We start from the raw sequence: 144,179 nt of genomic DNA on the forward strand, positions 1-144,179 counted from the left end.
GACCTTTTGAGCTTACTAATATTCACCCAGATGACCATGGCACCCCCTCAGGCCTACGGTGCATTGGTATCTGGCCAGTCCAGTTAATCCTAACCCCTATCCTTGAAGATCTCTGCTTGCTGTCGATGAATGGAACCATTATTTACATTGCTGATCTCATCTCTACTGAAGAACCATGTAGACAGAGATACCCTTTGTTCCTCTTTATTTTGACAGCAAGCAGAGGAATTAAAATGCAAATTCCCCCATGCAGAGGTTGAAACCACATCCTAATCTATCCCTGCTCACAGCTGAGGGTAGGTTACATTGTGTACAGTAAGTCTGGAGCCCGGGTCAGGGAAAAGATTTGTGCTGCGGCTTATAAGGGACTTTTTCAGGACTTACTTTGCATGGAATTTTCAACAAAAAATAAGTGCTGAAATTCATAAGTCCCAATGGGCTTTTCCAGGCAGGTTTCGCTGAAAGAAAGAATATGTTTATTCTTTTGGTGGAATCCAATTCCTCATGGGAAGTTCCGCTGAATAGTGTGAACCTGGCCTAAGGGTAAGTGCACATTGCCCGAAAACTCGCCCCTGTGCTGTGCAGTGCTGCAGTTCTCTCTGAACTGTCATGAAGCTCCTGTTGATTTCAATGTTACCCTTAAAGGTTTTTTTTTATCAACTGGTGCCAGAAAGTTAAACACATTTGTAAATTACTTCTATTAAAAAATATCAATACTTCCAGTACTTATTAGCTGCTGAATACTACAGAGGAAATTATTTTCTTTTTGGAACAAAGAACTCTCTGCTGACATCACAAGCACAGTGCTCTCTGCTGACATCTCTGTCCATTTTAAGAACTGTCCAGAGTAGGAGAAAATCCCCATAGCAAACATATGCTGCTCTGGACAGTTCCTAAAATGGACAGAGATTTCAGCAGAGAGCACTGTGTTCAAAAAGAAAATAATTTCCTCTGTAGTATTCAGCAGCTAATAAGTACTGTAAGGATTAAGATTTTTTAATAGAAGTAATTTACAAATCTGTTTAACTTTCTCGCACCAGTGGATTTAAAAAAAAAAGTTTTCCACCAGAGTACCCTTTAAAGAGGGACCTTTGTGTCAACATACCAGAGCCTAGACCAGCGTTTCCCAACAAGGGTGCCTCCAGCTGTTGCACTACTACAACTCCCAGCATGCTTGGATAGCCATTGGCTGTCCGGGAATGCTAGGAGTTGTAGTTGTGCAACAGCTGGAGGCACCCTGGTTGGAAAACACTGGCCTAGACTGATGTACTAAAACAAAGCCAATAGCTGTGTCATGTTCCGGTCAGGTTTTCAGCTTCTGAATGTAAACAAGAATGTTAGCGTTCACTGTCAGCAAGCGGAGATGTTGACGAATTGAATTGCAAAGTAAAATAGGAACCTGCAAAACCTTCTACTTTGAACTGGTGTAACTCCCTCTCACTCGATAACCCTAATCCTATCCCCTAACATCTAATCCTAACCCCTATCCCTAATACTAACCCCTAAACCTTACCCCTAATCCTAACCCCTAGTCCCTAATTCTACCCCTTACAACCAATCCTAACCCCTAAACCTAACCATAATCCTAACCCTTAACACAGTGTTACCCAACCAGGGTGCTTCCAGCTGTCGCAAAACTACAACTCCCAGCATGACCGGACAGCCTTTGGCTGTCTGGACATGCTGGGAGTTGTAGTTTAGCAACAGAAGGAGGTACCCTGGTTGGGAAGCACTGCCCTAACATCTAATCCTAACCCCTATCCCTAATAGTAACCCCTAATCCTAACCCCTAACCCTTACAACCAATCCTAACCCTAATCCTAACCCTTACCCCTAATCCTAACCCTAATCCCTAATCATAACCCTAATCCTAACCTCTAATCCTAACCCCTATCCCTAATAATAACCCCTAATCCTATCCCCTAACCCCTAATTCTAACCCTTACAATCAATCCTAACCCTAATCTTAACCCTTACTCCTAATTCTATCCCTAATCCTAACCCTTACCGCTAATCCTAACCCTAATCCTAACCCTTACCACTAATCCTAACCCTAATCCTAACCCTTACCGCTAATCCTAATCCTAACCCTTACCGCTAATCCTAACCCTAATTCTAACCTTTACCGCTAATCCTAATCCTAATTCCTAATCATAACCCTAAACCTAACTTCTAACCCTAACCTCTATCCTTAATACTAACCCCTAACCCCAAATTCTAACCCTTACAACCAATCCTAACCCTTACCCCTAATCCTAACCCTAATCCCTAATCATAACCCTAATCCTAACCCCTATCCCTAATACTAACCCCAATCCTAACCCTAATCCTAACCTCTAATCCTATCCCCTAACAGCGATCAGCACTGTAAAGGGCTGGGCGCTGAGCTCAGGTCACATTCGGCTACAGGTCACAGTTTTTTTCACTTCACTGGCTTCACATAAATAAGACTGGACGTCCCCTTTAGGAGTGAATCTCACTCGTTTTCTTCTGTTTCATTTTACTGTATAAAAAAAGAAGACGTAATAAACTACGATCTTGTGTACAGAAAAACAAACAGGTGACGCTCTAGGTTCCATGAATAACTCAGATTACTCCCATGCCCCAGGCGGCCATTTGTTATACAGTATTATGCGGTACAGCAGGGTGTCATGTGATGTGTATTCACGTCTATTCGTCGCCCCATGACCAGCCATTGTCTGCATCTGGGACTGTACACAAAAGCAACAAAACAAGCACAAGCATTGGCGTATGTTCACATGGCATAAATTACCCTTGGACATTCGTATACAGTAAGCGCGAGCAGAACATTCCGGCGCTAGGACCGCCCAGAAATGCGCCATTTCCATAGACGGCAACCCATTTCCAAACACATTTCGCAAAACAAGTCAATTCTTCCTGCGGAGGCCGGAATTGGAATTTCCATGGCAGATGTTTCTGTCATGGAAATTCAGCCGTGTGCATGGTGCAGCGGAATCCTATTGAAAACAATGGGAGTCTGCTGCAACGGAATTTCCGTGCAGAATTTTTCCGCCAGATTCCGCTGTGTGAATGGGGCCTTATGGAGGAATCTGTTATTGACAGTGATATGGAGGCCTTTGTAGCCAGGGCTGGTGCAAGTTTTTTTGCCACCCTAGGCAAAAGCTAATTTTGCCACCCCCTTGACTCCACCCATTGGCTTGCCCTGAACGAGTGGTTTGGATGCCGGTTGTCTAACTTTCTTGCTGCAGGCAAAGTGGCGCCTCCTATCAAGAGGGCGCTCTAGGTGGCTGCCTATAGGCAGAGCAAGTGCAAATTGTGCAAGTGTACTCCACCCCCTAGGTGGCTTAGGATGAGGGACGTTTATTACGGAGCATCTTTTCCCCCCGTTGCACATACTATTACAAATGCACACAATTTATTATGTTATTGGGCATTTTCCTATGCCCTGTGAGTGTGTATAGCATCTGTTTAGGAGTTGTGAAGTCACTTACTACACAGGCGCTGTAGGTAATGGCAGCCTCCTCTACTGTACACACATTATTAATGAACAAAATGTAAAATACATGCTCATAACACAAAATACACAAAGTATTTTAAGTTAGTAACACTATTTTTTTCTTTTTTTTTTTCTTAAGTGACACACTGTTTTAAAGGGGTACTTCGGTGAAAAACTTTTTTTGTTTTTAAATCAACTGGTGCCAGATTTGTAAATTATTTCCATTAAAAAATCTTAATCCTTCCTGTACTTATTTGCTGCTGAATACTACAGGGGAAATTCTTTTCTTTTTGAAACACAGAGCTCTCTGCTGACACGAGCACAGTGCTCTCTGCTGACATCTCTGTCCATTTTAGGAACTGTCCGGAACAGCATATGTTTTCTATGGGGATTTCCTTTTACTCTGGACCGTTCCTAAAATGAACTTGGTAGTGGAAAAAATGACCTTTAACCAGGCGCTCGGGGATCCAAGGAGATCTCACAGCCAAGTCATGGAGGTGGATATAAATTCAAGCTTTATTAGTATACAACAACGCGTTTCAGGGTTAGCATACCCCTTCTTCAGATTGACAGATCTGTCAATCTGAAGAAGGGGTATGCTAACCCCAAAACGCGTTGTTGTATACTAATAAAGCTTGAATTTATATCCACCTCCATGACTTGGCTGTGAGATCTCCTTGGATCCCTGAGCGCCTGGTTAAAGGTCATTTTTTCCACTACCAAGTTCACCAACAGGATCTCCCTTTGGATCCATCCTGAAGACCTGCGGGCTTGCACGGATTCCTCTACTATTACTTCAGACTGAGGTTATATGCGTATATAATATACGCTCCAGGTGAGCGGCCATTCATCAGACCCCCTACTTGTCCCCACTTTATGTGGGGTTTTGATTCAATATTTAGGGTAATGCACTAGGCACCTCCTTGGGCCTTCTCTTTTTTTCTTTGTTTACACGTTCCTAAAATGGACAGAGATGTCAGCAGAGAGCACTGTGGTCATGATGTCAGCAGAGAGCTCGGTGTTTCAAACGGAAAATAATTTCCACTGTAGTATTCAGCAGCTAATAAGTACAGGAAGGATTAAGATTTACAAATCTGTTTAACTTTCTGGCACCAGTTGATAAAAAAAAAAAATAATAATACGTTTTTCACCGGAGTACCCCTTTAACCTCTTCAGGGCGTATCCATACGCCCGTGGGAATTCCGGTCCCCACCGCTAGCCGGTTGGGGACCGGAGCCGGATGCCTGCTGAAATCGTTCAGCAGGCATCCCGACATATCGCCCAGGGGGGTCATTCTGCCCCCCATGTCGGCGATGGCCGCAGATCGCTGTACAATTCAGTCCAGCGATCTGCGGCGATTCCGGGTCAACGGGTCTCCAGTGACCCGGAATTACTGACTGATCGGGGCCGTCAGAGACGGCCCCGAACAGCCAGAGCCAGCAGGGGTGAGGTGGCACTGGTGCCACCTCACGATCACCCTGATTCGTTGGCCGGTTTCCCGCAACACGCTCACGCCCTCCGGGTGCGGGAAGAAGACCCCGGGTGCTGGGGACCCCGATCCCCGGCGTCCCTGTTGGGATCGGGGCCCCAGGAGCGGCGGCCGCGGCGAGGGACTGACCTGCAGCGTGGATCAGCAGCAGCAGGAGGTGAGTGACAGCCTCCTGCTGTTGCTTAGCAACAGCTCCCAGCATGCAAAAAGGGCATGCTGGGAGCTGTAATTATGCAACAGCAGGAGACAGACCACCACAACTCCCAGCATTCCCTTTTGGGCATGCTGGGATTTATAGTTTTGCAACAGCTGGAGGCACATTTTTTCTATGGAAAAGTGTACCTTCAGCTGTTGTATAACTACAACTCCCAGCTTGCACAATCAGCTAAAGTGCATGCTGGGAGTTGTAGTGGTGCATCTGCTGGTTGCATAACTACAACTCCCAGCATGCCCGTTGGCTGTCGGTGACTGCTGAGAGTTGTAGTTTTGCAACAGCTGAAGGCACACTGGTTGTGAAACTCAGAGTTTTATTTTACCTAACTCAGTGTTTCACGACCGGTGTGCCTCCAGCTGTTGCAAACTACAACTCCCAGCATGCACCGTATATGCTGGGAGTTGTAGTTTTACAACAGCTGGAGGCACACTGGTTGTGAAACACTGAGTAAGGTCACAAACTCAGTGATACATAACCAGTGTGCCTACAGCTGTTGCAAAACCAAAACTCTCAGCATGTACAGTCTGTCAGCGCATGCTGGGAGTTGTAGTTTTGCAACAGCTGGATGTCCCCCCCCCCCAATGTGAACGTACAGGGTACACTCACATGGGCGGAGGTTTACAGTAAGTATCCGGCTGCAAGTTTGAGCTGCGGCAAATTTTCTGCGGCAGCTCAAACTGCCAGCGAGAAACTACTGTGAACCCCCGCCCGTGCGACTGTACCCTAAAAACACTACACTACACTAATACAAAATAAAATAAAAAGTAAAAAACTCTACATATACACATACCCCTACACAGCCCCCCTCCCCAATAAAAATGAAAAACGTCTGGTACGCCACGGTTTCCAAAACGGAGCCTCTAGCTGTTGCAAAACAACTACTCCCAGTATTGCCGGACAGCCGTTGACTGTCCAAGCATGCTGGGAGTTTTACAACAGCTGGAGGCACCCTGTTTGGGAATCACTGGCGTAGAATACCCCTATGTCCACCCCTATGCAGTCCCTAATTTAGGCCTCAAATGGGCATGGCGCTCTCACTTTGGAGCCCTGTCGTATTTCAAGGCAACAGTTTAGGGTCACATATGGGGTATCGCCGTACTCGGGAGAAATTGTGTTACAAATTTTGGGGGGTATTTTCTGCTTTTACCCTTTTTTAAAATGTAAAATTTTTGGAAAAACAAGCATTTTAGGTGAAATTTTTTTTTTTTTTACATATGCAAAAGTCGTGAAACACCTGTGGGGTATAAAGGTTCACTTAACCCCTTGTTACGTTCACCGAGGGGTCTAGTTTCCAAAATGGTATGCCATGTGTTTTTTTTTTTTGCTGTCCTGGCACCATAGGGGCTTCCTAAATGCGGCATGCCCCCAGAGCAAAATTTGGTCTCAAAAAGCCAAATATGACTCCTTCTCTTCTGAGCATTGTAGTTCGCCCGTAGTGCACTTCAGGCCAACTTATGGGGTATCTCCATACTCAGAAGAGATGGGGTTACAAATTTTGGGGGGTATTTTCTGTTATTAACCCTTGCAAAAATGTGAAATTTGGGGGGGAAACACATTTTTGTGAAATTTATTTATTTATTTTTTTACGTATGCAAAAGTCGTGAAACACCTGTGGGGTATTAAGGCTCACGTTATTCCTTGTTACGTTCCTCAAGGGGTCTCGTTTCCAAAATGGTATGCCATGTGTGTTTTTTTTTTTTTTTTTGCTGTTCTGGCACCATAGGGGCTTCCTAAATGCAACATGCCCCCAAAAACCATTTCAGAAAAACGTACTCTCCAAAATCCCCTTGTCGCTCCTTCGCTTCTGAGCCCTCTACTGCGCCCGTCGAACACTTTACATAGACATATGAGGTATGTCCTTACTCGAGAGAAATTGGGCTACAAAAATAAGTATACATTTTCTCCTTTTACCCCTTGTAAAAATTCAAAATTGGGTCTACAAGAACATGCGAGTGTAAAAAATGAAGATTGTGAATTTTCTCCTTCACTTTGCTGCTTTTCCTGTGAAACACCTAAAGGGTTAAAACGCTGACTGAATGTCATTTTGAATACTTTGGGGGGTGTAGTTTTTATAATGGGGTCATTTATTGGGTATTTCTAATTTGAAGACCCTTCAAATCCACTTCAAACCTGAACTGGTCCCTGAAAAAAAGCGAGTTTCAAAATTTTGTGAAAAATTGGAAAATTGATGCTGAACTTTGAAGCCCTCTGGTGTCTTCCAAAAGTAAAAACTCATACATTTAATGATGCAAACATAAAGTAGTCATATTGGAAATGTGAATAAAAAAAATATTTGGAATATCCATTTTCCTTACAAGCAAAGAGCTTCAAAGTTAGAAAAATGCAAAATTTTCTAATTTTTCATCAAATTTTGGGATTTTTCACCAAGAAAGGATGCAAGATACTACAAAATTTTTACCACTATGTTAAAGTAGAATATGTCACGAAAAAACAATCTCGGAATCAGATTGATAAGTAGAAGCATTCCAGAGTTATTAATGTTTAAAGTGACAGTGGTCAGATGTGCAAAAAACGTCCGAGTCCTTACGGTGAAAAAGGGCTAAGTCCTTAAGGGGTTAAAGTGGTACTCCATTGGGAAAATAAATTCACATCAAATAGTGACAGAAAGTTAAACAGATTTGTTAATTATTTCTACTCTGCTCAAAAAAATAAAGGGAACACTTAAACAACACAATGTAACTCCAAGTCAATGACACTTCTGTGAAATCACACTGTCCACTCAGGAAGCAACACTGATTGACAATCAATTTCACATGCTGTTGTGCAAATGGAACAGACAACAGGTGGAAATTATAGGCAATTAGCAAGACACCCCCAATAAAGGAGTGGTTCTGCAGGTGGTGACCACAGACCACTTCTCAGTTCCTATGCTTCCTGGCTGAGGTTTTGGTCACTTTTGAATGCTGGCAGTGCTTTCACTCTAGTGGTAGCATGAGACAGAGTCTACAACCCACACAAGTGGCTCAGGTAGTGCAGCTCCTCCAGGATGGCACATCAATGTGAGCTGTGGCAAGAAGGTTTGCTGTGTCTGTCAGCGTAGTGTCCAGAGCATGGAGGCGCTACCAGGAGACAGGCCAGTACATTAGGAGATGGGGAGGAGGCCATAGGAGGGCAACAACCCAACAGCAGGACCGCTACCTCCACCTTTGTGCAAGGAGGAGCAGGAGGAGCACTGCCAGAGCCCTGCAAAATGATCTCCAGCAGGCCACAAATGTGCATGTGTCCACTCAAACGGTCAGAAACAGACTCCATGAGGGTGGTATGAGGGCCCGACGTCCACAGGTGGGGGTTGTGCTTACAGCCCAAAACCGTGTAGGACGTTTGGCATTTGCCAGAGAACACCAAGATTGGCAAATTGGCCACTGGCGCCCTGTGCTCTTCACAGATGAAAGCAGGTTCACACTGAGCACATGTGACAGACGTGACAGAGTCTGGAGACGGCGTGGAGAATGTTCTGCTGCCTGCAACATCCTCCAGCATGACCGTTTTGGCGGGTGGGTCAGTAATGGTGTGGGGTGGCATTTCTTTGGGGGCCGCATAGCCCTCCATGTGCTTGCCAAAGGTAGCCTGACTGCCATTAGGTACTGAGATGAGATCCTCAGACCCCTTGTGAGACCATATGCTGGTGCAGTTGGCCCTGGGTTCCTCCTAATGCAAGACAATGTTAGACCTCATGTGGCTGGAGTGTGTCAGCAGTTCCTGCAAGAGGAAGACATTGATACTATGGACTGGCCGCCCGTTCGCCAGACCTGAGGAGGAGGACATCCCTCAGGAGACCATCCGTCACCTCATCAGGAGCATGCCCAGACGTTGTAGGGAGGTCATACGGGCACGTGGAGGCCACACACACTACTGAGCCTCATTGTGACTTGTTTTAAGGACATTACATAAAGTTGGATCAGCCTGTAGTGGGGTTTTCCACTTTGATTTTGAGTGTGACTCCATATCCAGACCTCCATGGGTTGATAAATTTGATTTCCATTGATAATTTTTGTGTGATTTTGTTGTCAGCGCATTCAACTATATAAAGACCAAAGTATTTCATACGATTAGTTCATTCATTCAGATCTAGGATGTGTTATCTTACTGTTCCCTTTATTTTTTTGAGAAGTCTATATAAAAATCTTAATCCTTCCAGTACTTATCAGCCTCTGTATGCTCTACATGAAGTTGTATAATTATTTCCAGTCTGACCACAGTGCTCTCTGCTGCCACCGCTGTCTGTGTCAGGAAATGTCCAGAGCAGGAGAGGCGTATTATGGGGATTTGCTTCTTCTCTGGACAGTTCCTGGCACGGACAGAACTGGCAGCAGAGAGCACTGTGGTCAGACTGGAAAGAACTACACATCTTCCACTGGAGCATTCTCCATTAGAGTTCCCAGTGGCGTACCTACCGTTTGGCGAACTTGGCCCCTGCCGGGGTCACACGCCTGGAAAGGACGCAGGTTGCCAATGTAGCAGCAGCGGTAAGGAGCCTGCGGGCACTATTCTCAGTCCAGTACAGGGGCGGATTGATAGGTCCTCAGAAGGGACCCGTCTCTGTCAGCAACCTTCAGCAGGGACAGAAGAAAAAAAAAAGAGCATGGTGGGAGCTACTCTTTAAAATTGTCCTATTCTGACTCATATTTATTGTTTCATATACAGGGATTTATGAGGGTGATTTTTTGCCCCGTGATATGTTTTTATTGGTACCATTGTTGTTTTGATGGAACTTTTTGATAAGCAGTTATGGACTTATTCTTTTTAATAGTTCCGTCATTTACGCACGCGGTGATATCACATATGTTTATTTATGTTAACATTATTTGATTTGGAAAAGGGGTTGTGATTCAAACATTTATAAGGGAATGGGCTTATTTATGATTACTTTAATTTTCCCCATAGGAGACTATTACATGTTATCGTGCAATTGGATACACTGGTCAATGTTGTGCCATAGCACAGTATTGATTAGTGTTATCGGTGGTCGATTAGTGCAGGCTGCCAAGGCTTCCTGCACTGAAGGAGTACTAATCGGACTGTGTGGAGCGAGGTTAGGGACCCCCCTTCATTAGGGCGTACATTTACACCTCACTTCTTCTAGGGGGTTAAATGACCCCTCTTTTCCCATTTTTCAAAAAAAATTATTGTGAACAAAAATAAACATACAAGGTATCACCGAATGCGGAAATGTCCAAACTCTTAAAATACAATGTTAATAAAACCACATGATCAATGGCATACACATAAAAAAATACCAAAGTCCAGAATTGCAGATTTTTGGTCATTTCATATACCAGAAAAAATGAATAAGAAGCGATCAAAAAGTCTCATCAAAATAAAAATTGTACAGAAAAAAAGTTATAAAATAAATAAAACCAAAATAAATTGGGTATTGTTGTAATCGTATGGACCTACAGAATAAAGATAATGGCCCTCATTTACTATTGCAAACCCGACATGTTTTGTTGTGTTGTGCGCCAGATTCTGTCGCATTGCGCCAGAAATTCTGTCTGTGCCAGATTTAGCGCCAGAAGTTGCGCCAGAAATGAAAAAACCCCAACTAACTCTCCATTTTGTGAAGAAAACCCGAAAAATTGGTCACCGGTAAAAAAAAGGGGTGTGGTTTCACAAAAAAACAACATATTTACTAAGGTTTCCACAGAAAATGTGGTGGATTTGAGCTGAGGAAAACCCGACAGATCAGAACATGTGTAAAAAAAAACAAAATGTAGGGAAAGTGGAAAATGGAAATGTGGTGTCCCGGTACGGTATTGCATCAGGGCCGGTTTTAGGCTTAGCAAAATCAAAAGTGGGGCCCCAAAAGTCGTAATAGTGCACTAACCAGATTTGAACATTTTTGGTCACTTCAAATACTATAAAAAAATATCTAAAAAGCAATTGAAAAGTCCCATCAAAACAAAAATGGTACCGATAAAAACTACAAATCACAGCGCAAAAAAATGACCCTCATAACACCCCCATATACAGAAAAATAAGAGTTATAGGGATCAGAATAGTACAATTTTATATTTTTTTATAGTTCCCCCCCACATTAGGTAAAGTGTATAGCTCCCCCACATTAGGTTGGCAGTATAGTTCCCCCCACATTAGGTGCAGTATAGTTCCCCCACATTAGGTGCAGTATAGTTCCCCCATATTAGGTGCAGTATAGTTCCCCACATTAGGTGCAGTATAGTTCCCCACATTAGGTGCAGTATAGTTCCCCCATATTAGGTGCAGTATAGTTCCCCCATATTAGGTGCAGTATAGTTCCCCACATTAGGTGCAGTATAGTTCCCCACATTAGGTGCAGTATAGTTCCCCACATTAGGTGCAGTATAGTTCCCCACAGTAGGTGCAGTATAGTTCCCCCACATTAGGTGCAGCATAGTTCTCCACATTAGGTGTAGTAAAGTTCTCCACATTAGGTGCAGTATAGTTCTCCACATTAGGTGCAGTATAGTTCTCCACATTAGGTGTAGTATAGTTCCCCACATTAGGTGCAGTATAGTTTACCCCACATTAGGTGCCATATAGTTCTCCACATTAGGTGCAGTATAGTTCCCCACATTAGGTGTAGTATAGTTCTCCACATTAGGTGCAGTATAGTTCCCCACATTAGGTGCAGTATAGTTCCCCCACATTAAGTGCAGTATAGTTCTCCACATTAGGTGCAGTATAGTTTACCCCACATTAGGTGCCATATAGTTCCCCCACATTAGGTGCAGTATAGTTCTCCACATTAGGTGCGGTACAGTTCCCCCACATTAGGTGCAGTATAGTTCCCCACATTAGGTGCATTATAGTTCCCCCACATTAGGTGCAGTATAGTTCTCCACATTAGGTGCAGTATAGTTCCCCACATTAGGTGCAGTATAGTTCCCCCATATTAGGGGCAGTATAGTTCCCCACATTAGGTGCAGTATAGTTCCCCACATTAGGTGCAGTATAGTTCCCCCATATTAGGTGTAGTACAGTTCCCCACATTAGGTGCAGTATAGTTCCCCCATATTAGGTGCAGTATAGTTCCCCACATTAGGTGCAGTATTGTTCCCCACATTAGGTGCAGTATAGTTCCCCACATTAGGTGCAGTATAGTTCCCCCACATTAGGTGCAGTATAGCTCTCCACATTAGGTCTAGTATAGTTCTCCACATTAGGTGCAGTATAGTTCCCCACATTAGGTGTAGTATAGTTCTCCACATTAGGTGTAGTAAAGTTCTCCACATTAGGTGCAGTATAGTTCTCCACATTACGTGCAGTATAGTTCTCCACATTAGGTGTAGTATAGTTCCCCACATTAGGTGCAGTATAGTTTACCCCACATTAGGTGCCATATAGTTCTCCACATTAGGTGCAGTATAGTTCCCCACATTAGGTGTAGTATAGTTCTCCACATTAGGTGCAGTATAGTTCCCCACATTAGATGCAGTATAGTTCCCCCACATTAGGTGCAGTATAGTTCTCCACATTAGGTGCAGTATAGTTTACCCCACATTAGGTGCCATATAGTTCCCCCACATTAGGTGCAGTATAGTTCTCCACATTAGGTGCAGTACAGTTTCCCCACATTAGGTGCAGTATAGTTCCCCACATTAGGTGCATTATAGTTCCCCTACATTAGGTGCAGTATAGTTCTCCACATTAGGTGCAGTATAGTTCCCCACATTAGGTGCAGTATAGTTCCCCCATATTAGGGGCAGTATAGTTCCCCACATTAGGTGCAGTATAGTTCCCCACATTAAGTGCAGTATAGTTCCCCCATATTAGGTGCAGTATAGTTCCCCACATTAGGTGCAGTATAGTTCCCCCACATTAGGTGCAGTATGTTCCCCCACAGACATATAGCCTTCAGCCATATACAGTGTATGGCTGGAGGCTGTATGCCTGTTTACTGCCCCACTTGAGTATTCCGACCACCGCTCCGGGGTCACGATCTACTGCTATGGCCTATGGGCCATAGCAGTAGATCCCGGGAGCAGCGGTCGGAACACTGAAGATGACCACAGGTCACTTACCATACCCGCGCATCCTCCTCACTGCTCCGCTGTACTGTTGCTATGGGTGCACGCGTGGGACGTCAGTGACGTCCCTGCATGTGCTTCCTCCCAGCAGCCAGAGCGTTTTTAAAGATAACGCGGGGCCGCTGTGAGGTAAACGGGGCATCCTTGTGTCCACATTAGGTGCAGTATAGTTCCCCACATTATAGTTCTCCACATTAGGTGCATTATAGTTCTCCACATTAGGTGCAGCATAGTTCCCCACATTAGGTGCAGTATAGTTCCCCCATATTAGGTGCAGTATAGTTCCCCACATTAGGTGCAGTATAGTTCCCCACATTAGGTGCAGTATAGTTCCCCACATTAGGTGCAGTATAGTTCCCCCACATTAGGTGCAGTATAGCTCTCCACATTAGGTCTAGTATAGTTCTCCACATTAGGTGCAGTATAGTTCCCCACATTAGGTGCAGTATAGTTCCCCACAGTAGGTGCAGTATAGTTCCCCCACATTAGGTGCAGTATAGTTCTCCACATTAGGTGCAGTATAGTTCTCCACATTAGGTGTAGTATAGTTCCCCACATTAGGTGCAGTATAGTTTACCCCACATTAGGTGCCATATAGTTCTCCACATTAGGTGCAGTATAGTTCCCCACATTAGGTGTAGTATAGTTCTCCACATTAGGTGCAGTATAGTTCCCCACATTAGGTGCAGTATAGTTCCCCCACATTAGGTGCAGTATAGTTCTCCACATTAGGTGCAGTACAGTTCCCCCACATTAGGTGCAGTATAGTTCCCCACATTAGGTGCAGTATAGTTCCCCACATTAGGTGCAGTATAGTTCCCCCACATTAGGTGCAGTATAGTTCTCCACATTAGGTGCAGTATAGTTCCCCACATTAGGTGCAGTATAGTTCCCCCACATTAGGTGCAGTATAGTTCTCCACATTAGGTGCAGTATAGTTCTCCACATTAGGTGCATTATAGTTCTCCACATTAGGTGCAGTATAGTTCCCCACATTAGGTGCAGTATAGTTCTCCACATTAGGTGCATTATAGTTCTCCACATTAGGTGCAGTATAGTTCCCCACATTAGGTGCAGTATAGTTCTCCACATTAGGTGCAGTATAGTTCTTCACATTAGGTGCATTATAGTTCTCCACATTAGGTGCAGTACAGTTTCCCCACATTAGGTGCAGTACAGTTTCCCCACATTAGGTGCAGTATAATTCTCCACATTAGGTGCAGTATAGTTCCCCCACATTAGGTGCAGTATAGTTCTCCCCACATTAGGTGCAGTATAGTTCCCCCACATTAGGTGCAGTATAGTTCCCCACATTAGGTGCAGTATAGTTCCCCACATTAGGTGCAGTATAGTTCCCCCACATTAGGTGCAGTATAGTTCTCCACATTAGGTGCAGTATAGTTCTCCACATTAGGTGCATTATAGTTCTCCACATTAGGTGCAGTATAGTTCCCCACATTAGGTGCAGTATAGTTCCCCCACATTAGGTGCAGTATGTTCCCCCACAGACATACAGCCTTCAGCCATATACAGTGTATGGCTGGAGGCTGTATGCCTGTTTACTGCCCCACTTGAGTATTCCGACCACCGCTCCGGGGTCACGATCTACTGCTATGGCCTATGGGCCATAGCAGTAGATCCCGGTTGCAGCGGTCGGAACACTGAAGATGACCACAGGTCACTTACCACACCCGCGCGTCCTCCTCACTGCTCCGCTGTACTGTTGCTATGGGTGCACGCGTGGGACGTCAGTGACGTCCCTGCATGTGCTTCCTCCCAGCAGCCCCAGCGTTTTTAAAGATAACGCGGGGCCGCTGTGAGGTAAACGGGACATCCTTGTGTCCTGAAAAGATTTTTCGGGACACAGGGATGTCCCGAATGTGATAGGGGCCCCCTGCGGGCAAGGGGCACGGAGCTGGTCAGTGTTTTAAAGTGGCCGCGGCCGGGCAGCTAATCTTTAACAAGAAGCCAATGCTGTGGCCACTTTAAAACAGTTGCCCCCCCTACTGAGCAGCCGGCAGGGGGCCCCCTGGGGGATGGGGGCCCTAGGCAATTGCCTGGTTTGCCCCACCCTAACACCGGCCCTGTATTGCATACAGTACCTAGTGTAGAGCTCCCCAAAGTCAGAGTAACTACATTCAGGTAGGGTTCCTCAGGTGGGACAACCCCTAGTCTCCTTTCCTTAAGTCTATCTCTAATGAAAATATATGTATAAATTTAATAATTATATATATTTTATAGTAATGTATAGTACTTAACTTGTTTAGCGTCGCAGGACCTTCGGTCATGTGACCATGCTAGTCACCTCTATGGTATGTTGGAGGACCTTTGGAGGTCCTTGGGTCATGTGTTACCCACAAATCTTTGTAATGGTGATTGACATCAGTATGGACCAATTAGCACTAGTCAAGCCCCTGCCCATGTAAGGGAGCTGCGTCCAATTATCGCTCTCTTGGGTTGCTGCTCTTGTGGATGTCGGACTAACAGGAAGGTTCTGCGCAACTTTCAAAGACACGCTAGGCCTCAAAAACCTGCCAACCTCAGCTGAACCAAAACCGTGAGTTCAAATCTAAATCCCCACTAATGCTAGCGTGACTACTGGACCGCAACTAAATCCCCTAAATCCAGTGGAACAACGCACAGTACTAAAAGACTCTAAATGCTAAAGTCCCAACCTTTGTCAATCTCCAAGGAAAGCCGTTGTTATGCTTAGAGACTGTTATGTTATTGAAGCTTGCAGAAAACCTTCAGTAAAAGTTAAAGGGGTTCTCCAGTGCTTACACATCTTTTCCCCTATCCAAAGGATAGGGGATAAGATGCCTGATCGCGGAAGTCCCACCGCTGGGGACCCCGGGATCTTGCATGCGGCACCCCGTTTATAATCAGTCCCCGGAGCAGGTTCGCTTCGGGTCTGATTACAGGTGACCACCGGGCTGGCGGGGTGTGACATCACGCCTCCGCCCCCGTTTGACGTCACGCTCCACCCCTCAATGCAAGCCTACAGTTATCACGCCCCCTCCCGTAGGCTTGCATTGAGGGGCGGCACCTGACGTCACACGGGGGTGGAGGCGTGACGTCATGCGCCGCCAGCTCGGTGGTCGCCTGTAATCAGACTCAGAGCGAACATGTTCTGGGGACTGATTACAAACGGGGTGCCGCGTGCAAGATCCCGGGGGTCCCCAGCAGCGGGACTCCCGCAATCAGGCATCTTATCCCCTATCCTTTGGATAGGGGATAAGATGTCTAAGCACCGGAGAACCCCTTTAATACTGTTTCAGAAAACTCTCCGGTTGTGGACAATCTATTCTTTTCTACCTCCCTATCGCTTTTGGGAAGGGTGGGGGTAGGACAAGCGTTACTGAGGAGCCCTCACCCTGGCATCACGAATAGCACTGGCATCACGAATAGCAAGGGTTAACAAGCACCCTTTAATTACTGCACAGCTACACTCCCCATACCCTACATCCCCCAGGCTATCACAGAAAAAAGGAATGTTTGATAGATGTTTGCGAATTCTTACTTTGAGTGGGGTAGTGGTACACCCCACATATTGTAGTTTGCTTTGAAGACAGGAGATGAAGTATATGACATGTGAAGTATTGCAATCAATATATTGTTTGGTGTGATAAGTAATACCTGTAGAATACCTGCAGTCTGGCTCAGTTCAGAGCCTTTTTAAGTGTTTTTAATTGTAAGTGTCTTTTCTTGTTGGAATTGTATATCCTGTGTATCTAAAAAAAAATTGTTACTTTTTCAATATATTTATTGTGGGTGTGCATCCGTTTTTAGCATTGATTCTGGTTCTATATACTATCTTAAAGGGGTACTCCGCCCCTAGACATCTTATCCCCTATCCATCCCCGCTGCGGCACTGCACTCTCATTACAGTACAGAGCGAGTTCGCTCTGCACGTAATGACGGGCAGTACAGGGGCCGGAGCATCATTATGTCACGGCTCCGCCCCTCGTGATGTCACGGCCCGCCCCTTTCAATACAAGTCTATGGGAGGGGGCGTGGCAGTCGTCACGTCCCCTCCCATAGACTTGCATTAAGGGGACGGGCCGTGATGTCACGAGGGGCGGAGCCATGATGTCACGCTGCTCCGTCCCCCGTATCGCCCGTCATTACGCACAGAGTGAACTCGCTCTGTGCTGTAATGAGAGCGGGGTGCCGCAGCGGGGATCCCGGGGCTCCCCAGCAGCGGGACCGCGGCGATCTGACATCTTATCCCCTATCCTTTGGATAGGGGATAAGATGTCTAGGGGCGGAGTACCACTTTAAGGATAGGGCATAAGTGTCAGATCGCAGGGGGAGTGTCAGATCGATCTTCTGCATGGCGAACCGTCTTGCTGCATGAAATAAACCATTTCGACCACACCACGAAGCTGCGGCTCACACGCCCCCTACAGGCCGCTCTAGGGAAGAGACAGAAATAGCCAAGAGCAGCAATCCGACTCTGCTCTAGAGCTGCCTAGAGGGGGCGTGTCAGTGGCAGTTTCATGCGGAAATTGACACTCCCTATTCATGCGGAAAGCCGGGGCACCGTGCGGGAGATCACGGTGGGTCCAAGCGGTCGGACCCTACGCGATCTGACACTTAAAGGGGTTATGCAGGAAAAAACTTTTTTTTCATATATCAACTGGCTCCAGAAAGTTAAAAAGATTAGTAAATTACTTCAATTAAAAAATCTTAATCCTTTCAGTACTTAATAGCTGCTGAAGTTGAGTTGTTCTTTTCTGTCTATGTGCTCTCTGATGACACGTGTCTCGGGAACTGTCCAGAGTAGAAGCAAATCCCCATAGCAAACCTCTTCTACTATGTGCAGTTCCCGAGACAAGCAGAGGTGTCAGCAGAGAGCACTGTTGCCAGACAGAAAAGAACAACTCAACTTCAGCAGCTGATAATTATTGGAAAGATTTTATAACCCCTTAAAGACTCAGCCCATTTTGGCCTTAAGGACTCAGACAATTTAATTTTTACGTTTTCATTTTTTCCTCCTCGCCTTCTAAAACTTTTTTTTTCGTTCACGCCGTTCACCGTACGGGATCATTAACATTTTATTTTAATAGTTCGGACATGTACGCACGTGGCGATACCAAATATGTCTATAAAAAATGTTTTTTACGCTTTTTGGGGGTAAAATAGGAAAAAACGGACGTTTTACTTTTTTATTAGGGAAGGGGATTTTTACTTTTACATTTTTTAACATTTTTTTTTTACACTTGAATAGTCCCCATAGGGGACTATTCATAGCAATACCATGATTGCTAATACTGATCTGTTCTATGTATAGGACATAGAACAGATCAGTATTATCGGTCATCTTCTGCTCTGGTCTGCTCGATCTCAGACCAGAGCAGGAGACGCCAGGAGCCGCATGGAGGAAGGAGAGGGGACCTCCGTGCAGCGTTATGAATGATCGGATCCCCGCAGCAGCGCTGCGGGCGAACCGATCGTTCATTCAAATCGCGCACTGCCGCAGATGCCGGGATCTGTATTGATCCCGGCACCTGAGGGGTTAATGGCGGACGCCCGCGAGATCGCGGGCGTCGGCCATTGCCGGCGGGTCCCTGGCTGCGATCAGCAGCCGGGATCAGCCGCGCATGACACGGGCATCGCTCCGATGCTTGTGGTTATGCACAGGACGTAAATGTACGTCCTGGTGCGTTAAGTACCACCTCACCAGGACGTACATTTACGTCCTGCGTCCTTAAGGGGTTAATAGAAGTTATTTACTAATCTGTTTACTTTCTGGAGCCAGTTGATATATAAAAAAAAGTTTTTTTTCCTGGGTAACCCCTTTAACCCCTATCCTTAGAATAGGGAATAAGTTGCTGGTGAAAACTACAAATTGACACACAAAAAAATCAAAAAACAAAACAAGCCCTGTATAGCAACACAAAATTTTTTATGTAAATGACTGTTTTCTAAAAAATTAAAAATAAATTTAAAAAAATGGGTGGTTTGTGCAGGTAAAATACAGCTTCAAAAACTTTCCAGCCAAACCCATGTCCTGTTACTGTTTAAAGGCAATACCAGTAATGGCCACTAGATGTCCCCAGAGCTTGTAACAATTCCATAATGGTGGAGCGCTAGAAGAGAAACTGTTGCCCATAGCAACCAATCAGTGCTTGGCTTACACTTTCTATTTTGCTCTTGAAAAAATGACCTCAGCGTAGTGATTGGTTGCTATGGGCAACAGACAGTTTATCTTTTAGACAGATTCATATATCTCCATTGTTTTATAAGTGACGCTACAAATCTCATCCCGTAAGGGTCGTATGAAAAAATGAGGCGTCATGTGACTCCTGTGACCGGTATGTAATGACGTTGTTATTGTCCACGGATTCTAAGGGTCATAATAGCCGAAATTGTAAACAAGCGCCAATCTCGTAGATGAACGCTTATATGCAATGCCTATCCCGTAGATCGAGAGTCTGGAGGGAAGGGCCACACAAATGGTCGCTGGATGTTTTTTCGCCCCCGTTGGCTGCACCTCCCCTATTACACATGGATAAGGGTGCCACCTGGCCAGTATTTTGCCGACACAGCCGATATTTTGGCCACCCTGCCAGTATTTTTATATTAAAAATACCGGCAATGCAATGGAAGGAATTTATCCAACCAATCCTCCAATTCCCGGAATGTTGCACCATATACCAATGTTTCCCAATCAGGGGTGCCTCCAGCTGTTGCAAAACTACAACTCCCAGCATGCCCGGACAGCCGTTGGCTGTCCGGGCATGCTGGGAGTTGTAGTTTTGCAACAGCTGGAGGCACCCCTGATTGGGAAACACTGACCTATACTATATACTACTGTATAGTCCAACAAGCTGGGAGTTGTTATTTGGCAACAGCTGGAGGCACCCCTGATTGGGAAACACTGACCTATACTATATACTACTGTATAGTCCAACAAGCTGGGAGTTGTTATTTGGCAACAGCTGGAGGCACCCCTGATTGGGAAACACTGACCTATACTATATACTACTATATAGTCCAACAAGCTGGGAGTTGTTATTTGGCAACAGCTGGAGGCACCCCTGGCTTGGAAACACTGACCTATACTATATACTACTGTATAGTCCAACATGCTGGGAGTTGTAGTTTTGCAACAGCTGGAGGCACCCCTGGTTGGGAAACATTGACCTATATTATATACTACTATATAGTCCAACATGCTGGGAGTTGTAGTTTTGCAACAGCTGGAGGCACCCCTGATTGGGAAACACTGACATATACTATATACTACTATATAGTCCAACAAGCTGGGAGTTGTTATTATGCAACAGCTGGAGGCACCTTTGATTGGAAAACATTGACCTATACTATATACTACTGTATAGTCCAACATGCTGGGAGATGTAGTTTTGCAACAGCTGGAGGCACCCCTGGTTTGGAAACACTGACCTATACTATATACTACTGTATAGTCCAACATGCTGGGAGTTGTAGTTTTGCAACAGCTGGAGGCACCTCTGATTGGGAAACACTGACCTATACTATATACTACTATATAGTCCAACATGCTGGGAGTTGTAGTTTTGCAACAGCTGGAGGCACCCCTGATTGGGAAACACTGACCTATACTATATACTACTATATAGTCCAACAAGCTGGGAGTTGTTATTATGCAACAGCTGGAGGCACCTTTGATTGGAAAACATTGACCTATACTATATACTACTGTATAGTCCAACATGCTGGGAGTTGTAGTTTTGCAACAGCTGGAGGCACCCTTGATTGGGAAACATTGACCTATACTATATACTACTGTATAGTCCAACATGCTGGGAGTTGTAGTTTTGCAACAGCTGGAGGCACCCTTGATTGGGAAACATTGACCTATACTATATACTACTGTATAGTCCAACATGCTGGGAGTTGTAGTTTTGCAACAGCTGGAGGCACCCCTGATTGGGAAACACTGACCTATACTATATACTACTATATAGTCCAACAAGCTGGGAGTTGTAGTTTTGCAACAGCTGGAGGCATCCCTGATTGGGAAACACTGACCTATACTATATACTACTATATAGTCCAACATGCTGGGAGTTGTAGTTTTGCAACAGCTGGAGGCATCCCTGATTGGGAAACACTGACCTATACTATATACTACTATATAGTCCAACATGCTGGGAGTTGTAGTTTTGCAACAGCTGGAGGCACCCCTGGTTGGAAAACACTGACCTATACTATATACTACTGTATAGTCCAACATGCTGGGAGTTGTAGTTTTGCAACAGCTGGAGGCACCCCTGATTGGGAAACACTGACGTATACTATATACTACTATATAGTCCAACATGCTGGGAGTTGTATTTTTCATATAGGGCAGCTGCTGAGCCACAGGCTGTATCAGCGCATGCTGGGAGTTGTAGTTAGTAACTAACTGCAACTCCCAAATTTAATTTAAAAAAAAAGCCATTAAAAAGTCACATCAAACGTAAATGGTCCTGTTAAAAAACTACAGATTGGGGCGCAAAAAATGAGCCCGTATAAGGAGAATAACTGCAGATTCTGCTACCATTGACCTTATTAGGGTCACAGAAAAATGGCAAATCCGCCTCTATTGTGAATTTTCTGCGGATCCATTAAAGTCAATAGGATGCAACATCTCCTGCGGATTTCACAGATGCGATACATGTGAATGGGCCCTAAAGAGGCTTTTCAGTTAAAAAAATATATAACATTAAATAAGGTATAAAAATCCTTTACTCACCTCTAAATTCACTGCTGCCGCCCTGGTGTCCGTTGTTGGTAGAGCAACAATGATCTTGTGCAGACTGCGCGGTTTACATGGCGTACACGCAGGAAGACCGGCCGGTGACTGGCTGCAGTGTGCATAATGTACACAGGCTCAGATTTACTACTACAAATGCGCCAGAATTTTGTCGCGATTCGCACCAAAAACCTACAACATTTACTATGCATATTTGACACTTTTTTGTAACTTTCCAGCCAGGTCTTAAAAAGGAGTGTATTAGGAATCGGTAAACGGGTTTGAGGCTTCAAGGAAAAGGGGGCGGGGATTTGGATGCGCAAAAAGTTCACCAAATTCTGGTGCAAACTCTGGAACACGTTTAGGCCGACTAAGGCGACTGTTCACACGTGTATGTTTTGTTGCATTTCCAGGTGCTGATTTTCTGCTGTAGATTTTACCATTCACCATTACCACACAAATCTGCAGCAAAGCACGCACATATGAACATACCTTAATAGTTGGTGTAAAACTAAAGCCGTGTTCAAACATGGCATCACGGCATTGCCGCAATTTTACTGCTGTTTTCTGTGGATGTGGCTTCTGTCGAGGCATGCTGGGAGTTATGGTTTGGCAACAGCTGGAGACACCCTGGTTAAGAAACTCTTTGTTAGAGGATGATTGTAGGTGTTATATCCCTTTAAAAATACTGCTGGCCCCTTTTCTGCCCCACTCAATTCTTTTTAAGTGTAAAGCATATTTACCCATAATACAATGGGCCCTCCAAGCCTTGAGCACCTGGCAGCTGCCCAGACGGGCACAGTGTGATGACTCCGCCACTTCAATTACTAACAACAAAGGAATCTTATTATTATGGTTAGGAAGAGAAATGCCAAGAATATTAGAATGAGATAAGACGTCTCAAGGATGTTCTCACACATCATAAAACCCCATACCACACCAAGAATGGACCATGCTGACTACAGGGGTGTACAGTAAGTGCATGTACAGTATATCCCATAAGTGACTCCACCCCTCACATTATATACAGTATATCCCATAAGTGACTCCACCCCTCACATTATATACAGTATATCCCATAAGTGAGTCCACCCCTCACATTATATATACAGTATATCCCATAAGTGAGTCCACCCCTCACATTATATATACAGTATATCCCATAAGTGATTCCACCCCTCACATTATATACAGTATATCCCATAAGTGACTCCACCCCTCACATTATATATACAGTATCTCCCATAAGTGACTCCACCCCTCACATTATATACAGTATATCCCATAAGTGATTCCACCCCTCACATTATATATACAGTATATCCCATAAGTGACTCCACCCCTCACATTATATATACAGTATATCCCATAAGAGAGTCCACCCCTCACATTATATACAGTATCTCCCATGCGTGAGTCCACCCCTCACATTATATATACAGTATATCCCATAAGTGAGTCCACCCCTCACATTATATATATAGTATATCCCATAAGTGACTCCACCCCTCACATTATATATACAGTATATCCCATAAGAGAGTCCACCCCTCACATTATATATACAGTATATCCCATAAGTGAGTCCACCCCTCACATTATATATATAGTATATCCCATAAGAGACTCCACCCCTCACATTATATATACAGTATATCCCATAAGTGAGTCCACCCCTCACATTTTATATACAGTATCTCCCATAAGTGAGTCCACCCCTCACATTATATATACAGTATATCCCATAAGTGACTCCACCCCTCACATTATATATACAGTATCTCCCATAAGTGACTCCACCCCTCACATTATATATACAGTATCTCCCATAAGTGACTCCACCCCTCACATTATATATACAGTATATCCCATAAGTGACTCCACCCTTCACATTATATATACAGTATATCCCATAAGTGACTCCACCCCTCACATTATATATACAGTATCTCCCATAAGTGACTCCACCCCTCACATTATATATACAGTATATCCCATAAGTGAGTCCACCCCTCACATTATATACAGTATATCCCATAAGTGAGTCCACCCCTCACATTATATACAGTATATCCCATAAGTGACTCCACCCCTCACATTATATACAGTATCTCCCATAAGTGAGTCCACCCCTCACATTATATATACAGTATCTCCCATAAGAGAGTCCACCCCTCACATTATATATACAGTATATCCCATAAGAGAGTCCACCCCTCACATTATATATATACAGTATCTCCCATAAGTGACTCCACTCCTCACATTATATATACAGTATATCCCATAAGTGACTCCACCCCTCACATTATATATACAGTATATCCCATAAGTGACTCCACCCTTCACATTATATATACAGTATATCCCATAAGTGAGTCCACCCCTCACATTATATATACAGTATATCCCATAAGTGACTCCACCCCTCACATTAAATATACAGTATCTCCCATAAGAGAGTCCACCCCTCACATTATATATACAGTATCTCCCATAAGTGAGTCCACCCCTCACATTATATATACAGTATATCCCATAAGTGAGTCCACCCCTCACATTATATATACAGTATCTCCCATAACTGAGTCCACCCCTCACATTATATACAGTATCTCCCATAAGTGACTCCACCCCTCACATTATATACAGTATCTCCCATAAGTGACTCCACCCCTCACATTATATATACAGTATCTCCCATAAGTGACTCCACCCCTCACATTATATATACAGTATATTCCATAAGTGAGTCCACCCCTCACATTATATATACAGTATATCCCATAAGTGACTCCACCCCTCACATTATATATACAGTATATCCCATAAGTGACTCCACCCCTCACATTATATATACAGTATATCCCATAAGTGAGTCCACCCCTCACATTATATATACAGTATCTCCCATATGTGAGTCCACCCCTCACATTATATATACAGTATATCCCATAAGTGAGTCCACCCCTCACATTATATATACAGTATCTCCCATAAGTGAGTCCACCCCTCACATTATATATACAGTATCTCCCATAAGTGAGTCCACCCCTCACACTATATATACAGTATATCCCATAAGTGAGTCCACCCCTCATATTATATATACAGTATATCCCATAAGTGAGTCCACCCCTCACATTATATATACAGTATTTCCCATAAGAGAGTCCACCCCTCACATTATATATACAGTATTTCCCATAAGAGAGTCCACCCCTCACATTATATATACAGTATATCCCATAAGTGAGTCCACCCCTCACATTATATATACAGTATCTCCCATAAGTGAGTCCACCCCTCACATTATATATACAGTATCTCCCATAAGTGAGTCCACCCCTCACACTATATATACAGTATATCCCATAAGTGAGTCCACCCCTCATATTATATATACAGTATATCCCATAAGTGAGTCCACCCCTCACATTATATATACAGTATATCCCATAAGTGAGTCCACCCCTCACATTATATATACAGTATCTCCCATAAGTGACTCCACCCCTCACATTATATATACAGTATCTCCCATAAGTGAGTCCACCCCTCACATTATATACAGTATATCCCATAAGTGAGTCCACCCCTCACATTATATATACAGTATCTCCCATAAGTGACTCCACCCCTCACATTATATATACAGTATCTCCCATAAGTGAGTCCACCCCTCACAATATATATACAATATCTCCCATAAGTGACTCCACCCCTCACATTATATATACAGTATCTCCCATAAGTGAGTCCACCCCTCACATTATATATACAGTATCTCCCATAAGTGAGTCCACCCCTCACATTATATATACAGTATATCCCATAAGTGAGTCCACCCCTCACATTATATATACAGTATCTCCCATAAGTGAGTCCACCCCTCACATTATATATACAGTATCTCCCATAAGTGAGTCCACCCCTCACATTATATATACAGTATATCCCATAAGTGAGTCCACCCCTCACATTATATATACAGTATATCCCATAAGAGAGTCCACCCCTCACATTATATATAGTATCTCCCATAACTGAGTCCACCCCTCACATTATATACAGTATCTCCCATAAGTGAGTCCACCCCTCACATTATATATACAGTATCTCCCATAAGTGAGTCCACCCCTCACATTATATACAGTATCTCCCATAAGAGAGTCCACCCCTCACATTATATATACAGTATCTCCCATAAGTGAGTCCACCCCTCACATTATATACAGTATATCCCATAAGTGAGTCCACCCCTCACATTATATATACAGTATCTCCCATAAGAGAGTCCACCCCTCACATTATATATACAGTATCTCCCATAAGTGACTCCACCCCTCACATTATATATACAATATATCCCATAAGTGAGTCCACCCCTCACATTATATATACAGTATCTCCCATAAGTGAGTCCACCCCTCACATTATATATACAGTATATCCCATAAGTGACTCCACCCCTCACATTATATATACAATATATCCCATAAGTGAGTCCACCCCTCACATTATATATACAGTATCTCCCATAAGTGAGTCCACCCCTCACATTATATATACAGTATCTCCCATAAGTGACTCCACCCCTCACATTATATATACAGTATATCCCATAAGTGACTCCACCCCTCACATTATATATACAGTATCTCCCATAAGTGAGTCCACCCCTCACATTATATATACAATATATCCCATAAGTGAGTCCACCCCTCACATTATATATACAGTATCTCCCATAAGTGAGTCCACCCCTCACATTATATATACAGTATATCCCATAAGTGATTCCACCCCTCACATTATATATACAGTATCTCCCATAAGTGATTCCACCCCTCACATTATATATACAGTATCTCCCATAAGTGAGTCCACCCCTCACATTATATATACAGTATATCCCATAAGTGAGTCCACCCCTCACATTATATATACAGTATATCCCATAAGTGACTCCACCCCTCACATTATATATACAGTATCTCCCATAAGTGACTCCACCCCTCACATTATATATACAGTATCTCCCATAAGTGAGTCCACCCCTCACATTATATATACAGTATCTCCCATAAGTGACTCCACCCCTCACATTATATACAGTATATCCCATAAGTGAGTCCACCCCTCACATTATATACAGTATATCCCATAAGTGAGTCCACCCCTCACATTATATACAGTATATCCCATAAGTGAGTCCACCCCTCACATTATATACAGTATATCCCATAAGTGAGTCCACCCCTCACATTATATATACAGTATCTCCCATAAGTGAGTCCACCCCTCACATTATATATACAGTATCTCCCATAAGTGAGTCCACCCCTCACATTATATATACAGTATCTCCCATAAGAGAGTCCACCCCTCACATTATATACAGTATATCCCATAAGAGAGTCCACCCCTCACATTATATACAGTATCTCCCATAAGTGAGTCCACCCCTCACATTATATATACAGTATATCCCATAAGTGAGTCCACCCCTCACATTATATATACAGTATCTCCCATAAGTGACTCCACCCCTCACATTATATATACAGTATATCCCATAAGTGACTCCACCCCTCACATTATATATACAGTATCTCCCATAAGTGACTCCACCCCTCACATTATATACAGTATATCCCATAAGTGAGTCCACCCCTCACATTATATACAGTATATCCCATAAGTGAGTCCACCCCTCACATTATATACAGTATATACCATAAGTGAGTCCACCCCTCACATTATATATACAGTATCTCCCATAAGTGACTCCACCCCTCACATTATATATACAGTATCTCCCATAAGTGAGTCCACCCCTCACATTATATATACAGTATCTCCCATAAGTGACTCCACCCCTCACATTATATATACAGTATCTCCCATAAGAGACTCCACCCCTCACATTATATATACAGTATCTCCCATAAGTGACTACACTCCTCACATTATATATACAGTATATCCCATAAGTGAGTCCACCCCTCACATTATATATACAGTATCTCCCATAAGTGAGTCCACCCCTCACATTATATATACAGTATATCCCATAAGTGAGTCCACCCCTCACATTATATATACAGTATCTCCCATAAGTGACTCCACCCCTCACATTATATATACAGTATATCCCATAAGTGAGTCCACCCCTCACATTATATATACAGTATATCCCATAAGTGAGTCCACCCCTCACATTATATATACAGTATCTCCCATAAGTGAGTCCACCCCTCACATTATATATACAGTATCTCCCATAAGTGACTCCACCCCTCACATTATATACAGTATATCCCATAAGTGAGTCCACCCCTCACATTATATACAGTATATCCCATAAGTGAGTCCACCCCTCACATTATATATACAGTATCTCCCATAAGTGAGTCCACCCCTCACATTATATATACAGTATCTCCCATAAGTGAGTCCACCCCTCACATTATATATACAGTATCTCCCATAAGTGAGTCCACCCCTCACATTATATACAGTATCTCCCATAAGTGAGTCCACCCCTCACATTATATACAGTATCTCCCATAAGAGAGTCCACCCCTCACATTATATACAGTATATCCCATAAGTGAGTCCACCCCTCACATTATATACAGTATATCCCATAAGTGAGTCCACCCCTCACATTATATATACAGTATATCCCATAAGTGAGTCCACCCCTCACATTATATATACAGTATATCCCATAAGTGAGTCCACCCCTCACATTATATATACAGTATCTCCCATAAGTGAGTCCACCCCTCACATTATATACAGTATCTCCCATAAGTGAGTCCACCCCTCACATTATATATACAGTATATCCCATAAGTGAGTCCACCCCTCACATTATATATACAGTATCTCCCATAAGTGAGTCCACCCCTCACATTATATATACAGTATATCCCATAAGTGACTCCACCCCTCACATTATATATACAGTATCTCCCATAAGTGACTCCACCCCTCACATTATATACAGTATATCCCATAAGTGAGTCCACCCCTCACATTATATATACAGTATATCCCATAAGTGAGTCCACCCCTCACATTATATACAGTATATACCATAAGTGAGTCCACCCCTCACATTATATATACAGTATCTCCCATAAGAGACTCCACCCCTCACATTATATACAGTATCTCCCATAAGTGAGTCCACCCCTCACATTATATATACAGTATATCCCATAAGTGAGTCCACCCCTCACATTATATATACAGTATCTCCCATAAGTGACTCCACCCCTCACATTATATATACAGTATCTCCCATAAGAGACTCCACCCCTCACATTATATATACAGTATCTCCCATAAGTGACTCCACTCCTCACATTATATATACAGTATATCCCATAAGTGAGTCCACCCCTCACATTATATATACAGTATCTCCCATAAGTGAGTCCACCCCTCACATTATATATACAGTATCTCCCATAAGTGACTCCACCCCTCACATTATATATACAGTATATCCCATAAGTGAGTTCACCCCTCACATTATATATACAGTATATCCCATAAGTGAGTCCACCCCCAAAGCCAATTACAATAGCTTTCTAGAGTAAATTGTAATAAATGTAGCAGTGCAGGAGGTCATGCCCCCTTTTAGGGTATGTTCACACTCCATAATTCCCGCGGAATTCCGCGAAAGGAATTACGCGCTGAGAACATAAACAAATGTGAAAGGGTTTCCGAGAGACCGTTCACACTGCGGAATTTCAGCGGTGGACAATTCCGAAATTGTTCCGCACAAAGAAAACATGTTCATTCTTTCTGCGGAAGTCCTCGAACACTGCATAGCCGTCAATGGTGACGGCGCAGTGCCACGCAGTCCTTCCGCCAGAATGAATTCTCCGCCTGCGGGATTCTGCTTGCGGAGATTCCATTCACAATCCTTAGTGTGAACATGCCCTTAGTCCCCTTTATGTCAGCTCCGCCCACTTGGCAAACAAAGTGTAAAGTTGAAAAAAGAAGTTGCAGCCTTCGGCTGTCTGGGCATGCTGAGGGTTGTAGTTTTGCAACAGCTGGAGGCACCCTGGTAGGAAAAACTGGTATAGAACATGCTTGTTAGTCTAAAATCCCAATGGGCCCTGGCTTCTTCAATGCCTTGTCTACATCTTACTCTAGTCTTGATCAGAGTAGCCAGAGATGTCTGGCATCGGCTTATTTCCTTTCCCCTAATGAATGACACAATATGAACAATGTGATATAGTGGATGGGGGGAAAGGGGCTTAGGGAAGAAAGATGAAAGGGAAATTTACATTGCCAATCTCTGCAACTATAGATGACGATAGTGAGAGCAGAAACAGCAGAGCCGTGCGGGTTCAGTCTTCTCACAAGTGCAGACATGAAAGAAAATGCAAAATATGTAGATAAATCGGGGGCTGGACGGGGTTCAGTGTTATCCACATTCTGTTATTCTACAGTACTATAACTGAACAACACAGATTACATATATTACATATATGTATGTTCATCTACAAATAATGATTAAGTAACTAAATGTTAAGTATTGGAATAAAGGGAATCTGTCAGCTCTATATCATGCTCACATATGGGCAGATAGCCAATAGACAGATAAAACAAATGATACCTGCCACTAAGGTCATGGCTGTTTGTAAAGGTATAAAATCATGTTTTCCCTCCAAGCTTAATTGTCATAGAGGCAGTGATTAGCTGCAGCATGCATGCCTCTTCCCTCCACCATCCCTCCCATGTTGGATTCAAGCACTGAGCCTTATACATCTATCATGCAGGGCATGGAGGGGACATAGAGTCTGCCCCTCTCACCACAGGGTGACACAGATGGAGGGATGAGCTATGTGACATGGAGTCTTCTCCTCCCTCCTCAGTGTGACAGACAGGAGGGAGGAGTTATGTGACATGGAGTCTGCTCCACCTACCACAGTGTGATACAGACAGAAGCGAGGAGCCATGTGACATGGAGTCTTTCCTCCCACCACAGGGTGATATAGACAGGAGGGAGGAGATATGTGATATGGAGTCTGCTCCTCCCACCACAGAGTGACATACAGGAAGGAGGAGCTATGTGACATGGAGTCTGCTCCTCCCCCCACAGGGTGATAGACAAGAGGGAGGAGCTAAGTAACATGGAGTCTGCTCCTCCCACCACAGAGTGACAGACAGGAGGGAGGAGCTAGGTGACATGGAGTCTGCTCCTCACACCACAGGGTGATAGACAAAAGGGAGGAGCTAAGTAACATGAAGTCTGCTTCTCCCACCACAGGGTGATATAGACAGATGGGAGGAGCTATGGGACATGGAGTCTGCCCCTCCCACCACAGGGTGATATAGACAGGAGGGAGGAGCTATGTGATATGGAGTCTGCTCCTCCCACCACAGGGAGATATAGACAGGAGGGAGGAGCTATGTGACATGGGGTCTGCTCCTCCCACCACAGGGTGATAGACAAGAGGGAGGAGCTAAGTGACATGAAGTCTGCTCCTCCCACCACAGGGTGATATAGACAGGAGGGAGGAGCTATGTGACATGGAGTCTGCTCCTCCCACCACAGGGTGATATAGACAGGAGGGAGGAGCTATGTTATATGGAGTCTGCTCCTCCCACCACAGGGTGATATAGACAGGAGGGAGGAGCTATGTGATATGGAGTCTGCTCCTCCCACCACAGAGTGACATAGACAGGAGGGAGGAGCTATGTGATATAGAATCAAGGACTGGGTTTTAAAGAACATTTTAAGGGACCCACAGGAACCAAAGGGCCAATACTGTATTCTTGTTACCTCTTTGTTAGAAAAATCCCCTCATATTAAACAGCAGTGCTAATTTCAGTCAGCAGGGTCCTGTGTTCATTACAATAAGTCCGCCTTCAGTACGGGGGTCCCTTATGGTGAGACCTTCTCTCTGTAGTGTCTCTCTTCTCTAGACTGTCACCTTGCTAATCCTGAGACATCCAGCATTACTTATACATGAACACATGACATGTGAAACCGCCTGATATGTAACTGTAATTCAATCCTCCCACCAACCCTCCCTGTATATAAGTGACCCCTGTATAAGGCTCCAAACACACAGCACATGCAGGCGCATTAACATTTGCGCTATGCACCAGTCATCCATGGCTGCAGTGAACCCCGTTATCTATCATTCCCCATGTTACACTGACATGTCAGCTGAGATAGTTAATGCTGTTTGCTGGATTCCTCCCGCTGCTTTACATGTGGTACGTACCTACTGTTAGCACCCAACTGTAAGTCGGGACAAGCGGAACTGCAGGAAAGAGTCCCAAAATTAATATAAGTAATCAGTGATGGTCAAAAGTCCTGGGTACCAAGCCCTCTGTGGCGCCCCCTTTACCAGCTGTGACCGATGTGCACTATGAGGACGCACAACTCTACGGTAATGATCTATGAGCTGTTTGGACAAGTCGTAAGAAACTGACCTGTTTTGCCTTCTTGACTCTCCATATCATAGGAAGGCACCAGGACCTCTCCGCAGAGTGAGGACCCCAACAGAAAACTTCTCATATCTGAGCTTTCTAGACAGTGTGACACAGGGGCCACGCCCCCTCCCATAGACTTGCATTGAGGGGGTGGGGCGTGACGTCACGATACACCGTCCCCGTGGTCAGGAGGCATAACACTGAGAGCCTCCAGCGCTTCCTGCAGTGCTTACAGGTGGGTGTTGCATGCTAGTTTTGCGGGTGTCCCCAACGGCAGGACACCCGTGATCAGACATCTTAGCCCCTATCTTTTGGTTAGGGGATAACATGTCTTGGGGCTAGAGTACCCCTTTAAGGACTTCTTCTGAAGATCTGACCTCTGGGACTCCCACAATCAGACACTTAGGAAATGTTCACACTGCGGAATCTCTGCTCACTGAATTCCGCGAGCGGAGATTCCGCCTGGCGGCCGCCAGTGCTCGCGTAGTCCGCACAAACAATGAACATGTTCTTTCTTTGCGCAGAACAATTTCAGTGACGGAATTGTTCGCACGCAAATTCCGCAGTGAGAACGGGTCTCGTGGAGACCCATTCACACTAATGTTAAGTTCACACCGCGGAATTCCGCTCGCAGGGGGAGATTTATCAAAACCTGTCTAGAGGAAAAGTTGCTAAGTTGCCCATAGAAACCAATCAGATCGCTGCTTTCGTTTTTGAAAAAAGGCCTGTGAAAAATGAAAGAAGCGATCTGATTGGTTGCTATGGGAAACTCAGCATCTGTTCCTCTGGACAGGTTTTAATAAATCTCCCCCTTATTCCGTGGGTTGGAATATGTTTTTAAATGCTTGACTACCCCTATAATGATAATGTTTTCTTAAAGGAATATATTTCTCCAGTAACAAAAAGCCTCCTGACAAATCGAGGTTAAATCTGTTCATCTATGTTAGCATTCAGCAGTTTCAGAGTGTTCTACGCTCAGTAGATCTTCAGTAAATGCTGCTTCCTATTCCAGACCACATCTGACTGTGAGAAGACAGCGGAATGCGTTCTCTCTGAGGGACTCTCTAAGGCCACGCCCCCTTCCCTCCTATTGGTGGAGAGTCTACAGGGTGTGGTGTCATTGTGAAGAGTAGGGGCGGGGCCAGGCTGCTGCAGAAGTGACATCTGTAGGAACAGAGGGGAGAGGGGCTAAGGAATTCACCAGAGCAGGGGGGGCTGCACAGCTTGTGTATGGAGGAGGCAGGGGGGCTGTACACAGACTGCAGCCACTGAGGATATACTGAGGGGAGAGGAAGATACAGCAGGATACAGACCGAGACATGGAGGATGACGGAGAGAAGACGCCTCCTGATGGAGCTTACGGTAAGAGCTGGATAACATTACTCCTATATCTTCTCCTATTACTCCATATAACCTCCCTATATCTTCTCCTATTACTCCATATAACCTCCCCTATATCCCCTCCTATTACTCCATATAACCTCCTATATCTCCTCCTATTACTCCATATAACCTCCCCTATATCTCCTCCTATTACTCTATATAACCTCCCTATATCTCCTCCTATTACTCCATATAACCTCCTATATCTCATCCTATTACTCCATATAACCTCCCTATATCTCCTCCTATTACTCCATATAACCTCCCTATATCTCCTCCTATTACTCCATATAACCTCCCTATATCCCCTCCTATTACTCCATATAACCTCCCTATATCTCCTCCTATTACTCCATATAACCTCCCTATATCTCCTTCTATTACTCCATATAACCTCCCTATATCTCCTCCTATTACTCCATATAACCTCCTATATCTCCTCCTATTACTCCATATAACCTCCCTATATCTTCTCTTATTACTCCATATAACCTCCTATATCTCCTCCTATTACTCCATATAACCTCTCCTATATCTCCTTCTATTACTCCATATAATCTCTCCTATATCTCCTTCTATTACTCCATATAACCTCCCTATATCTTCTCCTATTACTCCATATGACCTCCCTATATCTTCTCCTATGACTCCATATAACCTGTCCTATATCTCCTCCTATTACTCCATATAACCTCCCTATATCTCCTCCTATTACTCCATATAACCTCCCTATATCTCCTTCTATTACTCCATATAACCTCTCCTATATCTCCTCCTATTACTCCATATAACCTCTCCTATATCTCCTCCTATTACTCCATATAACCTCCTATATCTCCTCCTATTACCCCATATAACCTCCCCTATATCTCCTCCTATTACTCCATATAACCTCCCTATATCTCCTCCTATTACTCCATATAACCTCTCCTATATCTCCTTCTATTACTCCATATAACCTCTCCTATATCTCCTCCTATTACCCCATATAACCTCTCCTATATCCCCTCCTATTACTCCATATAACCTCTCCTATATCTCCTCCTATTACTCCATATAACCTCTCCTATATCTCCTCCTATTACTCCATATAACCTCCCTAAATCTCCTCCTATTACTCCATATAACCTCCCTATATCTCCTCCTATTACTCCATATAACCTCCTATATCTCCTCCTATTACTCCATATAACCTCTCCTATATCTCCTCCTATTACTCCATATAACCTCCCTATATCTGCTCCTATTACTCCATATAACCTCCCTATATCTCCTTCTATTACTCCATATAACCTCTCCTATATCTCCTCCTATTACTCCATATAACCTCTCCTATATCTCCTTCTATTACTCCATATAACCTCCCTATATCTCCTCCTATTACTCCATATAACCTCTCCTATATCTCCTCCTATTACTCCATATAACCTCTCCTATATCTCCTCCTATTACCCCATATAACCTCCCTATATCTCCTCCTATTACTCCATATAACCTCCCTATATCTCCTTCTATTACTCCATATAACCTCTCCTATATCTCCTTCTATTACTCATATAACCTCCCTATATCTCCTTCTATTACTCCATATAACCTCCCTATATCTCCTCCTATTACTCCATATAACCTCCCTATATCTCTTCCTATTACTCCATATAACCTCCCTATATCTCCTCCTATTACTCCATATAACCTCCCCTATATCTCCTCCTATTACTCCATATAACCTCCCCTATATCTCCTCCTATTACTCCATATAACCTCTCCTATATCTCCTCCTATTCCTCCATATAACCTCTCCTATATCTTCTCCTATGACTCCATATAACCCCCCAATATCTCCTCCTATTACTCCATATAACCTCCCTATATCTCCTCCTATTACTCCATATAACCTCCCTATATCTCCTCCTATTACTCCATATAACCTCCCTATATCTCCTCCTATTACTCCATATAACCTCCCTATATCTCCTCCTTTTACTCCATATAACCTCCCTATATCTCCTCCTTTTACTCCATATAACCTCCCTATATCTCCTCCTATTACTCCATATAACCTCTCCTATATGTTCTCCTATGACTCCATATAACCTCTCCTATATCTTCTCCTATTACTCCATATAACCTCCCTATATCTCCTCCTCTTACTCCATATAACCTCCCTATATCTCATCCTATTACTCCATATAGCCTCTCCTATATCTCCTCCTGTTACTCCATATAACCTCTCCTATATCTCCTCCTGTTACTCCATATAACCTCCCTATATCTCCTCCTATTACTCCATATAACCTCCCTATATCTCCTCCTATTACTCCATATAACCTCCCTATATCTCCTCCAATTACTCCATATAACCTCCCTATATCTCCTCCTATTACTCCATATAACCTCCCTATATCTACTCCTATTACTCCATATAACCTCCCTATATCTCCTCCTATTACTCCATATAACCTCCCTATATCTCCTCCTATTACTCCATATAACCTCTCCTATATCTCCTCCTATTACTCCATATAACCTCTCCTATATCTCCTCCTATTACTCCATATAACCTCCCTATATCTCCTCCAATTACTCCATATAACCTCCCTATATCTCCTCCTATTACTCCATATAACCTCCCTATATCTACTCCTATTACTCCATATAACCTCCCTATATCTCCTCCTATTACTCCATATAACCTCCCTATATCTCCTCCTATTACTCCATATAACCTCTCCTATATCTCCTCCTATTACTCCATATAACCTCCCCAATAACTCTTCCTATTACTCCTATCTCCTTCTAGTCTTCTCTTTGATTCTTCAAGTTCTCCAGTGACATCTTTCTTCATCTTCTTCTTTCATCCGATCCTCTTCCACTCCTTAGCCGGTCATTTGATCAGAGATCCTCCTGTTTGTTTTTCTTGCCATCACTTCTCCTAAGTCATCTCTTGCCCCAAAGTTCAATGGTGCTAAAACTTTTCCTGAACTGATTCCTTAAGGTCCAGGAAATGCCATAGTCTGCACAATCTTTCCAGATCTTCCATTGTTCTTCTACCAAGCTCCAGCTATTGGCATACAGAACTCTATAACACAATCAAATGATAGTGCCCCACACATGTACCGACATCCTATAGTACTAGTCCAGCCTCTGTACTATGTATGTGCGCCCCAACATATATCTCCGTGAGGTCAATGATGTCCTCAAAGGGTGCGTTTCCAGGTGTTGTCTGTCTACAGGATCGAGCAATACTAAAGTACTACAGTATTATATACATGTTCCTGTAAACAGCAAAACACCAACACATTAAGATGTTGAAGGTTATGAGAAACAACTGATAACGTGAACACAGACCATGAAAAAAGGGAACTATGGTGATGACACTTGGTCTTATGTTCTGTTATCATGTGGCAAAATCTCGTAGACTATTCTCACAAGATGCCAAGATCATGTGAACTGTTAAATATATAGCCCAGACCCTCACGCCATGTAAAATATAGGTTGTATAACCTGTTGATCCTACACTCTTATGGGGCTTATAACTCATTCATCAGCACAACATGTAGGGAAGATCTCTACGCTGTGATCTCTACGTCTATAGAATAAGCCAAGCTCCAACCCATTGTGTTTCCATTTCTGCCTGCTCCTTTAGACCGGTACATAGGAACTCCTCCGCAACCGTTCAGGCAGTTTTGTGTAGAGTATTAGCATCATCTCGTCTCTGTTGGCATCTCTGAAAGAAAGTATTGTCGTTTGGCTCTTATGAGACAACTTCATCTCCATTCTCCGGAACCATCATCACCAGATTCCATACCTGCTCATAAACTGGGAAAAATCTATGAGTGTTCCTCCAACAAAGATCATCTTTTTGGATAACTTTTTAACTCAGATATTACGATTACTCTTCCTCCAACACATCTTCAGAAACTTCGACAACAGTCATCTCTCTCTCCAGTCAGCAAGAAGAGTACCTCTCAGTACCTCTCAGAACCATATGCAAAGTTCTAGGCCTAATGGGCTCAGAAAAAGAGGCCATAACCTGATCCAGAAGCCATATCAGACCCCTCCAGTTGGATTTTCTAAGCAGATGGAACAAGACTGAACAAGTTATGTTACCTGTCTATGACTGCAAGGCAGTTTCTTTATTGGTGGCGGAATCCACCCAATAGAAGGTCCTTTGCTCTGACTCAGTGGTAATATCTTACCACAAATGCATCCCAGCTAGGCTGGAGGGTTTATCTGGACCTTCTTACAATACAAGGATCTTGGTCCCCAGAGACGAGCACTGTGCCCTCAAACGTTACGGAACTAGGGGTAGTTCATCTTCCGCTGTGTCATTATTTCCCTTAGTTATCAGCTGTGTCTGGAACAAGGAAGCTTGTAGCTTTCGTGTTCGTGATGTCGAGCCCCCTACATTCATGTCTATGGGAGGGGGCGTGAAGGCTACTATGTGGGGGGGGGGGCTTGGTGGCTGTAGTTGCTAGTCAACCGGCACGGAGCAGAGTTCGCTCTGTGCATGGATGACTAGGGTACCATGCCAGAGATCTCGGGGGTAAGATGTTTTTGGTAGGGTACACCTTTAAGCCAAAGTTTGATGCTGTTATGGGTGTGGTCTCTAAGTTTGGACGTCTTCAGACTCTCACAGACCTATGGGTGGCCTTTTTTTGCGGTCGATTTGGAGATTGGCAGTAAGTGTCCCTGTCTATGAGATTCCATCTACATAACCACGTGTTGTGCTGCTGAATGAGGACATAAAGGAAGTGTTGGTTTTGTAGGAAAACTTGGTTTTCTTAGTCCATTAGTTAAATAGGAAGTACTTGTAAATAACACAATGGAGGTGGTGCTTGGGGCTTATTATATAGGCCCAGGCTTTATCCATAAAAAATTTCACCCGTCCTTTCAGCTTTTAGGGGGTACTCCAATGGCCAAAAGCTGTTTTCGTGCTGCAGGGGCTGGCCATGCCCCTTGCGACATCATGATCACGCCCCCTCAATGCAAGTCAATGGGAGCGGGTGTGATGGCCGTCACGCCCCCTTACATAGACTTGCATTGAGGGGGCATGCCCATGATGTCTCAAGCGATGTGACCGACCCCCGCAGCGCGAAAACAGCGTTCGGAACATTTACTTCTGAACGCTGGCCAGTGGAGTACCCCTTTAAGGGCAGAGAATTTCCCAACATGTTGTGCTGCTGAATGAAAACCAGATTTACTACAAAACAAACATGTCTCACCCTACAGGGCCTGGAACCTAAAGGTCTTTTACTGTGATCCTATAGATACTGTAGATCTAATTCTGTGATATCCCGACCCAAGGATATACTGAATTTATTCAATCATATCCCAACCCCTGCATCTATAGATGGCTTTCTGTGATATCTGGAAAGCTATAGGGATACCAAGAATGCTCGATACCTGCACCCATACTGGTAACACATATCAGTATGCTCCAAGGGCTGAATGCCCCGCTGCCCCTGGCTTCAGTGCCCATATGCAGATGATGTGTTGTGGACCACCGGTGTATGGCGGGACCACGGGTGTAGCAGTGTGAGTGGTGGGATCAGATAGTATTAACCTCGGGGGCAAGATGTTTTTAACCCCTAGTGTTCGTGACGCCAGTGTGGTTTTAGGGTTCTGGAACACCACACGCCCGGATTCCCCACTATCCCAGTTGAAAGGAGAGTCCACAACCAGTTATGGTTAAACAGAGGCTTTACTGAGTATAAGACAGATTAAATTATCTTCACAGCTAAGGCCAGATTTCCCAGAGAGTTGGCCAAGACCCAGAAGGACCTCGCAGCTTGCTAGACCAATATACTTGTAATTAACTTGACTTGAGGTTGGACTTGACTCGACTATAGGACTTGACTAGTTGTAGTGACAGCAGACACAGACTTGAGACTAAGGCTGGGTTCACATCACGTTTTTGCCATACTGTTTTCAATCAGTTTTTCTAAAGAAAACCATATGGCAAAAAAAAAACAGATGGAACAGTATGGGAAAAAGTAAACAGTATGCGTTTTTTAACCGTATACTGTTTTTAAACGTCCATACGGTTCCGTCCGTTTTTATAAAAAAAAGACATACTTTTTTGATAATTTTGTCCATTTTTAATGGGAGGGGTGTTGGGTGGGGACTTTAGGATGCAAATGTGCATGTGCAAAGTAAAATCCATATACGGTTTCCCGTATGGAACCTTATACATGTGTGTTTCCCATTGACGTCCATGTTAAAAAAAACATATGCGATTGCTGTACAGTTTTTAAACCGGTGACAAAACCGTGGTCAAGGATGCACATGTGCAAAGTAAAAGTAAAATAAAAACCCATAAGTTTTTTTACATTTTGTCCATTTTTAATGGGAGGAGTGTTGGGTGGGGACTTTAGGATGCAAATGCGCATGTGCAAAGTAAAAACCGTATACGCTTTCCTGTATGGAAGCTTATACATGTGCGTTTCCCATTGATATCCATGTTAAAAAAAAAAACTTATGCAGTTGCGGTATGGTTTTTAAACCGGGGACAAAACCGTGGTCAACCACGGTTAAGGCTGGGTTCACACTACGTTTTTCAACTACGGTTCCCGCATACGTTTTCTATCAAAAACCGTATGGGAAAAAAACGGATGGAACAGTATGGGAAAAAGTAATCTGTATGCGTTTTTTAACAGTATACTGTTTTTAAAAGTGCATACAGTTCCGTCAGTTTTTATAGAAAAAAAACCCATAAGTTTTTGAAAATGTTGTCCATTTTAAATGGGAGGGGTCTTGGGTGGGGACTTTAGGATTCAAATGCGCATGTGCAAAGTAAAAACTTATACGTTTTACCCGTATGGAACCGTATACATGTGCGTTTCCCATTGATGTCCATGTTAAAAAAAATGTATGCGGTTGCAGTACGGTTTTTAAACCGGAGTCAAAACCGTGGTTGACCACAATTTTGTCTCCGGTTTAAAAACCTTACTGCAACCGCATACGTTTTTTTTTTAACATGGACGTCAATGGGAAACGCACATGTATACGGTTCCATACGGGTAGAACGTATACGTTTTTACTTTGCACATGCGAATTTGAATCTTAAAGTCCCCACCCAAGACCCCTCCCATTAAAAATGGACGAAATTTTCAAAAACTTATGGTTTTTTTTTTTCTATAAAAACTGACGGAACTGTATGCACTTTTAAAAACAGTATACTGTTTAAAAACGCATACGGTTTACTTTTTTCCATACTGTTCCATCCGTTTTTTTGCCATACGGTTTTCTTTAGAAAAACGGATTGAAAACAATATGGCAAAAACATAGTGTGAACCCAGCCTTACTGGAATGACTGTAGCTTTTGGGCTCTTCCAGATGCTGATCACTTGCACTGAGATCTCTGGTGTTTGCTGTGCTCAGTAGCAGATGGAATCTGAGAGCCAGATGTATGGACAAAGCATGGTTGCTTTTCCTATAAAATGACGAATAGAGGTATCACACGGGCTGAGCTCTTACTTCTATTCCTACCCTCCCACTTTGCTGCAGCGGTGGCAGCATGTGGGTTAAATACGTCTGCATTACTGTATGTAGACTCTATTTACATGGATGATGTCATCTTTGTTATGAAAGCCAGTTAGATTGTGCTGCCATATAGCGGGCACTGTGGTTATTGCTCCACAGGAGGATTATTAACACTTGAGGAACACTATTGTATGTATGTGACCCATCACAGAAGTTCAAGTAACATTTTTGGGTGCCTCTGTGAACAATAACCTGATAATAGCCCCTATATCAGAACAATGTCTTCAGCGGTGCCCAGGATAGAGAAGGAATGGAGAGAGGTAAGAATCTGCAGCTCTGGTCTGGGGTCAGTGTTTAGCGTATCTGATCTAATTTGGGGGTGTGAGGACTGCGGTCATATGGGATGTTTAGAATTTAAATGCCGTAGACAGAGGAATGTGTCCTATATAAGTTGTGGGGCTTTCTTACAAGTATTTACTAACTCCTATATTAAGAGTCCAATTTACCAGACCTTAAAGGGGTACTCCGCCCCTAGATATCTTATCCTCTATCCAAAGGATAGGGGAGAAGATGTCTGATTGCGGGCGTCCCGCCGCTGGGGACCCCCGTGATCTAGGCTGTGGTACCCCAGACATCCGGTGCACGGAGCGAACTTCGCTCCGTGACAGATGACTGGCGATGCGGGGCGGAAGCTTGTGACTTCATGGTCATGCCCAGCTCGTGACGTCTCGGCCACGCCCGGCTCGTGATGTCATGACCACGCCCCCTCAATGCAAGTCTATGGGAGGGGGCGTGACTGCCGTCACACCCCCTCCCACAGACTTGCATTGAGGGGGCATGGCCGTGATGGCACGAGTTTCTGGCGCTGCACCCGCTGCTCTAAACAAACGCCAGGTGCAGCAGGGAGATCACGGGGGTCCCCTTTAATGGTATGTTACCAACTTCACTGATGTTGGTCGAAAACCTAATATGTATAGGGACATGTTCTATTAGGTGTGCAATCGACAGAAGTGACTGACTGAGGCTTATCCACCACAACATGGAGGTTATCTCATCAGAGCAGATATGTTGATGGTGGCATCGAAAGAGCAATGTTTATGACCATGCAACGCCCCCAGGCGGGCAACTCACGTCACATGACGCAATCCTTGTTTGTCCTGTAGATTAAAATGGATGCGAGTAACATTTCCATAGACTCCTCAGGAATTTGTTGTTACTCTTGACGTCTCACATTCTCAAGGACACAAAAACATTGGGTGCCATTGTACCACCGTGGCACAAGCCACCAACTTTGAGGCCCTCAAAAGAGTTAACACAAGTTATAAGGATTTTTATATATAGTCATAAAACAGTGGGTGGACCAACTTTCCTGTTTCCTTTCAGGATAAAACTGTTCTACAGATTGAACCCTACAAATGCTGAGAACGATCACAAGTATTCTGTAGGAAACAGATGTTAAAAGATTAAGTTCTAGAGTAAAAAAAAAAGATTTCCTGTTTAGGCGGAATCTTGGGTCGTCTAAGACAGTTTCAGATCATCTACCTGCCCACACATCTGAGCTACTGAAAGCAAAACTCAGATCATTCGTCCACAAACGCTCCGTGCAATTTCCCTCCAAAAGTTTAGTGCACACTTGTTCTCATCTTCAACAGGTTCAATGCAAGGAGCGTGTATGGACAAATGATCTAGGTGGACCTGAGGAAGGCACTAGGGTGTGTCGAAACACGTTGTCCAACTGTACTTTCATGGTCTATTCATACGTACGCAGATTTGATGCGCAGGATTTTCTGCTGCAGATTTCAATGTAAACTGAATGACTGAACACAGCTTGAAATCCTGTGCATCAAATCTGCTACGTGTGAATAGACCCTCAATAAATATCCCATTATTGTCTTTACTGAGTGTGCAGTGTATGTAGCAGTGCCCCTATTGACCTATTTTCCTACAGTTAAAGGGGTATTCTGGGTTTATACATCTTATCCCCTATCCAAAGGAGAGAGTATAAGATGTATGATCGCAGGGGTCCTGCCGCTGGGGTCACGCCCCCTCCCATAGACATGAATGGAGGGGGCGTGACATCACTAGGGGGAGTGACTGTGACATCACGTCCCCGTCTCAGAAACACCGCCCAGCACAGAAAACCAGGGACTGCACCAAGATCATGGGGGTCCCCAGTGGCAGGACCCCTGCGATCATACATTCGTACTCTCGGTCAACCATCCTAAATTTCTTGCTAACATATATTTTGATAAAAGGGTTGTCCAATAAAATGACAACTTATCCTCTATGCACAGGGGAGTGGGGGAGATGGGGATGCGGGTGGTCCCAGCGGTCAGATCCCCTACAATTAGACACTTGTGGATAGAGGATAAGTTGTCTTTTTACTAGAAAACTCTTTTAATATATGTTAAATAGTTAGTCGAACATTGCTCGGGCAGCAGGATACATTTAAACTTTCTGGGAAATCTTGTAGCCCGAGAATTATTTAGAGACTCAGACGGATTTTTGGAAGTCCAATGACGGAGGTGCCATTGACTTGCATGAGACATCAGAGTTCCAGGAACCGGTCTTATCAAGTGAGTCTCAAAGCAATGCAGTTCTTGGGCTATGAGATTGCCCTGGAAGTTCAAATGTACCCTACAACCAGAGCAAAGGGAGACCAACTCAGAGCAAAAGGAGACCAACTCAGAGCAAAGGGAGACCAACTCAGAGCAAAAGGGAGACCAACTCAGAGCAAAAGGGAGACCAACTCAGAGCAAAGGGAGACCAACTCAGAGCAAAGGGAGACCAACTCAGAGCAAAAGGAGACCAACTCAGAGCAAAAGGAGACCAACTCAGAGCAAAAGGAGACCAACTCAGAGCAAAAGGGAGACCAACTCAGAGCAAAAGGGAGACCAACTCAGAGCAAAAGGGAGACCAACTCAGAGCAAAGGGAGACCAACTCAGAGCAAAGGGAGACCAACTCAGAGCAAAGGGAGACCAACTCAGAGCAAAAGGAGACCAACTCAGAGCAAAAAGAGACCAACTCAGAGCAAAAGGAGACCAACTCAGAGCAAAAGGGAGACCAACTCAGAGCAAAGGGAGACCAACTCAGAGCAAAAGGAGACCAACTCAGAGCAAAAAGAGACCAACTCAGAGCAAAAGGAGACCAACTCAGAGCAAAAGGGAGACCAACTCAGTGCAAAAGGAGACCAACTCAGAGCAAAAGGAGACCAACTCAGAGCAAAAGGAGACCAACTCAGAGCAAAAGGGAGACCAACTCAGAGCAAAAGGGAGACCAACTCAGAGCAAAAGGGAGACCAACTCAGAGCAAAGGGAGACCAACTCAGAGCAAAGGGAGACCAACTCTTCTGGAAAAAAAAGTTGGGAACAAGATGGAAGGAAATATGACTGCAGGATCAGACTACAGTGTTTGTAGTCTGTTACCATGGAGTTCTATGTTAGGTTCGACCCCAAAGGTCGAGACGTCTTCTGTCGGCGGATGCCCAATTAGTGCGTGGAAGGCTTGTAAGGGGCTGCAGTCACCCTACTTTCCTCCCAACGCCACCTGTCACTCAAATCAAGACACAGACACAAGTGCTGTCTCTAAGCCGAGGGCAGTACAAGTCTGACCCTCTTCTGAAGTGTATTTTCTTACTTGATTTTCAATATGAAATGCATAACTGTACATAGGAGCTTAAGTCCACACAAAATCCTGCTTTATTTTATATGCATTATGTGGTGAGCAGGAGGAAGAGCAATGGTGACTGGGGTGTTGCGATGATAGTGTAGGTCTATTGGTTGTTACGCCGAGCGCTCCGGGTCCCCGCTCCTCCCCGGAGCGCTCGCTACACTCTCGCTACTGCAGCGCTCCGGTCAGATCCACTGACCCGGTGCGCTGCGATACCGCCTCCAGCCGGGATGCGATTCGCGATGCGGGTGGCGCCCGCTCGCGATGCGCACCCCGGCTCCCGTACCTGACTCGCTCTCCGTCGGTCCTGTCCCGGCGCGCGCGGCCCCGCTCCCTAGGGCGCGCGCGCGCCGGGTCTCTGCGATTTAAAGGGCCACTGCGCCGCTGATTGGCGCAAGTGGTTCTAATTAGTGTGTTCACCTGTGCACTCCCTATGTATACCTCACTTCCCCTGCACTCCCTCGCCGGATCTTGTTGCCATTGTGCCAGTGAAAGCGTTTCCTTGTGTGTTCCTAGCCTGTGTTCCAGACCTCCTGCCGTTGCCCCTGACTACGATCCTTGCTGCCTGCCCCGACCTTCTGCTACGTCCGACCTTGCTTCTGTCTACTCCCTTGTACCGCGCCTATCTTCAGCAGTCAGAGAGGTTGAGCCGTTGCTAGTGGATACGACCTGGTCACTACCGCCGCAGCAAGACCATCCCGCTTTGCGGCGGGCTCTGGTGAAAACCAGTAGTGACTTAGAACCGGTCCACTAGCACGGTCCACGCCAATCCCTCTCTGGCACAGAGGATCCACCTCCTGCCAGCCGGCATCGTGACATTGGTGTTAACCCTTAAATGTCGTGACACCAGGGTGTGGTTTCCTCAATGTAGTAATCCTACCGCCAACTGTCCCACAAACGGCAGGGAGAAATAACGGAATGTCCACAGCAGATTTTATAAAGTAACTTTACTGTATATTTTATGCAACGGCATGTAACACAACAGTCTTTGAGAGAGAACCGTGGTACAGGTTCCTCACAGGTTTGCTGGGATTCCAGGATCAATGAGCTTTGATTGCTAGCCACTGTGCTACTATTTTTAGGAGGATTGAAGTTTCTAGTAGTCACACAGGATTCAGTAGTTTGAGCTTTGAGTAACTCACGTTTAGCTGCTGCGGATTCCTAGGCTTTGGGCCTAGCTTGAATTGATGCTGATGAGATGAGGAGATTAGTGCTGCTTGATAGTCCGGTAGGAAGAGAGAGAATTTAGTGGCTGCAGCCCCTTATATATTAAGGGGGTGGGACAAAGCTCATTGGTCAGCAGAACCTGTCAGTCCTGACCCAGTGAACTCTGGGTATCACATGACCCAAAGGTCCTTAAACCATAATACAATTTAATTAAAGGAACGTAACCTCTAAGGTCCTATACAAAGGAATTCTTATATAACATATTTGTGTGTGTGTGTATATATATATATATATATATATATATATATATACACACACACACATACATACACACACATTAAATACCATTTATATGAGGAGACTAGGGGTTAGCCCTCAGGGGAGCCCTATTGACATGGAGGGACTCTGGCTGAGGGGAATTTAGACAAAGGGACAGGACCAGGTCCTGTACTGGGACACCAAAATTATATACAAAATATTGGTTGTCATGGTGGTCATACCCTCACCCTCACAGGCTATTATAATTCTAAATGGGTTATACAGGATTAGAAATAAAATATGGCTGCTTTTTTTTACAGTAACAGTGCCACACTTGTCCGTGTGTTGTCTTTGTATTGCAATATTGAAAGGAAAGGAGTTAAAGGGGTACTCCACTGGAAAAAAAAAAATTAACTCAACTGATGGCAGAAAGTTATACAGATTTGTGAATTACTTATATTAAAAAAATCTTAATCCTTCCAGTACTTATCAGCTGCTTTCCTTATCTTTCCTTTCTGTCTGACCACAGTGCTCTCTGCTGACACCTCTGTCCATGTCAGAAACTGTCCAGAGCTGGATAGGTTTGCTATGGGGATTTGTTCCTACTCTGGACAGTTCCTAAAATGGACAGAGGTGTCAGCAGAGAGCACTGTGGTCAGACAAAGGAAATTCATAAGGAAAATAACTTCTTGTGTAGTATACAGCAGCTTTTAAGTACTAGAAGGATTAAGATTTTTTTTAATAGAAGTAATTTACAAATCTAAAGCAAAAAGACAAAGCAAACTCGGCACTGCTGAGACTGTACTACGGACTGTTAGGTGGGGAAGAGACCACTGGTAGACTGCTGTATGAACTCGGGTGGTGCTCAGACTAAATAAAGACAGTTCAATGAATCTTGATGCCTGAAGAAGCACGTTCACTGTGTGAAACGGTTCCGTTGCCGACTTATTGGTCCCCCCACAGCCTGTCTCTCCCCTGTTTGTTGCATGTGAGTATGCCGTAAATAAAGAAGGATCTCACAAGAACCAGCGTGGCGAGTTGCCGACTATTCATTTATTCTTCTATCAAGATTCATTTACAAATCTGTTTAACTTTTTGGCATCAGTTGATTAAAAAAATAATTCAAGCGGAGTACCCCTTTAAGCTGTAATACCTTGATCAGCCTCTAGACGGGCGTAGCACTGGTTTTCTAATCCTATACAATCTAAAAGAGTGTTTAGTCCCCCTTCCTGATCACTTCCTCGGTCATAATCTGTCAGTCAGTGACCGCATTAGTATCCCGTCCTTAGTTTCCAAAACATACAGAGGTCCCCAACCCAGTCCTCGAGGCCCACCAACATTACAGGCCTTTTCACTTAGAACAGGGGAAAAAAGTTAAATCCTGGACTGTTGGTGGGCCTAGAGGACTGTGCTTGACACCTCTTGTGCACCATATTCATTTTTATACAAAAAGGGTCCGAGGCTGCTAATATCCTCAACGATCATTGATCATCTGTGCAGGGAACCTAGTAACAAGTGTTCAACAGCTCCGCCATAAGGGAAAGGGGTACTCCGGTGGAAAACGTTTATTTTTATATATATATATATATATATATATATATATATATATATATCTCAACTGGTGCCAGAAAGTTAAACATATTTGTAAATTACTTCTATTAAAAAAATCTTAATCCTTCTAGTACTTATTAGCTGTTGAATACTACAGAGGAAATTATTTTCTTTTTGGAACACAGTGCTCTCTGCTGACATCACGAGCACAGTGCTCTCTGCTGACATATCTGTCCATTTTAGGAACTGTCCAGAGCAGCATATGTTTACTATGGGGATTTTCGCCTACTCCAGACAGTTCTTAAAATGGACAGAGATGTCAGCAGAGAGCACTGTGCTCGTGATGTCAGCAGAGAGCTCTGTGTTCCAAAAAGAAAATAATTTCCTCTGTAGTATTCAGCAGCAGGGGCAGTACTTAAAGGGGTACTCCACTGGAAAAAAAAATGTCAAAATCAACTGGTGCCAGAAAGTTAAACAGATTTGTAAATTACTTCTATTTAAAAATCTTAATCCTTCCAGCACTTATCAGCTGCTGTGTGTTCCAGAGGAAATTCTTTTCTTTTTGAATTTTCTGTCTGTCTGACCACAGTGCTCTCTGCTGACACCTCTGTCCATGTCAGGAACTGTCCAGAGTAGGAGCAAATCCCCATAGCAAACCTCTCCTGCACTGGACAGTTCCGAAAATGGACAGAGGTGTCAGCAGAAAGCTCTGTGGTCAGACAGAAAAGAAATTCAAAAAGAAAAGAACTTCCTCTGTAGTATACAGCAGCTGTTAAGTACTGGAAAGATTAAGATTTTTTAATAGAAGTCATTTACAAATCTGTTTAACTTTCTGGCACCAGTTGATAAAAAAAATTAAAAAAAAAGTTTTCCACCGGAGTACCCCTTTAAGCATTATATGGTACAACATTGAAGTCAATGGGCTGTTCGTGCAAAATCCTCAAGGCCCACCAACATTCCGGAATTTTGAAGTTACTTCATTGGAATAGAACAGGACAAGGACTGGGTTGGGGACCTCTGGTGTAGAAGATGACAGATATTCAACCTAGGACTGTATGACCATGGAAAGGCTCACAACATCATCCTATGACAGTGTTTCCCAACCAGGGTGCCTCCAGCTGTTGAAAAACTACAACTCCCAGCATGCTGGGAGTTGTAGTTTTGCAACAGCTGGAGGCACCCTGGTTGGGAAACACTGTCCTATGAGTACCCTATTGTAGAAGCGAGGCACCAGGCAGACCATGAAGAAGTCAATTTCTATTTATTTGATAGAAAGATTTTACGAAACTTAGTAAAGACCACTTAGAAAGTAAGAAGCCAATAGACAATTTCTAGATGTGAGATACTGCAATTTTCTGGGAAAAGATCTCATTTGCATACATGTTTTCCCATGGAGCATTGCCTGAAAACAAGACTTCATAAACCATCGGGGTCTACTTCAAACTAGGGATTTGTCATACACTTATTTTAGACCAGCGTTCACAACTAGTGTGTCTCCAGCTGTTGCAGAAATCCCAGAATGCCCGGACAGCTGAAGGCTGGAAGTTGTAGTTGTGCATCAGCTGGAGGCACACTGGTTGGGAAAATACCATTTTAGACACACGCCCGAAGCAATGTCATCCCCTTGACGTTATTGTTTAGTGTTTTGGCCCTGTGATCTGCCCCCCTCTCTACCTTTATAGTACCTACGCTCCTCCCAGATCACAGAAAGTATTTTTTGTTTTTTTCAAATTTAGTGTTTTTCTCTCCCAGGATAAGATCAAGTGTAGTATCTGTTCTTATCAGTGTTTTGGTCTTCGCCATTGATGTAGGAAGGGTGCTGCATGAAGGGGGCAGGTGTACCGGGGCGTTCCAGGGCTGGTTCTGAGGAATCAGCTCGACGGCTGCCCTGATGTGACCGGTTACATCTGGGTCTCGCCATGAGGTTGGGGGGTGTAGAGCCGAGGTACTTCTGTGCCTCGGGGAGTGGTGACCCTGAGGTGCCGAAACTTACTGGGTGTTATAACTCACTGAGTTGAAGCACGGGCACCTTGTGGCACTCACCTCTTGATTCCTGGCCTTCTTGTTAGGATCAGAGAAATTTTTATAGATCCGGCCGGATGTCCCGGCAGTATATCTGCACACATTCACTTATTTATTTATTTTTGTCTCACTGTGTCACTTTTTTCGTGTTGTGTGTCCACAGGATTTGTCAGGATGCGGTAGCCCTTCTGGGTGTTCCTCCTGGCGGTCTAGGGGAGGTGTGTGTGGCCATTAGGTTCCGCACCTCCCTGCAAACACCCCGGGTACTCCTCCATGGGCAGGGTACCTACCGTTATCGGCTCTGCGGGCAGATACCCTGGCTAACGCCTAGGGGGATGCCGGGAGCATTTGTGGTCCCCTAGTAGCTTCAGCGAAAAGGGACATCGAACCTGGAACCTCGCAGGTACCTTTTGGTCTGGAGGTGAAGGGTAAGGTTTGTTGGGGGGCCTCTCTCCTGAGAGGGGCTTGTGATAGACCGCATCCTTTGTGCACGTTTTTTTTAGTGTAACACGTTTGCACTTTTTCTTGCACCTTGGGCGATTCGAGAGCACGTTCCTCGGCTCTTAAAAAAAAATAAAAAATAAAAAGCACTGTACCATTACTCTTCAACTTTGGCACTCACCCTTGGTATCCCGGCCTTCTGGCTAGGATCCGGGACATTTTTATAGATCCGGCTGGATGGCCGGGCAGTATATCTGCACTTATCCACTTATTTATTTTTTGTGTTTTGTCACTGTGCCACTTTTACGTGTTGTTTTGTACACAGGATTGTCAGGATGCGGTAGCCCTTCTGGGTGTTCCTCCTGGCGGTCTAGAGGAGGTGTGTGTGGCCATTCGGTTCCGCACCTCCCTGCAACCCCTGGGCATCTTGGCTTCGGTCAAGATGCCACCAGGCTCCTTGGCTGATACCTTGGCTAACGTCTAGGTAGAAGCCAGGAGCATTTTCGGCCCCTTAGTAGCTTCAGCGAAAAGGGGCATCGAACCGGTATCCTTGCAAGTGCCTTTTGGCCCGGAGGTGAAGGGTAGGTTTGTTGGGGGGCCTCTCTCCTGTCGGAGAAGGGCTTAGCGATAGACCGCATCCTTTGTGCACGTTTTTGCAGTTTTTCTTGCACTTTGGGTGATAGAGAGCACTTGCCTCTGCTCTAAAAAAAGAAAGGAAAAAATGTACTTACTGATCGATCAATAAAGCTCTTTCAATGTCGTTGCGTCAGATTTCCAGAGTGTAGCGCCCAAGTGTTGTAGAGTGGTGGCGCTCCTAGATCAAAGATGTCACCGATGCCATCTCCTCACCTGTATTTACAGTACAGCAGAAGATCAAGTCTCCAAAGTGTTGCCTCACTTTGTCAACTTGACTTCTACTAGGCGTGAAACTTGTAGTCAGGCGCAACTTTTCACAGTGTTCCTATAAGGGCGGCTTCAGATGCCTCCGTGAAATGAACAAAACCCTATAAACCGTGACCGATGGGTGATCCCGCCCCTGTAGTGTTATATTATTAATGTGTCTTCATCTGTAACTCTGCCGCAGAATAACCTATTACCTACTAATCTGCTGCCATTTCCTGGCAGCCACCTACATCCACTCTACACACGGCGCTGACTAATACAGAAAAGCCGTTCCTCCCCACGAGTTGGATTTTCTGAAAAAGATAAAGATCCTATGTTTAAAGGGGTATTACGGCTCTTTTATAAAAACATAAATAATAATAATAATAATAAAATGGTAGTGGGGCCTGTAAAAAAAGAAAAAAAAAATAGGAAAAACCACCATACTTATCTAGCCTTCGTCACTCTTCATCACTCGCAGCTCCACCCAGTACCCTAATCTTCTTCTGAGATGACTTCTTGGTATAGAACCTGCCAAGTTTGCCAATCACTGGCCAGGACAGGACACCACTGCAGCCAGTGATTGGCTGAGCGGACAGGTCCTGCACCGAGCGCTCATCTTAGAGGCAGGAAGGAGATAAAGATCGGGGGGCGGGGGGGGGGGGGGGGGGGCGACCAGACAGAGTTGCAGGGGATCTTGATGGGTAAGTATGGCTTTTTTATTCGTCTTTTTTACAGGCTCCAGCACCATGATATACATTTTCATACAAATACCCCTTTAAAGGGTCCTCTGCTGTGAATCTGTGAGGGGAACCTAGTAACAAGTGTTATTCTTCACAACAGTGCCACCATAGGGGAAACTAAGCATTACATGGTACAACATTGAAGTCCATGGGCTGTCCGTGCAATGTGGGAAGGACTGAGCTTTGTTGGCTTCTATTGCTACAATTGTTGGCCACAGTTTAGCTATATTGCCTACTGGAGCCTCTGGTACTCAAAAGTCAACCTCTCCGTCCCTCACCATGCTTTACACTGCCGTTCTGCTTCTTTAAAGGACAATTCACACGTACAGTATTCTGTGCATCAAATCTGCGCAGAATACTAGACCTGTGAATAGACCCTAAAGGGGTATTCTTCCCCTAGTCATCTTATCCCCTATCCCTCCACTGGGGCCCCCCGCGATCTCGGCTTCGGCACCCCAGACATACGTTGCACGGAGCGAACTTCGCTCCATGCCGGATGACTGGCAATGCGGGGCAGAGGCTCGTGACATCACAGTCACGCCCCGCTCGTGACGCCACGGCCACAAACCCTCAATGCAAGTCTATGGGAGGGGGCGTGACCCTGACATCACAAGCCTCCAGCCCTGCACCCGACGCTCTAAATGAACGCCGGGTGCAGCAGGGATATTGCGGGGGTCCTCAGCGGCATGCAACCCCCACGATCAAACATCTTATCACCTATCCTTTGGATAGGGGGATAAGATGTCTAGGGGCCGAGTATCCCTTTAAGTTGGATCAGCTCAGCAGGGATTGAGAGGAAAGAACGGCAATAACCAACAAACAACTTGCTCCTATTGAAATACAGTGACCCCCCCCCCCGACCTACGATGGCCCCGACATACGATCATTTCAACATACGATCACTCTCAGAGGCCATTACATGTTGAAGGCAGCATCAACATACGATGCTTTTGTATGTCGGGGCCATCGCATATACGGCTATCCTTCAGCGCAGACTGCTTCAGCTGCCACCAGATAGCCGTTTACGGTGCCCCGTGTGGTCCGGTGACGACCACTTACCTGTCCTCGGGGCTCCGGCTCTTCGGGATCCCCTGCATCGTCGGCGCTCTCCATCGTCGTCATCACGTCGCTGCGCACGCCGTCCCGTCATCCAGTAAGAGCGGCGTGCGTAATGACGTGATGGCAGCGATGGAGAGCGAGGATGCCGGGGAAGGAGAGGCCTTGCCGGAACATCGGGAACACCCCGGGGACGCTGCGACAGCGATGGAAGGGACATCCAGGGCAATGGTGACAAGTGGTGACGGTCCGGAGCGGCGGGGACAGGTGAGTATTACCTCCAATACCAGTGGTCTTCAACCTGCGGACCTCCAGATGTTGCAAAACTACAACTCCCAGCATGCCCGGACAGCCGTTGGCTGTCCGGGCATGCTGGGTGTTGTAGTTTTGCAACATCTGGAGGTCCACAGGTTGTAGACCACTGTCCTATACTTTACATTGCACGGATCCCTCAACATACGATGGTTTCAACAAACAATGGTCCATTTGGAACGGATTACCATCGTATGTTGAGGGACCATATGTAAAAGTAGAGATGAGCGAACTTACAGTAAATTCGATTCGTCACGAACTTCTCGGCTCGGCAGTTGATGACTTTTCCTGCATAAATTAGTTCAGCCTTTAGGTGCTCCGGTGGGCTGGAAAAGGTGGATACATTCCTAGGAAAGAGTCTCCTAGGACTGTACCCACCTTTTCCAGCCCACCGGAGCACCGGAAAGCTGAACTAATTTATGCAGGAAAAGTCATCAACTGCCGAGCCGAGAAGTTCGTGACGAATCGAATTTACTGTAAGTTCGCTCATCTCTATGCAAAAGGATTAGGATGTAGAGTGGCATGGTATGGCGTACACTGGAAGGTGAATGTGGTCAGGTGACACAGCGATCAGTGAGAGGCATAGCCTGCGGGTGAGGAAATGTGAAGATATGCCCCGGAGAGCGAGGGTGTGGGTGAAAATAAAGATAGGGAGGGGTTAAGTGTGAGGAGGGGCAGTACTTAAAGGGGTACTCCACTGGGAAAATAAAAAATTAAAAAATCGAAATCAACTGGTGCCAGAAAGTTAAACAGATTTGTAAATTACTTCTATTTAAAAATCTTAATCCTTCCAGCACTTAAAAGCTGCTGTGTGTTCCAGAGGAATTTCTTTTCTGTTTGAATTTCCCTTCTGTCTGACCACAATGCTCTCTGCTGACACCTCTGTCCATGTCAGGAACTGTCCAGAGTAGGAGCAAATCCCCATAGCAAACCTATCCTACTCTGGACAGTTCCGAAAATGGACAGAGGTGTCAGCAGAGAGCACTGTGGTCAGACAGAAAGGAAATTCAAAAAGAAAAGAACTTCCTCTGTAGTATGCAGCAGCTGATAAGTACTGGAAGGGTTAAGATGTTTTACTAGAAGTAATTTACAAATCTGCATAACTTTCTGGCACCAGTTGATTTTTAAAATTTGTTTTCCAGTGGAGTACCCCTTTAAGTCCATTTTGCCTGTATATACTGTGCAGGTGAATGCTGTCTATTGTTCTCTGTTATCAGCCATTGCCTTATATCTCCAGTGCTGAAACCCTCCAGCGATCACATAAATGTAAATTATCTGCCGGACAGAGATCAGCTAGAAACATGAGTATCCGATATCCCTCAGATCATTATTGTCTGGAGACGGTTCTATTGTGATACTGTGTATCCAATCATGCATGATACTGTCTTCTAAGGTGGTGTATCTAAGTCAGTCATGTACAATTCTGCCTGCTAAACTGGTGTTTCTAAATAAACTGTGATGCTGTCTACAAGTCTCTGTATCTAAGCCTATTTGCGATTTTGTCTGTTGAGCCACTGTATCTAAGCTTTTTATGTGTCGTACTGTCTGATGAACCAGTGTATCTAATCCTATCCTGAGTTAGTGTATCAAAGCCAATAATCTGTTTTACTGCATGCTGAGCTAATGTATCTAAGGATCTCACTTTTGATACTGTGCTGCCGATTCCTAACAGGGAGTATCTAAGCCTACCCTGTTGTGATAGCCGCTGTATCTAAGCCTATAATATTTGATACTGTTTTATCATAGGGTAGGTAAGCCTGTATTGTATGATGATGTCTGCTGTGCTGATGTATCTAAGCTTATCAAGTGTGATACTGTCTCCTAGGCTTGAGTATCTAAGTCAGACAAGTCTGATACCTTATGTTAAAGGAGTACTCCCGTGGAAAACTTTTCTTTCTTTCTTTCTTTTTTTTTTTTTTTTAAATCAACTGGTGCCAGAAAGTTAAACAGATTTGTAAATGACTTCCATTAAAAAATCTTAATCCTTCCAGTACTTATTAGCTGCTGAATACTACAGAGGAAATGGTTTTCTTTTTGGAACACAGAGCTCTCTGCTGACATCACGAGCACAGTGCTCTCTGCTGACATCTCTGTCCATTTTAGGAACTGTCCAGAACAGCATATGTTTTCTATGGGGATTTTCTCCTACTCTGGACAGTTCTTAAAAATGGACAGAGATGTCAGCAGAGAGCACTGTGGTCATGATGTCAGCAGAGAGCTCTGTGTTCCAAAAATAAAAGAATTTCCTCTGTAGTATTCAGCAGCTAATAAGTACTGGAAGGATTAACATGTTTTAATAGAAGTAATTTACAAATCTGTTTACCTTTCTGGCACCAGTTGATTTAAAAAAAAAAAATTAAAAATAAAAGTTTTCCACAGGAGTACCCCTTTAAGTCTTTGTGTCATAGTCTACCATATGTCATACTCTCTTGAGATGATGTATCTATTCCTGTGTTTCCCAACAAGAGTGCCTCCAGCTGTTGCAAAACTACATCTCCCAGCATGCCCGGACAGCCTTTGGCTGTCCGGGCATGCTGGGAGTTGTAGTTTCGCAACAGCTGGGGGCACCCTGGCTGGGAAACACTGATCTAAACCTTTCATATGTGATGTTTTCTGATGAGCTGGTGTATCTAAGCATATCTAGTGTGATACTGGATGCATAGTCAGCTTAGCTTGTATCTAATTTTGAGTTGAGTGGCTGTATCTAAGCTCATCTTTGATACTCTCTGCTGAGCTATTGTATCTAAGCCTACTGTCTCTAATACTTACTGCTAAGCCACTGTATCTAAGCCCATATTATCTAATACTCTGATATGCTCTGCTGAGCTGTTGTATCTAAACCTGTGCCAAGGAAAAGTTGCCCAGTTGCCCATAGCAACCAATCAGATCGCTTCTTTCACTTTGCAGAGGCCTTGTTAAAAATGAAAGCAGCGATCTGATTGGTTGCTATGGGCAACTGGACAACTTTTCCTCTGGACAGGTATGTCTATACATACGGTTCCGGTTTCGGTGTAAAAACCGTATGGAACCGTATTGGAAACCGTATGTATAGACATGTCATTGAAAACCGTTTGCCAAACGTAGGATCCGGTTGTGTACGTTTTGCATCATTTACGGTTTTATCAGTTTTTTTTTTTCCTGTACACGAAACTGTAATCTACTACGGTTTTATGTCCGAATACAACCCGTATACGTTATTTTTTTTTTTTAAATGGTGGCCGATAATGTGTGTCTGCTGAGCGTCTGTATCTAAGCCGATAATGTGTGATACTGTCTGCTGAGCGTCTGTATCTAAGCCGATAATGTGTGATACTGTCTGCTGAGCGTCTGTATCTAAGCCGATAATGTGTGATACTGTCTGCTGAGCGGCTGTATCTAAGCCAATAATGTTTGATACTGTCTGCTGAGTGGTTGTATCTAAGCCAATAATGTGTGATACTGTCTGCTGAGCGGCTGTATCTAAGCCGATAATGTGTGATACTGTCTGCTGAGCGGCTGTATCTAAGCCTATAATGTTTGATGTTGTCTGCTGAGCATCTGTATCTAAGCCGATAATGTGTGATACTGTCTGCTGAGCGGCTGTATCTAAGCCGATAATGTGTGATACTGTCTGCTGAGTGGCTGTATCTAAGCCGATAATGTGTGATACTGTCTGCTAAGCGGTTGTATCTAAGCCAATAAAGTGTGATACTGTCTTCTGAGCAGTTGTATCTAAGCCGATAATGTGTGATTCTGTCTGCTGAGCGGTTGTATCTAAGCCAATAATGTGTGATACTGTCTGCTGAACCGTTGTACTATGTGTAATATAATGATAATATTAGTGGAGTAGATGCAGGCAGTTAGTGCCCCCCACATTCAGGGGTCTCTATCCTTACCACCTCCGAGCTGGGTGCCCCTGCCGCCTGGACCTGCCCTCCCCCTCCGCCTTTATGAACCTGACACCAGTCAGACCAGTTTGGAAGAGATTGGGAGGTGTAATTGGGTGACTGGGACCAGCTGACATGGGTGGGGGAGAAAACTGAGCAGGCAGGCGGGGGAGGTAAGAGGGGAGTGGGCAGCGGCAGTGAGAACCTGGAGAGACACAGGCAGCAGCATGGGGGATCAGGAGAACTATTATGGGAAGCATGGTAAGTGATGGGGGGTTGCAGTCTGGGTGCGGGCACGCCATGGCCTGGTGTATGTACATATTGCCTGGTGCACGCTTCATGTGGTAAATAAATACCGTCACATGGGGATCATCCAACAATGTTGTACGCTCTGCAGCTATGTAGGGTATACGGATGTAGTGGCACCGAGTTTGTCATTTGGCACAGCTCCTATTTCTGCATGCCACTGCATTATCTTAACTCGTAGAAATATGGAGGGGAAGAAATCTTATGCAGCCCCAAAAAGTCTATGGTAATTCCTCCTGGTGGATCTAGGGTGGCATGCGCCACCCTGGCCCGCTGGATCTAGTGTGGCATGTGCCACCCTGGCCCGCTGGACCTGGTGGGGCGTGCGCCACCCGGGCCCGGTGGACCTAGTGGGGTGCGCCACCCTGGCCCGCTGGATCTAGTGTGGCATGCGCCACCCTGGCCCGCTGGATCTAGTGTGGCATGTGCCACCCTGGCCCGCTGGACCTGGTGGGGCGTGCGCCACCCGGGCCCGGTGGATCTAGTGGGGTGCGCCACCCTGGCCCGGTGGACTTAGTGTGGTGCACCACCTTGGCCACCTAGTGGGGTGAGCGACCCTGGCCCAGTGGACCTAGTGGGGTGCACCACCTTGGCCACCTAGTGGGGTGAGCGACCCTGGCCCAGTGGACCTAGTGGGGTGCACCACCTTGGCCACCTAGTGGGGTGAGCCACCCTGGCCCGGTGGACCTAGTGGGGTGCTCCACCTTGGCCACCTAGTGGGGTGCGCCACCCTGGCCTGGAGGACCTAGTATAGATTACAGACCTAATCTAGTGGTCTCCATACTATGTCCCTCCAGCTGTTGCAAAACTACAACTCTCAGCATGCCCGGACAGCCGTTGGCTGTCCGGGCATGCTGGGAGTTGTAGTTTTGCAACAGCTAAAATGCCATGGTCTGGAGACCACGGATCTAATTTATCTAGTCGTGACTGACGACCTGTATCACTATCACTAGTACAATGAGATAACCTGGGTCACTTTCAGTAATCCATTGTGATAACCTGGGTAAATATCTGCGGTGATAAGACTGGGATTTACCGCTTGCTATGCTAGTCAGATAAGTAGAACAATAACTGGTAATTTACGTACTGCCAATGCCATACAGGTGGTTGTTCTTTGATGTCCCCTATATGAAAATCTGCTGTGGCATCACACGCTGTGGCGGTATTAATCCCTAATGCTGCCTAGGATCCGTCATACAACAGCAGTTGAACCTGATCTCATTGACTTAGGTGTCCGTCGTGTGGTGTCTAATGTTTTGAGAGGGAGATATGCTATTTTTCCATTAAAAAAAAATAATAATTTGATCAGTCAATACAAGTCGTACAATAAATTACAGTCATAAAAAACACGGCAGTACAATACACAGCACTGGTTCCCTAAGGGTAGGAACACACTACGTTTTGGCCCCCATTAATCGTATATGTCAGCATCCCACCGAAAACGGGATGCCGAAGTATACTGTGAACGGAGGCGGCTCACCCCATTCACTTCTGCTGCCACGGACTCATGACAGGGGCTGTTGCGCTTTTGAAATAGCGCACACGTCCCGAAAGGAGAGACTAGGTGACTCCTCTTGGCCATAGAATTGAATGAAGTCCACTTCGCCCGTTAAGTTTACGTCAGCATCCTGTTTTCAGCGGGATGCCGACGGATACGATTAACGGAGGCCAAAATGTAGTGTTCCTACCCTAAGCTATACATGGCACCACATGCTACACTCCACGGGATGGGATGAGGACTATAAGGATAGTGAGGGGGGGGGGAGGGGGGGCATGAGGAAGTGAAGGAGCTTCAGTCCTCTTAATCAACGTCTGGACTGTCCAAGATGGAATAAAAATAAGCTTAACAGTATCTGTGATGGAGACTCAAACAGATGTAAACAGTCTTATCGTTCTCGTTCTTCAGATACCAAACCTCTGTTTCAGGCTTTCCTCTGACTGCCCATCACACTAAGAACAAAGTGCCTAACCTACGGCCCGTGTCTAGCAAAATTTCTCCCTATTTCCTAAGTAATCCTTGTGTGATGGTGCACTAGTGCTACCGACTTAGGTGCAGGTTGCATTGATCCTGTTTGTGACTCGGGGTGGTGAGATGTATCACTTTGTGATGCCAGGACACCATTAACCTACACGGTCAGAGGATATGACAGCTTCTTCTGGGCCAGGCACGGGATAATAAATGCACCGATGGCACGTTACGGAAAACTGTCTTTACTGAGGCAGGAGTAATTGTTACAGTCCTCACAGCGCAGATTAGAGCTGCAGTGGAGATGCAGTAACCATCGGGAGCCCTGTAGGATTGCTGGGGCTTGTGGTGTTTTACTCCCACTTGGCTTTACTTGTTGGGACTTTAGACTTAGTTTTGAGGCCTCCCATGCTGACTAGGGTTCTGCAATTAAAGCTACACCCCCAGGGTATGGACTAGCCCTTTTGGATCCAGCTACCTGAGGCTTTCTACTGGATCTATCCCGGACTAGCACTGTGTGACCCGTCGACTCACCGGCTCTTATGCCCACAGCTAGGAATTTCTGACTCCTCCTGGGCAGGGAACACTTGCAAAATGGTGTGGTCGCTCACTTGAAGATTTTCTTTAGGCTTCCATTGAGCTTCCCATTGGGCAATCAGGGTCACATGGGTACTCCGCTTCATACCTTCTAACAGGCACCTGATGCAATGTTTACCGGACCGGACCCACTCCAGTACTGGGAGACAACACTTACTCCACCAAGACCATATCACCTAAGAGGAAATCTTTCTCCCTTTTTGCAAACCAGAGCCGTCTCCATGTAATTGAAACCTCAGTCTTGATGGATCACCATGGCCTACCAAGCCCAGTGGGCCTTTGCATCTGCCCATGTTTGCCTCATGCTGACCCTAAACCTTGCTCTTGCTTTCCTGAAGATAAGCAGTTCCAATGTTGTCTGACACACTCCCTCCATAGATGAGCTACACAGAGGTCGAACTATGGTCGGCAGAAATTGGCAAACCCTAATCCAATGAATTGGCCATCCATTTGTTCAGTCTTGTTTAAGTCGTTTTGCATTCCAAGGATTTCCCAGAGAAGTTTTGAAATGAGACTCTGGACCAGAGATGAGCAGGAACTACGGTAAATTTGTCCAAAACTGACTCCAGTGATTCGTTTAGACTGAATCACTTTGGTGCCTTTTTCAAAGTCCTCCAGTTGCCTAAAAAAGATGGATCCAGTCATAGGAGACCTCGTACTGTCACCCTGGGCTTTTTCGGGCAACCAGAGCCCTTGGAAAGGAGAACTATTTTATGCAGATCAATGGCCATATCTATTCCTGACTGCCTCCTATCAGACTTCTCTGGGGAAGGGGAATGGCTTTTACATCGAAAGCCGATTCACTAAATTCGGGTTCGGCAAATCTTCCTTTAGATCTGCGCACCTCTAATTGTAAGTGGTGATTGGCCTCATACCCCCTTTGTTCTGCTGATCAGTGGGGGTCTGATCCAACCACCTAATGTCACTTGCACCGTACACATCCCGTCGCTACGCTGTATCTGTGTTTTTGCACAATGCCAGCCTGGTAGTGGATGACCGCATGTTGCTGTGTTGACGCGGACAGAACAAGCTAAGGGAACCAGCCGAAGTAATGAAAGGAGTTCTTCATCCTTGGTAAATAAGGCTAAACTAACAGTGAACGACTACTGCTTCCCAATATAAACTGCTGTGGAATTCGGTACCTGAAGGGGGATTCTGATAGACTGTGGAGGGGGAGGGGGGGGGGTCTAGTGTTGTGTATGTGCTTTCAGAGCATTGTTATACGGACATTCTATGGAGCATGACGTAGACCTAGACGGTGCCCCATGAAGACTACTCAAGGGTTATACCAATAGGATTGTTTATCATGTCAGATTGTGGATCATTGGCCTGTCTGCTCTTATATTATTGCCGTATAGAAGCCTATGTAAGGACTCCTATAGCAGATCATCAAAATCCATAACCTTGAAGTTGGAAGATAATGCCTAGTAGAACTTGTTCAAGCCATTGCTATCATACGAAGATTAGTTTTTTAAATTTTCTGTAGAGAAAAAAAAATAATTTATATAAATTAGTTAAAGGGGTTCTCCACTGCCCTGTCTTCCGGAGCTCCGCTCGCAGCGTCCGGAAGTTTTTTTACTCCGGACGCTGTGTGCAGGCTTCTGTGTTCGAGGCCACCCCCTCGTGACGTCACGCCCGCCCCCTCGACGAAAGTCTATGGGAAGGGGGCGCGACCGCGGTCGCGCCCCCTTCCCATAGACTTTCGTTGAGGGGGTGGGCGTGATGTCACGAGGGGGCGGCCTCGAATACAGAAGCCCGCACACAGCGTCAGGAGCAATAAACTTCCGGATGCTGCGAGCGGAGCTCCGGAAGACAGGGCAGTGGAGAACCCCTTTAAACGTATTTATTTTTTGTAAGGAGGGTTCACTAAAAATAGGTTGATCGCAGATTGATGCTTTGTCTGGATCACCAGTGATCACCTGAAATCTGCTGGAAAACCTAACAGCATGTGTTCAGTTTCCCTGCAGTGCTCCCACAGGTGACACAAAGCATTACATGATCACCAATAAACTGTCTATGTAATGCAGATACATACCAGGTCCTCCAGGATAAGACAGTCTTTGTCGCCTCTCTCCACTCCACCTAATAGATGACAATATTGAAAAGGGCCCCCCCCCCCCACCTCTTTTTTTATTTTTTATTTTTTTTTAGTAAAATAAAAAACTCTTTGGCTTGTCCGGGTAGGAATTATCTTATACAAGGGGCTCTGGTAGTTACAGTAAAAAATAAATAAAACTAAGGCATAATTTTCTGCATTTCCCCCTGTCACCGCTATTCATAGTCCCCCTCAGTCTTTTCCTATTTCCTGCTGAAAGATGTAAAGAACACAAAGCCTGGGAGTAGAGATGAGCGAATTTACAGTAAATTCGATTCGTCATGAACTTCTTGGCTCGGCAGTTGATGACTTATCCTGCGTAAATTAGTTCAGCTTTCAGGTTCTCCCGTGTGCTGGAAAAGGTGGATGCAGTCCTAGGAGACTCTTTCCCAGGACTGTATCCACCTTTTCCAGCCCCCCGGAGCACCTGAAGGCTGAACTGATTTATGCAGGATAAGTAATCAACTGCCGAGCCGAGAAGTTCGTGACAAATCAAATTTACTGTAAGTTCGCTCATCTCTACCTGGGAGATATCAGAATCGCAGGGGGATCAAGGTAGGTGCGTAATTTTTTTGCAGCTCCTGGGGGCTTTAGTAAAAGATTTTTTTTATTTTTTTGTAAAAGATTTCCCATAATGGAATATTTCTGGTTACCAGCTTTAACCGATTACATAGAAACTAATGGAATATATTAGACTGTGCCTGATAGTGAGAACAATATCCAGTGCTTGTCTGCTGGCATCTGATAAAAGGGAAGAGGCAGAGTGCTCGGGGACCTGCTCTTACTAAGTGTTTCCACATGTTTTATAGGGACGGCTCCTGTGTAAAATGTGTCCATGATCAATGCCAGGACATCTTTATATTGCGGTAGTGGACAGATATTCACCGGGAGCGGGCGAGAGTGGACAGATATTCACCGGGAGCGGGCGAGAGTGGACAGATATTCATCGGGAGCGGGCGAGAGTGGACAGATATTCACCGAGAGCGGGCGAGAGTGGACAGATATTCATCGGGAGCGGGCGAGAGTGGACAGATATTCATCGGGAGCGGGCGAGAGTGGACAGATATTCATCGGGAGCGGGCGAGAGTGGACAGATATTCACCGGGAGCGGGCGAGAGTGGACAGATATTCACCGGGAGCGGGCGAGAGTGGACAGATATTCACCGGGAGCGGGCGAGAGTGGACAGATATTCACCGGGAGCGGGCGAGAGTGGACAGATATTCATCGGGAGCGGGCGAGAGTGGACAGATATTCATCGGGAGCGGGCGAGAGTGGACAGATATTCATCGGGAGCGGGCGAGAGTGGACAGATATTCATCGGGAGCGGGCGAGAGTGGACAGATATTCACCGGGAGCGGGCGAGAGTGGACAGATATTCACCGGGAGCGGGCGAGAGTGGACAGATATTCACCGGGAGCGGGCGAGAGTGGACAGATATTCACCGGGAGCGGGCGAGAGTGGACAGATATTCATCGGGAGCGGGCGAGAGTGGACAGATATTCATCGGGAGCGGGCGAGAGTGGACAGATATTCATCGGGAGCGGGCGAGAGTGGACAGATATGCATCGGGAGCGGGCGAGAGTGGACAGATATGCATCGGGAGCGGGCGAGAGTGGACAGATATTCATCGGGAGCGGGCGAGAGTGGACAGATATTCATCGGGAGCGGGATTTAAAAAAAAAAAGAAAAACAGTCCAGCGCAGGGCTCTAGAACAGACCTCTGGACCTCCTTGAACACTGGTTGTCTTCTTGTTTTTCCTGCGGTACATGTGTGGTAAGGTGTAGGGTGAACAGGGGTGTTGCAGAGTAGTGTTGCAGGGTGTAGCATTAACCCTTGATTGTCGTGACGCCAGGGTGCGGGCTTCCTCTATGTATTTGTCTTACCGCCACCCGTCCCAGGAACGATAGGGAGGAATAAAGGATTGTCCACAGCAGAGGTTGTAGTAAACCAAGAACGAACTTTACTGCAGATTTTATGCTACTGCAGCATCATAGCCCCACCCCCTCATGCTGTAATGCCCCACCCCCTCAATGCAAGTCTATGGGAGGGGGCATGATGACTGTCACGCCCCCTCCCATAGACTTGCATTGAGGGGGTGGGGCGTGACATCATGAAGGGGTGCGGCTATGACGTCACAAGCTCCCGTCTCGAGCAGAGTACCCCTTTAAGGCCCCCATACACCTTAGACATGTGTCAGCTGAACTCCATTTCCGTCGAGACCAGCTGACAAATGTATATAGGGGCCAGGTGACTGCGCCCTTACAGATGGAGTCAGGGGCAGAGAAGGATTGGACATGTTGATTTGGGGGAAGAGTCAGGACAACCGCATAAACACTAGGTGGTTGAATGTTGACACCAAAATTGTTGGTTTGGCCAACAGCCATTTAAAGGGGTACTCGGGTGGAAAACAATTTTTATTTTTATTTTTTTCAACTGGTGCCAGAAAATTAAGCAGATTTGTGAATTACTTAAAAATTCTTAATCCTTCCAGTACTTATTAGCTGCTGTATGCTCCAGAGGAAGTTGTGTAGTTCTTTTCTGTCTGACCACAGTGCTCTCTGTTGACACCTCTGTCTTTGTCAGGAACTGTCCAGAGTAGGATAAAATCCCCATCGCAAACCTATGCTGCCCTGGACAGTTCCTGACCTGGACAGAGGTGTCGGCAGAGAAAAGAAATTCAAAAAGAAAAGAACTTCCCGAGGAGCATACAGCAGCTGATAAGTACCGGAAGGATTAAGATTTTTAATTAGAAGTAATTTACAAATCTGTTTAATGTTTTGGCACCAGTTGATTTAAATAAAAAAAATTTAAACAAAAAACGTGGTCTCAAATGGCTGGAGGTGCTCAACCCCAAATACGGTTGTGCATTTATATTGGGGGAGCAGATCCTGCCCTTGTAGTCCGTTGCTAAGGGCGTTTTCCACCGGAGTACCCCTTTAATGTCTATGTCCTCATTTAGGCCCGACACAGGGCAGTTTTTTTTTTTTTTTTTTTTACCACTTATTCCAATACAAGTAATGGTATATAACTCGGATAAGCTATCCCTTCATGTTCGATAGTTTCCAACTTCTGACTTCTTTATTCTTTGAAAATGTAACGGTACGACTTAATAATAACCCCAAATGTTGGTCTTGTGCGCCATGTCCCGGCACTCACGATACTGCTTAAATCTCCTCTGGTATTTATTCACATCAAAGCATGAATGGAACAACACTACGTGTTGCTACGTTTGTTCCATTCATGCTTTGATGTGAATAAACACCAGAGGGGATTTAGGGTACGTTCACACATACAGGATCCTGCGCGGGATTTGTAACTGCAGATTAGAAGCTGCGCTCAGTCATTTAGTTTACATATAAATCTGCAGCGGAAAATCCTGCGCATCCGGTGGAAAACATTTATTTATTTATTTATTTATTTTTAAATCAACTGGTGCCAGAAAGCTAAACAGATTTGTAAATGACTTCTATTAAAAAAAAAAAAATCTTTATCCTTCCAGTACTTTTTAGCAGCTGTATGCTACAGAGGAAATTCTTTGCTTTTTGAATTTCTTTTTTGTGTTGTCCACAGTGCTCTCTGCTGACACCTGATGCCCGTATCAGGAACTGTACAGAGCAGGAGAAAATCCCCATAGCAAACCTGTGTTGTTGGACAGTTACTGACACGGGCAGAGGTGTCAGCAGAGAGCACTGTGGACATGACAAAAAGAAATTCAAAAAGCAAAGAATATCCTGCTAATTAGTACTGGAAGGATAAAAAAAATTTTTAATAGAAGTAATTTACAATTCTGTTTAACTTTCTGGAACCAGTTAAGAAATTTTTTTTCCACTGGAGTACCTCTTTAAGCAGTTTCGGGAGTGCCGGGATTCTTTTACCTACCATTGACGTTTACTTGTCCACAAGCACCACCAGTTTGAACGAGTGGCGACTCCTTCTACCTGTATCTACTTGTGCGCCATGTCTGCTGGAAAGCCCTGTATCTCCTTAAAGGGGGTTCTCCACCATAAAGTACGTACCTGGAAGACAGTAATGGACATGCTTAGGAAGGATCTGCGCTTGTCTTGGGCCTAAATGGCTATGTTGTGAGATTACCATAACACTGTGGCTAGCTGTTTGTGAACTGGTATTTCCTGTTTGACTTTTCTTTTTTTGACTACAAATCCCACAATTCCATCTTCCTCTCTCCCAAACATCAGCCACCTCACCCATTGAAACATAAGTGAGCTGCATCCATTCAAAAGACCTGTGGTTTTCAATCAGGGTGCCTACAGCTGTTGTATTAGTTGCAGATTGATCTCTCTCCCACCAAGTGATCCCTCCACCCATTGAAGCAGACAGGCTCCCTGTCATCTGCTGACTAGTGAGGTCAGGTCTCGGCCGCATTGCAACCTGGGAAAAAAAATCTGAGACAACAGTCATTTTGTATGCTGGTAAAAATAAATATTGAGGTGAAAATCACAGAAGAATTGTGAGAAAACCGTCACACACAGATACAGACACTATATTACGGACTACACTAACTTTACAGCCCCTGTAGCATAGTCAAATAAAAATAATTCCTGGAATACCCCTTTAAGGATCAATGACCAAGTTAGTTCAGAACTCTCTGTAGACGGAACAGGGTTGGGACAAGGTTTTAGTAGATAAGGGACCACATTGGGTCAACAGGGACTGTTTGGTTCATACAGCCAATTGGACCGTGTGGATGAAGATACAGTAGAAGGTCGATGTTCTCAATTCTTTTATTCCCATTTTTGTGTGAGATGGGAGTATAAGGTTTATTGGGGATCCCTGGACTCTCCCTTATATCAGGAGAGAAGGATGGGGCAGCTGGAGATCAATATGTCTAATCCTTCTTATCCATTCATTCAGCTCTGCAAGCTCCTCCATTGGGTTCTCCTCAAGGTGGTGAATGAAGGGGATGGGCAGGGCCGGCTCTACCTATAGGCAAAACAGGCAGACGCCTAGAGCGCCCTCTAGATGGGGGACACCGCTCTTCCTGCTGCAAGAAAGTTAGACAACCAGCATCTGACCCACTTGCTCAGTCATCAGCATGAGGAGGAGGTTTGTTACAGTGTGTCACCCCAGTACAGTAGTAAGGTGGGGTGTGTCAAATGGTGGGGCAAAATCAGCTTTTGCCTAGGGTGGCAAAAGTCCTTGCACCAGCCCTGGGGACGGGTATATTACTGAATAACGTTGGGTATAATCCTCAGCACCGTCACTGTAACGCCTTGGTAAACATTTGTTCTCGGAAAGCTTTATGTCTCGGCTTGTTTTCTGGGTTTGCTTCACAGAGAAGTATGGCGGATCCTGCAGACAATGTCATGTGTGAATTGTGTCCCAGGGAATAGCACTGATCAGAGATGATGGCTATTCACTGGTATAAGGCGGAGGGCGGAGGGCGTTACTTTCAATGGTGTCACATTGGCATGAAGAGTCTCTGATGTCCATTTCTGATCATTCTTTGTTCTCTCCGGGTCTGATGAAGGTTTCCTGACTCCTGAAATATAGAGATTCCTCTGCATTTAGTTTAAAAAGTTGGGTGACGACCTATCGTCAGTGGCTATATGTGTTTATATGTGTGTGTGTGTATATATGTGTGTTTATATGTGTGTGTGTGTGTGTGTATATATATATATATATATATATATATATATATATATATATTCTCTACAGGCATTCTAAATTCTTGAAGTTAAACATTGCAGCTGTGAGACATTGTTATTCATAAGAGGAAACTAGTTGGACCACTCTTCTTTTTTCTCATCAGGTTTCTACGGGCTTTGTCCTTTTTTTATTTCGCTGTTTTTTTTTTTTGTTTTTTTTTTGTGCTGCTCTGAAACCGAGAAAAAGTAAATGATAACTATTGAAATTCTTACAATTATCATGGAAGTGGGGGTAGCTATAGGGGGAGGGGTCAAAGGTCTCTCTGGCACAAAACATGTACAAGAATATAACTACTATAATACTGCCTCCTATATACAAGAATATAACTACTATAATACTTCCTCCTATATACAAGAATATAACTACTATAATACTGCCTCCTATATACAAGAATATAACTACTATAATACTGCCTCCTATATACAAGAATATAACTACTATAATACTGCTACTATATACAATAATATAACTATTACTGCTCCTATACACAAGAATATAACTACTATAATACTGTCTCCTATATACAAGAATATAACTACTATAATACTGCCTCCTATATACAAGAATATAACTACTATAATACTGCTCCTATATACAAGAATATAACTACTATAATACTGCTCCTATATACAAGAATATAACTACTATAATACTGCCTCCTATGTACTAGAATATAACTATAATACTGCTCCTATATACAAGAATATTACTACTATAATACTGCTCCTATATACAAGAATATACCTACTATAATACTGCTCCTATGTACAAGAATATTACTACTATAATACTGGTCCTATATACAAGAATATAACTACTATAATAATGCTCCTATATACAAGAATATAACTACAATAATACTGCTCCTATATACAAGAATATAACTACTATAATACTACCTCCTATATACAAGAATATAACTACTATAATACTGCTCCTATATACAAGAATATAACTACTATAATACTGCCCCCTATATACAAGAATATAACTACTATAATACTGCCTCCTATATACAAGAATATAACTACTATAATACTGCCCCCTATATACAAGAATATAACTACTATAATACTGCCTCCTATATACAAGAATATAACTACTATAATACTGCCTCCTATATATAAGAATATAACTACTATAATACTGCTCCTATATATAAGAATATAACTACTATAATACTGCTCCTATATACAAGAATATAACTACTATAATACTGCCTCCTATATACAAGAATATAACTACTATAATACTGCTCCTATATACAAGAATATAACTACTATAATACTGCTCTTATGTACAAGAATATTACTACTATAATACTGCTCCTATATACAAGAATATAACTACTATAATACTACTCCTATATACAAGAATATATCTACTATAATACTGCCTCCTATATACAAGAATATAACTACTATAATACTGCCCCCTATATACAAGAATATAACTACTATAATACTGCCTCCTATATACAAGAATATAACTACTATAATACTGCCTCCTATATACAAGAATATAACTACTATAATACTGCCTCCTATATATAAGAATATAACTACTATAATACTGCCTCCTATATACAAGAATATAACTACTATAATACTGCCCCCTATATACAAGAATATAACTACTATAATACTGCCTCCTATATACAAGAATATAACTACTATAATACTGCCTCCTATATACAAGAATATAACTACTATAATACTGCTCCTATATACAAGAATATAACTACTATAATACTGCTCCTATATACAAGAATATAACTACTATAATACTGCTCCTATATACAAGAATATAACTACTATAATACTGCTCCTATATACAAGAATATAACTACTATAATACTGCCTCCTATATACAAGAATATAACTACTATAATACTGCTCCTATATACAAGAATATAACTACTATAATACTGCTCCTATATACAAGAATATAACTACTATAATACTGCACCTATATACAAGAATATAACTACTATAATACTGCCTCCTATATACAAGAATATAACTACTATAATACTGCTCCTATGTACAATACTGTTGTCATGGTGTTGCTCCTCGAGCTGTGTATTAGTCATTATGATGATATAATTCTCTATAGAGATCCATTGTCAGGACTCGTAGTGAATGTGCCCGGGGCGTCTATATACAGGGTGTTCCCACAGAAAATACAGTGCAGTGATTCTCCAGTCCTGTAATGTCTCTGTCTTTGCTCGGCTCCATCTCTCTATATAATTATAGTCCTGTATATACCACAGTGATGGCCGTAGAACATGATTATAGTGTTGTCACCTGGTTGTACACTGCCGGGGTTATATATAGAAGGTGCCTACCCTGGCGGTGTATTGGTTAGTAGGCTGAGAGATAATGGGCACTTGGACAATCCTACAGAAGGCAAACGCGTACATCAAAGACAGAGGTCATGTGATGGTGGTGTCTGCGCTGCTTTTGCAATAATAAGGCTGGAAACATATTGTTTTTATCATATTTTATTTATTTAAAGCCATAAATGGCAATTTTGGGCCCAAAAAATACTGCTGCCAAAAGTTAGTTAGGAGTCACTAGCAAGATAAAAAAAATTGCTATTTTTTATATATATAATATATATATATATATATAAATTTAAATTTTTTTTTTTTTTTTTTGCACCCTGCAATTTAAAAAGACAAAAAAACCTACCACTTAACCTAAAGGCAAAAAAAATCTAAATAATAATATGCTTTTCCCCACTCCTTTGAGTCACATGAGGAATAAATCACATGCCTTGTCAAGAAAAAGAACAAAAATAAAATAAAATAAATAAATTGGCTACAAAGTCAAAAAGAAACGTCTAAACTAAAAAATGCTGTTTTGGGCTGTTTTGGAGAAAAATTTCACCTTTTTGGATTGAAAAATTAGGGGGCAGTTTTTTGTTTGAATTTATTTTTTATTTTTTTTCCCCCAGCCCTCAAATAAATAAAATAATAATTAAAAATGTTGTTTCTGTTTGTGGTCTCCCGGTACCGTACTGCATACCGTACCTAGTGTAGAGGTCCCCAAAGTCAGAGTAACTACCCTCAGGTAGGGTCCCTCAGGTGGGACAGCCCCTAGTCGCCTCTCCTCTACTCTAATTCTCTAATGTTAATACATGTATATATTTAATAATAATGTATATCTAATATAATGTATAGTACTTACCTTGTTTAGCGTCGCAGGACCTTCGGTCATGGGACCATGTTAAATATCCTCTATGGTATGTTGGAGGACCTTTTGGAGGTCCTTGGGTCACATGTTGCCCATAAACCTTTGTAATGGTGATTGACACAAGTATTGGACCAATTGGCTCTAGTCCAGCCCCTGCCCATATAAGGGAGCTGTAGCCAATGATCGCTCTCTTGGGTTGCTGCTCTCGTGGATGCCGGACTAGCAGGACGGATCTGCGCAACTTGCAAAGACACGCTAGGCCTGAAAAACCTACCTGCCTCCGCTGAACTAAAACCGTGATTTCTTAACTACCCCAGCTAAAGCTAGCGTGACTACTGGACCGCAACTAAATCCCCTAAATCCAGTGGAACAGCGCATAATACCTTAAAGGAGTACTCCGGCGCGCACTTTTCTCACTTTATCCCATCCAGGCTGCAAAATAAAAGAAAAAGAACTTTCTCTTACCTGCCAACCGGTTCTCCGGTACAGCTGTTCGGTCCCTGGGCTGTATTCTTCTTACTTCCTGTTAGCCCGGCACGTCACACGGAGCTTCAGCCTATCACTGGCTGAGGCGGGACATTGCTGCGGTCGGTGATAGCCCGGCACGTCACACGGAGCTTCAGCCTAACAGGAAGTAAGAAGAATACAGCCCGGGGACCGAACACCTGCACCGGAGTGTACCGGAGCTCCGGGGGCTCGTTGGCAGGTAAGAGAAAGTGTGTTTTCTTTTATTTTGCAGCCCGGACGGAATAAAGTGAGAAAAGTGTGCGCCGGACTACTCCTTTAAAGACTCTAAATTGCTAAAGTCCCAACCTTTGTCAATCTCCAAAGAAAGCAGTTGTATGCATAGAGACTGTTCCGTTTATGAAGCTTGGAGAAAATCTTCAGTAAAAGTTATACCTGTTTCAGAAAACTCTCCGGTTGTGGACATTGTATTATCTACCTCCCTATCGCTCTTGGGAAGGGTGGCGGTAGGACAAGCGTTACTTAGGAGCCCTCACCCTGGCGTCATGAATAGCAAGGGTTAACAAGCACCCTTTAGTCACAGCACAGCTACACTCCCCATACCCTACTCCCCCCCAGGCTATCACATGTTCATAGCATAAGAGTGTGAATTCAGTCTGGGTGGAGTTGCTCTTTAAGTGTTTTCCTTCTCTTTTTTTTTATATCCGCGTAGAAACTATTGCTGTGTGATTATAATGGAATGGGATGCAAAATTTTGAGGGGGGGGGGATTTAAAGGGCCCTGCAGGCCAGAGGGAGGTGGACACGGTATATGACTTCTCAACCGGAGTCCTTTACATGGGTGTTTGCCAACCAGAGGGCCTCCAGCTGTTACAAAACTACAACTCCCAGCATGCCAACAACTGGAGTCTCCCTGGTTGGAAAACGCTACTCTACACTGAGCTGTCTTGCTGTGTAATGTATAATTTTATGTCTGCCAAGTTCTGGGTTATTCCTGATTACCCCCTTCCCCAGCTCCGCTCTTCGCTCTCTAATTTTGGCTGTGTTCTTGGTCGCACAAAGGGAATAATTCTTGGTCATTTAATATACAGCTGGCGATCACAGGGCAAAATATGTAGAGGGCGGAGCGGGAAATGCGCGCACTTGGCAAATGCTAAATATAATACAGTAAATTTAAAGGGCTATACAATGGATCCTAGAAAAGCGTGATGCATTGGAGTTGGTCACTCAGCTTTTCCATATTCCTGAGCGGTAGTTATGTAATGATATGTCCTACGGTACGTAACTAGGCAGATTTGGTTGCCATCAAAGTGACACTGGTTGCCATCAAAGTGCCAGTAGGGGGCGCCAAAAAATTAATTGACACCTTTTTGCCAGATCACAAACAAATGCTGATCTGCAAAACTGGCACAAATATTATCTATATTAGTTATTTTCAAGGGGGGGGGGGGGTCATCAATCCCTGTGCCAGCGCAGAGTGGCAAGATTTTGCATGTGTCGTTTTTGCTCAAAACGTTTAGTGCAAGCGCCTGTACAAATTTGCGCAAAGTTTCACACCCCAAAAGATCAGAGATGTAATGTCATGTTACACGATCAGGTGCTTAGAAGGCAAAAAAACATGATACACCAGAATATAACTCCGTTTTAAAACCCTGAAAGTGTCTTATAAACAAGTGATGACATAAAAAATATTTTGCCCTGACGTGTTTCCCTGTGTGAAAGTGATGGTTCATCAGGGGACTGTGACAAATTGGGGGGGGGGGGGGTGTATTAGTGCATATGAGCTTGCAGCAGGGGGAACACTTCTCTTTTGCTGTCTTTAATCCAAATATTTTTCTTAATTTTTAGGAGAACCGAGGAAATATGATCCAAGCTTCAAGGGCCCCATACATAACAGGTAATTTTTATTTATTTATTTTTAGATGTTAAAGAGGTACTCGGTGGAAAAAAAACTGTTTTCAAATCAACTGATTCCAGAAAGTTAGAGATTTGTAAATTTCTTCTATTTAAAAAATCTTAATCCTTCCAGTACTTATCAGCTGGTGTATGCTCTAGAGGAAGTTGTGTAGTTCTTTCCAGTCTGACCACAGTGCTCTCTGCTGCCACCTCTGTCCGTGTCCAGAACTGTCCAAAGTAGGAGCAAATCCCCATAGCAAACCTCTCCTGCTCTGGACAGTTCCTGAAATGGACAGAGGTGTCAGCAGAGTGCACTGTGGTCAGACAGAAAAGAACTACACAACTTCCTCTGGAGCATACAGCAGCTGATAAGTACTGGAAGGATTCGGATTTTTAAATCGACGTAATTCACAAATCTGTTTTCATTTTCTGGCACCAGATCATTTGAAAACCTTTTATTTTAGAGTACCCTTTAAAGGAAATCTGTCATCAGTATCGCCCGCACTAACCTGTCACACGGGTGCAGGTGATACTGATCAGTATCGCCCCCCACTACAAGTCTGTATGACAGGTTAAAGCGGGTGAGACTGATGACAGATTTCCTTTAATAATTTTCCTATATATCTCAGTGGAAGTGAAACATAATGCTGATGGGAGTTTTTAAGCAGTTTTAGTTTCGCAACATCTGGAGAACCACATTTTGGAGACCACTACCTTTTTTAAAGGGAACCTCCCACCATGAAAATGTAGTCCGATCTACCAGTGTCTTGTTATAGAGCAAGATAAGCGGAGGATAATATATATAAATAATGTATAGGTGTATGGGAGGAGATTCAGTAGGACTTGGAATTTATTAAGAGATCCCTGCTCATTCTGGACTTAGGAGTCCAGTGGGCGGTCTCAGTCCAAGCCTTTCCTGTATAAGTGAGGGGCCAAAGGGTTAATGTTTCTCCTTGAGTAGATGTCTGAACTACCCCCAAAAGGTTCTTTGTCTATGCTTCCCTGTATGATTGTGCATAAAGATAACTGTCAATTACCAAGTAGCACCGCCCACTGGACTCCTAAGCTCAGATAGAGAAGGGATGTAAATGAATAAAACACGAGTTCTACTGGATCTTTCCCCACAGAACTATATATCAATCTGCTCAGCTCCTCCCGCCGTTTAACATGGTGCTGCCAGATGAGAACTTGTTCTAAAAGACCTGTTCCCTTTAAGACAAAATGTCCACTTCTCGCGAAGAATGAAGAAATCCTATTCCCTTTTCCCAGACACGACATGAAGAGAAAATCGATACTGAGTTTCCTACTGCGGCCATCCGTTAAGTGCGGTTTGCCGTCATAAGGAGCCTTAAGTGCCTCATAGGAAGCCTTAAAGGGATCTCCATTAATACATCATAAGTTTTCTTTTATGCCATTTTTATATCATTTCTGCCCCATTGAAAGAGATGAAGGAAATTTCATATGACGGGCAATAATGGCTTCCGTCACGTGTATCTCTGCTTTACCAAACACCTCACTAACACTACGGTGACACTAGGCAGGTTTGTCATTGAGGGCATTGGGAAAGCTGGATGATAAAGAGACCTTGGTCTCTTGCTGTCTAGCATCATGACTGACCATAGAAAAGCCGGTTGCCCCACCCTACCCTGTGGGAGCTATCATAGAGGCCACATGTATTGTCATTCAACTTTCCCAGAAATGGATAGGAACCAGTGTGAAAGAATTTTTAACTGAAGAAGGTGCCTTGTGGCAAAATAAGAAGGGGGGGGGATTAAAGGGGTACTCCCGTGGAATCCTTTAGTTTTTTTTTTTTTTTTAAATCAACTGGTGCCAGAAAGTTAAACAGATTTGTAAATTACTTCTATTAAAAAAATCTTAATCCTTCCAGTACTTTTTAGGGGCTGTATACAAAAGGGAAATAAAAAAAAAAAAAGAAATGCATTTCCTGTGATGTCCTGACCACAGTGCTCTCTGCTGACCTCTGCTGTCCATTTTAGGAACTGTCCAGAGCAGCATATGTTTGCTTTGGGGATTTTCTCCTGTTCTGGACAGTTCCTTTCTTAAAATATGGCCTGGCTGCTTAGGGCTTTAGATTCTGAATCCTAACATACCCCTCTAGTACAGAGATATCTGCGTTTAAAAAGATATGCAAATTAGGCTTTGGAGTCCACTGGGCGTTCCCAACACACCCCACCCCTCCCCCCTTCCCCCTTGACTGCTAGAGTCCAGCACAGTTCAGCCCCTTTACCAGTTACTCTCCCTGTCAATCAGTGGGGTAGAGGAGGTGGCCAGCACCCAGAGGGGAGTGACTGACTGGTGAAGGGGCTGAACTGTGCTGGACTCTAGCGGTCAAGGGAAACGCCCATTGGACTCCAAAGCCTAGTTTGCATATTTTATTTAAACTCTAATCTCTGGAGGTGTCAATTTACTAATGAGGTCTGTATGGATTCAGAATAAAAAGCCCTATACAGCCATGCCCTTACTTTATACCCTAAAAGCTTGGTACACTTTAAAGGGGTTATCCAGGAAAAAACTTTTTTTTTTATATCTCAACTGGCTCCAGAAAGTTAAACAGATTTGTAAATTACTTCTATTAAAAAAAAATCTTAATCCTTTCAGTACTTATGTGCTTCTAAAGTTGAGTTGTTCTTTCCTGTCTAAGTTCTCTCTGAGGACACGTGTCTCGGGAACAGCCCAGTTTAGAAGAGGTTTGCTATGGGGTTTGCTATTTGCTTCTAAACTGGGCGGTTCCCGAGACACGTGTCATCAGAGAGCACTTTGACAGAAAAGAACAACTCAACTTCAGAAGCTCATAAGTACTGAAAGGATTAAGATTTTTTAATAGAAGGAATTTACATATCTGTTTAACTTTCTGGAGCCAGTTGAGATAGATATATATATATATATATATCCTCTATATATTGTTTTTTCCTGGATAACCCCTTTAAGGCACAATTGCCATTCCATGGCTGAGCACTTGCTACACGCCAGGGTGCCTTCAGCTGTTGCAAAAATTGCAAATCCTAGAATATTCAGAGAGCCTTTGGCTGTCAGTGTATTGCAATGCTGAGAGTTGTAGTTTTTCATCAGCTGGAGGCACACTGGGAAAACATTGTGCTACACAGTCATTAGTCCTCGTACCCTGTGCGTTACAGTACCACGTGCCCGTTCTCCGTGTGACTTGATATAGCCCTGACCGGGTGTGATGCACTAGGCGGGGTCACCGCATGGAAGGCTGTGATAACGGGTGACTCACCTTCTCCTGTTATGTCACTGGGATAACATTTCACAGTCTATAAATAATGCTAAAGTATACCTGTCGCTTTAAATAACATTTGTCTCTTTAAGACATTTCAACAGTTTTGATTGGTCGGGGTCTGAGAGGTTAGACCCCGAGCGATCGCTAAATCTACTATATAGCTTAGCACTTCTCTAGGCCAGTGGTCTCCAACCTGCGGACCTCCAGATGTTGCAAAACTACAATTCCCAGCATGCCCGGACAGCCAACGGCTGTCCGGGCATGCTGGGAGTTGTAGTTTTGCAACATCTGGAGGTCCGCAGTTTGGAGACCACTGCTCTATGCTGACAACAGACCATCCCATAGATTTACAATGCAAATTTGTCTCAGTCATGTGACGCAGAGAGAGAACGCGATTGGCCTGCTCTTCTCCCAATTCGTTAAAGCGACGGATAGGGGTCTGACCACTGTTCTAGAGACATGTCAAATTTTGATTGGTTGGGGTCTAAGCGACCTGGAGGGGGGGGGGGGGTAAATAAAAACATTCTTTCAAATTAACTGGAGCCAGAAAGTTGTTTTTTTTCCACTGATTTTGTAAATTACTTCTATATCAAAAAAATCTTAATCCTTCCAGTACTTATAAGCTGCTGTATGCTCCAGAGGAAGTTTTGTAGTTCTTTCCAGTCTGAGCACAGTGCTTTCTGCTGCCACCTCTGTCAGTGTCTGGAACTGTCCAAAGCAGGAAAGGTTTGGTATAGGAATTTTTCTCCTGCTCTGGACAGTTCCTGAAAAGAGGTGGCAGCATAGAGCACTGTGGTAAGACTGGATAGAACTACACAACTTCCTCTGGAGCATACAGCAGCTAAGTACTGGAAGGATTAAGATTTTATCAGTTCAGCTGATGTTGTGTGGTATTATTAGGGGGCTCTATATACTGTTATTTGTAGCCACTGTCCAGTCTACTGACCCTTCTCTCTGTATTACAGGAGCTGCACGGACATCCTGTGCTGTATACTCATAGTGCTCGCCATTATCGCGTATGTGGCTGTTGGGATTGTTGGTGAGTTGGTGCAAAATTGTGGGGTCCTGGCTATTAAGCTACATTCCGATTCTGTATCATTGTGTATAAGGGGTACACCGTATATTTCGACTCCTTACCACCTGCAAAATCTCTGCTTGCTGTCTGTAAACAAGTGGCTTTTGCTGGATTATGCAGAATTTTTGTATCGGAAATTCAAATTCCGAACTCCGCCGAAAGGAGGAACATGTTCATTCTTTTTGGCAGAATACTACTTTTGGAGAACTATATTGCCGTTTAATGTTGGTGGCGCATGTCTAGGTGGTCATAGGGCCGGCTCTGCCTATAGGCAAAATAGGCAGCTGCCTGGAGCGCACTCTTGATGGGGGTGCCACTCTGCCGCAGCAATAAAGTAAGCCAGCCATCCGGCAAAACCCGGTCACCCCAGTAGTAAGGAGATTACATGAGGAGGGGGTTTGTTATAGTGTGTCACCCCAGTAGTAAGGTGATTACATGGGGAGGGGGTTTGTTACAGTGTGTCACTCCAGTAGTAAGGAGATTACATGAGGAGGTTTGTTACAGTGTGTCACCCCAGTAGTAAGGAGATTACATGGGGAGGAGGTTTGTTACAGTGTGTCACTCCAGTAGTAAGGAGATTACATGAGGAGGAGGTTTGTTAGTGTGTGTCACCCCAGTAGTAAGGAGATTACATGAGGAGGGGGTTTGTTACAGTGTGTCACTCCAGTAGTAAGGTCATTACATGAGGAGGAGGTTTGTTACAGTGTGTCACCCCAGTAGTAAGGAGATTACATGAGGAGGAGGTTTGTTACAGTGTGTCACTCCAGTAGTAAGGAGATTACATGGGGAGGGGGTTTGTTACAGTGTGTCACTCCAGTAGTAAGGAGATTATATGGGGAGGAGGTTTGTTACAGTGTGTCACCCCAGTAGTAAGGAGATTACATGAGGAGGAGGTTTGTTACAGTGTGTCACTCCAGTAGTAAGGAGATTACATGGGGAGGGGGTTTGTTACAGTGTGTCACTCCAGTAGTAAGGTGATTACATGGGGAGGGGGTTTGTTTCAGTGTGTCACTCCAGTAGTAAGGAGATTACATGGGGAGGAGGTTTGTTACAGTGTGTCACTCCAGTAGTAAGGAGATTACATGGGGAGGAGGTTTGTTGCAGTGTGTCACCCCAGTAGTAAGGACATTACATGAGGAGGAGGTTTGTTACAGTGTGTCACTCCAGTAGTAAGGAGATTACATGGGGAGGGGTTTTGTTAGTGTCACACCAGTAGTAAGGAAATTACACGAGGAGGTGGTTTGTTACAGTGTGTCACCCCAGTAGTAAAGAGATTACATGAGGAGGGGGTTTGTTACAGTGTGTCACTCCAGTAGTAAGGAGATTACATGAGGAGGTTTGTTACAGTGTGTCACCCCAGTAGTAAGGAAATTACATGGGGAAGGGGTTTGTTACAGTGTGTCACCCTAGTAAGGAGGTTTGTTACAATGTGTCACCCCAGTAGTAAGGAGATTACATGAGGAGGAGGTTTGTTACAGTGTGTCACCCTAGTAAGGAGGTTTGTTACAATGTGTCACCCCAGTAGTAAGGTGGGGTGTGTCAAAGGGTGGAGACAATGGGTGGGGTCAAGGGGCAGCAAAATTGGCTTTCGCTTGGGGTGGCAAAAATCCTGAGTGCCGATTCCTTATGGCGGTGCCTGCTACACAGGGGGTGTCCCGGGCCCCTATTCCATAGTTTTGCATGTACCCTTAATCGTTCATGTAATTTGAAAAAAAACATAGTCCCAGTCCTGATATCCGCTGCGGCGGGTTATAGGTTGGGGAAGTGCTCTGCATTGTGTATCTCACTCCCTGACCAGCGGCTTCGTCACACTCTGATTTGATTGGCAATTGGGGAGTGAAGCGCACGCTGCGGTGCTTCACTGGCTTATAACTTGCGATTAGAGATGAGCGAACTTACAGTAAATTCGATTCGTCACGAACTTCTCGGCTCGGCAGTTGATGCCTTACCCTGCATAAATTAGTTCAGCTTTCAGGTGCTCCCATGGGCTGGAAAAGGTGGATAAAATTTTCAAAAACGTATGGGGTTTTTTTTCTATAAAAACTGACGGAACTGTATGCACTTTTAAAAACCGTATACTGTTTAAAACGCATACGGTTTACTTTTTTCCATACTGTTCCATCCGTTTTTTTGCCATACGGTTTTCTTTAGAAAAACGGATTGAAAACAGTATGGCAAAAACGTGATGTGAACCCTAAGACAGTCTTTGTAGCCTGTCTCCACTCCGCCTAATAGATGACAATATTTTTTATTTTATTTTTTTATTTTTTTTAGTAAAATAAAAAACTCTTTGGCTTGTCCGGGTAGGAATTATCTTATACAAGGGGCTCTGGTAGTTGCAGGAAAAAAAAATATAAAACTAAGGCATAATTTTCTGCATTTCCCCCTGTCACCGCTATTCATAGTCCCCCTCAGTCTTTTCCTATTTCATGCTGAAAGATGTAAAGAACACAAAGCCTGGGAGTAGAGATGAGCGAATTTACAGTAAATTCGATTCGTCACGAACTTCTCGGCTCGGCAGTTGATGACTTTTCCTGCATAAATTAGTTCAGCTTTCAGGTGCTCCGGTGGGCTGGAAAAGGTGGATACAGTCCTAGGAGACTCTTTCCTAGGACTGTATCCACCTTTTCCAGCCCACCGGAGCACCGGAAAGCTGAACTAATTTATGCAGGAAAAGTCATCAACTGCCGAGCCGAGAAGTTCGTGACTAATCAAATTTACTGTAAGTTCGCTCATCTCTACTTTCGATCTTAGAGGGTCCCAGGATCTAAACTTTTGATGACCTGTCTGGACGTCTGTAACCCTCGGATGTTAAAAAATCCACACAGAGGCCGTATACCTCCAAGATGAAGGTTTGATAGCATTGTTTCCGGCCTATGCAGTGCCCGGATTGTGAGCTGATGCATCTTACCCTGCACTGACACACTGTAGCAAACAGAGATTAGTCAGCAATCAGGAATCCTGTAAGTGGTGAGGGGGCTTCTACAGATATTGACGGACCTGATGGGGGGGGGGGATGGGGATATTATGGCGGTGTAACATGCGAGTCCTTATGGTTTAATGTCATTTTCCGCAGCCTGGACGTATGGAGATCCACGGAAAGTCATCTACCCTACAGACAGCAAAGGCCAGTTCTGCGGACAAGTTGGGACCCCCTATGAGTAAGGGACATGACATCCTTAATGTATATTGTATATCATAAAGAGAGCCCCTATACACTAGGTCTCCAAACTGTGGACCTCCAGCTGTTGCAAAACTCCAACTCCCAGCATGCCCGAACAGCCAACGGCTGTCCGGGCATGCTGGGAGTTGGAGTTTTGCAACAGCTGGAGGCTCACAGTTTGGAAAGCTAGGGGGAGATTTATCAAAACCTGTCCAGAGGAAAAGTTCACCAGTTGCCCATAGCAACCAATCAGATCGCTGCTTTCATTTTTAACAAGGCCTCTGCAAAATGAAAGCAGCGATCTGATTGGTTGCTATGGGCAACTTTTCCTCTGGACAGGTTTTGATAAATCTCCCCCTAGTAGTGTATAGGGGTTCTCTTTATGACTGCCCCATTATAGTCCAGTATGGCTCCCCCCCCCCCCCCCCAGTGCAGAAGGCAACCCCTGCCCATGTGCTCTTTTAGGGCATGTGGACATCGTAATGGGGTCTCCTGCCCAGGCAGCTCCCATTCTGTTACATGGCTAGCCACAGTGAATGCTGGCAATAGAGAAGAGCGAACTTACAGTAAATTCGATTCGTCACGAACTTCTCGGCTCGGCAGTTGATGACTTATCCTGCGTAAATTAGTTCAGCTTTCAGGTGCTCCGGTGGGCTGGAAAAGGTGGATACAGTCCTAGGAAAGAGTCTCCTCGGACTGTATCCACCTTTTCCAGCCCACCGGAGCACCTGAAAGCTGAACTAATTTACGCAGGATAAGTCATCAACTGCCGAGCCAAGAAGTTCGTGACGAATCAAATTTACTGTAAGTTCGCTCATCTCTACAGAAGACCCCTGGAGACGGCTGGAGGCAGGTGAGGGGACCTCCGGCCGCCATGCTGGATGATCGGATGCCGTGATCTGTATTGATCATGGCATCTGAGGGGTTAATGGTGCACATCAGCTCGCTCATGTCCGCCATTACCGGCGGGTCCCTGGCTTCTGATAGCAGCCGGGACCTGCTGTGCATGTGGCGAGCACCACTCCGATGCTCGCGGTCATGTACAGTACGTAAAATGTATGTCCTGGTGCATTAAAGGGGTAGTCCAGTGGTGAAAAACTTATCCCCTATCCTAGAGATCACGGGGGGATCCGACTGCTGGGGCCACCTGCGATCTCTCTGTACGGGGCCCTGGCTCTTCGGCCAGATAGCGGGTGTCGACCCCCGCACGAAGCGGCAGCTGACACGCCCCCTCAATACATCTCTATGGCAGAGCCGGAGATTGCCGAAGGCAGCGCTTCGGCTCTGCCATAGAGTTGTATTGAGGGGGCGTGTTGGCCGCTGCCTAGTGCGGAGGTCGACACGCCCCCTTCCAGCGGGCTGTCGGGGCTCCGTACAAAAGATCGCAGGGGGCCCCAGGGGTCGGACCCCCCGCGATCTCAAACTTATCTCCTATCCTTAGGATAGGGGATAAGTGGTTCACCACTGGGTCACCACTGGACTACTCCTTTAAGTACCAGGGCACCAGGACGTACATTTAAGTCCTGTGTCATTAAAAGGTTAAAGAAACAATCCAGGGGGAAAAAACAATGCGCTGTTATGCCTAGTGCATGACATGACCCCCACCCCGAGCAAAGTGACCTCACTATACTCTTCCTATATAATGCATAACCATCCACACCCTTTACCCCATCACAGGAATAAGCCGTTCTTGTTCTACTTCAACATCATGAAATGCGCCAGTCCCCTGGTCCTGCTGGAATTCCAATGTCCAACTACCCAGGTGAGTGAAGACTTATCTCCACTGATAGAAGTCATGTTTCCGCTTATCATCTTGGGGCATCAAGTGTTTTGTCGATCATTGGGAGCCCTGTAATCCCTCCCTGTACAGTCTGGTTATGGACTCTGATAACACAACTCTTCCTAGTGGTAATATTTGAGCTCTGACCAGCTGTTGCAAAACTACAACTCCCAGCATGCCCGGACAGCCTTTGGCTGTCCGAGCATGCTGGGAGTTGTAGTTTTGCAACAGCTGGAGGCACCCTAGTTGGGAAACACTGGTCTATGTAGAGGACAGGAACTTCTACAAGGTCCTGTACAGTACACACAATGTCCTAAAAAAAGTAACATGGAGTCGCCCTCACCTGGCGTCCAAAGGAGCAGCTAACCCTGGTACAGGTAAAGTGTACAGAACATGTAATACCTCCCTGTACTGTAGGGGGCGCTACCAGACACCAGTCAGTGCATGCACTTCAGTAATACAGGTAAAGAGTAGTACAGAACATGTAATACCTCCCTGTACTGTAGGGGGCGCCAGTGAATGCCCATTCTGATTGGTCTGTTCTTCCAGCCATTGACATGTTTCACAGATCTGGACTGTCCGTAGCATTGTATGTTGAGTCTGGTTTCAACTTACAATGGTCCAGAAAAGATCATTGTATGTTGAAACTATTGCATGTTGAGGCCATTGTAAGTTGAGGGATCACTGTATTTCAATTCCTTATGACTAGAGGGTATTTTATTAATGCATTATTCTTGGCATTCTCCAAGGCCCCATTCACACGGCAAATTTTTGGCTGGAAAAATATCCAGGCAGACCTTCCATCCTCGGAAGGCGCCAACACAACAACTGGTGCAAGGACTGCCCGGAAATGCAGCCTCCATAGACGGCAATGCCATTCTGAGCAGATCCACAGAAAGAATTGACATGTCAATTCTTTCTGCGGAGCCTGGAATCGGAATTTTGCAGAGTGGAAAGTCTGTGTGCACGGTGCAGTAGAATTCCATTGGAAACAATAGGAGTCTGCTGCAACAAAATTTCCAAGCTGAATTTTTCTTCCTTTGCTTCCACTGGGAATATAAAAATTTTCCATTTTTTTAATTTGTTGTACAGTTTGGAGGCAGCCAACTTGTCTGTGCTTTTAAAAGAATTTAAAGATTTGCTTTACAGCAAGATGCATAGGCAACAATAGACAGAAGCTGTCCTATTCACAGGAATGCGAAATGTTACTGGGTATTGTCTGTGACCTTTTGCAAAAAGGGATTTCACAAGGGAAGGGGAGGCTGAGCTCGGAGCCTGTCTTTTTTTCTATACACTGGTGTTACCTTTCGATGTAATGCTGTACAGATCACTTTCCAACAGCCTCCTCGGGATCAGACAGAACATGATGTCTCCGCTTAGTTTCAGGCCTAGTGGAGACATACCTATCTACTGATAAATAAGAGCTTTTGTTGGTTTACTCACTAAGAACCGCTTATAAAAACTCATTTGCGGTGGCATTTCATACCGTCCAGATTACACCATATCTTTCCAGACACATCAAACTTATGCAAAACACACATCCAGATTAGTCATCTCAGCGCCCGAGGATCTGCTGGAGCAGTTCCCAGGCGCAGGGTCACATATAAGATGAAGATTAAGAACAATCAAACGTTCCAGTAGTCTAGAAAAGCTGTATACTTTATTGCAAATCCATTAGAAACAGGGAGGTATACACTTCTTAGACAGGCTTGACACGTTTCGGGAAGGGGTGTACCCCTTAGGCATAAGCATGTGAGGACTGAGTACAACAAACTTTTTTTTTTTTTTTTTTTTTTTTTTTTTTTTTAAAGTGTTCGAATATTATTCTTTTCTGTGACCATTCAGATGACTTAATCTGTCATCAGAAAAACATGGGTGTAAATAGGCACATGGCTGTATAGGACTAGTCATCAAGATAATGAATAATAACATAACGTCCTATATCTCGGGACTGGTAAGGACTATGGAGATTAAAAGAAGGTATGCCCAGAATCCTGATGACCAGCCATAGGCTTATGTATACCCATGTTCTCCTGCTGACAGGTTCACTTTAAGCATTGCTCCCGACCTCTTCCAGTATAGACATTATATGGCTGGGTGGCATTGTCTCCTATGGTAGTGCCATTGATAGGTGACACCTCCATGCTAATTCTCATTCTTTTCACAGATCTGTGTGGAGAAATGTCCAGACAAATTCCTCACGTATCTTGGCGTGGCCACGGCACAGAAGGATTTTGACTACTACAAGCAATTCTGCAGAGAGGGCTTCAACAATTTCACCAAGGTATGTTGAGGTCTAGTGTGTAGCCCAACAAGGATTGGGAAGGGGAGGCCTTAAAGGGGTACTCCAGTGGGAAAAAAAAGTTTTTAAACCAACTGGTGCCAGAAAGTTAAACAGATTTGTAAATGACTGTATTTAAAAATCTTAATCCTTCCAGTACTTATCAGCTGCTTTATATTCCACAGGAAGTTCTTTTCTTTTTGAATTTTCTTTCTGTCTGACCGCAGTGCTCTTTGCTGACACCTCTGTCTATGTCAGGAACTGTCCCGAACCCCATAGCAAACATATATGCTGCTCTAGGTGTCAGAAAAGAGCACTGCGGTCAGACAGAAAAGAAATTCAAAAAGAAAAACTTTCCTCTGTAGTATACAGCAGCTGATAAGTACTGGAAGGATTAAGATTTTTAAATAGAAGTCATTTACAAATCTGTTTTAACTTTATGGCACCAGTTGATTTAAAAAAATGAATAAAAAATTTTCACTGGAGCACCCCTTTAATTCCTACACATGGTCTATTTCTTCGTAGGATAGTCACCTGCATGGGGATAACTCTAGAGTTGTCCCGGGTTAGAATAATATGCCCATTTATTTTTCTTCTAAAAACAGCGCCACACTTGACATCAGGTTGCTTGTTGTATTGCAGCTCAGCCTTGTTGATGTAAAGGGAGTCTACCACCAGATTTGATGGCTGGTATTGCAGAATAGAGGGTGTTACTCTGTAAGGAATGCTACTTTTAGGATGGAGATGTGCTGCCTTTTTTTGGGAGGAAGGAATAGACTATTTTATTAAATAGGCAAATGTGCAGTCCCATGTCTGTAGTCCATACTGTGAATGTATATAGTGTAAATGTGTATGTATATATGTGTGTGTATATATTTGTGTAGATGTTCATCTGCCCTGGATAAGGGACTCCCAGAATGCTTAGAGGAGTTATCTCTTCCCTCCCACCAATGCAATCATGTGATCATGGTGTAGAGCCGTGGTCTCCAAAGTGTGGCACTTCAGCTGTTGCGAAACTACAACTTCCGCCATTGGCTGTCTGTGTGTAGTGACTCACGGTGATGGCAGGACCATGGGGTGTAGCGGTGTAGGTGGATGGGGCATGATGTTGTTAACCCCTGATGTTCGTGAAGCCAGAGTGGTTTTTGGTACTGGAACCGCACGAACTGTATCTCCGCTATCCCAATAGCTAGGCAGTGAAAGGAGAGTCCACAACCAGGTTATGGTTTAATGGAGGCTTTACTGAGGTCAGATAGGTGTTATTATCTTCACTACTAGGCCAGAATCCCAGAGAGGTGGCCAGGAACACAGAAGGACCTCGCAGCTTGCTGGGACCAATTATACTTGTAATGGACTTTAGAATCTTGACTTTAGACTTGACTATAGGTAGTAGTGACAGCAAACATAGACTGGACTTACTGGAAGGGACTGTAGATTTGAGGCCTTCCAGGTACGGGTCACTAGCACTGAGGTATCTGGTGTTTTCTGGTCTCAGTAAAGTGATGGAAGAGAGAGAATTGTAATGGCCGACTCCCTTATATAGAGGGGAGCTGAGCCAAAGCCCATTGGTCAAGCTCCGGGTCATGTGTTAAACTGGTGCCCTCTGGGTAACATCATGTGATAACATAACATGTGACATTTCACAGGTCCTTTATACTGTCTATACACTAGGACACGGACTATCCATAGAATTGATAACATCACAGTAACAGAAGGGGAGACACTGCAGGAGAGCCCCAGGTCACTGAGGGACTCAACCTGACAGGGCCTAAGTATAGTGCAGGACCATGTCCTGTACTGGGACATTACACGTGCATGCTGGGAGCTGTAGTTTTGAAACAGCTGGAAGGCCACAGTTTGGAAATCACTTGTATAGAGGTACCTTGTGCTAGATGAGATGTAGCAGTATGTATAAGGTGTATGAAGGGATGATTTAATTTGTATCCTTATTCACCGCTTTCCTCTTTTTCCAGAGTCCAGTGGAAGTGCTAAGAGACCGAGACTGTCCGGCTATGATAACACCAAGCAAACCATGTGAGTAGGAGTAGCCACCTTGTGAAAGAAGGTGGGAAACAAACGTGTCATCCTGTGGTGGAAGAAGCAGACTCCATGTCATATAGCTCCTCCCTCCTGTCTGTGTGTGTCACTGGTGGGAGGAGCAACTCCATATCACACAGCTCCTCCCTGTGGTGGGCGGAGCGGACAGCATGTCACAAAGCTCCTCCCTGTGGTGGGCGGAGCAGACTGCAAGTCATAAAGCTCCTCCCTGTTGTTCATGTCACCCTGTGATGGGAGGATTAGACTCCATGTCACATAGCTCCTCCCTCCTGTCTATATCCCACTTCTTGTGTCATTCTCATCTCGCCATATATATATATTTTTTATTATTTTTATTTTTTCAGTCACCAGAAGATGCTTCCCAGCTATTAACATAAAGAAAGGGGTGGTCATGGTTGGAAACTCAACAACGTTCGATGATGGAAGAGACCAAAGGCAGCGCAATGTCAGTGACCTGGTGGAAGGAGCCAAGTGAGTACTTCCCCTGCACCATGTACTCAGTGGCTGTCTATGGGAGTACTTCTAGAGTACTGAATATTTTTTTCGATTCTCGCCCTTTTGGCTAAGATCAAGTGTAGTATCTGTTCTTATCAGTTTCATGCTGGTGGGGATGGGTGCTGCATGGAGGGGGCAGGTGTACCGGGGTGTTCCGGGGCTGGTTCTGAGAAATCAGCTCGATGGCTGCCCCGAAGTTTCCTGTTCCCTCCGGGTCTCGCCATGAGGCTGAGAGGGTCTAGGGGGAGTGGTGACCCCAAGGTGCCGAAACTCGCTGGGTGTACTGGCTCACTGAGTTGAAGCACGGGCACCATGATCTCTTCACCTTGTGGCACTCACCTCTTGATTCCCGGCCTTCTGGCTAGGATCAGAGAAATTTTTATAGATCCGGCCGGATGTCCGGGCAGTATATCTGCACTAATTCACTTATTTATTTCTTTTTGTCTCACTGTGTCACTTTTTGCGTGTTGTGTGTCCACAGGATTTGTCAGGATGCGGTAGCCCTTCTGGGTGTCCCTCCTGTCGACCTAGGGGAAGTGTGTGTGGCAATTAGGTTCCTCACCTCCCTGCAAACACCCCGGGTACTCCTGCCTTGGCAGGGTACCTACCGTTATCGGCTCTGCGGGCAGATACCCTGGCTAACACCAAGGGGGATGCTGGGAGCATTTGTGGTCCCTTATTAGCTTCAGCTAAAACGGACATTGAACCTGGAACCTCGCAGGTACCTTTTGGTCCGGAGGTGAAGGGTAAGGTTTGTTGGGGGGCCTCTCTCCTATCGGAGAAGGGCTTGCGATAGACCGCATCCTCTGTGCACGTCTTTTTAGTGTAACACGTTTGCACTTTTTCTTGCACTTTGGGTGATTCGAGAGCACGTTCCTCGGCTCTTAGATAAAAAAAAAAAAAAAAATATATAAAAAATTTAATATTTTTTTTCTCCATACAGAAAAGCCAATGTGGTGCTGGAGGCTCGGCAGGTTGCTATGAAAATATTTGAGGACTACACCGTGTCCTGGTACTGGATAATCCTGTAAGTTCCTTTAAATCTTTGCTATGATGGCACATGTACAAAATATTTCATCTCCCTATAGGTGGCACTAGAGACACGGTTTTCTTCCTTTATTAGAGGACAGCTAATTAGCATTTTTTTTTCCCCCCCAGGTCGCATTGTTTGTAGAACTCCCTGCACCAGCTGGATCTCCTCAAGGAGAGCCAGTACCTTGTTAAAGCTAATATCTATACCAATCCTGTTTTTACAGCGGACTTGTCATCGCCATGGTCATCAGCTTGATTTTCGTGGTCTTGTTGAGGTTCCTGGCAGGGATTATGGTCTGGGTGATGATAGTTCTGGTGATCGCAGTTATGGGATATGGTGAGTAGTGGCAACTTCCTAGATCTGTGGACCTCCAGATGTTGCAAAACTACAACCCCCAGCATGCCCGGACAGCCGTTGGCTGTCCGGGCATGCTGGGAGTTGTAGTTTTTGCAACCTCTGACAGTTTACAGTTTAAAGAACAAGTTCCCTTAAAGCAGTTCTGCAGCGATAGACAACATGCGGATAGGGGATAAGTGTTTGACACAGGGGGTCCGACCGCTGGGACCCCCTTAATCTCCTGTACGGGCCCCCGGCCAACACGCCCCCTTCATATATCTCTATGGGAGAGGCAGAGATGCAGCTTTCGTGCATCCCTGCCTCTCCCATAGAGCTGATTTGGAGTGGGCATGTCTGCCAACCTCCTAGTGAGGTCGACGACACTAGCATTAGCCGTGCAGAGCTGCTCAGTGTCGGCCCGCCTACGAGAGATCGCAAGGGGTCCCACCCGTCAGACCCCTCAGGGATCAGACACTTATCCCCAATCCTGCGAATAGGGGATAAGTTGTCGGTCGCTGCAGAACCCCTTTAATTTTTCCTGTTCCCATCCTAAATGACTTACCTTTTGGCACCTACAGGAATCTTCCATTGTTACATGGAATATGCCCGACTAAAGGGAACAGCTGGTTCTGATGTCAAACTGACGGACATTGGGTTTCAGAGCGATTTACGGGTGTACCTGCACTTGAAGCAGACATGGCTGGCATTCAGTAAGTCCTTTGTTGTGTGTGTTTTTGATTAAATTTATTTATTTTTTTTCTTATGGAATATATAAAAACACTTAAACGAAAGCTGATGCTGTGAACACGCAGTGGATGATATAGGGTGATGATATAGGGGGACAGTGGGTATGGGATTATACTGCAATAGCTGACCAATGCATACTGAAGAGAGATGAACGGATTCACTAGTTACATGAGCTGGGTGACTGGTGTATTTTGGTTGGAGCTACAGATGCTGAGTAGCAGGGGCGTAGTTATAGGGGGTGCAGAGGTAGCAGTCGTATGGGGGCCCCCGTGCCTAAGGGGGTCCCAAATCATATCTGCCCCATAAGAGACCATTATAATAATTGGCACATGGGGCTCTTATGCTTTTTTTGCATCTGGGCCCAGAAGCTACAAGTTCTGCCTCTGCTGAGCAGATCTACTGACTTTGTCTTGTCTCTCCAGTGATCATTCTGTGTATAATGGAAGTAGTCATCATCCTCCTGCTGATATTCCTCCGGAAAAGGATCATGATTGCCATCGCACTCATTAAAGAGTCCAGTAGGTGAGCGACAGATTGCTGGGTGTTGTGTTACATCCTGTATTATACTCCAGAGCTGTACTCACTATTCTGCTGGTGGGGTCACTGTGTACATACATTACATTACTTATCCTGTACTGATCCTGAGTTACATCCTGTATTATATTCCAGAGCTGTACTCACTATTCTGCTGGTGAGGTCACTATGTAGATACATCACATTACTTATCCTGCACTGATCCTGAGTTATATCCTGTATTATACTCCAGAGCTGTACTCACTATTCTGCTGGTGGGGTCACTGTGTACATACATTACATTACTTATCCTGTATTATACTCCAGAGCTGTACTCACTATTCTGCTGGTGGGGTCACTGTGTACATACATTACATTACTGATCCTGTACTGATCCTGAGTTATATCCTGTATTATACTCCAGAGCTGTGCTCACTATTCTGCTGGTGGGGTCACTGTGTACATACATTACATTACTTATCCTGTACTGATCCTGAGTTACATCCTGTATTATATTCCAGAGCTGTACTCACTATTCTGCTGGTGAGGTCACTATGTAGATACATCACATTACTTATCCTGTACTGATCCTGAGTTATATCCTGTATTATACTCCAGAGCTGTACTCACTATTCTGCTGGTGGGGTCACTGTGTACATACATTACATTACTGATCCTGTACTGATCCTGAGTTATATCCTGTATTATACTCCAGAGCTGTGCTCACTATTCTGCTGGTGGGGTCACTGTGTACATACATTACATTACTTATCCTGTACTGATCCTGAGTTACATCCTGTATTATATTCCAGAGCTGTACTCACTATTCTGCTAGTGAGGTCACTGTGTACATACATTACATTACTTATCCTGTACTGATCCTGAGTTACATCCTGTATTATATTCCAGAGCTGTACTCACTATTCTGCTGGTGAGGTCACTGTGTACATACATCAAATTACTTATCCTGTACTGATCCTGAGTTATATCCTGTATTATACTCCAGAGCTGTACTCACTATTCTGCTGGTGGGGTCACTGTGTACATACATTACATTACTTATCCTGTATTATACTCCAGAGCTGTACTCGCTATTCTGCTGGTGGGGTCACTGTGTACATACATCACATTACTTATCCTGTACTGATCCTGAGTTATATCCTGTATTATACTCCAGAGCTGTACTCACTATTCTGCTGGTGGGGTCACTGTGTACATACATTACATTACTTATCCTGTATTATACTCCAGAGCTGTACTCACTATTCTGCTGGTGGGGTCACTGTGTACATACATTACATTACTGATCCTGTACTGATCCTGAGTTATATCCTGTATTATACTCCAGAGCTGTACTCACTATTCTGCTGGTGGGGTCACTGTGTACATACATTACATTACTTATCCTGTACTGATCCTGAGTTACATCCTGTATTATATTCCAGAGCTGTACTCACTATTCTGCTGGTGAGGTCACTGTGTACATAAATTACATTACTTATCCTGTACTGATCCTGAGTTATATCCTGTATTATACTCCAGAGCTGTACTCACTATTCTGCTGGTGAGGTCACTGTGTACATACATTACATTACTTATCCTGTATTATACTCCAGAGCTGCACTCACTATTCTGCTGGTAAGGTCACTGTTTACATACATTACATTACTTATCCTGTACTGATCCGGAGTTATATCCTGTATTATACTCCAGAGCTGTACTCACTATTCTGCTGGTGAGGTCACTGTGTACATACATTACATTACTTATCCTGTACTGATTCTGAGTTATATCCTGTATTATACTCCAGAGCTGTACTCACTATTCTGCTGGTGGGGTCACTGTGTACATACATTACATTACTTATCCTGTATTATACTCCAGAGCTGTACTCACTATTCTGCTGGTGAGGTCACTGTGTATATACATTACATTACTTATCCTGTCCTGATCCGGAGTTATATCCTGTATTATATTCCAGAGCTGTACTCACTATTCTGCTGGTGGGGTCACTGTGTACATACATTACATTACTTATCCTGTACTGATCCGGAGTTATATCCTGTATTATACTCCAGAGCTGCACTCACTATTCTGCTGGTGGGGTCATTGTGTATATACATTACATTACTTATCCTGTACTGATCCTGAGTTATATCCTGTATTATACTCCAGAGCTGCACTCACTATTCTGCTGGTAAGGTCACTGTTTACATACATTACATTACTTATCCTGTACTGATCCGGAGTTATATCCTGTAATATACTCCAGAGCTGCACTCACTATTCTGCTGGTGGGGTCATTGTGTATATACATTACATTACTTATCCTGTACTGATCCTGAGTTATATCCTGTATTATACTCCAGATCTGCAGTCACTATTCTGCTGGTGAGGTCACTGTGTACATACATTACATTACTTATCCTGTACTGATCCTGAGTTATATCCTGTATTATACTCCAGAGCTGTACTCACTATTCTGCTGGTGAGGTCACTGTGTACATACATTACATTACTTATCCTGTACTGGGGCAGAATAATGTCCTTTTTATATTTCAGCATGTTACTTGCAGGGTATTGATGTGGTGTTTCTCTCTTCTCAGGGCGGTTGGACATGTCATGTGTTCCTTGGTGTTCCCCCTGTTTACGTTCCTGTTGGTGTGTCTTTGTATTGCCTATTGGGCCATCACAGCAGTGTATCCTTTATCTATATATATATTTATGTTGTAATTGAACCTATTTTACTGAGTTTACCCCATAGGGATTGTTCTCACCTACAACTCTCCCCTAATGTAACGAATGGCCCAGACATAAGGTGATGCTGCGGGACCCACAAGTAAGTCCTATAGACAGCTGATCATCGATGCATTCTTTCAGTCCTATTATCTGTCCTTGACCCTGCCACAGTTTCCTCTCCACCTCCAATGATGCTATCTATAAGGTGTTTAATGAAACGCAGTGCGATTATGCCGGCAAAACCTGTGACCCTGAGGTAAGTGCTTGTATTTAAAAAATCAGCAATTTTGCCCCATTTTAAAAGTTGTGTAGGTGAAATCATGGGTTTTAATGTGGCTTAAAGAGATTAACATGTATGACCTTGGTTTCTATGAGTTAGTATTGGAAACTGAATTAAAATGTTTGCCTACTGGTGTATAGGTAGTACATGAACTGTACACCTGAGCACAATGGACATGGTCCTGCCAGTACATAGTCTGGTCACACACAGTAGGTCTCAGGATCTTGATATGTTCTTACCAGTACATAGGCTGGTCACACACAGTAGGCCTCAGGATCTCGATATGTTCTTACCAGTACATAGGCTGGTCACACACAGTAGGTCTCAGGATCTCGATATGTTCTTACCAGTACATAGGCTGGTCACACACAGTAGGCCTCAGGATCTCGATATGTTCTTACCAGTACATAGGCTGGTCACTCACAGTAGGCCTCAGGATCTCTATATGTTCTTACCAGTACATAGGCTGGTCACACACAGTAGGCCTCAGGATCTCGATATGTTCTTACCAGTACATAGGCTGGTCACTCACAGTAGGCCTCAGGATCTCTATATGTTCTTGCCAGTACATAGGCTGGTCACACACAGTAGGCCTCAGGATCTCGATATGTTCTTACCAGTACATAGTAGGTCTCAGGATCTCGATCTGTTCTTACCAGTACATAGGCTGGTCACACACAGTAGGTCTCAGGATCTCGATATGTTCTTACCAGTACATAGGCTGGTCACACACAGTAGGCCTCAGGATCTCGATATGTTGTTACCAGTACATAGGCTGGTCACACACAGTAGGTCTCAGGATCTCAATCTGTTCTTACCAGTATATAGGCTGGTCACACACAGTAGGTCTCAGGATCTCGATATGTTCTTACCAGTACATAGGCTGGTCACTCACAGTAGGCCTCAGGATCTCGATATGTTCTTACCAGTACATAGGCTGGTCACACACAGTAGGCCTCAGGATCTCGATATGTTCTTACCAGTACATAGTCTGGTCACACACAGTAGGCCTCAGGATCCCACTATGTTCTTACCAGTACATAGGCTGGTCACACACAGTAGGCCTCAGGATCTCGATATGTTCTTACCAGTACATAGGCTGGTCACTCACAGTAGGCCTCAGGATCTCGATATGTTCTTGTCAGTACATAGTCTGGTCACACACAGTAGGCCTCAGGATCTCGATATGTTCTTACCAGTACATAGGCTGGTCACTCACCGTAGGCCTCAGGATCCCACTATGTTCTTACCAGTACATTGTCTGGTCACACACAGTAGGCCTCAGGATCTCGATATGTTCTTACCAGTACATAGGCTGGTCACACACAGTAGGCCTCAGGATCTCGATATGTTCTTACCAGTACATAGGCTGGTCACACACAGTAGGCCTCAGGATCTCGATATGTTCTTGCCAGTACATAGGCTGGTCACACACAGAAGGCCTCAGGATCTCGATATGTTCTTGCCAGTACATCGGCTGGTCACACACAGTAGGCCTCAGGATCTCTAGATGTTCTTACCAGTACATAGGCTGGTCACACACAGAAGGCCTCAGGATCTCGATATGTTCTTGCCAGTACATAGGCTGGTCACACAGTAGGCCTCAGTATCTCGATATGTTCTTACCAGTACATAGGCTAGTCACACACAGTAGGCCTCAGGATCTCGATATGTTCTTACCAGTACATAGGCTGGTCACACACAGTAGGCCTCAGGATCTCGATATGTTCTTACCAGTACATAGGCTGGTCACACACAGTAGGCCTCAGGATCTCACTAGGTTCTTACCAGTACATAGGCTGGTCACACTCAGTAGGCCTCAGGATCTCGATATGTTCTTACCAGTACATAGGCTGGTCACACACAGTAGGCCTCAGGATCTCGATCTGTTCTTACCAGTACATAGGCTGGTCACTCACAGTAGGCCTCAGGATCTCGATATGTTCTTACCAGTACATAGGCTGGTCACTCACAGTAGGCCTCAGGATCTCCATATGTTCTTACCAGTACATAGTCTGGTCACTCACAGTAGGCCTCAGGATCTCGATTTGTTCTTACCAGTACATAGGCTGGTCACACTCAGTAGGCCTCAGGATCTCCTAGATGTTCCTGCCAGTTTATAGGCTGAAGTGGAAACAAAAGGCACTCCAGTGTGAAGGGTAACACCATACAATGGTAAGAGGAATTATTAAAACTGTTTACCGGACAGGGTTGTGTAAACACATAAACAATGGATCTCGTGTATATGTTAAAGAAGGTCCGGTCTGCAGCCTTCCTGTATGAGATCAATGTACCAGAAGAACTGCAAAACAAAGGAGAAATCAGGAATTCAAACAGTGCTGACCGGGAGCAGGACCTCAACGATGATACAGGTAAATGAGTTTATTGACCAAGATGCAACGCGTTTTGCTGCGCATGCGCAGCGAAACGCGTTGCATGTTGGTCAATAAACTTACTTACCTGTATCATCGTTGATGTCCTGCTCCCGGTCAGCGCCGTCTGAATTCCTGATTTCTCCTTTGTTTTGCAGTTCATCTGGTATAGTTTATAGGCTGGTCACACACAGTAGGCCTCAGGATCTCTCTCTTTTCCTGCCTGTATATAGTGGGATCCTGAGGCCTACTTGTGTAATCAGCCTATGTACAGGCAGGAACATATATGGTGACCCATGGTGTATGGCGGGACCACGGGGTGTAGCGGTGTAGGCGGTGGGGCCAGATGGTGTTAACCCCTAGTGTTCATGACGCCAGAGTGGTTTTTAAGATCGGAACCACACAAACGGTATCTCCGCTGCTCCAATGGCTTGTTAAGGAAAGGAGAGTCCACAACCAGGTATGGTGTAACAGAGGCTTTCCTGAGTGCAGACAGATGGAATTATCTTCACATCTAGGCCAGATTCCCAGAGAGGTGGTCAGGAACCCAGAAGGACCTCACAGCTTGCTGGGACCAATTATACTTGTAATAGAATTGAGACCATTATCTTGAGGCTTGACTATATGCAAGACTTGACTATTTGTAGTGACAGCAGACATAGACTTTGACTTACTGGAATGACTGTAGCTTTGTGGTCTTCCAGATGCTGGTCACTAGCACTGAGACATCTGTACTGGCTGGTTTTCAGTAAAGGAAGAGTGAAGTGAATTGTAATGGCCATCCCTTTTTATAGTGGGGGGGCTGGACTAAGGACCATTGGTGAAGCTGCAGGTCATGGGTTAAGCTGGTGCTCTCTGGGTAACGTCATGTGACAACATAACATAACCTGTGACACTCCACAGGTCCTTGGGACTTCTTGCAGGTCCTTTAGACTATAAATACATTAGGACACTGACTTTACATAAGGTAGGATAAAGAACATTATAGAAACAGCAGGGGAGAGCTGCTAGGTTACCGAGGGACTCTACCTGACAGGGCCTAAGTGTGGTGTCCCGGTACCGTATTGCATACCGTACCTAGTTTGGTGGTCCCCAAAGTCAGAGTAACTACGCTCAGGTAGTGTCCCCCAGGTGGGACAGCCCCTAGTCGCCTCTATTCTACTCTAATTCTATAGTATTTATAGTGTATATACTTGATAATGTGTGTATTTAGGATAGTGTATTGAGTACTTGCCTTGTTAGCATCGCAGGACCTTCGGTCATGTGACCGTGTTGATTCCTCTATGGTATGTTGGAGGACCTTTGGAGGTCCTTGGGTCACATGTTACTCATAACCCTTTGTAATGGTGATTGACACAAGTATTGGACCAATCAGCTCCAGTCCAACCCCCGCCCATATAAGGGAGCTGTAGCCAATTATCACTCTCTTGGGTTGCTGCTCTCATGGATGCCGGACTAGCAGGACGGATCTGCGCAACTTTCAAAGACGCGCTAGGCCAGAAAACCTGCCGGCCTCAGCTGAACTAAACTGTGAGTTCTAAACTAATCCCCGCTAAAGCTAGCCCCGCTAAAGCTAGCGTGACTACTGGACTGCAACTAAATCCAGTGGAACAGCGCATATTATCCTAAAGACTCTAAATTGATTAAGGTCCCAACCTTTGTCAATCTCCAAGTGCAGTTGTATGTATAGAGACTGTTCCGGTTATGAAGTTTGCATAAAATCTTAAGTAAAAGTTACAACTGTTTCAGCAAAACTCTCCGGTTGTGGACATTCCATTATTCTCTACCTCCCTATCGCTCTTGGGAAGGGTGGCGTTAGGAAAAGCATTACAGAGGAGCCCTCACCCTGGCGTCACAAATAGCAAGGGTTAACCAGAAACCATTTAGTTACCGCACAGCTACACCCCCTCATACCCTACTCCCCCAGGCTATCACATAAGTGTAGTGCAGGACTATGTCCTGTACTAGGACATTAAACGTACTTAGTGAAATACTTGGGTAGCTGCCCAGGTGGATGCAGGGAGAAAGGTTGGTCCTCTGAGCCATGTTGAGGGGGTGGGGAGGTGGGTTGGTTATGAACTCTTGATCCTTGCAGGTGAAAGGTGCCCTCTGTAAAAGGGCCTGTGATAGGCCGCATCTTTGTGCACTTTTTTTGCTCTTGGGTGACAGAGCCCGTGCCCAGTATCTGCAAGAAAGCTAAATATAAAATCCTACTATTTGGCTAAGAATTAAATAACATTCTAGTTTCTTCCTTGCAGACTTTTAACACCACCAACATTTCCCGCATTTGCCCGGATGCCACCTGCCAGTTTGCCTTCTATGGAGGAGAGACCTACTACCACAAGTACCTGATCGTCTTCCAGATCTACAATGCCTTCATGTTCCTCTGGCTGGCCAACTTCGTCATTGCTCTTGGTCAGGTGACGCTGGCGGGGGCATTTGCCTCTTATTATTGGGCCTTCAAGAAACCAGAGGACATGCCCGCCTTCCCCATTTTCTCCTCCTTCGGCCGTGCACTCAGGTGAGGGATTATACCAATGTAATGAAGCCAACACTGAAAAGGAGATAGAACCATATTGATTTGTTATATAATCCGAAGATCACAAACAACTCTAGTCATTGTAGAATTAGGCCATGCTGGGTGTAGTAGTTCTGCAGAAGCTGGAGACCACTGTAGTAGAGCATAGGTCGGACTGTCTAAGCAGAATAGTTAACTTCATGTGACAGAATAGCCGCATCTACTTCCTGGTATTTTATGAGCTGCAATACCGAACAAAGCCAGAGGACAAGAGTGGCGCTGTTTCTGGAAAAATGCTTCTTCTTTCTCAATACTTTGTTTCAATCTCAGCTGTAATATCAAACACCGCCAATGGACATAGGTGGCGCTGTTTATACCAGGGGAACATACATTTTGCCTGTGAATGTGCTGCAGAACACACAGCGTCTCATACCCTTTATTGCTCTTTTAGATACCACACGGGTTCCCTGGCATTCGGGTCTCTTATTCTTGCAATCGTGCAGCTGATCAGGATCATGTTGGAATATCTGGACCACAAACTGAAAGGTGAGTTATAGTTTTGCCTTTTACCATATCACCACAGGGGTGGCTCTCTGGCTTGGCCATTTTATTTAGATATAGGAGTAGAACACTGAAATTCAGCAGCTTTCACTACTATAACTGGGTCATGTGATCACCAGACTGACCCACAGAAAATCAGTGTGCTTAATGTACCAGAGAAAGTGGCCTGTCCTGGGTCAGCTGACTTCCTGTGAACTACAGGATAACACTAATCTCAAGCTGCCTCCCCTCCAGCTCCATATGTATACTGCTGCTGCTGTTATCTTTGTGGGATCAGGATATATAGTAGTTATACCCCTCCAGCTCGATCTGTATACTGCTGCTGCTATCTATATAGGATCAGGAGATATATATATATACCTCCCCTCTAGCTCTTTCAGTATATTGCTGCTGTCATCTCTATGGGATCAGGATAAGTAGTAGTTTTACACCTCCCCTCAAGCTCTGTCTGTATACTGCTGCTGCTATCTCTATGGGATCAGGATATATAGTAGTAATACACTTCCCCTCCCAGCTCTACCTATATACTGCTGCTATCTCCATGGGGTCAGGATATATAGTAGTTATACACCTCCCCTCTGTCCATATACTATTGCTGTGATCTCTATGGGATCAGGATATATATATATATATTAGTTACTATACACCTCTCCCAAGTTTCCACACATTGCATTTTTTATTTTTATTTTTTGCCGTGATATTCTTAAAATCGCTGCAAAAGAAATGGCCTATTTACAGCAGTTACGCAAATTGCGGTTAAAAAAGTGTAATTTTTTTAAAGCCATTTGCAGCAGAAACACAACAAAAAAAGTTGTTGTAAAAAAGTCAAAAATGCAACGTGTGAAAACAGACGGACAACTTAAGTTCTTCATTAAACATCTAAAAACTCACTTCGAGGGTAGGGTCACACGGGAACGGATCCGCAGCGTATTTTCGCTGTGGATCTGCTGATGACTCAACCCTATATTGTGCCTCCAGCTGTTCCCCTCCCATGTCCTGTTCACAGCGGCAATGCGCCACTCTGAGCAGCTGCGTAGGCAGAGTCATCGCGTGTACTTACAGACATTGCTGAGCGGCCACAATGTCAAAGTACCATGTGCGCGGTGACTCTCACAGATCCCTGTGTGGCTGCTCGGAGCTGCGAATTACCACTGTAAACAGGACACGGGAGGGGGGTGAGAGAACAGCTGGAGGCACAATATAGCATAAAATACACTGCGGATCCGTTCAGTGTGACCCTACCCTTAAAGTTTGTGTAGGGTAATAAAAACACTAATGTAAATGCCTGGAAACTGTCAGAAAGCTGACAATGACAGGTCTTATTAAGGTTAGGGTCGCAAGTGCCGAATTTCTCTGCTGTATCATTGGGTAGAAAAATACACAGCTGATTTTGCTACCCATTGACTTCAATGGGTAGAAAGCGCGCAGCAGCAAATACTCAACCAAATCCGGCATTAGTGTGATCCACTAATAATTTTTTTTTGTCTTTTTTCAGGGGCTGATAATAAGTGTGCCCGCTTCCTGCTGTGCTGCCTCAAGTGCTGTTTCTGGTGCCTCGAAAAATTCATCAAGTTCCTCAATCGGAACGCCTACATCATGGTAAGAAGAGCGAAACGCTGAATCATTACTCCCATGATGCCGGGAGTATTTATTGAACTCGCAGTTTGTCGCAGGTCATGTGATGACCCGGGGGGAGGAGCAAATCTGTGACAATTGACTGTGCTTTTAGACAGTAATACAGTGGCCACTGGTGGTGATCAGTGGTACTACATTGTATATGTTTTTGTGTTCTTTGCTCCAGTGTTTCCCAACCAGTGTGCCTCCAGCTGTTGCAAAACTACAACTTCCACCATGCCCGGACAGCCGAAGGCTGTTCGGGCATGCTGGGAGTTGTAGTTTTGCAACAGCTGGAGGCACACTGGTTGGGAAACACTGCTTTCCACAATGGAAGAGACTATATCGGTCTACTAAAGGCTACTGCTCCCAGCATGCCCCGATACTAACCAACCTGTCTTTTTATAGATTGCCATTTACGGCACCAACTTCTGCACGTCGGCTCGGAACGCCTTCTTCCTGCTTATGAGAAACATAATTCGGTAAGTGGATTTTAGGGTATTAGTCAATGACCCATAGTCATACATAGTAAAACACATTGATGATATTCAGTACCAGTTATTGTGTACACCAGGGTTTCCCCACCAGGGTGCTTCAAAATGTTGCAAAACTACAACTCCGAGCATGTCCGGACAGCCAAAGGCTGTCCGTGCATGCTTGGAGTTGCAGTTTTGCAACAGCTGGAGGCACCCTGGTTGGGAAACACTGGTATATGGTGCAACATTGATGGAATTGAAGGATTGGTTGGATAAATACCGGTCATTGCATTGCTCGAAGTAGCTCAATGTTCCCCAAGCTGTTGCAAAACATGCTGGGAGTTGTAGTTTTGTAACAGCTGGAGAGCCGTAGGTCTGGGAACACTGCAGTTGCTACTGAAATTTTCTTCTACAATACTGCCCCCTGATGGTTGAATTGCATAACCTCTTCCTCTTTTGTTCCTACAGTGTTGCAGTCCTTGATAAAGTCACTGACTTCCTGCTGTTCCTAGGAAAGTTGCTGGTTGTGGGCTGCGTGGGTAAGTGCACGATCCCACCTAGAGGGGCAATAGGTAGTGCCCGGAACTGGACTACATGTGTTCATGCATGTAGTGAAAAGTCCTGTGTTGGGCCATACCATCATCAAGGACATAGGGTGGGATTATTGGCCCATTTAGGTCAGTGCCGGACTGAAAAGACCTTTTTTTCTCCTGCTATTAACAGAGTTTATGGCATCCTAATTTTGTGACGGATTTACTGCTTCCTGCATTATACTCCAGAGCTGTATGCAGAGGGAGCAAAGGAGGAGGAGCAGAGGGCGCAGAGGAGGAGCAGAGGGAGTAAAGGAGGAGGAAAAGGCGCAGAGGAGGAGCAGAGGGCACAAAGGAGAAGGAGCAGAGGGCGCAGTGGTGGTGGTGGAGGAGGAGCAGAGGGCGCAGAGGAGTAGAGGGTGCGGAGGAGGAGGAGTAGAGGGTGCGGAGGAGGAGGAGTAGAGGGTGCGGAGGAGGAGGAGTAGAGGGTGCGGAGGAGGAGGAGTAGAGGGTGCGGAGGAGGAGGAGTAGAGGGCACAGAGGAGGAGGAGTAGAGGGCACAGAGGAGGAGGAGTAGAGGGCGCAGAGGAGGAGTAGAGGGCACAGAGGAGGAGGAGTAGAGGGCGCAGAGGAGGAGGAGGAGTAGTAGAGGGCGTGGAGGAGGAGTAGTAGAGGGCGAGGAGGAGGAGGAGTAGAGGGCGCGGAGGAGGAGGAGGCGCAGAGGAGGAGGAGGAGGTGCAGAGGAGGAGGAGGAGTAGAGGGCGCAGAGGAGGAGGAGGAGTAGAGGGCACAGAGGAGGAGGAGGAGTAGAGGGCACAGAGGAGGAGCAGAGGGTGCAGAGGAAGAGCAGACATAGGGACATAGGGTGGGACTATTGGCCCATTTAGGTCAGTGCCTGCCTGAAAAGACTCTTCTCCTGCCATAAACAGACTTTATGGCATCTGCTTCCTGTTTTATACTCCAGAGCTGTATTCATGATTCTGCACAGCTGAAATTGCCCAGTGTTCCCGGCTCGCTCTGGTAAACCTGCACTTTATGATGTCATTACACCAGGCGCTGTAAAGTACAGAAAAAATACACCAGCATTAAGCCTATGTGATCTGACGACCATCTTGCTGACTGTTTCCAGTGACAATCAGCTGAATTGTGAATGCAGCTCTGGAGTATACTTCTGGCTTGTCACATCCTGAGAAACATTTCACGTTACAGACGTTCCGCTGATCCCTTATTCTCTGTTGAAAATGTAATTTTTTACTATAAATTTTCAGGAATCCTGGCTTTCTTCTTTTTTACTCATCGCATCCAGATTATACAGGACACTGCCCCCGCTCTCAATTACTACTGGGTACCGATTCTGGTGAGTGTCCCCCAAAAACTATCATTGACTTGTGAGTGTTTGCTGTGGCACTGCTGTCTTAAAGGAGTGCTCTGGAATATGTTTTTATATCCCGGAGTACACCTTTAAAGGGCTTCTCCGCTGCTAGACCTCTTATCCCGATCTCCCGCAGCACCCGGCGTTCTAAACAAACACTGGGTCCCTGCGGCAGTCGTCATGGCCGCGCCCCCTCATGACATCACGTCACTCACCCTCCATTCATGTCTATGCTGGAATTGTAGTTTTGCAACAGCTGGAGGCCCCCCTGGTTGGGAAACACAGCTCCAGATGTTTCAAAAGTGCAATTCCCAGCATGCCCTCCTGGGAGTTGTGGTTGTGCAGTAGCTTGGCCCATATCCCCATCGGACAATGTATACAGATCCACCGCCATCCTGATTTCTTTTACAGACGGTGGTGATTGGTTCCTACCTCATCGCCCACGGCTTCTTCAGTGTGTACGGCATGTGTGTGGACACCCTCTTCCTGTGTTTCTGTAAGTATTCTGAGGAATGGACTTGGAATCTCTTCTCTCTGCCTCTTCATTCCAGCTCTCACTGTCTATACTTCTATAGCCGCACAGTGACTGACAGGAGGAAGAGAGCTGGAGGATTAACCCTTTCCTAAGGATGCACTAAACAAGGCAGCTGATTGGACAGCTCCTGTCTGACCAGGCGATGCCATCCTCTTCCCTTCAAAGTTCTGACAGCTCTCTTCCCCTGCAGCCATCAGAGTACTACATGTCAGTGCTGTCTAATGTATCCACCAGTTCCTCTATGGTATGATGACCTGTCCTGTACTAATCCTGGTTTTTCTTTTTCCATTTTTCCCACTTCTATCTAATCCTCCAATCTGTCTCTATGCCTCATCCTTGCACCCCCTTTTTAATCTTTGTAAATCTTCTGTGACCTTCCCTGTTCCCTGCACTCTCATCCATCCTTGCGCACTCTGCTGCTCCTTTTGTCTCCTCTGCACCTTCTTCCCCTCTTTCTCCTCTGCGCCCTCTTCCCCCTCCTCTTTCTCCGCTGCACCCTCTTCCCCCTCCTCTTTCTCCGCTGCGCCCTCTTCCCCCTCCTCTTTCTCCTCTGCGCCCTCTTCCCCCTCCTCTTTCTCCTCTGCGCCCTCTTCCCCTCTTTATCCTCTGCGCCCTCTTCCCCTCTTTATCCTCTGCGCCCTCTTCCCCTCTTTATCCTCTGCGCCCTCTTCCCCTCTTTATCCTCTGTGCCCTCTTCCCCTCTTTATCCTCTGCGCCCTCTTCCCCTCTGCTCCCTCTTTATCCTCTACACCCTTTTCCCCTCTTTATCCTCTGCGCCCTCTTCCCCTCTTTCTCCTCTGCGCCCTCTTCCCCCTCCTTTCTCCTCTGGGCCCTCTTTATCCTCTGCGCCCTCTTCCCCTCTTTATCCTCTGCGCCCTCTTCCCCTCTTTATCCTCTGCGCCCTCTTCCCCTCTTTCTCCTCTGCGCCCTCTTCCCCCTCCTTTCTCCTCTGCGCCCTCTTTCTCCTCTGCGCCCTCGTCCCCTCTTTATCCTCTGCACCTTCTTCCCCTCTTTCTCCTCTGCGCCCTCTTCCCCTCTTTATCCTCTGCACCTTTTTCCCCTTTCTCCTCTGCGCCCTCTTCCCCCTCCTCTTTCTCCTCTGTGCCCTCTTTCTCCTCTGCGCCCTCTTTATCCTCTGCGCCCTCTTCCCCTCTTTATCCTCTGCGCCCTCTTCCCCTCTTTATCCTCTGCGCCCTCCTTTCTCCTCTGCGCCCTCTTTCCCCTCTGCGCCCTCTTTCCCCTCTGCGCCCTCTTTCCCCTCTGCGCCCTTTCCTCTCTGCGCCCTCTTTCTCCTCTGCGCCCTCTTTCTCCTCTGCGCCCTCTTATCCTCCTCTCTTGTGCCTTCTGCTCCCCCTCCTTATCCTCCTCTTTTGCGCCCTCTGCTCCTCCTCATCCTTCTTATCCTCCTCTCTTGCGCCTTCTTCTCCTCCTTCTTTTGCGCCCTCTGCTCCTCCTCATCCTTCTTATCCTCCTCTCTTGCGCCTTCTTCTCCTCCTTCTTTTGCGCCCTCTGCTCCTCCTCCTCCTTCTTCTCCTCCTTCTTTTGCGCCCTCTCCTCCTCCTATAACAATTCTATCGTTCTATCTGTCTTTCTGACGCATAACAAGGTGAAGATCTGGAGAGGAATGATGGCTCCTTGGAGCGGCCATATTACATGTCTCCCGAACTCAGCCGCATTTTGCTGAAAAAAGATGCCGAGCCCTTAAAAACCAGTGAAAGCCAAAGCTGAAGTTCTCGTGCGGTTCTGACCGTTCTTCTCTTCTCTGCTGATACCACTAACCTTCTTCTTTCTTCTGTACCTCATGCCCAGGAGAGAGGCCAGGGCACCTGGTAGTGTCAGACGGGGCTGTAACTTTAATGGCGTTAGACCAGAGCCCTGGGGAAGCCTCTTGGGGGGGGGAAACTAAGGGTTAATCTGCCTATACCTTCATGTGTGTACAAACACCCAGTGCCTTGTATTACCTATTGCATGACCCGAGCTCATATCAGATATGTGCCTCTTTATACCAGTATGCCCCCGTCATGATGTCCTGTGGTACGTAGTCTCTCTGTATGTCTCTTCACCTTGGCATTGCCACCATCTTCACGTCTCCATTCCCTCCTGCACAGTGGAAGATCTGGAAAGGAACGACGGCTCCACTGAGAGACCTTATTACATGTCGTCCAACCTACAGAAACTGCTGAACAAAAAGAACAAGGACGGGAAATGATGGTTGTGATGTCATCGCCGTGTGTAATGTCCTCCTCCCAGGCTGGACACACGTGCGCCATTCTGTGTCTGGTGATGTCATCATATCGACGCTATGATATGTATATACATGATGTCCTGTCTCTTCCTCCAAAATAGAATTTTTCTATCCACTTCAGCAGAAGATTTTTGAGCTCCGACCTGATAAAGACGGAAAAAGACCACACGGAGAATATTTTAGTCAACATTTTTAGTAATATTGGCTTCTGGGAAAGCTGGGTTAAAACGGTTACCCAGCATTTCTAGACTCCTGAACTGGCTAGTTATGTACAAATACATCTTTTTTTTTTATTTTTTATTTTTTTTATTGCCATATCGTTGCATAACGACAGACATAGCGCTCAGGAGCCTAGGAAAGTTGGATACAATGCTGCAATAACCATATTGGTTGTGCCCCAGCTTTCCCAGGAAACCTAATTTTTATTTTACACTACTCAGATCGTCCCATGTGGCTACTGGTGCCTGGTGCCCAGTCGCCATATTTATATTGAACGTTAACTGGACATTGTTTGTTTGTTTTTAATAGTTATTTTTTTTTATATATATATATATATATTTGCATGGAGAGTGTTTGTTTTATGTATTTGTACATATATAATCCTGTCCGCCATGTTTACTAAGATACCAAATGTCATTGCTCCCTGCAGTTTGTTTAAACCTGCGCCTTAAAGTGTGTTCAGAAATGGACTCCGCTAATCGATAATAAAGGTTTTGTACAGATGGTCGTCTCTTCTTATGATCGGTCCTGTGGGTACAAAAACAAAAGATCTAGTAGGTTACACAGAAAAGTCTTCACACCCTTGACACGGGGCTAGAGCCCGTAGCCCCAGCACTCTAACCACAAACAAGATTTATTGGCCAAGATGCAACGCGTTTCGCTGCGCATGCGCAGCGAAACGCGTTGCATCTTGGTCAATAAATCTTGTTTCGCCTGTTCCTGCTGTGTGCTCTGGTCCCGTCAGCGCCGTTCTGATCCTGCTGATTTCTTTGAAGCCTACACAATATATACACCTTACCATCAATTTTGGCGTTTGGAAATTTTTTTAAAAGTTTATAGTGATGAGCGAATTTACAGTAAATTCGATTCGTCACGAACTTCTCGGCTCGGGAGATGATGACTTATCCTGCATAAATTAGTTCAGCTTTCCGGTGCTCCGGTGGGCTGGAAAAGGTGGATACAGTCCTAGGAATGTATCCACCTTTTCCAGCCCACCAGAGCACCTGAAAGCTGAACTAATTTATGCAGGATAAGTCATCAACTGCCGAGCCGAGAAGTTCGTGACGAATCGAATTTACTGTAAAGTCGCTCATCTCTAAAAGTTTACTCTATTCACCGTATGAGATAATAAACATATTTTCAAAGATCGTACATTTACACATGCAGCAATACCAGATATATAATTTTTTTTAATTATATTTTTGTAAAAAAATTTTTAACCCCTTAAGGACACAGGTTTTTTTTGTTTTTGCATTTTCATTTTTTCCTCCTTACCTTCTAAAAATCATAACGCTTTAAATTTTGCACATAAAATTCCATATGATGGCTTATTTTTTGCGCCACCAATTCTACTTTGCAGTGACATCAGTAATTTTCCCAAAAACTCCACGGCAAAACGGGAAAAAAAATTCAATGTGCGACAAAATTTAAGAAAAAATTAAATTTTTATAATTTTTGGGGGCTTCCGTTTCTACGCAGTGCATATTTCGGTAAAAATGACACCTTATCTTTATTCTGTAGGTCCATACGGTTAAAATGATCCCCTACGTAAAAAATTCTCATTTTCTGACCCGTATAACTTTATTTTTCCGTGTACGGGCCGGTATGAGGGCTCATTTTTTGCGCCGTGTTCTGAAGTTTGTATCGGTACCATTTTTGTATTGATCGGACTTTTTGATCGTTTTTTATTCATTTTTTCATGCTATAAACAGTGACCAAAAATACGCTATGTTGGACTTTAGAATTTTTTTGCGCGTACGCCATTGGACCTGCGATTTAATTAACTATATATTTTTTATAGTTCGGACATTTCCACACGCGGCGATACCACATATGTTTTTATTTACACCATTTTTTATTTTATTTTTTTAATGGGAAAAGGGGGGTTATTCAAAATTTTATTAGGGAAGGGGTTAATTGACCTTTATTAATTTTTATTATTTTTTTTTTGCAGTGCTATAGCTCCCATATGGGGCTATAACACTGCACACAATGATCTCTTATGCTGATCCCTGCAAAGCCATAGCTTTGCATGGATCAGCGAGATAGGGGCTCGATTGCTCAAGCCTGTAGCTCAGGCTTGGAGCAATCAAACGCCGATCGGACGCTACGGAGCAAGGTAAGGGGGTCTCCGCTCGCGTCCTAGCTGATCGGGACATTGCGATTTTATCGCGATGTCCCGATCAGCCCGCCTGAGCTGCCGGGAAGCGTTTACTTTAACTTTCAGACGCGGTGGTCAACTTTGATCGCCGCGTCTGAAGGGTTAATAGCGTGCGGCACAACGATCAGTGCCGCACGCTATTAGCCCAGGGTCCCGGCTATGAATAGCAGCCCGGACCGACCCGGTGTGATGTGGGTCACGGCGTGACCCCGTTTTAAACACCGGGCGTAGGGCGTACAAGTATGCCCTACGTCCTTAACAGGTTAATGGGGGGGGGGGGAGGGTTATATATGAGGTGAGCCACGTGGTGTGATGAGGTGTATGGGGCAGATGGTGTTAACCCCTAAATGTTTGTGACGCCAGGGCGTGGTTTTACTGATTAACCACCCGAACGGTAGCACCGCTAGTCCTAGTTAGGCAGGGCAAATAAGAGTCCGAGGCCAAGTCAGGGTTAATGGTAGCATTACTGAGGTAGACAGATGGTACAGTCTATACAGTTCGGCCAGGATCCCAGAGAAATGACCAGTAACACAGGGGACCTCGCAGCTTGCTGGGACTTGCAGTGACTTGGACAGACTTTAGCACAGCCACGCTGACTATAATAGATTTGACTTGACTGAAGATAGTGACAGCAGAGATGACTTGACTTACTGACTTAAGGCTGTAATTCAGGCTTGAGGCCTCCAGATGTGCTGGACACTGGCTCTGAGACGTCTGGACTGGACTTGACCTCAGGATCTAAGAGCAATGAATGATCCAAGAGGCTGATTGCAGCTCCTCCCTTCCTTTATAAAGGGAGGCGTGCAAGGAGCCCATAGGTCAAGCTGCAGGTCACCTGGTGCTCTCTGGGTAACAAACATGTGACCAAATTATCATGTGACTCACTCAAAGGTCCTTTTAAAGGGAACCAATCATCAGATTTTACCCTATATAACACTTGGCAAAGCGTTATATAGGGTAAAATCTTTATTTTCGCCATTCCCGGGGGACGCTCCTGCCCCCAGGGATGGTGAAGATATGAACTTATAAACTAGTCACCGCCGCCGTAAGTAGTCACCTGGGCAGGGAGCTCTTCTCATCTACTCCCGTTCTTCGGCCATGAGCGACGCCCCCTCCGCTTGATTGATGGGCCGCGTCATTGTTTCGCTCACTGAACAGACAGAGCGGAACGATGACGCCCATCAATCAAGCGGAGGGGGCGTCGCTCACAGCCGAAGAACGGGAGTAGATGAGAAGAGCTCCCCGCCCAGGTGACTACTTACGGCGGCGGTGACTAGTTTATAACTTCATATCTTCACCATCCCTGGGGGCAGGAGCGTCCCCCGGGAATGGCGAAAATAAAGATTTTACCCTATATAATGCTTTGCCAAGCGTTATATAGGGTAAAATCTGATGATTGGTTCCCTTTAAACATAATAAATATAACACTATGGGGGGAGACACTGCAGGAGAACCCCTAGCACACAGAGGGACTCAACCTGTCAGGGCCGAAGTAGTGTACGGGACTATATCCTGTACTAGGACATCACATATATATGTTTGTATAAAAAAAAAAATTCTACCTGGCTGGTTAGCAAATAAAAAGGAAACATCGTGCATTTTCTTTGTTAACCTCTTAGGGAGATGCACCATAAATGTACGCTGCAGCGAGTAAATTCTGTCTGCCGTGAGGAGATGCTGTTCTCCAGCTCTTTGCGCCTAGCCGAGCCTGAAATCTTCTGAGACTGTGGCTATGCGCGAAGGGCGGGAGGCTGACAGGTGCCAGGAGCATCATGTCACTTCCCAGTAGCCACCGATGTATTAAAGCTGTGGTGGCAATAAAAAAAATAAAATAACGGTAGCCAAAGACCCGGGGCTATGGACCTGAGACCTGGGGCTACAGCCTCGTTAACCGCCGATTCTCGGGTCTGATGAAACCAGATTGAATGTTTTTGCATCAATTATGAGCCTGCAAGTGACCGTCACAACTCGGCCCGGACTGGGACCAAAATTAGGACAGGGCACTTTAGACTATTTATTTTCTTCCATTATCACTTCAGAAATTACAAGTGACAGCAGTGAAGGGACAATCGTCGGAATATACAATGACCCCGCACAGGCTGGCAGAGCAGAGGTGTTCTGAAAAAATAAAAAAAATGAAATGCATCTTGAGGCAGGTGGGTGGCCCTCTGGACAGCCCCGCCCACCAAAATAATAGCCAGTCTGGGCCTGGTCACAGCTTAGCACTCACCCTGCCATCTTAAAGGGGTACTCCTGTGGAAAACTTTTTTTTTTATCAACTGGTGCCAGAAAGTTAAACTGATTTGTAAATTACTTCTATTAAAAAATCTTGATCCTTCCAGTACCTATTAGCTGCTGAATACTACAGAGGAAATTCTTTTCTTTTTGGAACACAGAGCTCTCTGCTGACATCTCTGTCCATTTTAAGAACTGTCCAGAGTAGGAGAAAATCCCCATAGAAAACATATGCTGCTCTGGACAGTTCCTAAAATGGACAGAGATTTCAGCAGAGAGCACTGTGTTCAAAAAAGAACATTTCCTCTGTAGTATTCAGCAGCTAATAAGTACTGGAAGGATTAATATTTTTTAATATAATTAATTTACAAATCTGTTTAACTTTCTGGCTCCAGTGTTCCACCAGAGTACCCCTTTATGCCAGGGAAAAGCTATTGGGCCATGTAGGCACTGGCCCAGAAGTGGAGTGTTTTTTGATAATTTATTATTGGTTCTACACTGGTTTTTTGGTGGTAAATATCACAAATTTTTGTGCAATATGTCAAAAAGTGGCAAAAGTCACAATGGATTTAGACTCTTTCAAGAAAACAACTTTCGGCATAACATTGTGGCATGTTCAGCTTTTTGCAGTGGTCAGTGATTTATCAACTGCGACTTTCTAAAAATTGTTGCAAATTTTTGCATAAACACCTCCAAAATGTCACAAATATTCACCAGCCCGGATTTGACTTAGCTTTTTGGTGTGTGTAGAAAAGTCAAATTGGGATAAAAAGTCTCAAATTTTTGTGCAACCAGTAAACCATAGAAAATAGTGTACAGAAGTGAAATTTCAGGAAATATGTACCTGCACAAAATTTATGCACATGTACACATTAGCAGCACACAAAATAAAGGTGTGCCAAAATGGTCCACCTACACCAACCATGATAAATCCCCCCGCTAACCCAACAAAGACCACTTTTGTAGTTGGTTCACTGGACTGGAGGAAGCAGGAGGAGGAAGACATTGTGTCCTTGTGCCGCACCATTGGAGCAGAGGGAACAAGAGAAGAATTTCAAGCACCAGTGAGCGAGGGCGCTGCGCACGTCATGCTGAACTAGGGGAAGGAGCCGTGCTTGGGAATAAGAATAAGGGGACATGCCATGCTGGGGACAAGGAATGAGATGGGGAGCAGGAATGAGATGGGGGTACCACCATGCTGGGGACAAGGATTGAGATGGGGAGCAGGAATGAGATGGGGGTACCACCATGCTGGGGACAAGGATTGAGATGGGGAGCAGGAATGAGATGGGGGTACCACCATGCTGGGGACAAGGATTGAGATGGAGAACTATACTGGGTACCAGAAATTAGAGGGGAGCCATGATGGGACATATAATTAGATGGAAACCATGCTGGGGAATAAGAAAGAAATGGAGAACTATGCTGGGGGCCAGGAATTAGATGGAGAGCTATACTGGGGGGCCAGGAATTAGATGGAGAGCTATACTGGGGGCCAGGAATTAGATGGAGAGCTATACTGGGGGCCAGGAATTAGATGGAGAGCTATACTGGGGGACAGGAATTAGATGGAGAGCTATACTGGGGGCCAGGAATTAGATGGAGAGCTATACTGGAGGCCAGGAATTAGATGGAGAGCTATACTGGGGGCCAGGAATTAGATGGAGAGCTATACTGGGGGCCAGGAATTAGATGGAGAGCTATACTGGGGGCCAGGAATTAGATGGAGAGCTATACTGGGGGCCAGGAATTAGATGGAGAGCTATACTGGGGGACAGGAATTAGATGGAGAGCTATACTGGGGGCCAGGAATTAGATGGAGAGCTATACTGGGGGCCAGGAATTAGATGGAGAGCTATACTGGGGGCCAGGAATTAGATGGAGAGCTATACTGGGGGCCAGGAATTAGATGGAGAGCTATACTGGGGGCCAGGAATTAGATGGAGAGCTATACTGGGGGCCAGGAATTAGATGGAGAGCTATACTGGGGGCCAGGAATTAGATGGAGAGCTATACTGGGGGCCAGGAATTAGATGGAGAGCTATACTGGGGGCCAGGAATTAGATGGAGAGCTATACTGGGGGCCAGGAATTAGATGGAGAGCTATACTGGGGGCCAGGAACGAGAGGTGGAACCATGCTAGGGACTAGAAATAAGAGTGAAGCCGTTTTGGTGACCAGGAATAGGATGGAGAGCCATGTCGGGGACTAGAAATAAGAGTGATGTTACGCCGGGCGCTCCGGGTCCCCGCTCCTCCCCGGAGCGCTCACAGCGTTCTCCTATTCGCAGCGCCCCGGTCAGACCTGCTGACCGGGTGCGCTGCGATAATGTCCCCAGCCGGGATGCGATTCGCGATGCGGGACGCGCCCGCTCGCAATGCGCATCCCGACCCGCTTACCAGACTCGTTCCCCGTCTGTGCTGTCTCGGCGCGCACGGCCCCGCTCCCTAGGGCGCGCACGCGCCGGGTCTTTGCGATTTAAAGGGCCGGTGCGCCACTGATTGGCGCATGGGTTTTAATCAGTACCTTCACCTGTGCACTTCCCTATTAATACCTCACTTCCCCTGCACTTCCTCGCCGGATCTTGTTGCCATTGTGCCAGTGAAAGCGTTCCCTTGAGTGTTCCTAGCCTGTGTTCCAGACCTCCTGCCGTTGCCCCTGACTACGATCCTTGCTGCCTGCCCCGACCTTCTGCTACGTCCGACCCTGCTCTTGTCTACTCCCTTGTACCGCGCTTATCTCAGCAGTCAGAGAGGTTGAGCCGTTGCCGGTGGATACGACCTGGTTGCTACCACCGCTGCAAAACCATCCCGCTTTGCGGTGGGCTCTGGTGAATACCAGTAGTAACTTAGAACCGGTCCACCAGCACGGTCCACGCCTATCCCTCTCTGACACAGAGGATCCACCTCCAGCCAGCCGAATCGTGACAAGTGGAGCCTTATAGGGGACCAGGAATGGGAGGAGATGCCATGCCGGGGACTAGAAATAAGAGTGGAGCCTTATAGGGGACCAGGAATGGGAGGAGATGCCATGCCGGGGACTAGAAATTAGAGTGGAGCCTTATAGGGGACCAGGAATGGGAGGAGATGCCATGTCGGGGACTAGAAATTAGAGTGGAGCCTTATAGGGGACCAGGAATGGGAGGAGATGCCATGCCGGGGACTAGAAATTAGAGTGGAGCCTTATAGGGGACCAGGAATGGGAGGAGATGCCATGCCGGGGACTAGAAATTAGAGTGGAGCCTTATAGGGGACCAGGAATGGGAGGAGATGCCATGTCGGGGACTAGAAATAAGACTGGAGCCTTATAGGGGACCAGGAATGGGAGGAGATGCCATGTCGGGGACTAGAAATAAGACTGGAGCCTTATAGGGGACCAGGAATGGGAGGAGATGCCATGCCGGGGACTAGAAATAAGACTGGAGCCTTATAGGGGACCAGGAATGGGAGGAGATGCCATGTCGGGGACTAGAAATAGGAGTGGAGCCTTATAGGGGACCAGGAATGGGAGGAGATGCCATGCCGGGGACTAGAAATAAGACTGGAGCCTTATAGGGGACCAGGAATGGGAGGAGATGCCATGCCGGGGACTAGAAATTAGAGTGGAGCCATTTCGGTAACCAGGATTGAGATGGAGAGCTATGATAGGGACCAGGAAAGAGAAGGGGGCCATGTTTGGGGCAAAAAAAATGAAATGGAAAGACTAGGAATAAGAGGGGAGCCATTCTGGGTGTAATGTGTTTGTATATGTGTCATGTATATAGTTATTATCATTGTAAATATAAGTGCTCTGATTGATCAAATCGTGATCCATAAACCACAACCAGCAGGAATAAAAGGCATCATATTTGGCTCTTTCATCATCATTTCTGTGCCCTATAAATCCCTTAAAGGGGTACTCCTGTAGAAAACAAATGTTTTCAAATCAACTGGTACCAAAAAGTCAAAAAGATTTGTTAATTACTTCTATATAAAAATCTTAATCCTTCCAGTACTTACCAGCTGCTGTATACAGAGATAGTTCTTTTCAGTCGGACCACAGTGCTCTCTGCTGTCACCTCATGTCCGTGTCAGGAACTGTCCAGAGCAAGGAGCAAATCCCCAGAGAAAACCTCTCCTGCTCTGGACAGTTCCTGACATGGACAGAGGTGTCAGCAGAGAGCACTGTGGTCACACAGAAAGGAACAACACAACTTCCTCTGGCGCATACAGCAGCTGATAAGTACTGGAAGGATTAGGATTTTTATATAGAAGTAATTTACAAATCTGTTTAACTTTCTGTAACCAGTTGATGTTGAGATATATATATATATATATATATATATATATATATATATATTATAATAATAATAATTTCCACCGGAGTACCCACTTTATCCTGCATTCTGTATACCTTTTAAGAGGACCACAAAAGATTTGGGTGGTCAGCTTAGTGAGTCTTTACTGTATGTTAACCCCATCCATAAACACCTTACTGAGTGCCCTAGGTTCTTCATGCAAGCAATAAGGACTCGTTCACACTACGGAAATTCAGAGTGGATTCCGCTTGCAGCAGCCTCCCATTGACTTCAATGGAAGGCTGCAGCACTGTCCACACTGCAGATTACGCTTTCAGCATACACACCAGGAAAGCTCATAGCACATGCAAAAAAGTTATTTATATACGTGTTTCCCAACCAGGGTGCCTCCAGCTGTTGCAAAACTACAACTCCCAGCATGCCCGGACAGCCAAAGGCTGTCCGGGAATGCTGGGAGTTGTAGTTTTGCAACAGCTGGAGGCACTCTGGTTGGGAAACACTGCTATAAGGGAGCTTTATCAAAACTAGCGCTGGTGCTACTGATTTCCAGTAGGGGGCAGTGATTCATTGATCCAAAGTATACACATGGGATGAAAATATTAATAAAGGGGGCCACCCCCAAAGTAAGTACCCCTCTCCGAAGGTGTAATGTAAGGGTAATGGCCATGAAACGCTGCAGCCAATATGCCATGTGTGAACCCTGCCCAGGCCTCCAGCCTTTCTACATATATATTATTTAATATATATATATATATATATATATATATATATATATCTTTTATATATATATATATATATATATATATATATATATATATATAGATTTATTTATATATATATATAAATATATATATATATAAAAAAAAAAAATATATATATATATATATATATATATATATATATATATATATTCTTACTAGGATTAAAAAGACAGAGCTGATTTCTTCCACCAACAGCGCCACCCCTGCCCTCAGGTTGTGTGTGGTGTTACAACTTGGCTCCATTCACTTCAATGGAATTGAGCTGCAATACCGCACACAACCTGAGGACAGGGGTGGCGCTGTTTTTGGAAGAAATCTGCTCTGTTATTTTAATCCTATATAAATCCTTGAACTGAACTGACATCCGGCACGTGAAGCGTCTGGTCTGATGCCACCAGTGCCCACTGCTATGGTATCAGCCACCATGAGGCATCACCCTCCTGACTGTGAACGCCATCGGAACGCAGTCGTCTCGATTTGAGGTCGTTTTCTATTAACCCGTGACGATGGGAAATGTTACAAGACACATCCTGTCTACTGGCGCCCACAGGATTACCAAGTGTTTCCACACCAGGGTGCATTCAGCTGTTGCAAAACTACAACTCCCAGCATGCCCGGACGGCCGTTTTTGTTTCTCTCCTGGTTTTCATCCATCTAAGCCAGTATACCCAAAACTGTGGCTCCCCAGCTGTTGCCAAACTACAATTCCCAGCATGCCCTGACAGCCGAAGGCTGTCAGGGCATGCTGTGAGTTGTAGTTTTGCAACAGCTGGAGGGTTTCAGGTTGGGAATACTAACATAAGTTAATTCAAACCTGCTCTCCAACATGAGCCTCGGGTGGGACTACAACTCCCAGTAGATCGTGTTTGCAGCCGAGAATGGTAGTTCTATGGTTGCAGAGCCGAAAGCTGTTAGGGCATGCTGGGAGTTGTAGTTTTGCAACAGCTGGAGGGTTTCAGGTTGGGAATACTAATGTAAGTCAATTCAAACCTGCTCTGCAACATGAGCCTCAGGTGGGACTACAACTCCCAGTAGAGCGTGCTTGCAGCCGGGAGTGATAGTTCCATGGTTGCAGAGCTGAAAGCTGTTAGGGCATGCTGGGAGTTGTAGTTTTGCAGCAATTGGAGAGCCACAGGTTGGGGAATACTAATCTAAGTCAATGCAAACCTGTAGCCAGCTGTTCAGCAACCTAAACCTGTTTTGGGACTACAACTCCCAGCAGGATATACATGCAGCAGGGAGTGAAGGCTCTGTGGTCATGTTGGGAGTTGTAGTTTTGCCACAGGTTTGGGGAAAACCAATCTAAGTCAATGCAAACCTGTTCCAATGTTTGCAACCTGTACCTGTTGAGGGACTACAAGTCCCAGTAGAGCATGTATGCAGCAGGAATTTGTAGTCACAGGGCTAAAGGCTGTCAGGGCATGCTGGGAGTTGTAGTGTTGCAACAGCTGGAGGGCCACAGGTTGGGGATTACTAATCTTAAATCAATGATAACCTGCAACTACCTGATACTGTTGTGGGACCGGGAGTTGTATTGTTGTGGGACTACAACTCCCAGCAGGATGTTGTAGTTGCAGGGCTGCTGGGAGTTTTAGTTTTGCCACAGGTTAAGGCAGTGCTTCCCAACCAGGATGCCTCCAGCTGTTGCAAAACTACAACTCCCAGCATGCCCGGACAGCCAGGATGTTGTAGTTGCAGGGCTGCTGGGAGTTTTAGTTTTGCCACAGGTTAAGGCAGTGCTTCCCAACCAGGGTGCCTCCAGCTGTTGCAAAACTACAACTCCCAGCATGCCCGGACAGCCGTTGGCTGTCCGGGCATGCTGGGAGTTGTAGTTTTGCAACAGCTGGAGGCACCCTGGTTGGGAAGCACATGGTTAAGGAATGAGAATCTAAGTCAGCTGTTCTGCAACCTGTACCTTTTGTGGGACTACAACTCCCAGCATAACATACATGCAGCAGGGGGTGGGGGTTGCGGAGAATAGTAGAAAAACCTGAAAAGTCATCCCCTGTGCCTCCTCCCCGACTGCTCTTAAAGTGACAGCGCCCCCTTTTCCTGCTGGGGGAGGGGCCACACCTTGTACCTGGGCTGGTGACGTAGTACAGGTGCACAGGAAGGAGGAAGAGGAAGGTGGCAGCCATTAGGGAGCAGACACAGGGCCAGTGACTTCTACAGCTCCACCACACACAGGTGTCACCATGTCCGCCTCGGCTGTCTTCATCCTGGACCTGAAGGGGAAGGTAAGTGAGGCGGTCACCTCCGGTATGACAGCTGCCAGACTACAACTCCCAGCATGCCCTGCAGGGGCTCTGTGTGGTGGGAGATGTAGTTCAGTCACTAACTAGGGGGAAGGAGCACGAAACGTTTGTGCAACACGAAACCTTTACTGTAACCATGTTATATATAATAACTTATAATGTACACAGGACTGTAATATAATAACTTATACTGTACACAGGACTGATATAATAACTTATACTGTACACAGGACTGTAATATAATAACTTATACTGTACACAGGACTGATATGATAACTTATACTGTACACAGGACTGTAATAGAATAACTTATACTGTACACAGGACTGATATAATAACTTATACTGTACACAGGACTGATATAATAACTTATAATGTACACAGGACTGTAATATAATAACTTATACTGTACACAGGACTGATATAATAACTTATACTGTACACAGGACTGTAATATAATAACTTATACTGTACACAGGACTGATATAATAACTTATACTGTACACAGGACTGTAATATAATAACTTATACTGTACACAGGACTAATATAATAACTTATAATGTACACAGGACTGTAACATAATAACTTATACTGTACACAGGACTGTAATATAATAACTTATACTGTACACAGGACTAATATAATAACTTATAATGTACACAGGACTGTAACATAATAACTTATAATGTACACAGGACTGTAACATAATAACTTATACTGTACACAGGACTGTAATATAATAACTTATACTGTACACAGGACTGATATAATAACTTATACTGTACACAGGACTGTAATATAATAACTTATACTGTACACTGGACTGTAATATAATAACTTATACTGTACACAGGACTAATATAATAACTTATAATGTACACAGGACTGTAATATAATAACTTATACTGTACACAGGACTGATATAATAACTTATACTGTACACAGGACTGTAATATAATAACTTATACTGTACACTGGACTGTAATATAATAACTTATACTGTACACAGGACTAATATAATAACTTATAATGTACACAGGACTGTAACATAATAACTTATACTGTACACAGGACTGTAATATAATAACTTATACTGTACACTGGACTGTAATATAATAACTTATACTGTACACTGGACTGTAATATAATAACTTATACTGTACACAGGACTAATATAATAACTTATAATGTACACAGGACTGTAATAGAATAACTTATAATGTACACAGGACTGTAATATAATAACTTATACTGTACACAGGACTGATATAATAACTTATAATGTACACAGGACTGTGATATAATAACTTATAATGTACACAGGACTGTAATATAATAACTTATACTGTACACTGGACTGTAATATAATAACTTATAATGTACACTGGACTGTGATATAATAACTTATAATGTACACAGGACTGTAATATAATAACTTATACTGTACACAGGACTGTAATATAATAACTTATAATGTACACAGGACTGTAATATAATAACTTAGAATGTACACAGGACTGTAATATAATAACTTATAATGTACACAGGACTGTGATATAATAATGTATAATGTACTCAGGACTGTAATAAGATAAAAAGCCTTATACTGTAATATTGTATCATATTATATAATTTATAATGTACACAGGACTGCAATATAATAACTTATACTGTACACAGGACTGTAATATAATGACTTATACTGTACACAGGACTAATATAATAACTTATACTGTACACAGGACTAATATAATAACTTATAATGTACACAGGACTGTAATATAATAACTTATAATGTACACAGGACTGTAATATAATAACTTATAATGTACACAGGACTAATATAATAACTTATAATGTACACAGGACTAATATAATAACTTATAATGTACACAGGACTGTAATATAATAACTTATAATGTACACAGGACTGTGATAGAATAACTTATAATGTACACAGGACTGTAATAGAATAACTTAGAATGTACACAGGACTGTAATAAGATAAAAAGCCTTATACTGTAATATTGTATCATATTATATAATTTATAATGTACACAGGACTGTAATATAATAACTTATAATGTACACCGGACTATAATAAGATACAAAGCCTTATACTGTAATAGTATTATAAATAATAACTTATAATGTACACAGGACTGTAATATAATAACTTATACTGTACACAGGACTGTAATATAATAACTTATAATGTACACAGGACTAATATAATAACTTATAATGTACACAGGACTGTAATATAATAACTTATACTGTACACAGGACTAATATAATAACTTATAATGTACACAGGACTGTAATATAATAACTTATAATGTACACAGGACTGTGATAGAATAACTTATAATGTACACAGGACTGTAATATAATAACTTATACTGTACACAGGACTGTAATATAATAACTTATACTGTACACAGGACTGTAATATAATAACTTATACTGTACACAGGACTAATATAATAACTTATAATGTACACAGGACTGTAATATAATAACTTATACTGTACACAGGACTGTAATATAATAACTTATACTGTACACAGGACTGTAATATAATAACTTATACTGTACACAGGACTAATATAATAACTTATAATGTACACAGGACTGTAATATAATAACTTATAATGTACACAGGACTGTGATAGAATAACTTATAATGTACACAGGACTAATATAATAACTTATAATGTACACAGGACTGTAATATAATAACTTATAATGTACACCGGACTATAATAAGATACAAAGCCTTATACTGTAATAGTATTATAAATAATAACTTATAATGTACACAGGACTGTAATATAATAACTTATACTGTACACAGGACTGTAATATAATAACTTATACTGTACACAGGACTAATATAATAACTTATAATGTACACAGGACTGTAATATAATAACTTATAATGTACACAGGACTGTAATATAATAACTTATAATGTACACAGGACTGTAATATAATAACTTATATAATGTACACAGGACTGTAATATAATAACTTATATAATGTACACAGCACTGTAATATAATAACTTATAATGTACACAGGACTGTAATATAATAACTTATACTGTACACAGGACTGTAATATAATAACTTATACTGTACACAGGACTGTAATATAATAACTTATACTGTACACAGGACTGTAATATAATAACTTATACTGTACACAGGACTGTAATATAATAACTTATACTGTACACAGGACTGTAATATAATAACTTATACTGTACACTGGACTGTAATATAATAACTTATAATGTACACTGGACTGTAATATAATAACTTATAATGTACACAGGACTGTAATATAATAACTTATAATGTACACAGGACTGTAATATAATAACTTATAATGTACACAGGACTGTAATATAATAACTTATAATGTACACAGGACTAATATAATAACTTATACTGTACACAGGACTGTAATATAATAACTTATACTGTACACAGGACTGTAATATAATAACTTATACTGTACACTGGACTGTAATATAATAACTTATACTGTACACAGGACTAATATAATAACTTATACTGTACACTGGACTGTAATATAATAACTTATAATGTACACTGGACTGTAATATAATAACTTATAATGTACACAGGACTGTAATATAATAACTTATAATGTACACAGGACTGTAATATAATAACTTATAATGTACACAGGACTGTAATATAATAACTTATAATGTACACAGGACTAATATAATAACTTATAATGTACACAGGACTGTAATATAATAACTTATAATGTACACAGGACTGTAATATAATAACTTATAATGTACACAGGACTGTAATATATAACTTATACTGTACACAGGACTGTAATAGAATAACTTATAATGTACACAGGACTGTAATAGAATAACTTATAATGTACACAGGACTGTAATATAATAACTTATAATGTACACAGGACTGTAATATAATAACTTATAATGTACACAGGACTAATAGAATAACTTATAATGTACACAGGACTGTAACATAATAACTAATACTGTACACAGGACTGTAATATAATAACTTATAATGTACACAGGACTGTAATATAATAACTTATAATGTACACAGGACTGTAATATAATAACTTATACTGTACACAGGACTGTAATATAATAACTTATAATGTACACAGGACTGTAATATAATAACTTATAATGTACACAGGACTGTAATATAATAACTTATACTGTACACAGGACTGTAATATAATAACTTATACTGTACACAGGACTGTGATATAATAACTTAGAATGTACACAGGACTGTGATATAATAACTTATACTGTACACAGGACTGTAATATAATAACTTATAATGTACACAGGACTGTAATATAATAACTTATACTGTACACAGGACTGTAATATAATAACTTATACTGTACACAGGACTGTAATATAATAACTTGTACTGTACACAGGACTGTAACATAATAACTTATAATGTACACAGGACTGTAATAGAATAACTTATACTGTACACAGGACTGATATAATAACTTATACTGTACACAGGACTGATATAATAACTTATAATGTACACAGGACTGTAATATAATAACTTATACTGTACACAGGACTGATATAATAACTTATACTGTACACAGGACTGTAATATAATAACTTATACTGTACACAGGACTGATATAATAACTTATACTGTACACAGGACTGTAATATAATAACTTATACTGTACACAGGACTAATATAATAACTTATAATGTACACAGGACTGTAACATAATAACTTATACTGTACACAGGACTGTAATATAATAACTTATACTGTACACAGGACTAATATAATAACTTATAATGTACACAGGACTGTAACATAATAACTTATAATGTACACAGGACTGTAACATAATAACTTATACTGTACACAGGACTGTAATATAATAACTTATACTGTACACAGGACTGATATAATAACTTATACTGTACACAGGACTGTAATATAATAACTTATACTGTACACTGGACTGTAATATAATAACTTATACTGTACACAGGACTAATATAATAACTTATAATGTACACAGGACTGTAATATAATAACTTATACTGTACACAGGACTGATATAATAACTTATACTGTACACAGGACTGTAATATAATAACTTATACTGTACACTGGACTGTAATATAATAACTTATACTGTACACAGGACTAATATAATAACTTATAATGTACACAGGACTGTAACATAATAACTTATACTGTACACAGGACTGTAATATAATAACTTATACTGTACACTGGACTGTAATATAATAACTTATACTGTACACTGGACTGTAATATAATAACTTATACTGTACACAGGACTAATATAATAACTTATAATGTACACAGGACTGTAATAGAATAACTTATAATGTACACAGGACTGTAATATAATAACTTATACTGTACACAGGACTGATATAATAACTTATAATGTACACAGGACTGTGATATAATAACTTATAATGTACACAGGACTGTAATATAATAACTTATACTGTACACTGGACTGTAATATAATAACTTATAATGTACACTGGACTGTGATATAATAACTTATAATGTACACAGGACTGTAATATAATAACTTATACTGTACACAGGACTGTAATATAATAACTTATAATGTACACAGGACTGTAATATAATAACTTAGAATGTACACAGGACTGTAATATAATAACTTATAATGTACACAGGACTGTGATATAATAATGTATAATGTACTCAGGACTGTAATAAGATAAAAAGCCTTATACTGTAATATTGTATCATATTATATAATTTATAATGTACACAGGACTGCAATATAATAACTTATACTGTACACAGGACTGTAATATAATGACTTATACTGTACACAGGACTAATATAATAACTTATAATGTACACAGGACTGTAATATAATAACTTATAATGTACACAGGACTGTAATATAATAACTTATAATGTACACAGGACTAATATAATAACTTATAATGTACACAGGACTAATATAATAACTTATAATGTACACAGGACTGTAATATAATAACTTATAATGTACACAGGACTGTGATAGAATAACTTATAATGTACACAGGACTGTAATAGAATAACTTAGAATGTACACAGGACTGTAATAAGATAAAAAGCCTTATACTGTAATATTGTATCATATTATATAATTTATAATGTACACAGGACTGTAATATAATAACTTATAATGTACACCGGACTATAATAAGATACAAAGCCTTATACTGTAATAGTATTATAAATAATAACTTATAATGTACACAGGACTGTAATATAATAACTTATACTGTACACAGGACTGTAATATAATAACTTATAATGTACACAGGACTAATATAATAACTTATAATGTACACAGGACTGTAATATAATAACTTATACTGTACACAGGACTAATATAATAACTTATAATGTACACAGGACTGTAATATAATAACTTATAATGTACACAGGACTGTGATAGAATAACTTATAATGTACACAGGACTGTAATATAATAACTTATACTGTACACAGGACTGTAATATAATAACTTATACTGTACACAGGACTGTAATATAATAACTTATACTGTACACAGGACTAATATAATAACTTATAATGTACACAGGACTGTAATATAATAACTTATACTGTACACAGGACTGTAATATAATAACTTATACTGTACACAGGACTGTAATATAATAACTTATACTGTACACAGGACTAATATAATAACTTATAATGTACACAGGACTGTAATATAATAACTTATAATGTACACAGGACTGTGATAGAATAACTTATAATGTACACAGGACTAATATAATAACTTATAATGTACACAGGACTGTAATATAATAACTTATAATGTACACCGGACTATAATAAGATACAAAGCCTTATACTGTAATAGTATTATAAATAATAACTTATAATGTACACAGGACTGTAATATAATAACTTATACTGTACACAGGACTGTAATATAATAACTTATACTGTACACAGGACTAATATAATAACTTATAATGTACACAGGACTGTAATATAATAACTTATAATGTACACAGGACTGTAATATAATAACTTATAATGTACACAGGACTGTAATATAATAACTTATATAATGTACACAGGACTGTAATATAATAACTTATATAATGTACACAGCACTGTAATATAATAACTTATACTGTACACAGGACTGTAATATAATAACTTATACTGTACACAGGACTGTAATATAATAACTTATACTGTACACAGGACTGTAATATAATAACTTATACTGTACACAGGACTGTAATATAATAACTTATACTGTACACAGGACTGTAATATAATAACTTATACTGTACACTGGACTGTAATATAATAACTTATAATGTACACTGGACTGTAATATAATAACTTATAATGTACACAGGACTGTAATATAATAACTTATAATGTACACAGGACTGTAATATAATAACTTATAATGTACACAGGACTGTAATATAATAACTTATAATGTACACAGGACTAATATAATAACTTATACTGTACACAGGACTGTAATATAATAACTTATACTGTACACAGGACTGTAATATAATAACTTATACTGTACACTGGACTGTAATATAATAACTTATACTGTACACAGGACTAATATAATAACTTATACTGTACACTGGACTGTAATATAATAACTTATAATGTACACTGGACTGTAATATAATAACTTATAATGTACACTGGACTGTAATATAATAACTTATAATGTACACAGGACTGTAATATAATAACTTATAATGTACACAGGACTGTAATATAATAACTTATAATGTACACAGGACTAATATAATAACTTATAATGTACACAGGACTGTAATATAATAACTTATAATGTACACAGGACTGTAATATAATAACTTATAATGTACACAGGACTGTAATATATAACTTATACTGTACACAGGACTGTAATAGAATAACTTATAATGTACACAGGACTGTAATAGAATAACTTATAATGTACACAGGACTGTAATAGAATAACTTATAATGTACACAGGACTGTAATATAATAACTTATAATGTACACAGGACTGTAATATAATAACTTATAATGTACACAGGACTGTAATATATAACTTATACTGTACACAGGACTGTAATAGAATAACTTATAATGTACACAGGACTGTAATAGAATAACTTATAATGTACACAGGACTGTAATATAATAACTTATAATGTACACAGGACTGTAATATAATAACTTATAATGTACACAGGACTAATAGAATAACTTATAATGTACACAGGACTGTAACATAATAACTAATACTGTACACAGGACTGTAATATAATAACTTATAATGTACACAGGACTGTAATATAATAACTTATAATGTACACAGGACTGTAATATAATAACTTATACTGTACACAGGACTGTAATATAATAACTTATAATGTACACAGGACTGTAATATAATAACTTATAATGTACACAGGACTGTAATATAATAACTTATACTGTACACAGGACTGTAATATAATAACTTATACTGTACACAGGACTGTGATATAATAACTTAGAATGTACACAGGACTGTGATATAATAACTTATACTGTACACAGGACTGTAATATAATAACTTATAATGTACACAGGACTGTAATATAATAACTTATACTGTACACAGGACTGTAATATAATAACTTATACTGTACACAGGACTGTAATATAATAACTTGTACTGTACACAGGACTGTAACATAATAACTTATAATGTACACAGGACTGTAATATAATAACTTATAATGTACACTGGACTGTGATATAATAACTTATAATGTACACAGGACTAATATAATAACTTATAATGTACACAGGACTGTAATATAATAACTTAGAATGTACACAGGACTAATATAATAACTTATAATGTACACAGGACTGTAATATAATAACTTATAATGTACACAGGACTGTAATAAGATACGAAGCCTTATACTGAAATATTGTATTATAATATATAATGTACTGTACTGTAATATTGTATTATAATATATAATTTATAATGTACTCTGGACTGTAATAAGATACAAAGCCCTGTACTGTAATATTGTATCTTATTATAGTCCAGTGTACATTATAAGTTATTATATTACAGTCCTGTGTACATTATAAGTTATTATATTACAGTCCTGTGTACATTATAAGTTATTATATTACAGTCCTGTGTACATTATAAGTTATTATATTACAGTCCTGTGTACAGTATAAGTTATTATATTACAGTCCTGTGTACAGTATAAGTTATTATATTACAGTCCTGTGTACATTATAAATTATATAATATGATACAATATTACAGTATAAGGCTTTTTATCTTATTACAGTCCTGAGTACATTATACATTATTATATTACAATATTACAGTACATGGCTTTGTATTATAATAACTTATAATGTACACTGGACTGTAATAAGATACAAAGCCCTATACTGTAATATAATAATTTATAATGTACTGGACTGTAATAAGATACAAAGCCTCATACTGTAATATTATAATGTGCACTGGACTGTCATAAGATACAAAGCCTTATACTGTTATATAATAATTTATAATGTACACTGGACTGTAATAAGATACAAAGCCTTATACTGGAGCTTTGTATTTTAACCCTTTCCTCAGCATATCTGGGATCACACTCATATCTGTTTGAATCTCTCAGCCCCTCGTGGCCCGAAACTACAGCAAATCAGGATACGGATGTAGCCAAAGTCTCAGGCACGTCTATGGACTTCCATCCTATCCTGATCCGCTGTAGTATTAGGTATCCTGCCGCTAAAGCGCGGTCGGAGTTACGCTTTAATTTTAGTAGGACACCTTCACAGAGAAGTGGGATTACAGGAGTCATCCAGGACTGGTATGTTAAGTATGTGAACGTATTTATGTTCCTCTCTCTCTTTTTGTACAGCCCCTCATCTGCCGGAATTATAAGGGGGACATTAATATGACGGAGATCGATCACTTCATGCCGCTGGTGGTCCAGAGGGAGGAGGAGGGTAACCTGACGCCGCTTCTCATCCACGGGAAAGTCCACTTCATGTGGATCAAGCACAGCAACCTTTACCGTATCCTATCTGTAATAACAGGCCATCTGCCTTGTCCGGTCTGCACATTATTGTAGGTTGTGTATGTATTATTCCAGGGGTCAGGACCCTTGTTATAGAGCAGAGGACATAAAAAACTACAACCACCAGCATGCCCTGACAGCTCACCTCCCCCCCCCCCCCAACTTTCCTGCCAGTTCCCGCGCAGAGCTGCTGCAGAACATCTCATTTCACAGAAGACTATCACACAATCGGAGAGGTTTCAGCACCTGCTGTATTCATTCCATGTCTGCTTCTCCTTCCTTGGCATTGCTCAAGTTGTAGAGGTAAGTGATCATTTATGTCAGTGGTCTCCAAACTGTGACCCTCCAGATGTTGCAAAACTACAACTCCCAGCATGCCCGGACAGCCAACGGCTGTCCGGGCATGCTGGGAGTTGTAGTTTTGCAACATCTGGAGGGCTATAGTTTGGGTATACATAAATCATTGGCCTCTAAGCTCCAGTTTATGTTCCTCTTGACTTGTATTAAAGGGTTATTCCTGGAAAAAACTTATATATATGCCCTGACAGCTCACCCCACCCCCACCCACAACTTTCCTGACAGTTCCCCACCCAGAGCTACTGCAGAACATCTCATTTCACAGAAGACTATCACACAATCGGAGAGGTTTCAGCACCTGCTGTATTCATTCCATGTCTGCTTTTTCACCCTTGGCATTGTTCAGCACAAGGCAGCATGTTGTAAATACACCTAATTCTTCCTTAAAGGGGTACTCCGGTGGAAAACATTTTTTTTTTTTTTTTGGTTCCAGAAAATTAAACAGATTTGTAAATTACTTCTATTAAAAAATCTTAATGCTTCCAGTACTTATCAGGTGCTGTATGCTACGTTCTTTTCTGTCTGACCACAGTGCTCTCTGCTGACACCTCTGTCCATGTCAGGAACTGTCCAGAGTACAAGCAAATCCCCATAGCAAACCTCTCCTGCTCTGGACAGTTCCTGAAATGGACAGAGGTGTCAGCAAAGAGCACTGTGGTCAGACTGGAAAGAACTACACAACTTCATCTGTAGTATACAGCAGCTGATAAGTCCTAGAAGGATTAAGATTTTTTAATAGAAGTAATTTACAAGTTTGTTTAACTTTCTGGCACAAGTTGATTTGAAAAAATATATATATATTTTCCACTGAAGTACCCCTTTAAATGTCCCAATAAAGATATATATATGGCAGGGAGATGGTGATGTAGCTGTAGGGGATGGTCAGAGGTGGTGACATCATTTAGGGGGGAAACTAGAACTCAAAGACAAAATCCAGCCACTCCTCCTGAGACAGAAGAGGATGATGTGTGGTCTTGGGAGAGAGGGAGGAGTGGGGGAGTTGCTGAGACAACACCAAACTGACTGAGAGGACTACACAACTTCCTTTCAGAAAAGGGGGAACTGCTGAGACAACGCTACTCTGACAATGAGGGCTACACAACTTCCTATCAGGAAAGAGGGAGGAGCTGGGGAGCTGCTGAGACAACACCACACTGACAATGACAACACAACTTCTTGTTAAAAGCATGCTGAAGCCAGTACAATTTGTGATAACACACTAATAATATGTCATACATATATATATATCTTAGGGTGATGTGTGTGTGTGTGTGTATGTGTGTATATATATATATATATATATATATATATATATATATATATATATGAATATGCAAAGCAGCTCATTACATCACCTTTTCAGGTAATGTTCCCTGGTATCAGCTTAGGTCCTGTTAAGGAATATAAAAAGCTGATTGGGATTTTATGCCAAGCCAGACTAGTCCCCAAAAGGGAAGTTTCTACCCATCGGCAGACAGCTGTTTCGTGGTTTTTGCCACTCGTCAGTACGGAGCAGGGTGATCTGGCTTGGCTGGGGTGCAGCTTTCTGCAGATGGGTAGAAACTTCCCTTTTGGGGACTAGTCTGGCTTGGCATAAAATCCCAATCAGCTTTTTATATTCCTTAACAGGACCTAAGCTGATACCAGGGAACATTACCTCAAAAGGTGATGTAATGAGCTGCTGTGCATATTCCCCTACCCAGAATGCCCGCGGAGTGCTTAATGGCCTTCTGAAGCTCCGTTACACCCGGAGTGGTGGCCTCACCCTGAGGTAAATACTCAACCCATATATATATATATATATATATATATATATATAGCTACATGGCGACTTTGGCCATACAGGCCCCTCAGCCAATGGTTTGTAGGGTTGTTTTTGCTTGCATTGCAACTATTAAAATCCGATACTATCACGTTGCGACACCTACAGTTCGGGAGTCTTTAATTATTTGCTTTGCAGGTGGCGCAACCCTATAATCTTTTACTGTGTGGCCAAAGTCGTTGTGTAGCCCAGATTCTGTCTCATCTAACCTATGGACAGGAGGGCGCTTTTATTTATTATTTAATTTTTTTTTTTTATAAAGAAAGCAGCCATGTTTTTTGTTTTTTTATGTTTGTTTGTTTTTTAGCTCATTTTAAGTAGGAGAATTTTACCATGTCGTTAAATGATAGTTTTAGTCCTTAATGTTCTCTCTGCAGTGGTTGCATTAACCAATAAGAACGCCAATGCGGCTCTGGTCTACTCCTTCCTATATAAAGTTGTAGAGGTAAGTGATCATTTATGTCAGTGGTCTCCAAACTGTGACCCTCCAGATGTTGCAAAACTACGACTCTCAGCATGCCCGGACAGCCAACGGCTGTCCGGGCATGCTGGGAGTTGTAGTTTTGCAACATCTGGAGGGTCACAGTTTGGGTATACATAAATCAGTGGCCTCTAAACTCCAGTTTATGTTCCCCTTGACTTGGATTAAAGGGGTATTCCAGGAAAAAAAAACTTTATATAATCAACTGGCTCCACAAAGTTAAACAGATTTGTCAATTAAGTCTATTAAAAAATCTTAATCCTTCAAGTGCTTATCAGCTGTTGAAGTTGAGTTGTTCTTTTCTGTTTAACTGCTCTCAGATGAAACCTGTCCCCATAGCAAACCTCTTATGCTCCGGACAGTTCCTGAGACAGACAGACAGACAGACAGGTGTCAGCAGAGAGCACTGTTGTCAGACAGAAAAGGACAACTCAACTTCAGCAGCTGATAACTATTGGAAGGATTAAAGGGGTACTCCGGTGGAAAACTTTTTTTTTTTTTTTTTTTTTATCAACTGGTACCAGAAAGTTAAACAGATATGTAAATTACTTCCATTAAAAAATCCTAATCCTTCCACTACTTCAGCTGCTGTATTATCCATAGGAAGTTATTTTCTTTCTGTCTGACCACAGTGCTCTCTGCTGCCACCTCTGTCCCTTTTAGAAACTGTCCAGAGTAGGAGCAAATTCCCATAGAAAACCTATCGTGCTCTGGACAGTTCCTGACATGGACAGAGGTGTCAGCAGAGAGCACTGTAGTCAGACAGAAAGGAAATTCAAATAGAAAAGAACTTCCACCGTAGCATACAGCAGCTGATAAGTACTGGAAGGATTAAGATTTTTTTTTTTTTATAGAAGTAATTTACAAATCTGTTTAACTTTCTGGCACCAGTTGATTTAAAAATGTTTTTTTTCCCCCCCCCAGTGGAGTACCCCTTTAAGATTAATTAATAGAAGTAATTTACAAATCTCTTTAACTTTCTGGAGTCAGTTTATCTTAAAAAAAAAGTTTTTTCCCCGGAATACCCCTTTAAGGCTGAGCAGTGGGGGCTCCCCCAGCTGTAGCAGAACTACCCCCCCCCTATTGTCCTAACAGCCTTTGACTGTCAGGGCATGATGGGAGTTGTAGTGAACGGTTTGGGAACAAAACTCCCCCTCCCCCCCCCCCATTGAGGTCAATGGTCGTCTACATGTATACCGTTTCTTCCCGTACGTAGGTTTTCACAGAATACTTCAAGGAGTTGGAAGAAGAGAGCATACGTGACAATTTTGTCATTGTCTACGAGCTGCTGGACGAGGTGATGGATTTCGGGTTCCCCCAGACCACAGAAAGCAAGATTCTGCAGGAGTAAGTAATCGGCAACCCAAGCGCCCCACCACAGAACCAGTATAAGTAATAACTAACAATTCGTCCGCCTGATGGATGAACCTAGAGATGGAGAAAACGCCACCTACCAGAATGCATTGTGCCTACTGTAAAATTTGGTGGAGCAGGGATAATGGTATGGGGCCATTCCTCTGATTTTTGGGGGAACCTGTCCCCTTTATTTCATGCTGCACAAACCATGAGGATTGGGGAGTGGTGTCCCGTAAAATTATGATTTACTTATAAATGTTCGGGCACTTAAAGGGGTTATCCAGGAAAAAACTTTTTTTTATATATATATATATATATATATATATATATATATATATATATATATCAACTGGCTCCAGAAAGTTAAACAGATTTGTAAATTACTCCTATTGAAAAATCTTAATCCTTTCAGTACTTATGAGCTGCTGAAGTTGAGTTGTTCTTTTCTGTCTAAGTGCTCTCTGATGACACGTGTCTCGGGAAACGCCCAGTTTAGAAGCAGATCCCCATAACAAACCTCTTCTACTCTGTGTAGTTCCCGAGACAAGCAGAGATGTCAGCAGAGAGCACTGTTGCCAGACAGAAAACAACAACTCAACTTCAGCAGCTGATAATTATTGAAAGGATTAAGATTTTTTAATAGAAGTTATTTACAAATCTGTTTAACTTTCTGGAGCCAGTTGAGATATATAAAATGTTTTTCCTGGAATACCCCTTTAAGAGATGTCATAATTTAAATAACCTCCCAGGACGCGGTTAAATAGTCACAGGGGTGGTCACTGCAGATGTTCCTTGCCGCCTCCCCCCTCCGGCCTTGAGTGGCGCGTCTCTCTTTGTATAAGGGAGAGACATGTCACGTAAGGCCAGCAGGGACCACCCCAGTGACTGCTTATCAAGGTCCCGGTCACTTTTTTAAACTTTGATTTATCTGAAACGCCCAGGTGTTTTGAAGCAAATCTTAGTGTTTCGGGACTTCGCTCCCTGCACCTATTATATGCTCACCATGGTTTGGGCAGCATGAAACAGGTGACAGGTTTTCAGGTTCTCTTTTTAATACAAAGTTGTAATACATTACCGTTGTGCTCCGTACAGTTCTGGACCCGACCCTTCCAACTACCCTTTTCTGGGCCCAAAAAGGGTTGGTGCAGACACCATCGGTTCCTGATTGATCCCCTGGACTTCAATGGGGTCCATCGGAGATCCGGTATTTTAACAGAATTGAGCCGAGAAGAACAAATAGGACTTGTACTACTCTCCGCTCAGCTCCCGTCGTTCCAACGGACTGGCCAACTGAGAGCCATATACCGGAGCCCAATGGCAATGTAGCCCTAAGCCAAATGTCCCTTCCAACGTTTTTGGTAACATTTTTTTTTTTTTTCCCTTTTCTTTTCCAGCATGACTGTGTCCCAGTGCACAAAGCAATGTCCTTTTAGAGGGGTACTCCGCTGCTCAGCTTTTTGAGCAAACTGTTCTGAATGTTGGAGCTCGTGCCGGGAGCTTGTGACCTTATAGCCCCACCCCCTCATGATGTCACACCCCATCCCCTCAATGCAAGTCTATGGGAGGGGGCGTGACGGCTGTCACGCCCCCTCCCATAGACTTGCATTGAGGGGGTGGGGCGTGACATCATGAGGGGGCAGGGCTATGAGGTCACGAGCTCCTGGCTCCAGCGTTCAGAACAGTTTGTTCAAAATGCTGAGCAGCGGAGTACCCCTTTAAGGCATTGGGAGTTTGTTATGAAAATAGATAACAAATATAAAGAGATTGAGTGGCTACACACTAAAATGGATAAAATTTGTGTCTGTACCAAGATACTGAGTTACACTATACCCAATACTGCCATGGACATGTGCAATCAAAAGATAGCTGGAATTCAGATCTCAAGGTGCAGATAAAATTAAGAAATTAAAACTATGAACGGAATAGGATGTAGCTGGTTTCTCTATAATCATGTGTTTTTTTTTTTTTTTAATTAATGATAAAAATCATATAAAAAGCATATATCAAAAGCTGGAATCCGAGCAGGGCCCTTGCTACAGATTCAAATTATATATAAGCAATAGAAAGATAAAATCGGTCACAACATATAAGGTAATAGATATAATTGTACAGTGTGAAATTGCATAAGAATTATCGCCGGCAGTGTAGACTAATAAGGTTGCGTAATGATTATGTCAATAGTAACAGTCTTGGATTGTATCGATGTCATAGATCCAAAGAAAAAGTCTTAGAAAGAAGAAGAAATACCTCTGAGATATAAAACTGGTGTCCGTGCTGTGGGTTCCCTCAGGTTGGCGCGGGTAGCTCCCGGCCTAGGGGACATAATACTTGTGGTTCCAGAAGGTCAGCGGGGATTGTTGGTGAGAATCAGCGTTATTGGGGATCGATGGTGAGAATCAGCGTTATTGGGGGGATCGTTGGTGAGAATCAGTGATATTGGGGATCGTTGGTGAGAATCTGCGTTATTGGGGATCGTTGGTGAGAATCAGCGTTATTGGGGATCGTTGGTGAGAATCAGTGATATTGGGGATCGTTGGTGAGAATCAGCGTTATAGGGGAGAGTTGGTGAGAATCAGCGTTATTGGGGATCGTTGGTGAGAATCTGCGTTATTGGGGATCGTTGTGAGAATCGGCGTTATTGGGGATCGTTGGTGAGAATCAGTGATATTGGGGATCGTTGGTGAGAATCAGCGTTATAGGGGAGAGTTGGTGAGAATCAGCGTTATTGGGGATCGTTGGTGAGAATCAGAGTTATTGGGGATCGTTGGTGAGAATCAGAGTTATTGGGGATCGTTGTGAGAATCGGCGTTATTGGGGATCGTTGGTGAGAATCGGCATTATTGGGGATTGTTGGGGAGAATCGGCGATATTGGGGATCGTTGCTTGCAATGGATATCACTATGTTGCGCTGGTTGTAAGTGCAGCATGGAAGTGCCGGCTTTCTCTGCTGCTCGCTGGCACAGATCGGCGTCCGGCTCGAGGTAACAGAAGTGGGGCAGCTGAGATAGTGCTGGCACTGATGATCCAGGCGTCCTCGTGTGGCACTAAGAGCTTGAGGAGCTCAAACACACGGCGGTGGTCCCTTTTTGGGGAGACTGCAACGCTTGCGAGGGATGGACTCAAAGGTAGGTAAATGCTGAAAAGTGGCAATACTGGTCAAAGAAGTAGGGTGGATAAACCATTTTGGAACCACAGGTATTACGTTCCCTAGGCCGGGAGCTACCTGTGCCCACCTGTGGGAACCTACAGCACGGACACCAGTTTTATTTCTGTTACTAAGACTTATTTTTGGGATCTATGACATCGATACAATCGAAGACTGTTACTATTGAGATATTGATTATGCAACCTTATTATTCCCACTGCCGGCGATAATTCTTATGCAATTTCACACTGTTCAATTATTACCTTATATGTTGTGACCAATTTTATTGTTCTATTGCTTATATATAATTTGAATCCATAGCAAGGGCCCTGCTCGGATTCCAGCTTTTGATATATGCTTTTTATTTTATTTTTATCATTAATAAAAAATATAAAAACGTGATTATAGAGAAACCAGCTACATCCTATTCTGTTATAGTTTTAATTTCTTAATTTTATCTGCACCTTTTCACAATCCATTTTTTGATTGTTGTGAAAAGACCCTGAGAGCCCTGACCTCAACCCCCATCCAAAACTTCCTGACCTCACAAATGCCATTTTGGCAGAATGGGCACAAATTTCCTCAGACTCTTTTAGGCCCCTTTCACACTACATATATCATCCTGTAAAAAACCTCCGTTATTCCTCCCGGCAAAGAGTCCTGAAAACGGCCGTCAAAAAATACCATTCATGTCAATGGGATTTTTTGAGCATCCTTTTGCATCAGTCATGTCCGTTTTTACTAATGTCAGTTATTTTTGCCGACACCAAAGACGGTGCGTGCACTAATTTTTGGTCCAGCAAAAAAAAAAAAAAAAAATGGTGAAAAAACGGATATTAAAATTTAACATTGAAGTCTATGGGAACGGGAAGTTCAAAAAAAACATCAACGTTATTGTTAGTTTTTCTTAACATCCATTTTTTGTACTGAGCATGCTCAGTACAGCTTTACAAAAAAAGGGTTAAACACCTGATAAAAAAACAAAAACGGATGTAACTGGTAATAAGGGATGATAACGGATGAACGACATCAGGTTTAGGTATAGTGTACCTTAGAAAAACTATATGTTACTTTAGTAACGAGATAAATGGTGCATTCACTATTTCTTCCGTCCATTCGCCCGTCACACAATAACGGCTGTTATTAATAACGGGCGATAACGGGTTAAAACGGCTATTGGAAAAATCCCATAGACTATAATGGGATTTTCTAACACCCGTTTAATGGCCGATTTCCAGGGTTTTTATAACGGGAGTTCATAACGGAGGTATTTTTATAGTGGGAAAGCAGCCTTACCAGAATGTCCAGCAGTCAAGATGTCACTTGCCCACGTTCAGACCCATAATAAACCTTATGTAAACATCCGAACTCAAACTTTAAAGGGGTTATCCAGGTTAAAACTTTTTTTTTTTTTTATATATCAACTGGCTCCAGAAAGTTAAACAGATTTGTAAATTACTTGTATTAAAAAAAATCTTAATCCTTTCAGTACTTATGAGCTTCTGAGTTGTTCTTTTCTGTCTAAGTTCTCTCTGATGACACCTGTCTTGGGAAACGCCCAGTTTAGAAGCAAATCCCCATAGCAAACCTCTTCTAAACTGGGCGGTTCCCGAGACAGGTGTCATCAGAGAGCACTTAGACAGAAAAGAACAACCTTAACTTTAGAAGCTCATAAGTACTGAAAGGATTAACATTTTTTAATAGAAGTAATTTACAAATCTGTTTTAACTTTCTGGAGCCAGTTGAGATAGATATATATAAATAATTTTTTTTTCCTGGAATACCCCTTTAAGCCTAAAAAATCAAAGCCGTCTGTCTTTTATCGCATAACTGGTTGCTATGGACAAACCTGATAAATTTTGGTTTCAGGTGGAATAATAAATCTGGGCCATTGTATTTACTTGTATGGGACCTAACGCCTATATATGGATCTCCAACTATGGTCTTCAGTTTCAATAGATAATGCATACACTCTATGGGCCCCTCCATTTTGCACCTACAGGAGGTTTTAGGATATCCCTTTCTAGATCCATAGGAATTAATATGGAGTTGGTCCTTTCCTTGCAGTTAGAACCATTTCCACCCCTCTGAGAAGACTTTCTGGAAGATTTTAGAAAGACTGGGAATTTTTGTCCCATTCACCCAGAAGTAAATTTGTGAGGTGGACCCATCCGACCAAATCTCCATTCTTGTTCATCCCAGAGATGTTTTGCGGTGTTGAGGTCAGGCAGCCAAGTTCTTCTACACCAAATGCCCCCATTCTGTTTCAGTATGACTGTGCTCCATAAGACATGGATGGGGGCTAGAGATGAGCGAACTTACAGTAAATTCGATTCGTCACGAACTTCTCGGCTCGGCAGTTGATGACTTTTCCTTCATAAATTAGTTCAGCTTTCAGGTGCTCCGGTGGGCTGGAAAAGGTGGATACAGTCCTAGGAGACTCTTTCCTAGGAATGTATCCACCTTTTCCAGCCCACCGGAGCACCTAAAGGCTGAACTAATTTACGCAGGATAAGTCATCAACTGCCGAGCCGAGAAGTTCGTGACGAATCAAATTTACTGTAAGTTCGCTCATCTCTAGCCCCCATCCATGTCTTATGGAGCACAGTCATACTGAAACAGAAAAGGGCTGAATCCCAAACTGTTCCCACAAATTTGGAAGCATGTAATTGTCCATGATGTCTTGGTATGCTGAAGCATTAAAGGGGTACTCCGGTGAAAACCTTTTTTCTTTTAAATCAACTGGTGGCAGAAAGTTAAACATATTTGTAATTTACTTCTATTAAAAAATCTTAATCCTTCCAGTACTTATTAGCTGCTGAATGCTACAGAGGAAATTCCTTTCTTTTTGGAACACTGATGACATCACGAGCACAGTGCTCTCTGCTGACATCTCTGTCCATTTTAGCAACCATGCATAGCAGATGTATGCTAAGGGCAGCATGATGGCTCAGTGGTTAGCACTGCGGCCTTGCAGTGCTGGGGACTTGGGTTCAAATCCCACTAAGGACAACAATAAATAAAGTATTATTATTATTATAAGAAAGTTAGCAGAGAGCACTGTGCTCGTGATGTCATCAGAGAGCATTCCAAAAAGAAAATAATTTCCTCTGTAGTATTCAGCAGCTAATAAGTACAGGAAGGATTAAGATTTTTTTAATAGAAGTAATTTACAAATATGTTTAACTTTCTGCCACCAGTTGATTTTAAAAGAAAAAAGGTTTTCACCGGAGTACCCCTTTTAAAGGGGTATTTCGGCTTTATACATCTTATCCCCTATGCAAAGGATAGGGGATAAGATGTATGATTGCAGGGGTCCTGAAGCTGGGGACCCCCGCGATCTCGGTGCTGCCCCCGGCACTCTGGTTGAGGTTTATGTTCACTAGAACACAATACAGTCAAGCAGGTAACATTCTCCTGGACTTAAAGGGGTTATCCAGGAAAAAACTTTTTTTTATTTATCAACTGGCTCCAGAAAGTTAAACAGATTTGTAAATTACTTCTATTAAAAAATCTTAATCCTTCCAGTACTTATGAGCTTCTGAAGTTAAGGTTGTTCTTTTCTGTCTAAGTGCTCTCTGATGACACGTGTCTCGGGAAACGCCCAGTTTAGAAGCAAATTCCCATAGCAAACCTCTTCTAAACTGGGCGTTTCCCGAGACACGTGTCATCAGAGAACTCTCAGACAGAAAAGAACAACCTTAACTTCAGAAGCTCATAAGTACTGGAAGGATTAATATTTTTTAATAGAAGTAATTTACAAATCTGTTTTAACTTTCTGGAGCCAGTTGATATATAAAAAAAAGTTTTTTTCCTGGAATACCCCTTTAACCAAACTCAGACTCATCCATCAGACGGAGAACAAGTTTCCTCTGCTCTCGGGTCCAGTGCGATGGCTTTACACCATCCATCTGGCACTTGGCATTGTGCTTGGTGATGTAAAGCTTGTATGCAGCTGCTTGTCCATGGAAACTTGTGCCGTAAAGCTCCCAGCGGGCGCAGTTTTTGCGTAGATTTTAATTCCAGATGAGGCTTGGACAGTTATTGAGGCAGCAGAACATTGGAGACTTTTAGGCACCTAAGCATTTGGTATCCGTGCTCTGTAGCTTTACGTGGCCTCCACTATGTGGCGGAGTTTCTGTGGCTCCTAAACACCTTCCCTTTCCAAGTATATTGCTCACAGTTGTGGATATAGGAGGGAGGACATTTTAGTGTTGTCCTATTACAGCACTACGCTGGTGAGCTCTATAGAACGACCCATTCTAAGACAAATATGTGTACAGGCGACTGCATCGGTAGTGGCCGGATTTTATCCAGCTGCGGAAATAGGACTAAATGAAACACCTGAAGTTAGTAATTAAAGGGGCACTCTCATTAAAACTAATATTTGCTATTGCACTCCTTATGGTAAATAAAAAATATTTCTAATATACTTTGGTAAAAATAAAAATGAAGTTTTCTATGTTTTATTTGTACTTTAAAAAAAAAAGCTCAAGAGCATAATTTCCCCCCATCTTATACACAGACTTTGGACCAAAGTCCAAACACAGGAAGTGCAGCCTGGAGTGCTGAGGGGGGGGGGGTCCATCCAACAGCATATGGCAGTTAAGTGTGAGAGGAGCTTTGATTGGATGAGGCTGGACACACCCCCCTCAGCACTCCAGGCTGCACTTCCTGTGTTCTGACTTCAGTTCAAAGTCTGTGTGTGAGATGGGGGGGGGGGGGGGATGTGCTCTTGAGCTTTTTTAAAGGTGTACTCCGGTGAAAAACTTTATTTTTTTTTTTTTTTAATCCACTGGTGCCAGAAAGTTAAACAGATTTGTAAATTACTTCTATTAAAAAATCTTAATTCTTCCTGTACTTATTAGCTGCTGAATACTACAGTGGAAATTCTTTTCTGTTTGAAACACAGAGCTCTCTGCTGACATCATGACCACAGTGCTCTCTGCTGACACCTCTGTCCATTTTATGAACTGTCCAGAACAGCATATGTTTGCTATGGGGATTTCCTTTTACCCTGGACAGTTCCTAAAATGGACAGAGATGTCAGCAGAGAGCACTGTGCTGGTGATGTCAGCAGAGAGCTCTGTGTTTCAAACGGAAAAGAATTTCCACTGTAGTATTCAGCAGATAATAAGTACAGGAAGGATTAAGATTTTTTAATAGAAGTAATTTACAAATCTGTTTAACTTTCTGGCACCAGTTGATTTAAAAAAAAAAAAAAAAAAGTTTTTCACCAGAGTACCCCTTTAAGCACAAAAAAACATAGAAAACTGATTTTTTTTAAAACAAAGTATATTAGAAATATTTTTAATTGACCATAAGGAGTGCAATAGCAAAAATGAGTTTTAATGAGAGTTCCCCTATAAGAGATGGGGCTCCATACTTTTGTCCATATATTGTATGTATGGGCTTCAAATCCCTCTTCATCCCTCACTTCCGTTTCTTCTGATTTAGATACATCACACAACAAGGCAACAAACTGGAAACTGCCAAGTCTCGAGTCCCCACCACGGTGACAAATGCAGTGTCCTGGAGGTCTGAGGGACTTAAGTACAAGAAGAATGAGGTCTTCATAGATGTGATTGAATCTGTTAACTTACTGGTGAGTATTTTTTTTTTTTTTTTTTTTTTAAGTTTTTGGAGTTCTTATCTTGGAGGGAACTTGAGGAATTGAAGAGTGAAATGTTGTCCTTCGCCAGTGGTCGTCTTCTTATGCCAAGTCTTGCGTACCAATCACCAAGACTGTTTTCTCACGGTGCTAGATCAGAACACTTCTAATAATGTGTATTATTATTCTGTTTAGGTGAACAGTAATGGTAGTGTTCTACTAAGTGAGATAGTGGGAAGCGTCAAGCTGAAAGTCTTCCTCTCCGGGATGCCGGAGCTCAGGCTTGGATTGAATGACAGAGTCCTCTTTGAGCTTACAGGACGTAAGTACCAGTCAGAGGATGTGAAAGGAAAGAAGAGGGTGGGGGGGTGGGGGGTTATCTGGTGCCAGCAGGGAGAGAGCCCCCTAATAAGTCCAATAAAGCCAAAATAAACTCCTCAGTTGACTAATGGGGTGGAAGGTGTGAACTAGATACTGGGCATATAGGGGGGCATTTACTAATCTTTTACTATGTAGTCTGGTTTTTACCCTGTTTTTTTCTACTTCATTTTTGACTATGTGCGACAAATTTACTAAATTGCTGCACGGCATTAATAAATTTGGCGCACATAGGCAAAAGTGGGAAATTTACTTCATGTAGTAGAAAAAATGGTCTGTTCCTTTTTCCTGCTGTCTGAATAGGTTTGGCTGCTGGTTTCCTTCTGGATCTTTTGTTTTTGAGGTTTTTTTTTAGCTTTTTCACCACATCTAAATAATTCAATAACTACAGTGGTCCCTCAAGTTACAATATTAATTGGTTCCAGGAAAACCATTGTAAGTTGAAACCATTGTATGTTGAGACCATAACTCTATGGAAACAGGGTAATTGGTTCTAAAGGCACCAAAATGTCATCCAAAAATAGGAAAAAGTGACAAAGAAAAATAAGTAGATAACTGATATAGATAAAGCAAATCCTTCCATATAAAAGTAATAAAGATCTGCTGGGAGCTGTAAATCACTGTCTATGTCAGTGTTTCCCAAGCAGGGAGCCTCCAGCTGTTGCAAAACTATAACTCCCAGCATGCCTGGACAGCCAAAGGCTGTCCGGGCATGCTGGGAGTTGTAGTTTTGCAAAAAATGGGGCCACCCTGCTTGGCAAACACTGGTCTATGTAGAGGACAGGAGCTTCTTCAGGGGTCCTGTACAGTACAGGCAATGTCCAAAACAAGTAATGGAGTCGCCCTCACCTGGTGTCCAAAAGAGCAGCTAACCCTGATACAGGTAAAGTGTACAGAACATGTAATACCAGTCAGTGCATACACTTCAGTAATACAGGGGTTTTACCAGTGAATGCCCATTTTGATTGGTTGGTTCTTCCAGCCATTGACACGTTTTACAGATCTGGACTGTCTGTAGCATTGTATGTTGAGTCTGGTTTCAACTTACGATGGTCCAGAAAAGACCATTGTATGTTGAAACTATTGTATGTTGAGGCCATTGTAAGTTGAGGGATCACTGTAAATTGTAGTCATGGCTCAGAAGTGGTAAACGGCGTTTAGTGTGTGTGTGTGTGTGTGTGTTTATTACATTTTTTTAACAGTTTTTTTCTCCCTAAATGTACTTACACTTTTTTTTTTTTTTGGTTACTTCTTCTACAGATCTGTGTATCCTGTGGACTCCTTCGGATTCGGTGGACTACTTCGATGACCAGCGTTTTTCTTTGCTTGATGTTAATAAAATGGTTAACGAGGGCTTGTGGGGGAGTGTTTTTTTGTAATAAATTTTTTTTAAAACCTGTTGTGTTTTATTTTTATTTTACTTTACTAGACAGGCTTAGTAGTGGAAGCTGTCTTATAGACTGAGTCCATTACTAAGCCGGGCTTAGCGTTAGCCACAAAAACAGCTAGCGCTAACCCCCAATTATTACCCCGGTACCCAACACCACAGGGGTGCCGGGAAGAGCCGGTACCAACAGGCCCGGAGCGTCAAAAATGGCGCTCCTGGGCCTAGGCGGTAACAGGCTGGCGTTATTTAGGTTGGGGAGGGCCAGTAACAATGGTCCTCGCCCACCCTGGTAACGTCAGGCTGTTACTGTTTGGTTGGTATTTGGTTGAGAATAAAAATAGGGGGACCCTATGCGTTTTTTTAATATATTTAATTATTTATTTAAAAAAAAAAAAAAACGCATAGGGTCCCCCCTATTTTCATTCTCAGCCAAATACCAACCAAACAGTAACAGCCTGACGTTCCCAGGGTGGGCGAGGACCATTGTTACTGGCCCTCCCCAGCCTAAATAACGCCAGCCTGTTACCGCCTAGGCCCAGGAGCGCCATTTTTGACGCTCCAGGCCTGTTGGTACCGGCTCTTCCCGGCACCCCTGTGGCGTTGGGTACCGGGGTAATAATAGGGGGTTAGCGCTAGCTGTTTTTGTGGCTAGCGCTAAGCCCAGGTTAGTAATGGACTCTGTCTATAAGACAGCTTCCACTACTAAGCCTGTCTAGTAAAGTAAGAAAAAACACAACAGGTTTTAAAAAATTTTTATTACAAAAAACACTCCCCCACAAGCCCTCGTTAACCATTTTATTAAAATCAAACAAAGAAAAACGCTGGTCATCGAAGTAGTCCACCGAATCCGAAGGAGTCCACAGGATAAACGGATCTGAAATGAGAAGAAAACAAAAAAAATGGGTTAGTACATTTATTATCACCTGCTCACACATCTCCCGCCCCGCACGACTACAACTGCCAGCATGCCCTTACAGTAAGGACATGCTGGGAGTTGTAGTTGTGTGGTGCAGGAGATGTGTGAGCAGGTGATAATAAATGTGACAAGCTTGTCCCCTGCCCCCAGCTGCAGGACTACAACTCCCAGCATGCCCTTAAAGTAAGGTGGGGCGGAGGACGGGCACAGTGTTTCCCAACCTGGGACTTGTAGTTTTGCAACATCTGGAGGCACCCTGGTTGGGAAACACTGTTTTAGGCCAGTGTTTCCCAACCAGGGTGCCTCCAGATGTTGCAAAACTACAAGCCCCAGCATGCCTGGACAGTCAAAGGCTGTCTAGGCATGCTGGGAGTTGTAGTTTTGCAACATCTGGAGGCAACCTGGCTGGGAAACACTGGCCTATAACAGTGTTTCCCAACCAGGGTGCCTCCAGATGTTGCAAAACTACAAGTCCCAGCATGCCTGGACAGTCAAAGGCTGTCTAGGCATGCTGGGAGTTGTAGTTTTGCAACATCTGGAGGCAACCTGGCTGGGAAACACTGGCCTAAAACAGTGTTTCCCAACCAGGGTGCCTCCAGATGTTGCAAAACTACAAGCCCCAGCATGCCTGGACAGTCAAAGGCTGTCTAGGCATGCTGGGAGTTGTAGTTTTGCAACATCTGGAGGCAACCTGGCTGGGAAACACTGGAATAAAACAGTGTTTCCCAACCAAGGTGCCTCCAGATGTTGCAAAACTACAAGTCCCAGCATGCCTGGACAGTCAAAGGCTGTCTAGGCATGCTGGGAGTTGTAGTTTTGCAACATCTGGAGGCAACCTGGCTGGGAAACACTGGCCTAAAACAGTGTTAACCAACCAGGGTGCCTCCAGATGTTGCAAAACTACAAGTCCCAGCATGCCTGGACAGTCAAAGGCTGTCTAGGCATGCTGGGAGTTGTAGTTTTGCAACATCTGGAGGCAACCTGGCTGGGAAACACTGGCCTAAAACAGTGTTTCCCAACCAGGGTGCCTCCAGATGTTGCAAAACTACAAGCCCCAGCATGCCTGGACAGTCAAAGGCTGTCCAGGCATGCTGGGAGTTGTAGTCTTGCAACAACTGGAGGCACCCTGGTTGGGAAGCCTGCGCAACTTACCGGCTTCCGTAGGATCCA

The 144,179-nt window shown here is 43.5% G+C and overlaps 2 protein-coding genes and 1 pseudogene across 5 annotated transcripts in view; all 3 read left to right on the forward strand.

Moving 5' to 3' along the window:
* Positions 1-19,371: 19,371 nt before the first annotated feature.
* SLC44A2 (solute carrier family 44 member 2) lies at positions 19,372-105,962 on the forward strand. Of its 4 annotated transcripts, none has more exons than XM_056570540.1 (22): positions 19,372-19,525; positions 73,385-73,433; positions 77,657-77,730; positions 80,843-80,927; positions 82,607-82,691; positions 84,877-84,993; positions 86,964-87,024; positions 87,393-87,519; positions 88,487-88,570; positions 88,800-88,912; positions 89,491-89,622; positions 90,082-90,181; positions 92,779-92,871; positions 93,083-93,167; positions 97,822-98,084; positions 98,533-98,627; positions 100,138-100,241; positions 100,665-100,738; positions 101,201-101,271; positions 102,531-102,619; positions 103,046-103,130; positions 104,776-105,962. In XM_056570540.1, exons 1-22 carry the CDS (start codon positions 19,498-19,500, stop codon positions 104,895-104,897), a joined length of 2,136 nt encoding a protein of 711 aa, XP_056426515.1. In that variant the 5' UTR covers positions 19,372-19,497; the 3' UTR covers positions 104,898-105,962. The 4 variants fall into 4 exon arrangements, with proteins under 4 accessions (XP_056426515.1, XP_056426513.1, XP_056426516.1 ...); XM_056570538.1 differs by lacking the exon at positions 19,372-19,525 and adding an exon at positions 33,610-33,768; XM_056570541.1 differs by lacking the exon at positions 19,372-19,525 and adding an exon at positions 33,610-33,768 and having other exon boundaries at positions 105,278-105,962.
* On the forward strand, positions 87,591-87,744 carry LOC130267949 (U2 spliceosomal RNA; annotated as a pseudogene).
* Positions 105,963-117,199: 11,237 nt separating the features above from the next.
* The window catches only part of AP1M2 (adaptor related protein complex 1 subunit mu 2), a 39,364-nt gene continuing 12,384 nt past the window's right edge, over positions 117,200-144,179 (forward strand). Inside the window, exons 1-6 of the mRNA XM_056570542.1 lie at positions 117,200-117,323; positions 127,398-127,554; positions 130,113-130,180; positions 131,433-131,563; positions 140,175-140,322; positions 140,524-140,650. Coding sequence (XP_056426517.1) covers positions 117,282-117,323; positions 127,398-127,554; positions 130,113-130,180; positions 131,433-131,563; positions 140,175-140,322; positions 140,524-140,650 — 673 coding nt within the window. The 5' untranslated portion in view covers positions 117,200-117,281. The remainder of the gene's footprint in view (positions 117,324-127,397; positions 127,555-130,112; positions 130,181-131,432; positions 131,564-140,174; positions 140,323-140,523; positions 140,651-144,179) is intronic.

This window comes from Hyla sarda, chromosome 4, assembly GCF_029499605.1.
Source record: "Hyla sarda isolate aHylSar1 chromosome 4, aHylSar1.hap1, whole genome shotgun sequence".
In the NCBI taxonomy this organism is placed as follows: Eukaryota; Metazoa; Chordata; class Amphibia; order Anura; family Hylidae; genus Hyla; species Hyla sarda.

Coding starts and splice junctions, on each gene's coding strand:
- SLC44A2 (XM_056570538.1), top strand. CDS start 33,726: ATGGAGGATGACGGAGAGAAGACGCCTCCTGATGGAGCTTACG. Junction 80,928..82,606: donor CAAGTTGGGACCCCCTATGA/GTAAGGGACATG, acceptor ACCCCATCACAG/GAATAAGCCGTTCTTGTTCT. Junction 92,872..93,082: donor TATTGGGCCATCACAGCAGT/GTATCCTTTATC, acceptor ACCCTGCCACAG/TTTCCTCTCCACCTCCAATG.